A 107106-nucleotide genomic window follows, 5' to 3' on the forward strand; every position below is an offset into this window, starting at 1 on the left:
AAATGTGCCCGATCAACAACCTGGGCTCTGATACCATGTTAAGATTCAGAATTTGAGAGACCTGGCGGGTGGAGAATATCCACCACCCGCCAGTTAGGCGGAAGCAAGATATGTGAGAACCAAAGAACAAGAGAATATATTATATTAAAAGAGTACAATAGATTGTCTCTCTTGATGTATATTTTATACTTCTATGGACCTCTATATATACTAAACTAGATACTAAATTAGTCTAGGAAACTACTAATAAGAATAGGAAAGTAAGACAACTTTACTAATATTCAACACTTGTGATTTCTTTCCTTAACATGTGATTTCTGTGATTTCTTTCCTTAACATGTGATTTCTGTGATTTCTTTCCTTAACATAAACCATTATTATCAACATAGAACAATCCTTCAAAGCCGATTTTGACACGAATCCTCTCTGCATGATCGCGTGCCACCTTAGTCTCCATCAAAAATACAAAGTCGGGTTGCTTACGGGACACCATGTTCACAACTTCACGAATTGTCTGTGGATTACCCAGGCCACGGCAGTTCCAACTGAGGGTACTCATTGGTTCGGGCAGATCTGGGAACCAGAACCCGCCTGCTGCGAGTTTTTTTAGAGCTCGGCCATAACAACATCCCCACCAACAAACATCCCATCATCACCCACATCTTCCCGGCGCCGTTTGGCAACCGCCACCAACTCCACCTCCACGGCGTTATTGGGCCGATTTCCACCATCCGACGACTGCCCCCCACTCGCGATATTCACCGGCGTACGTTGCGCCATTGCCGGCCGTCCTGGTGTCAACAACCAACTGCCCCCCACCGGCCTAGGGCCACGAGCTCCCTCTGCACGCAACTCTGGACCAAACAAATATTCCTCGACCGCCATCTTCGAGTCTCTCGCACGACGGCAGAATTTATAGGAATGCCCTAGCATGCCACAAAAATAGCAATACGTATGTAATCGTTCATACTTGAATGTGACCCAGCAATTCGTTTTGTCCCGCTTAATAAAATTCATACGTCTTTTCAAGGGCTTATCAACAGATAGCGAAACCCTAATACGATGAAATACCTTCCATGGAGCACTGTCAAAACGATCATCACTCTTTAAAAACTTTCCCATGAAGTTCCCAATCTGCTCTAATATTGGACCGGACAAGTAACCTTTCGGTAATCCATACAGCTGTACCCATAAATCCACCGAATCCAACACCACATCCGCCGGCATCACTCCCTCGGGGACTTGCTTACACACAAGGGTGCTATTATCAAAGGACCAAGGCCCCTTGTTTAGAACCCGTTCCATGTCCGTTACGTGATGGAAGACGAACAGGAAACGGCCAGGCTCTACCTCTGTTGCCTCAAATCCACTCACCGGTTGCCACACCGACGCCATAACCTGACTCATGAACTCGAGCCTGACTAGCTTCCGTGTCAAGAAGCGCCCTATAACTCCCCAGCTTTCCTCCTCGACAACCGGCGCCGCATCTTCCTCCTCCGGTTCCACCGACGGCATGAACGTCGTGGCCTCCTCCTCCAACACCATATCCGCCCACCTTGCGGCGAGCCCTGCAACTCCTGGCACTTCTGACGTTGACGCCATACTCGCCGATAACAAAACCAGTTAGTTCAACCGACCGGAAAACCCCGCGTGGAAGAAGTCGATGGATCGACGTGAAACCCTAGAAACCCTAGGTAGAGAGAGCTATTTTAGATACAACTTAAAAGGTTAGAGGTCAAATATTTGACATGCTAACTAAAGTCCAAGATTGGTTTCATGGCTCCAAAAGGTGTGGTCAATGGGGTCAATTTTTCTTTAAACACTTTTTTAAAAATTTTTGTTGAGCCCGTTGTAGATGGTATTCCTAGTTTGATTTACCTCTAGGTTGTATATATTTCTATTCACAAAAAAAAAATAAAAAAAATAAAATAAAAAAAAAAAGTAAAAATAAAAAATAAAAACAGTGCAATGCCACTTAGGCTAATATCTGCAATGGGCAAATTAAGAGAAGGAGTGTTATCTCACAAACCTCTTAGCTAGGCTACTAGCATTCACATTTCTCATACAAACAAACAGAAAAATATTGAGGCTAGGGAAAGAGATGGCTTGTGTTGCTTTAGCTTCTCTGATTGCAACAATCAAGCTTGAGTTTCTACAACCCTTCCCAAGGATCTCTCTTCATCATCAAGAACCAATAATCCATTCTTTCTTGCAAATGATTTCTTCTTTGCAAGCCTTTCTAAAGGAATCCAGGGGTGCTGCTGCAATCAAGGATTTGGAAATCGAAATCAGAGACTTTGCACTCAAAGCTGAAGACAACATCGAAATACGACTAAGCAACTTTGTGTTAGCCAAAGACAGAGAGGATGAGGAAAAAGCTTCCCGGCAAATCCATCAAGCCTTGCAAGAAGCAGCAGAAAGCGCATCAGAGTTGTTGAATATTATCGACAAGGTAAGCAATGAAGCAGATGATGAGGAGAACAAAATTCAACCATCAATTCATCATTGGCTAAAGCGTTCTTATTCGGAGTTTGAGAATGATAAATTTGATGGATCCTCACAGTGCTTTCCAGACCTTGTGGACGGAAAAATGGTGGGTCGTCACCGTGATCGTGAAGTGATAATCAACAATCTCATGCCAATGTTAAATCACTTCTTCTCCAGCTCCTACTTCGTACCCCCTTCAAATAAGAAGATAACTTTGGTCTTCATTGTTGGGATGATGGGCATTGGAAAAACTACTTTAGCTAAAAGTGTGTATGGAGATCGACAAGTTGAAGATTATTTTGATGTACGTGGGTGGATTACAATGCCTCAAGAATACAACAAGAGCCAAATGTTACGCCTCCTTCTTCGTTCAATTTTACCCGCAGTGGAAAACAAATTTGGAGAAGGAAGTGCTATTCCAGCTGATAAACTTGCAGAGCAGGTAAGGACACAATTGCGTGCCAAAAGGTTTCTAATTGTATTGGATAACATACACGACAGTCGAGCTTTGCATGATATCCAAAGGTGTGTCTGTTGCGGTGATCCTGGGAGTACCATACTACTAACCACTGGGAACTTCAATCTCAGATTCGACCCTATCTTCTATCACCATCAGTATACCAATTACATGACTTTGCTAGATCAAAACCAAAGTTGGGATCTATTTTGCAATAATATGGTTTCACTTAAAGGCCGGATGGCGCTTGAATTTGAGAAAATCAAGAGTCATATTGTAGAGATATGTGATGGACTACCATGGTCTATTGTTGCAGTTGCAAAACGTCTGGCTAAATGTCATGACATATTAAAGGAGTGGGAGAAGGTCAAAAAGGAAATGGAGTCACTGGGAATTCTAGATCACAAAGCTCTCACTTTCCATTACAATCAATTGTCCGAACATTTGAAAGTTTGCTTTTTATATTTTGGAGTCTTTCCAAAACGTAAAGAAATCCAAGTTAAAAAGCTTATTGGTTTGTGGATTGCTGAGGGATTTTTGGAGCCATTGGAGCATGAAGAGTTAGAAAATCAAGGTTATGTGTATTTACAAGAATTTATTGAAAGAAGTCTCCTCTTAATATGCAACCAAGGTCGTGATGGCAAAATTAAGACTTGTAGGATGCATAGTGCCTTACATACCTTTTGTGTTGGAGAAGCTCAAAAAGCAGGTATTTTTTGTGCAGTAAATACTTTGCAACATACTGCATTGCCATTAAGTGAGTTTGCAAATTCAAGTCGTTGGTTAAGTTTATACACACATAGTTTCGATTATTATGTGTTGTTTAGTACAAACAAACCTCGCTCCATTTTTTTCTTTGATGATGATCCTAAAACTTTTGTACCTTTCAAGCTGTTAAGAGTTTTGGCCTTTGTTCCATCTCCATTCCTCCAAAGAGTGTCAATGCATTCGAGGCATTTAATTTTTTTGAGATACTTATTTATAAGTCAGAGGTTTGAGGGGCTAGGTAATATAGTGTCAAATAACCCGAATTTGCACACACTTATTGTTTCCAGTGATGAACCACAAATTGGAGCTCCTACAATTCATTTGCCATCCACAATTTGGCAGTTACCACACTTGAGGCATCTTGAACTTGGCGATTTGTATACAATAGATGATCCTCCAAGCGTGGTTACAATGACAAATTTGCAAACATTATCTTGGGTGAGCCCAACTCATTGTGGAAGGGAAGTGTATTTCAATTTTCCAAGCATAAGAAAAGTGGAACTTTTTTATAAAAAAGACTTGGTGCCCACTCACATTGGTAGTTCTTCTAGCAATTCCATCACTTTGTATAATCTGGACTATTTGGAATGGCTTGAAAGGCTAACAATTTCAATTTCAATTGGCTGCATTGTAACCCTTCCCGAAAGGTTTATGTTTCCTTCACAATTGAAGAAGTTAAACTTGAGTGGGGCTAAACTTTCTCAAAGAGATTTAACGGCAATTGGAATGTTGCCGGAGCTTAGGGTGCTCAAGCTTGAAAATTCCTTATTGGGAAGAGTGTGGAAAGTAGCTAAAGGAGAATTTCGTAAATTAAGATTCTTGCTCATTGAGGATAAAAAACTCAAGCAATGGCAAAGCGATGAAACATACACTTTACTATGTCTTGAGCGTCTAGTCCTAAGATGTTGTTATTGTCTGGAACAAATCCCATTAAGCTTTGGTGGTCCCAAGTTGAAGCATATTGAGCTGGATGGGTGTAACCCTTCCATTGTTGCTTCTGCCAAGCAGCTCATTATTATCAAACATTTGTACGGTCAAGTTGAGGTTAGAAGCTAAAATGCCATTCATTCTTGATAATTAATTATTTAAATTCTATTCTTTAAAAAATCTGTTACTGTTATTTCTTTATATGATCTCAGTTTATTTTCTCCCTCCATTTTGCTTTTTCCTTTCTTAGCTCATAATCGACGGGGCTGTATTTTATAGACTATCCTCATTCATAAGATAAATGAAATTCATGCAATGGAACAGAAGTTTCAGGTTGGAATTTGCATTATTTTGATGATGGGATTGAGTTTTTTCATTGGAATATGTGTTTTATACGTTTGTATTGTATGTATTCAGTTTCTAAAAAAATTGTATAGTCCGTTGGAAACTTAGAAGCTGCTGTTAGTTTGCTACTTTCAACTCCTCAGAGAGCTCATATTTTTATGCAAAAGCATTACGTGCTCTTGCTCGTTCATCTGCAGTGTCAAAGTCCCTATTTGAACTTGCAGTGAAGGTACTTGCTTCTCTAACTGCGTCCTTTTATGCTAGACTTTATTTGGATAATTCATCTCAATATCTCATACTTCATCACTTCTTGCTATACTTGCGCAGGTGGTTGCTGAAAATATGGTTAGAACAGACAATTCATTATCTGTCACACATCTGCTTTGTGCAGTTGGGAGGTATCAAGAAGCTTGTTCTCAGGTACCATGCCCCCATTTGCTCATGTAACAGTACGAAGTTTTTTTGCTTTCGAGATTATGTTAAATTTGGAAGAAATCTTCTAAGTTTTGCTATTTCCCGATAGAGCATTCACTGTCAAGTGTCATCATTCTTTATGATTTGAACTTGGAAGCATGTTGATATTTCTCCTTACCCTTTCTTTAGACCTTTACATCCTGTCGTGTTCATGATTTCACATATTGGTGGCAACTGTTAAATTTCTTTCATTTTGGACATTTCAAGAGGTATTGGCAAGGTCCTCTGGTAAAAAGTGAGGACGAATCACAGCCGCCCATTAGAGTTCATCAATGGTTGAGGGTTTTAGAGAAAAAAAACACGGGTCAATTTTATAATTATTGCAAGTTTATTTACTTCTCTCAAGTTTGTATGAATGATTGAATGGACATTGAAGCTCTGAATTGCTACTATTATACCCACTATCTTAGAAATAAAAATATACCTATGTTATTAAAATAGGTCAACAAGTCAAAGGTTATTAAAATTGATATTGGATGAATTTACTAAATTACCCCTCTTTACCCTTAAAGGTTAAGGAACCACTTTGGTCTTGGATAAACATTTCATTTGAAAGAAGATAAGGGGAGCTAACTAGAGAGAGATAGGGGAAGGAAAAACCTTGGAGCTTTGATCTCCATCTTCTTCAAGCTTAGATCTCAAAGCTATTGGAGTATTCTAGGTAAGTTTGACATCTATATTTCACTCTTTAAGTTGGGTTTATCATTTGAGCCCTAAGATTAATGTTTGATAATATTAGGGATTTTGACAAAGAGTTTTTGGGCGAGCTTAATAGCTAAGATTTGGATGTTTTTAGGTAAGTGGTTAACTCTTCTCTCCTTATTTTGCAAATCCCATAACCTATTTTGGAATCTCTACTACTTTGAATACCCCTTTCTAGGGTTAGTATGAGTTAAAAGTATTTTGTGCTATGCTATGTGTTTGAGTTGTTAAACTTGTGTTTTGGGGTTTTATATTGAAGTTTTGAATTAGGTTTTTGGACTGGAAATATCTGTCAGAACTGTGTTTTAGAATTTTGTTTTTGCCCGGGAAATGTTGAGTATTGGACTGAAAATGTTTCTGGTTTGTAAGTGTGTATTTCTCTCAAAACTATTTTTACCCTATACTACAAATTAAACTTGTGATTTGAGTTGTATATTGAAATTTTGAGCTGCGTTTTTGGACTGGAATTGTTGTGAACTGTGTTTCCGGACAAGAATGGTTTACTTATATAATCTGGACTAGAATAGTCATCAAGTGTTGAGATGGTAGAATGGCTTGTGGTTGTTGTGTAAGTAGTAGTAGGTCGTGGGTTCCACTCTACTTGCTAGCATACCTTATGTTTATTTTTCTATATGTATTACATGCTTATAAAATGTATTATTTGTTTAAAGAGAGAATTGAACTCTTAACCTCATGCTTATATTAACTTAAGTTCTTCCAACTAAGCCATTTCAATTCCTTTGAAATTACTTTGGTTTAATAAACTATTCTATGATTTTTAAAGAGTTATGTACTAAGAAAATTATTATTTTGGGAATGGTTTATACCTTGCATATTTCCTAGTTTGATAAACTTATTATCTATTTTGGAAATATGTACTTAATTTGTTATGTGATTTCAAGGAAATGATTTTTGCTACATCGGGCTATTTGATTATAAGAACTATTTTGATTATTTCATCAAACTCATGAGGCAACCTACATTTTGTTGTTTGTTTTGTTTGGCTTGGAACGTTCCTAATTGCTCATTCCGAATCGTCGAGCTTGACTCATTCCGAATCATCGAGTCTTTTGAATTATTTGTTGGAACGTTCCATCCGGCTCATTCTGAATCGTCGAGCCTAACTCATTCCGAATCTTCGAGTCTTTTTGAACCATTATACCGATAATGGCATGTGCCACAGAATATAATGGTGGTTGTAGGTTGCCAATGAGTCATATGTTAAGGTATGGTTTGTGCTTTTGAAATTATTGTATTATGAAATATTGTTGATGCCCATGTAGCTAAAGTTTCTTGCTTTGTGAACTTGTGTATAGTATGATGAAAGTATATTATGACTTCGATATAGTTTAAAGATCGAGTTTTGCATCGAGTTATTACTCTATAGCTTTTTGTATTATTTTGGGGTTACTTGATCCGGGGTTGAGAGGAGTATCACTTACTGGGCATTAGCTCATTATTTGTATTTTATTTTCTCATGTTTCAGAGTAGTAAGGACATGTGAATAGCATGAGCACAAGTGGTGGGGTCTCGAAGGTGACTTTTGAAACTAAGAGACTTAGTCCTAGTGTTGGAGCTTATCACAAATGTTTGTTTCTTTTGGAAATTCCCTTTGACCCTTGTATTTTTGGTAACCCGTTGTGCTTGTGACGTATTTTGGATATACTACTCATGATTGTAAAAATTTGTGTGTGGATTTAATGAGCTTTTGGGAAGAACTAGTTGCTTATATTTTGTAATTTTGGGTTGTGGAATTGTTATGTATTTAAGTGTTGTTATGAAGGTTTCGAGAGATACGTGCGGTTAGGCTTCGTATTGTTACAAGTTTTCATGTAACGGTACGGTCGGGTCATGTCCTAGAAGTGGGGCGTGACAAGTTACCATCCTGTATTCAGGTGTGGCTAAACTACATGTAAACATATCTTAACAATCTATGCATAAATACCAAATGCATGCCAATTAGCTTGCATCTCTGTAGTTCTCTTACGTCACAAATTTAAATCCTAATAAAGAATTGTAATAAAGTTGTATAATGTGACACTTTACTTATTTTTCAAGATTCGTTTAATTATTTTTTTGAAACTTATATATTTTTGTTATATACAATAAGAATTCGTCAATCATAACCAACCAAAACATTGAATCAAAATTCAAAATATTCAAAAAGTTTGATTTTCATTATCAATTTTTTGATCGGTCCGTTTTTTTTTTTTTTTTTTTAATTTTTTCACCTCTAACAGGGCTGGGTATAAGGGCAAAATAATAAATAAAATTGAAAAATGTCTAGAAGATCTTGATTGGTTCGACAGAAAGGAGTAGAGACGAAAATGGATTGGTTCCATCCATTTTTATCTCTTTTTATTATTATTATTATTATTATTATTATTATTATTATTATTATTATTATTATTATTATTTCTTTTTATTATTATTAAGAATGGTAATTCTACCCGCACCCAATGTGTTTCCTGCATCCCCGCTCTTACAGGTTTTAAAATACTCGCACAATTTGAGTAATGAGTGCGAGTATGGACGGAGTTTGCGTGCGGGGAGGTATCCCGTCCCGCACCCACACCGGCACTTATATATATTGTTATTAATATTCATTTATTATATAAGTTTATGTATATTTTATAATAAAAAATGCATAATGAATTAAACTTCTTAATTTTTTTGCTAATGAAAATTAAATAGGAACAACACAAATAACATAATGAGTAAACACTTAATATAATTTATACTACCAACACAATTTTAGTTCCAATTATGGATTAACTTCATTGGCTCTTATTAAACTTTAGAGTTATGTTCAAACTTATAAAAAAAATTCATGTGATAATTATTGTAATATAAAATTTTCATTAGATTTAAGTGTAATATTAATAATTAAAGTTACGGATGGAGGTATTACCCACACCCACAAAATACCTGCGGGACAGGTATAGTGTAAGAATTTTATTACCCGCGCGGTAGCGGGGCAAGGATATATCCCCGCACCCACTCCGCCCATTGCCATCCCTAATCTATACTATATATAAAAACAAAATCCTGAAATTTTAACTTACCGCCCAATTCCTAAAAAATCTCTCTTCCAATAAAATATATTGATTTCTACTTTCCCATTCGTACAATAATTCTGCGTTAAAATTCTATTCTAATATTATAAAATAGTGTAATACAATTTATATCTATACTATATATAAAAACAAAATCCTGAAATTTTACCTTCCCGCTCAATTCCTAAAAAATATCTCTTCCTAATAAAATATATTGATTTCTACTTTCTCATTCGTACAAGAATTCTGCGTTAAAATTCTATTCTAAAATTATAAAATAGTGTAATACAATCTATACTATACATAAAAACAAAATCCGGAAATTTTAACTTCCCGCCCAATTCCTAAAAAATCCCTCTTTCTAATAAAATATATTGATTTCTACAATAATTTTGGGTTAAAATTTTATTGTAATATTATAAAATTGTGTAATACTATTCCTATTCTAATCTATATCTATTTTATATATCAGTGTTTCAAAAATCGTGTCGCTGGCCGCGGCGAGGAAGGCCGGAATCGACCGCCTCGCCCGCTGAACCGGCCTTTAATTTTTTTTTTTTTTTTTAAGTTGTAAAGTGTCAAAAGCTCGGCACGGCATAACTTTTGACTCCGTTGTCCGTTTTGGACAAATGTTTTTTTGAAATCGCGTATTTTTTCGAGACCTATCCACCGCAAACTACCGTAGGCGGTTTGGCCCACCAATTTCTAAAAAAAAAATACTTTATTAAAGAGTTTCTAAGAAAAAACTATGAGAACCTTATGTTTTATTAATGAATTTTTAAAATTTTTAATTAAACAATTGTCCCGTGCATTATTAAATAATCTTTCTTTATAATTGGTCAAATTATTTAATTATGATAAATTTGAGAATAATTAATGATGGTAATAGAAATCTTAGAAGAATATAGAATTGAACAATATTTAATTATTGTTATATTATTATTGTGACTCACGGAATACAAGAGTTAATGCCATTTTTGGTCTTATACTCATTGGGGCATTGACACTTTTCATCCTCCATAATAAAAATTGCCACTTAGTAGCCACTGTTATTGACCATGAATTAGAAGGGTTTTTCTGTCTTTTTATGTTCTAATCCTTGTATTTCTCCATCCATTGGTCACTGCTACATCAATTTTTTCAAACTGAGGTTATCCACTTCAGACCTTTCTAACATTAAGAAATCATCTTCACCCAACTAACAATCACGAATTTTACATTTGACATCAATCTCAAGATAATGGAAACAAGTGCAGTTGGAATAGAAAGGGCGTTAGTCCATGCCTGTGGAAATTTTATCGAGCATACAACATAACTAGCAAAGTCAGGAATATCACCCAACCCCTCCCTTAACCTTTCTGCATCAACTATAATAGGTATGCCCCTACTCTTTGCCTCCTGCACTACAATCAAAGCAGTCTCATGCAGCCTTCCATCTAAGTAGACAATATTTACTCCAAGCGCTGAAGACAATTTTGATTTGGGTATGTAGACCCTCAGATATCATGGGTGGATATCCTGGAGTGAAAATGCACGTGCGAGTTTTTTTTTTTTTTGGTTGTCAACAATGACATATGTGAATGTTGAGTTTCCTCCTTTGGACACCACCATAAAAGATGTATCAACATCATCCCTTTCAAGCTCATCAAGTATTCTTTCGCCATGCGAGTCATCAGCAACATTAGATATGATCCTTGGATTAAGACCAAGACGAATTTTATCATCCGGGTTTTATCAAAGCATTGCCAGTGTTACCACCTCCTTGAACCTCAAAACTGGTGCTCCGAATTCTATCATCCGGGTTGGGGAATGAAGCTACAGCAGCCAGGAAGTCAACACCGGCCATTCCAACACCTCAGACCTAGGACCAAAAATGTCTTTCCTCTAAATAAAATAAAAAAATTATAACTACTTTTATCTTACATATTAATTTGAGAATTAATAGAAAATTCTTACCAAGACCATGTGGTCTAATGGTACCCAAGTTGGACTTCCATTTAGAAGGCTGTGAGTTTGAGCCTCACTGTTGGTGTTATTGGCCACATTGTAATAGAGCTAATAGCATTCAAAAAAAAAAAAATCTTTATAATAATATAAAAAAAATTGTCAAAAGTTACTAACTTGTTGCCGTGCATAGCATGGTTAAAGAGTTTTTCTTTTAAAACAACCTTTTGGTACCACAACTATTGAATCATTTTCGCATTTGGTCTTCAATTATTTATTTTTAAATAATAGTAGTAATATTTGTTGATTTAAATGCTTTGGTTGATTGCCTATAGAGTCGTTTAAAACCTAAAAATTAAGTTTTTGCTGGCTTTGTTTAAATTTCAGTCTTTCTTTTACTAGCCAGCAAAAGGCTCTCTCTTTTACTCTCATCTTTTGCAATTGCATTTTCTCATACAAACAAACACACAAAAAGAGAGAGTGATGGCTTATGTTGCCTTAACTTCTCTGATGGCCACACTTGAGCTCCAGTTTCTGCAACCCATCCAAAGGCTGTCTCTTCATCATCATCAACCACCAATCAAATCTTTCTTTCAAAACCTTTCTTCTTTGCGAGAATTTCTAGACATATTCCAATTTCGTAGTGCACCCAGAGATTTGGAAACCAAAATCAGAGACTTTTCACTTGAGGCTGAAGACAACATTGAAACACAACTAAGCAACTTTCTTCTACTGTCCAAACACACAGCCCATCAAGAAGAAGCTTCCCAAATACTCTGTCGAATCTTGCAAGAAGCAGCACAAAACGCAGCAGAGTTGTTGAAGATTACCAATATAGAAAAAGATGGAGAGACACAGAGAAAGATAACTTGTGATGCTTTCACTTCTCTCATAAGGGAGATTCGGGTTGAATTTGTGGTCCAGCCTGCGCTTCATGTTCCAGCATCACTGATCGAATCTCTCATAGAAAACATTTCTTCTTTGCGAGAATTTGTAGAGATATCAAATTTTCACGGTGCTGCAATCAAAGATTTGGCAACCGAAATCAGAGACTTTGCATTCAAAGCAAAAGAGGATATGGAAAAACAATCATGGGAAGTTCGTTATTCCAGATTCACAGATAAACATAAAAAACTTTCCAACAAACTCCTCCAAACCTTGCAAGAAGTAGCAGAAAACACAGGAGAGCTATTGGACAGAATCAGCAACACATGCAACGAAGCCGATGAGGCCAATGAAACACAACAACCTATTCCTTGGTTAAAACATAATTCATCCCAGTCTGTGAATGTTAAGGGAGGAGATAATGGATCATCCTCGAGGTGCTCTCCAAGGCTTGAGGACAGAATGGTTGGTCGTCAAAATGATGTTACTACAATAAAGGATCAACTCTTCAGTGGCTTTGGGGGTCTAAAAGTAATCCCGATTATTGGGATGCTGGGCATAGGAAAGACTACTTTAGCTCGAAGAATTTTTGAAGATCAACTAGTTCAACTGCATTTCGATGTAAAAATCTGGTTTACTATGCCCCAGAAATACAATAAGATCCAAATACTACGCCACCTCCTTCAGTCAATCGCACTTGCAGAAAAACATGAAATTAAAGAGGGAAGAACTCTAGTAGAGATGATGCAGGAATGCTTGATAGACAGGAGGTATCTAATTGTTTTAGATGACATATGGAGCACTCAGCATTGGGATGATATCAAACATGTTTTTCCTCGTTATGTGGAAGGAAGTCGCATATTGCTGACCACTCGGTTCAATGAAGTGGCTGATTATGCTTGCACATTCAAAAGTAATCATCATGTTATGAGTTTACTAGATCCAAATGAAAGTTGGGAACTATTCTGTAATATCTTTCCGCTTGAAAGGTATAGGGCACCAAGATTTGAAAGCTTTAGGAGTCATATGTCCAATGTTGTGGAGAAATGTGAAGGACTGCCACAGGTAATTGTTACAGCCGCTGAGCGTTTATCTGAATGCAAAAACAACATACAACATGAATTGAAAAAAATGGAAAAAGAAATTGAGTTGTTGGGAATTCTAGATTATAGTGCACTCACGCTCATTTACAATCAGTTGCCAGAACATTTGAAAGTTTGCTTTTTATATCTTGGAATCTTCCCAAAGCGTAGTGAAATCGAAGTCAAAACGCTTCTTAGGTTATGGGTTGCAGAAGGATTTGTGAAGCCATCAAGGAATAAGGAGTTAGAAAAGATTGCTTATTGTTACTTAAACGTTGATAGAAGTCTTGTGTTAATAAGTAGTCGGACGTTTGATGGCAAAATTAAGACTTGTAGGGTGCACAGTGTCATGCATAATATTTGTTTTAGAGAGGCTCAGAAAGAGGGAATATTATGTGCAGTAAATACTCAGCAACTCCCAAGGTGCTCATTAAATGCATTCGCAAATTCGTGCCGTTGGTTTAGTTTATGCACCAAAAGAGGAAGTTCCTCGATGTCAATTTCATCGAAATGAAATGATGGGCACCCGACAGCGGGTTACCGGTCGCCGGAGCTGAGCCGCCGGCGGCGGCGGACGGCGTTCGCTCGGAAGAATGCGACGACATGGCTGGGCTAGGGAGGGGGTTTAGTGTTTGTGGTGGAGGATCGCTGGTTTGGCTGATACCAGATGAGAATTCAAGATTTCTGATTCAACGGAGAAAGATAGAATTACAAGAGTGTATATCTGAAACTACCTCTAACTGATCCTATCTAACAGGTTATTAACAATTGACTAATTCTAACCACATATAAACAACCATAGGTTAAAACATAAATAATAATAATACTAATATTACTCACAATGCAAACATAGTTTTGACTATTATGTGTTGTTTAGTTTAAACAACCCTCGCTCCGTTTTCTTCTTTCAAGACAATTCTGAAATTTTGGTACCGTTCAAGCTGTTAAGAGTTTTGGCATTCGTTCCATCTCCATTCCTCCAAAGAGTGCCAATGCAGTTAGGGGATTTAGTTTTTCTAAGATATTTATCTATAACACAATGGTTTGAAGGTCTCAACGATGTAGTGTCAACTAATCTGAATTTACAGACTCTTGTTGTTTGCGGAAGTGACAGTGAATCACAACTTGGAGTACCTACTCTCCATTTGCCATCAAAAATTTGGGAGTCACCACAATTAAGGCATCTTGAACTTGGTGCTTTGTGTACTGTTGATCCTCCCAGTGTGGTAAAGAAGAATTTGCAAACATTATCTTGGGTACGTCCAACTCATTGCAGAAAGAAAGTGTATTCCAATTTTCCAAACATAAAAAAACTAAAGATGTTCTGTAAAGAAGACTTAGAGCCCAGTACTCACATTGGTGGATCTTTCAGCAAACACATCATTTTGGATAACTTGGACTATTTAGCACGAATTAAGAGTCTAACGATTTCAGTTTCTTCTGTTGGGTGCATTGTAACATTTCCTGAACGGTGTATGTTTCCTGCGCAACTGAAGAAATTGAGTTTGAGTGGGACTAATCTTTCTGGGTGGGATTTAACTGTAATTGGCTCATTGAAACGTCTTGAGATGCTGAAGCTGGAAAATGCTTTCCATGAACAAGTGTGGAGAGTAGTTGAAGGAGGATTTTATGGATTAAAGTATTTGGTCCTTAAAGATAAAAAACTCAAGAGGTTGGAGGCTTGCACAGATGCTTTCCCATGTCTCGAATACCTAGTTCTAAGATGTTGTCATTATTTGGAAGAGATTCCAAGCAGTTTTGGAGAAATTTTCTTCTTCAAGTCAATTGAGTTGGATAGGTGCAGCCGCCCTTCCATTGTCACTTCTGCCAAGGATATTCAAGAGAAGCTAAATAAGAATTTTGGAAAAGAAAATTTTGAGGTTAGAAGCTCAATCTGGCTTGATCATTCTTTGTTATTAGATGTTGAACATTGCAAAATCTGTTACTACTTAATTTTTTTTTTTATTTTTTTATTTTTAACTTCATTTGCTTTCTGTAATTTGCATCATTTTTTCATAGATTAAAATTGATGAATGAGGGTATATAGTAGAGTGTGTAGAAGATGTTGGGGTTGGCAAAAATTCTGAGGTTAGAATTCATTCTTAATCTTCTTTTTTCTTTTTTTATTAATTTTTTTTTTTTAAATACACATGATTCTTTACAAGTTTGTTTTATACTTTCTCAAACATTTTCAGCCCAAAGAATCAAAGCCCCACCGCCGAGGTTCAAACTTATGACCATCAATTTGGAATGGTAACCGGGATGCCATCACACTAAATGGCAGTTAGCAAATACTCATTTGGTTTCTCTATTTTGCATTACTTTTTCATGCTTGGAAATGAAGGAGGCTGAATATGATGAATCAGGCAGCTGGGCACATAGTAGAGTCTGAAAAAGATGTTGGGGTTGGCAACCTCAAAAATATCAAGTATGCCACTGCCTGATCCAAATTGATTTACAAGCTAGCTAGGCAAAGTATATTTATGAAAACTCCTAATTCTCCATTTTTGGAGTCATATCCTGCAATGCCTCAAAGCATATATTAGATTTGACATTAATTTTCTTCTTATTAATTGCAGGTTTTCAGCCTGAAAATCTCTTATCACAGCTTCTTTTCCAAAGGTCTTATGATAAGATGGTAAATGGTTCTGAACTAGAAGCGATATGTTGTTAAGGAGATTGGTTTTCTTAACAAGATCAAGACCTAGCTAGCTGCTGTAAAATCTGGAAACCAAATGAACACAGTAGATTGTTTTAGCTGAGATTTCCATGTAAAAAGGGATGAAAGAAGAAAACTACCTGCCCTCCTTTTAAGGCAATGGCATGACTAGAATTGTAATTCTAGCTTCTTTCTTTAAAAAAAAAAAAAAAAAAAAAAAAGTCAAGCACATAATTCAAAAATTTTATTATTATAGTCAAGAAATCAAGATGAGAATTAATGGAGGTTTTGTTTTTTGGGTGATGAGAGAAACTCGTGAACCTGTAATCACTATTTGAGGATAAGCACTAGGTAAATCTTACTCTCATGTAATATCTTGCAAACCACACAAGAGAAGTACGAGGTAAACCACACTAGGAATACTCTGTGTAACGGGCTTAATCAAGAGAATATTGACAAAAATCGAACTTATGACCAGTTCTTTCATGACCTCATGGAGGTTTTATTTCCATGTAATATACATACTAATGCTCTAGATTCTGGAGTTACAGGATCAACGTGGGACTCTTAAGGAAATTGTTAAAAAGTTGTTAGCTAGTCTTTTAGTCTAAAAGTTATATTTTGAAATCTTTGATTGCCTTGCAAGATCATTTGATTGATTGGAAGAAGTTATTAAATGCATTTGTAAATTCATGCCGTGGTTTAGTGTATGCAAAGATAGTTTTGACTATTATGTGTTGTACTGTTGTTTAGTTCAAGCAATCTGTGTTCCATTTTCTTCTTTCAAGAAAATTTTGAAATTTTTGTACTCTTCAAGCTGTTAAGAGTGGCGTTGGTTCCATCTTCATTCCTCCAAAGAGTGCGGCTGATGCATTTAGAGGTTATTTGATACTTTCTCATCAATTAAATTCTCAGAAAAATTGTATTGGATAACCCTCAGGATAATCGACTTTAGAATGATATCCGAAGATGTTTTCCATACAGTAATTCTGGAAGTCGCATATTGCTTACTACTAGGCACTTCAATTTGAATTTCAAGGATTTTTGGACCATAGTGCTCTCATCTTCGATTACAATCAATTGTCGCAAGATTAAAAGTGTGCTTTCTATATCTTGGAGTCTTTTCAAAACGAACAAAAATCCTAGTTAAAAAGCTTATTGGACTACGGATTGCTAAGGGATTTTTGAAGCCATTGGAGCTTAAAAAGTTAGAAAATCAATGTTATGCATATTTACAAGAGCTTAGTGATAGAAGTCTTGTCCTACTATATATGCAAGTCGAGTTCTAACGGCAAAATTAAGAGTTGTAGGACGCTGGATGCATAGTGCCTTGCATAGCTTTTGTGTTGGAGAAGCTCAAAGAGATGGTATTTTCTATGCAGTAAATACTCTACAACATTTAGGATTGCCATTAAGTGAGATTGCAAAATCGAGTTGTTGGTTAAGTTTATGCAAGCATAGTTTTGACTATTATGTCTTGTTTAGTACTAACCTCACTTTGTTTTCTTCTTTAATGATAATCCTGAAACTCTTGTTCCTTTCAAGCTCTTAAGAGTTTTGGCCTTTGTTCCACCTCTATTCCTCCAAAGAGTCAATGCATTTAGGTGATTTAATATTTTGTGATAATAACTCGGCAATTAAACTATCCAAAAATCAACTTTTTCTATTATGACAATGGTTGTACAGGGACACTAACATGTAAAGGGGCTAAATCCAATTATATTAGCAGATATAAATATGTAGATACCAGTTTTCTAATTGCCCCACCCACCAAGTTGTCTTTTACAGACTCTTCCTATGAAAAAATATAATGGACAAAATGAAATGAGATTGGAAAAATTATTAGTAACAGATTTTGGAAAGAAAGTCGGTATCAAATAGAAAATAAATTAAAATTTAAGAATGAATCAAATAAGGCTCTACCTTCTAGTCTTATCTCATGTTGCTCTTCTCAAATCTGCTTGGAAGGGCCACTTTTGGGCTTGCGCATCTTTAACAGATTTCTCAATCTCTTTTTCTTTAATTTGTGGATGTACCAAACTCCAATTTCTTCCTCTACCATCTGCCCCCTGCTCATGATTCACCCTCCTCCATTTTTTATGTATGAAAATAATAACAGATTTTGCACACAAGTTCTATCAGCCATCTAAGAAACAAGAAAAAAGGAAATTAAGAATATAATGCAATGAGGCATAACTTCTAACCTCGGAATTTGCCTTTTCAACATCTTCTATATATTCAGGCCCCTGCCTTTGGATTTTAATCTATGCATCATCAGGTAATGCAAAATACAGAAAACAATAAATTATTAATAAGTAACACATTTTGCAAAGAAGTTCCTTCAGAATCTAATAAAAAAGAATGAACAAGGCAGAGCTTCCTTCTAACCTCAAAATTTTCTTTTCCAAAATTCTTCTTTAGCTTCTCTTGAATATCCCTAGCAGAAGCAACAATGGAAGGGCAGTGGCTAAACCTATCCATTTCAATTGACTTCAAGCACAAAATTGCTTGGGATCTCTTCCAAACCCTCACAACATCTTAGGACTAGATGCTCAAGACATGAGAAACCAACATATATGAATTGAAGATAAGTTAATGATCCCATCCCATCCTTCATTAACATCTAAACACTAAACCCGGCCAATTATATTTATTAATTAGCAGATATGTATCTCTGGGCATACAGGTTTTCTAAATCATGTTGCTCTTCTCAAATCTGCTTGGCAGAGCCACTTTTGGGCTTGCACCTCAACAATATCTGTTTTTCTTTATTTTGGGGATGTAGGACTTCAATTTGCCAACCCCAGCATCTTCTACACACTCTAACATGTGCCTGATTCATCATATTCACCCTTCGGCCTGGATTTTGATGTATGATCGAAAAAGTAACGCAAAATAGAGAAAAAAAAAAAAAAAGAGCTTAAGAAAAAATTACATCGTCACAGATTTTGCAAAGAAGTTAAGCTTCTAACCTCAAAATTTGTTTTTTCAAATTTGCAAACCCCAACATCTTCTACACACTCTACTATGTGCCCTATTCATCATATTCAGCCTCCTTCATTTTGATCTATGAAAACAAATGAGGTTACATAAATATTAAATAGTAACAGATTTGGGAAAGAAGTTTAGCATCTAATAAAAAAAATAAAAATTAAGAGTGAATGATTGAGCCATAGCTTCGAACCTCAGAATGTAAGTGTAAAAATGTTGCACATTTAACCCTTTTAATATTGGCCTAGATTAGTTGTCAAAATAGTTCTGGATTAGTTGCTGGATTAGTCATACTGTCTGGAGTAGTTGACTGGATCAGTGTATGAAAGTAATCCAGGAGGTATGAAGCTTCTTCAAGTCTTTTATTCAGTCAAGACCCTATAATGATGGAGATCTACATCAATTGGAGCAGCCTAAATCAAGGAAAGAAAGAGTGCTTGTTTTGTGGATCGAAAGATCCTTAATATACCTATATAAAATGCTACTTTGGTTAGCATTTTACACACACTCTTTCACATGATTTCACTCTGAAATTCCTTGGGTAATTACTCTGAATATATTCTGTATTGCTGAGTGTGAAGAAAGGTCCTTAATCAATTCGTGAAGCAATGAAGATCGCCTGCACATCGTATCCACTAGAGTAGGCTCTGAAGTAGTTATAGGTTATACTTTAGTGTGTAATTAACTCTCCTCTTGTACTCCTTTTTATCATAGTGAATTTGGGTTGATGTGAGTGGCCCCGCAGACGTAGGAGTGAGGCTCCGAACTGCGTGAACATTTTCTGGTGCATGCTTTCTTTTACTGCTATCTATTTTATGTTCTTTATTATATCTGGAATGAGGTTGCATCTAGTCCAGCTTTATAATTGAAATAAAATTAATTTCTTAAGCTAAATCTTGCATTCAAGACTCACGTGCTTTTTCAATTGGTATCAGAGCTCGGGGACTTAAATTACTAGTCTAACCAATCTGGCTATCACGTTTTTTTTAACTCAAGATCTCTGTATCTGTTTTTAATTCTGCTTGTCTGGTTTATTAGTTGCTCACTGTGCATTGAGTCTTACAGCATGGAACGACATAGAGCACCTCCTGAGCTAACAGGTGACAACTATGCGTACTGGAAGGCCCGCACCAAAATGCATCTACGAGCTCAAGGAGAGAGGGTCTGAAGGGCTGTTCTCACTGGTTAGTCTCATCATACCAAAGATGGAGACAATACAGGAGATCCTCCAGCCTTCAAACCAGAGGAAGAATGGACAGAGACTTAGATGACTACCGCCAGCTACAATCATAAAGCTTTAGATACTATTTTCTCTTTAATGCATGAAAGTCAATTTACTATTGTTGCAGGGTGTGATTCGGCTAAAGAAGCTTGGGATGCTTTAGAAACCACCTATGAAGGAACCGCATCGGTTAAACAATCCAAGTTACAAATGGTTCAATCAGATTTTGAAGATCTAACGATGAAAGATGATGAAACTATAGTGGATTTTCATACTCGGGTGCAAGAACTAGCCAACCGGGCAAGCATCTTAGGCGAGCCAATCACTCAAGAAAGACTTGTTAAAAAGATTCTTCGCTTACTCCCTCCAAGGTTTCGCATGAAAGTTACAGCTATTTAGGAGCACGATGGATATGAAAAGAAAACGGTACAATAATTGATGGGAAGCCTACAAACCTATGAGATGGAAATTTTAGGCGGCCCTAAAACAAAAGGAAAAACCGTAGCTTTCTCTGTCGAAGACGCTGGAGCAGTTTCTGATCCAGATGAGGTAAGTGATGATCCAGTAGTTTTCTTAACTAAAGGTTTTTCTAAATTGTTGCAACAGGTAAAACAACGACAAACTGGAAAAGTTGGCAAGTTTCAAAGTCAAAAAGGGTTGGGGTCGAGTGCCATTCGAAACAATAAAAAACCAAACTCGTCCAACCAACGATCAGGCACATCAAGAAACTCTCAATCCAAAGAAAAAACTGGGGGCAAAGAGATCAAATGTTATGAATGTGAAGGATATGGTCATGTGCAAGCTGAATGTCCAACCTACCTAAGATGGAAGAAGTCGATGAAAGTTGCCCTTACCTGGAGTGATGATGATGAACCAGAAACTGATCCAGGATCCGATCTAGATGAGATCTCCGGGAACTTTGTTGCCTTCACGGCCCTCACAACTACTGTACCTAACTCAATAACTGGTGAAGAATCTAAAATTGAAGAGTATGTGTCATCAGAAGATCAAGATTTACCTGCGCCTTCTTTTGAAGTAGCATATAGAAAATTGTATGCAAAATGGGAAATACTTGTAAAAGTGAATAGATCTCTGTCTAGTCAGGTCGGCATTCTAGAAAATGCCAAAAAGGTGTATCTATCTAAAATATCTGACAGGGACAACATCATTGAAGACAGTCACAAGAAAGAAGAATCTCTCAAACATGAGCTGGAAGAACTCAAAAATGAATTGGAGTAACTCAAACGCAAGATCAAAATGATGGACAACACATCCACTTTGGACCAAGTTTTGGATTCTGGTCGAAAGACACCCACGAAGTATGGGTTAGGATATTCTGGAGGAAAAGACAAAGTTGTCACAGTTTTTGTCAAAGCCTCAGGCCCTGACTCAGGCACTGGAGCAGATCAAGATAGTCCAGAAACTAGTACAACTCAACGTCAAGTCAAATTTGCTACAAGTAAAAAGACACCTAAGATTAGATTTTATAATCCTATATGTCATTACTGCAGGGTACGTGGACATACGAAACCGGAGTGCTTCTACTTCTACAAAGACCAATGTGTTGAGAAATACACCAAAAAGTTTATCACCCCGTTTATTAAGCAAATTTGGGTGAAGAAAAGTGACTTCATCTACCATGTCTCCTTCCACTCTACAAGTACTAACAGAAAAGAAAGATGGTACTTTGACAGTGGGTGTTCACGTCATATGACGGGAGATGCTAAGTTCCTAAACAATATCAAAGGAAGTACAGGAGAAGTGACTTTCGGCGACGGAGTTAAGGGAAAAATCACTGGAATCGGCACTCTAAATGTCACAGGGCTACCCAAACTAAAACAAGTTCTTCTGGTGGAAGGCCTTCATGCAAATCTTATAAGCATAAGCCAATTATGTGATCAGGAATGGAAAGTCTGCTTCACCAAGGACAGTTGCAATGTTACAGACTATCAAAAGAACTGCCTCATGGAAGGTAAACGCTCTTCTGATAATTGCTATATACTTACTAACAATTCTGTTTGTTACAGGTCCAGCATAAAAGAATCAAAATTATGGCATCAAAAAATGGGTCACTTAAATTATCGCTCACTGGAAAAGCTAATCAAGATTGAGGGTGTATGAGGTCTACCTAACATCAAGGTAGAAACAGCCGGAGTATGCAGTGCCTGTCAAGTTGGAAAACAAACTAGAGCAGCTCATACCCCTCAAAATATGGCCAATACCACACACTGCTTGGAACTCATTCACATGGACCTTATCGGGCCTACCAGAATAGAAAACATTGGAGGTAAAAGGTACATTTTAGTTTGTGTTGACGATTTTTCTCGATTTTCGTGGGTCAGTTTTCTCAGGGAAAAGTCAGAAACTTTTGAAGCCTTCAAAGCCCTAGCTCTAAAGCTCCAAAAAGAGAAAGATGTGCCAATCATACGCATTAGAAGTGATCACGGACGTGAATTCGACAATCAAGTGTTTGATGATTGGTGTGCATTGGTTGGTATCTCTCATGAATATTCAGCACCTAAAACACCACAACAAAATGGCGTTGTTGAAAGAAAGAATCGGACGATTCAAGAGATGGCTCGGGTACTACTCAATGCCAAAGACTTACCCCAGAGATTTTGGGCTGAAGTAGTAAGTACTGCCTGTCACACGATAAACCGAGTATATCTACGACCTGGAACGCATCACACTCCGTATGAAATATGGAAAGGTAAGAAGCCTAACATCATCTACTTTCATATTTTTGGCTCACGGTGTTTTATTTTGAAGGACCGAAGCCCAACTGGAAAATTTGAACCTAAAAGTGATGAATGATACTTTCTTGGTTACTCAACGAATAGTCGTGCCTACCGCGTCTACAACAAAGTCACAAAATCCATCATGGAATCAGCAAATGTGGTTGTTGACGATCAACCAGATGAAATAACTGAGGTTATAATAGTCTCTGAATCCGAAGTTACTCTAGAATCCAACAAAAATGATCCAGAACCTCCTGAAACTGTGTCATTAGATCCTACTCCGACTCCTCCATCTCCTAGTCCAGAACCTGGTCTAGAACCAGATGCTGGAGCACTCGAAGTAGCTATTCGAACTCACAAAGATCATCCTACACAAAACATCATAGGAGATCCATCCTCCAGAGTACGAACTAGAGGTATTAAGCGAAATTACCTTGAGCTTGCAGGGTATACGTGTTACACGTCAAAGATTGAACCCAAGACGGTAAAAGAAGCTCTATCTGATGAACATTAGATTAAAGCCATGCAGGAAGAACTCGGACAATTTGAAGGTAACAAGGTATGGAATCTAGTCCCTAAACCTGACGGTGTAAATGTTGTAGGAATAAAGTGGATCTTTCGCAACAAGACTGATTCAGCTGGAAATATTGCTCGCAACAAAGCAAGACTAGTTGCACAAGGCTACTCTCAAATTGAAGGTATCGACTATGAAGAGACGTTTGCACATGTAGCACGCCTAGAATCTATTCGCCTTTTACTATGTATAGCGTGTGCTCTAGGAATAAAGCTGTTTCATATGGATGTCAAAATGGCTTTTCTAAATGGATATTTATCCGAAGATATATATGTTGCTCAACCTAAAGGCTTCGAAGACCCTCATCATCCTGACCATGTTTACAAACTGGACAAGGCTCTATATGGTCTAAAACAAGCTCCAAGGGCCTGGTATGAAAGACTATCTCAGTATCTTCTCCAGCATGGCTACAACCGAGGGGGAGTCAACAAAACCTTATTTATCAAAAGTTCAGGTAAACATATTACAATTGCTCAGGTTTATGTTGACGATATTATCTTCGGTTCCACTCAAACAGGTGCTACAGATCAACTAGTTCAGGTCATGCAACAGGAATTCAAAATGAGTATGATCGGTGAACTAACCTATTTTCTAGGACTACAGGTTCAACAGACCAATGAAGGTATATTTATATCTCAAGAGAAATATGCAAAAGGACTTCTAACGAAGTTCGGACTTGAGTCAGCTAAAGAAGCATGAAAGCCAATATCTACAACTACAAAATTAAGCAAAGATGAATCAAGAAAGCCAATTGATCCTACTCTATACAGGAGCATGATCGGAAGTCTACTACACCTAACAGCAAGTCGTCCAGAAATTATGTTGAGTGTTGGAATATGTGCCAGATTTCAAGCTGCCCCTAAAGAATCACATCTCAAAGTCGTAAAAAGAATAATTAAATATGTCAAAGGTACTCTCAATTATGGCATTTGGTTTTCAAATGAAGCTAACTTGAATCTTGTAGGATACATCGATGCCGACTGGGCTGGAAATGCAGATGATCGCAAAAGCACCTCTGGTGGTTGTTTCTTCTTTGGTAAAAACTTAGTTGCCCGGCTAAGTAAGAAACAAAATTCTATATCTCTCAGCACAGCTGAAGCTGAATATATAGCAGCTGGTAGCTGCTGTACGCAGCTCCTATGGATGAGACAAATGCTTCTAGACTATGGTCTACATCAAGAGTGCATGACCCTCTTTGCGACAATACCAGTGCTATCAACATCTCCAAGAACCCAGTTCAGCACTCCCGTACTAAACACATTGAAATACGGCATCAGTTCATAAGAGAATTGGTAGAAGACAAGGAGATCAACCTGGAGTACATTTCAACGGAGAAAAATCTAGCTGACCTTTTTACAAAACCTCTCGATAACACAAGATTTGAGTTACTCCGGGCTGCTCTTGGAGTGTGCAGGTTTTCCGTCTAAGTGTTTTTTTTAACAATAAAAGTTCTTTGTTTCTTTGTTTTGTGTTTGTTTTTTTTTTCTTTTCAGATTTACTCCAGAAAGTCCTCCATATCCGCTATCTGCTCCAGTCAGTTCTCCAGACCGTATAATCAGCCTTTAGACCGCACTAAATGTCTCAATTTTTTTATTAATTTTTTCTCTCTCCTGGCTGTTATACACCCCGGTCTTCTTCCCCATTTTTTAGACTAAAATCCCTAAAATCTCTCCCTCCTTCCTTAAATCCTTCTCAAATTTCCCTTCTCTTTTTTGAATCCTAGACAAAATCTTCCGTAAAATCTCCCCTCTCTCACATGGCTGGCAATTCTGATCTCAATCCTTTCCTTTTTTACCTTACTGAAGATGAGCGATTGGATCTTTATCGCCAAATCCTTCGGGGCACAGCTCCGATTTCGGATCTCTCCTCACGCCGTGTGCTTGCGACGCTGCTTCGACGCCCATCTCTAATGGAGGAATTATCAGTGAGAGACTCAAAAGAGATCTTTGCTAGAGCTTCGGGCATCACAGATGATCCATGGCCACTTGATGAAGTGTTCGACGAAGAGGATCTTCAGGCAGAGCTTCGGGCTCGACAGCTACTGGCTCAATCTACGGTTTGATTTCTTTATCCTCTTAGGAAGCAATAACTTGTTGCTTTTTCCTAGGCATGCATCACATCCTTGTGTTCTAATTTGCTTTTATCGCCTTGGTTGTGTTTGGTTTGCTTTTTGTTGTTGCTATGCTTTTGTCTTTAGGATCCCTCTGCCGGTTTGTCTCTTGTGCCTCTGTCTACTATTGCTTTCACAGGTTCCCTACCACAACGCTCAGACGAGGCCGTCCCCAAAATGATTGAGCACTCGCAAGATCCAGCCTCTGCTACAGCTTCTACTCCAGTCGCTGCTCCAGTCACTGGTCCAGCTGCTGATCCTGCCTCTGCTATAGGCTCTGTTCCAGAGGATGCTGGGGTTTCTATTCACGACATAGTATCTGAGCCTGAGGATCCCTCCGTTCAAGCAGCCATTATGTCTGATATCATTACAAATATACCCAACACTGCCTGTGCACAAAAAGCTGTCCCGGTGATCAATGTGCCGTTTGCATCCTCTAAGGCCAAAGGGAAGGCCAAGATTACTGATCCAGATGAAACTCCAGTTGTGCCTGTCCCAGCTCCAGCGGCTAAGAGAAAATTAAATCTAACTGAAGATGTTGAATTTGTGTTCGAAACTCGCCCGAGTAAACGTTCTGAACATCGTCTGCCTGGCCTTGCTTTGCGTACTAGATCGAGGACTGGCATGTCTGCTCCAGCTCCTCCTCCAGCCTCTGCTCCTGCCCCAAAGCCAGCAGCTTCGTCTAAGTCCAAGACCTCTAAGGTATCCAAGGAGACAATGTTCAGGCCTATTCTACTTTCTCCTGCTCTGGAATCACTGTGGCAACAACATTCAAATCGTGACATCCTTGTTGAGAAGAATTTCAGTATTGAGTATCTCATCCGCACGTGCAACATCATTCCTCTTCTTCGTGCTCAAAATCTTCTTCAGACTATTCAGAATGTGGGTGCCTACTCTGCTTGGCTAATTCCGGAATTCTATGCAAATCTCCAATCTGATTCTCTCCTACCGGCTTCTCCACACTATCATCAGGTTTTCTTGAGGGATGTTTGGTATGATTTAAGTCCCTCTATTATTAATGCTTATTTTTAGCGTGATGCTTTGATGATCTATTTGAGCCTGTTGGGGACTTTCTTGCATCGCATCTTACTCACAATGAGGTTACTGTATGGCCGAAAGATAGTCTTCCTTCGAATGTTCTTACCGTTGTTTACTCTGTTCTGTTCCGTTTAGCATCAAGCAACTGGATTCCAAAAGTTTCTGTGCATACCGTCACCAAGAAAATGGCTTCTCTGTTATACAAAGTCAGGCATCAACTGCCCATTGATATTGGTCATCTTATTTATCATCACATTATGAGCTTTGCTAAGAAGAAGGAAGCCAAGATTCATCTCTCGTTTCCATGTCTGATCACCGGGATTCTACAACAACAAGGTCTACAACTCTATTCCAACGAAGAGCTCTGCCATATCACTCACAAGACATCTATGGAATCTCGCATCTTCCAAAGGTCGCACTATGATGATCGGGCCACTCTCTCATCAATTCCACCTGCTCCTGCTCCAGATGATCCACCAACGACAGGCATCGACTCTACATCGACTGCTTTTACTACTGAATCTGCTTCAACACTGGCTGTACTTAGACAGCAAGTCACCTTTCTCTCTTCGCACATTGCTACCATGAAGGATGCCTCTCTTGCCCTTCAATCCTCCATCTCTACTGCCGAGGCTCAGCTGCTCCGCGCCAATCGTCACATTGCCTCTCTTGAGAATGTCCCTTCTGCTGCTCCTGCTGGTGAAGATGAAGCCTTGGAGACCTCCTCCTCCTCCACCCAGTCCTGATGCTGCTCTTTGTCCATTAGTTTGACAAAAAGGGGGAGTGCACGTAGTAAGGGGGGTGTGTTTTTGTGAACTTACCATGAGTGCCAGTGAATAATGTGCTATCTGATAAGGTTATGTGGTTAGCAATGTGATAACGTGCTATCTTTTTGCTTTGTTTTTGCCTTGACTCTATGATAAATGTTAAGTTGTTTTCCTATGTGATATATATGTGTTTTAATGTGCTTATTTGCTCAAAATGTGTTTGCATTCTCTGGCACATCATTGGTTAAGTCTAAGAAGGGTATGTGTCTAGCTACTCCTGACTAGTGACTAATCCACCTTGATTGTATCTTTTTACTCATCTAGCGTCTGTTTTGTTTTTATAAGTCGTTGAGATCCGTTTGGTAATTTTGTCAACTAATAGCCAAAGGGGGAGATTGTAAGTGTAAAAATGTTGCACATTTAACCCTTTTAATATTAGCCTAGATTAGTTGTCAAAATAGTTCTGGATTAGTTGCTGGATTAGTCATACTGTCTGGAGTAGTTGACTGGATCAGCGTATGAAAGTAATCCAGGAGGTATGAAGCTTTTTAAGTCTTTTATTCAGTCAAGACCCTATAATGATGGAGATCTACATCAATTAGAGCAGCCTAAATCAAGGAAAGAAAGAGTGCTTGTTTTGTGGATCGAAAGATCCTTAATCTACCTATATAAAATGCTACTTTGGTTAGCATTTTACACGCACTCTTTCACATGATTTCACTATGAAATTCCTTGGGTAATTACTCTGAATATATTCTGTATTGCTGAGTGTGAAGAAAGGTCATTAATTAGTTCGTGAAGCTATGAAAAGATCGCCTGCACATCGTAACCACTAGAGTAGGCTCTGGAGTAGTTATAGGTTATACTTTAGTGTGTAATTAACTCTCCTCTTGTACTCCTTTTTATCATAGTAGATTTGGGTTGATGTGAGTGGCCCCGCAGACGTAGGAGTGAGGCTCCGAACTGCATGAACATTTTCTGGTGCATGCTTTCTTTTACTGCTATCTATTTTATGTTCTTTATTATATCTGGAATGAGGTTGCATCTAGTCCAGTTTTATAATTGAAATAAAATTAATTTCTTAAGCTAAATCTTGCATTCAAGACTCACGTGCTTTTTCACAGAATTTGCCTTTTCAAAATTGTCGACCCCAACATCTTCTCCACACTCGACTATATACCCCGATTCATCATATTTAGGCCCATGGATTTTGATCTATGATCAAGTAATGCAAAATAGAGGAAACAAATAAGGTTACAAAATAAATTAATTAGTAACAGATTTTGTGAAGCTGAGCATCTAATAAAAAAAGAATGAACAAACTAGAGCTTCTAACCTCAAAATTTGCTATTGAATACTATTTTCTTGAATATTCTTGGCAAAAGCGACAATGGAAGGACAGCAACAACTATCCAACTCAATCGACTCCAAGAAGTAATTTTCTCCAAAACTGCTAGGAATCTCTTCCAAATAATGACAACATCTGAGAACTAGGTGCTTAAGAAATGGGAAAGCATTTCGGCAAGCCTCCAACCTCCTGAGTTTTTTAGCTTCAAGGAGCAACAACTTTAATCCATAAAATCTGATGAATGTCTAAAACTAATGCTTTATCTTGCACATTTTGGTATTTTTACTGATTAATCATTATATTATGGAGTCAATTTGGTAACTTATGGAATGATTGTTTGTGCTTAGGTGACTTGACAAGAAAATGATGTTTTGAGCCAAACATTGAGCTATTTGATCAAGATTTCAAGTCATCATAGCATGAGGATATTTTTGTGAGGCAAAATGAAGAAAAGAAGATTGAACAACACTCTTTCATGTGCCAAATATTTGTGTTTTAATGGTCTTGATGATATAGGCAATTCAATGCAAAGGCAAAGCAAAAGATATTAAGGTGGCATTTCTCGCCCAGATTGGCCCTGTCTCCGTATTTTGACCATATCTCGGTCTAAGAGTGTCCAAATAAAGTAATTTTTATATTATTGGAAAGCTAACGTCAAGGGCTAAAACTTTGATGAAGACCACAAACTCTAATTCAAAGGTTTTGAGGGTGAAAACTTGCCTAGAAGACGAAATCAGTGCACAGTTACTCTCCACACTTCTTCATGGAAAGCATTTTCCAGTTTGAGCACCTCAAGACGTTCCAATGACCCAATTATAGTTAAATCCCACCTAGAAATATTAGTCCCACTCAAACTCAATTTCTTCAGTTGTGAAGGAAACGCACACGGCACACCGTTCAGGAAATGTTACAATGCAGCCAACATAAACTGAAATCGTTAAACTCCTAAATAATCCAAGTTATCCAAAATGATGTGTTTGCTGGAAGATCCATCAATGTGACTAGGCTTTAAGTCTTCATTACAGAATATCTTTAGTTTTTTTACGTTTGGAAAATTGGAATACACTTCCTTTCTGCAATGAGTTGGACCTACCCGGCCAAGACAATGTTTGCAAATTCTTCTTTACCACATTGGGAGGATCATCAGTATACAAAGCACCAAGTTCAAGATGCCTTAATTGTGGTGACTCCCAAATTGTTGGTGGTAAATGGAGAGTAGGTACTCCAAGTTGTGATTCACCGTCACTTCCGCAAACAACAAGAGTCTGCAAATTCAGATTAGTTGACACTACATTGTTGAGACCTTCAAACCATTGTGTTATATATAGATAAATATCTCAGAAAAACTAAATCCCTTAAATGCATTGGCACTCTTTGGAGGAATGGAGATGGAACAAATGCCAAAACTCTTAATAGCTTGAACAGTACCAAAATTTCAGAATTGTCTTGAAAAAAGAAAACAAAGCAAGGGTTGTTTAAACTAAACAACACATAATAGTCAAAACTTAAAACTATGTCCAACAACAGGAATTTGTGAATGCATTTAATGACCACCTTGGGATTTGCTGAGTATTTACTGCACATAATATTCCCTCTTTTTGAGCCTCTCTAAAACATATATTATACATGACACTGTGCACCCTACAAGTCTTAATTTTGCCATTAAAAGTCCGACGGCTTATTAACACAACACTTCTGTTAATGAGGCCCTTTTAAGTAACAATAAGCAATCTTTTCTAACTCCTCTTTCTTTGATGGCTTCACAAATCCTTCTGCAATCCATAACCAAAGAAGTGTTTTAACTCAGATTTCACTGCGTTTTGGAAACACACCAAGATAAAGAAAGCAAACTTTCAAATGTTCTGGCAATTGATTGTAAATGAGAGTGAGTGCACAATAATCTAGAATTCCCGAAGTATTTTATTTGTTTTTCAATCTTTTTCAATTCATGTTGTATGTTGCTGCTGCATCTTGATAAACGCTTTGCAAGTATAACAATAGAGAGAGAATGAGATTCCTAGGATTCAAGTGTTTAATCCCCTAGTGCCAATCTTATAAACAATACTAAAACTGAGTTTAAACAAAAGTGATAATGCAAAGATGGTATAGAGTTACTCCCACAATCTCTAACCCTAGTGAATATTCACTCTCGTGATATAAACACCTAATAATATAAGAACAAACATTCATAATAAATTCCAAACTATTACCATCTCCCGATGTGCAATAATCAAAAATTAAGTTCCCTAACATATATGCCATCTCTCAAGGTGCAACAGTTAAGTGCAATTGTGTGTGCTCTCAATTATGTCTAAGTCCCGTTATGACATAAATAAAGCTATGAAACAAAAAATTTGGACCCTAAATTACTAGCAACAACAATAATAACACAATATGCAACACAAGTTTGAAACACAAATAATAATATATTAAAGAATCTGAGAGCTTAGGCACATAGGTTCATAAATACTTTTTATCCAAAAATCTCTAATGGAATTTAGCCAAGTATGGCTAAATTATACATAGCAAAATATAATAAAGAGATTACAATTATCAAAGAAAGTACAAGAATGAACCAAACGATTTTTCCAAATCTTCCTAGCTTTCTTCTTGCTTCCCAAGACAACTTGTTGCTCTTGATTTCTCCCCCTTCTTGTCTCCAAAGAACTCTGAACGAATATTAGGGTTGAGGAAGGTGAGATTTTATAACAGGTACCAATCCCAGAGGAAATAGGAAATTTCCGCGCAAAACCGCCCACGAACCAGTCCAGCAGATCCGCAGTTCTCGACGCATCGAGCCTTGATGCTTAATCTTCCGGACCATTCTGGAAAAGTTCGACGCGTCGAATCGGACGTCGATTTCCCGCATGCATGTTGTAACTTCTCGACGCGTCGAAACTTGCTGATCAGCGTCCTTCGGTCCATTTTGGCTCCAAGCTTGTCCTAGAACTTCCCTTGCTTTTGCACTTGACCTATAAAGGTTCCAAAACACTATCAAACACCGTAAAACATTCAAAACAAATACAAACCATATCTAAATGATAAAACAAGGGATTATGCAATCAAATTACCAATTCATATATATATATATATATATATATATATATATATATATATATATATATATATATATATATATATATATATATATATATATATATATATTATTGAAGGCATTATAGTCATATAACCTAATATATAACCCTTAACCAAACAAGATAATATTATATTCCACAATCCAAACCAAACTATCTTCGTGGAGATAATCCTATTACCTAGGGTAATCCAAGATTCCGTGAACTAACCGCCCCCCTAAGGAATGTGGAGAATGGAGATGGAATATAGATTTGGAAGAGTAAATTTAGTAAACAAGTTTTCCGTTTTCTATTTTTTTCATTTCTCCAATTTTCTGTTTTTCCAGAAAATTTTCTATTTTTTCATTTTGGTAAACGACCCCTTGACCTTCAACCTTTTAAGTGTACCTAAAATAAAATTTTAAAAATCACCAAAGAAAAGCAAAATGATAGAATTTTAATGGAATAAGGGTCAAATAGGCCATCGAACTGCACACAATAATGAAATTAGGCCACTGAACCTAAAAAAAATAACAATTGGGTCCCTAAACTAACCAATTTCATGCAATTAGGCCAATTTACAGGTTTTGCAGGTTAGTAACACGTTTTGCATGGTCGGAGACGGCATGGAGACCCGGCCATAATTAGGGATCTAATTGTTGTTTTTTTTTTTTTTAAGGTTCAGTGGCCTAATTGCATTATTGTGTGCAGTTCGATGGCATATTTGACCGTTATAACTTCCGTTATCTTTTCCACTATTGTTACCATGCACATGCATCCACCATATATTTTCTTATCTTCTTCATTAATAATAATATATATACATTATATGTTTGAGTTGTATGTTAATTATTATTATTACGTAAAATATAAATATCAAATTTATAAAAATATTTTACATTATTATTATTATTATTATTATTATTATTATTATTATTATTATTATTATTATTATTATTATTATTATTATTATTATTATTATTATTATTATTATTATTCCAACATTATTATTATTATTATTATTATTATTATTATTATTATTTGAAATGGATTTTCTCAATTATTACGCAGAATTTGTTTCCATTATTCTCACAATTATAATGGTTTAATTATTCTCAGAATGTGATAATCATTTTCCATTTTTAAGTACATATTAACTTTAATTTGTGATAAAAATTTATTAGATATTAGTTAAATTTCATATAAAATTTTATTATCAATTAAACTTTATTAAAATTTTTTACCAATTAATTAATATTTATATTAATTTGAGTGGAAATATTGAAGATGAAAATTTTACTTTTAGTGTTTTCACACATCTAATAAGCATATATGTTCTCTCTTATATTTATTGTTTTATGTTTTTCTTGAATTCAGTAACGTACAAGTCGTATTGTTACCTTTTTCCAATTCAATCTGTTGAAGAGGGCAGGGCAATATAAATAAGTGCACTTTGATCGAGTTCATTATCTTCCATAAATGTATGCCTTCCATAAAAATATATATCCATTCTCTTTTGCAAAACTTATTTAAAATCTTATAATTTATTTTAATTTATAATTATTTTCCACTAAGAGTAATAAGTTTTAGACACTATATCAATTGGTATGAATGCCTTAAAATCAAAACGTTGATGTTAATTGTGTTTCAAACTTTTAAACTAACAAAATACATATATACGATATGACTTGAGTTCATCTTGCAAGATGAATCGTGATCTAAGATATAACAACTATAATGTCTTACTTGACACAAATGTAATTAATCTTGTGTGTAATCTTTTACATGAGAACCAATTACTGAACTATCCTGAGTAGTCTAGTTAACTAGTTGACAAACTTATGATATGAGCAAAATATATATATATATATATATATATATATATATATATATATATATATATATATAGCAATATTGAATTTTTAATGAATAATTAAAAATCATTACCCATATTACACTGCTAGAAATATTTTCGATCACTTAAAAAAAGGGTAACAAAGATTTTTTCGGATATCAAAAGTTGTCAAAACAAGAGCTTCCGACTTGATTTAATATCAGTTTCAGGGGTCGGAAACTCCTTGATTTCCAGCCGTGTTAATTTAAAAAAAAAAAAAGTTAAATAAATTGTACAAAGTATGCATTTCTTGAAGCGAATTAAAAATTCCCATCTGTGGACAACTCTAACCAAGTTGGTCATATTGTCAGCTTATAATCACAAGATTTTAAGTTCAACTCCCATAGTGGCCTATGGATTTTTTTTTTTTTTTTTTTTTTTGGTTTGAACCGATCAGCTATGAACAATTTGCTAGGTTAGTCATCTTTATGGTCCTTTGTCAGTAAAGGTCACAAGATGAGATTTATCCAGTTTACATTTTTAAATTATAGTTGCAGGCTTCGGTGTCACTTAAAAGAAAGAAAAAAACCTGCATGTGCGATTGGTTGGCCTGTGATCGATGTTCTCGAGAGATGAAACTCCAAATTCACCTTCAATTCCTGGCAGCCAGTGCAGCCGGCTTTCTTGAAATTTTCACTCAAAAGCTAAGGCCTTTGTCTTTTGCTATTATCACAATCCACCCTCAAACTGCTGCTTAGTTCTCATAACTCACTCTTGCATGTACCTACCTACCTAGCTCAAACTTGCAATTGCATTTTAATTTCCCATTGAAGAAATCACAGAAAAAGAGTGAGATTGAGATGGCTTATGTTGCTTTAACTTCTCTAAAGACAACAATTGAGCTTCAGTTTCTTCAACCCATCCCAAGAGTTCCTCTTCATCTTCATGATGATCAAGCACCCATCATCAAATCTTTCTATGAAAACCTTTCTTCTTTGCAGGCCTTTCTGGAATATAAATCCAGTGCCGGTGGTGCTGCAATCAAATATTTTGGAAGCCTAATAAGAGACTTTGCACTCAAAGTTGAAGATGACATCGAAATACAGCTAAGCAACTTTGTTGTGGCCAAAGCCAAAGACGACGCAGTGCATCAAGAAGCAGCTTCCCTGCAGCGCTATCAAATCTTGCAACAAGCACAAGAAAAGACTGAAGATGTGGTGGAGATTATCAACTGCGGAAAAGAGTATAACAAGAGACATAATGATGATTTAACTTATCTCAAGAGAATAGTAGATCATCATATGAAGTCTATACAATCCAACGAGAGGAGGGTGGGTTATGATGAAATTCAAACCCTATTCAAATCTCTCATTGAAAGTCTTTCTTCTTTGCGACAATTATTTTCTCATATTCGTGCTCCTGCTACAATCAAATATTTCGAAACCAAAATAGGAGATTTAGCTGAAGATGAGATCAAGATACACTTGAGCAGTTTTGTTCTGGCCAAAGACACAGTGGATGAAGAAGAAGCATCCTCGGAACTGTGTCAAACCTTGAAACAAGTGGAAGAAAAGATAGTAAAGCTGGAGGAGAGACTGAAGACTTATGAATGTTGTGATGATTTAACTAATCTCATGACAGGATTTATGTCTTTGCAACCCAACATAAGGGTGTCTGACGACGTAAAAACAACACTAGGATCTCTCGAAGATACGCTCGTCGATTTGCAAATGTTTCTACAGAAATCCAATTTTGGTGCAGCTGAAATCACAGACTTTGTACTCAAAGCTAAAGAAGACCTCGAACAACAATTTAGAAACTTTTGTGTAGTCAAAGAGGAGCACTGCCTGGCAAAAGAAGCTTCAGAACAACTCTTTCAAACCTTGCATCAAGTAAGAGAAAACGCAGCACAGCTGTTGAGCACTATTCACAACACAAGTAGAAGCAATGAAGCTGCTGAGGCCAATGATACTCAGTCTGTGTGCTATCCAGAGCTTGAGGAGGGCGGAAAAATGGTGGGTCGTCAAAATGATGTTAGTATCATAAAGAATCAACTCTTCAGTAGCTTTAAAGATGTAAAAGTAATCCCAATTATTGGGATGCCAGGCATAGGGAAGACTACTTTAGCAAGAAAAATCTTGGAAGATCAAGAGGTTGCATTGCATTTCCAGGTACGAGGATGGGTTACAGTGACTCAAAATTACAATGAGACCAAAGTGCTACGCGCCAGTCAATTTCACCAAATAATGAAATTATAAAGGAAGACCCTCTTCGGGAGCAGGTTCGTGAATGCCTGAAGGAAAAGCGGTATCTAATTGTTTTGGATGACATATGGAGCGCTCAACATTGGGTTGGATTAAAAGAATTATTTTGCAATTCTGCAGTGAGTGGAAGTTGCATATTGCTGAGCACTAGATTCTATGGAGTGGTTGACTATGCTTGCCCAAACAAAGGTGCATATCGTCATGTTATGAGTTTACTAGATCAAAATGAAAGTCGGGATCTATTCTGTACTATCTTTCCTCTTCAAAGGTATAGTGCACCAAGTTTTGGAAAATTCAGGAGTCACTTGTTCCATGTTGTGGAAATATGTGAAGGATTGCCACTGTTAATTGTTGTAGTTGTGAAGCGCTTATCTGAATGCAAAAACAACATACAACATGAATTGAAAAAGATTGAAAAGGAAATAGAATTGTTGGGAATTCTAGATTATAGTGCACTCACTCTCATGTACAATCAGTTGCCAGAATATTTGAAAGGTTGTTTTCTATATCTTGGAGTCTTTCCAAAGCGTAGTGAGATCCAAGTTAAAATACTTCTTAGGTTATGGATTGCTGAAGGAATTGTGAAGCCATGGAAGAATATGGAGTTAGAAAGGGTTGCTTATTGTTACTTAAAGGACCTCATTGGTACCACTCTTGTGTTAATAAGCAAACAGACTTTTGATGGCCAAATTAAGACTTGCAGGGTGCACAATGTCATGCATAACATCTGTTTCAGAGAGGCTCAGAAAGAGGGAATTTTATGTGCAGTAAATACTCGGAAACTTCCAACGTGGTCATTAAATGCTTTTGCAAATTCATGTCGTTGGTTAAGTTTATGCAACCATAGGTTTGACTATTATGTGTTGTTTAGTTCAAACAACCCTCGCTTCATTTCCTTCTTTCAAGAAAACAGTGAAATTTTTGTATCCTTGAAGCTGTTAAGAGTTTTGGCATTTGTTCAATCTTCATTCCTCCAAAGACTGCCAATGCAATTAGGGGATTTGATATTTTTAAGATATTTATCAGTAACACAATGGTTTGAGGGTCTCAGTGATGCTGTGTCAACTAATGTGAATTTGCAGACACTTGTTATTTCTGGAAGTGACAGTGAATCACAACCTATTCTCCATTTGCCACCAACAATTTGGGAGTCACCACAATTAAAACATCTTGAACTTGGCACTTGCTATGCTGTCAATCCTCCAAGCATGGTAAAAGAGAATTTGCTAACATTATCTTGGGTGGATGTGGATCCAAGTCATTGCAAAAACAGACTGTATTCCAATTTTCCAAATATAGAAATACTAAAAATTTTCTATAAAGTAGACTTAGAGGCCAGCAAGATTAGTGGATGTTCCAGCAATTGCTTCATTGTGGATAAGTTGGGCCATTTAGAACGGCTACAGAGTTTAACAGTTTCAGTTTCGGTTGGGTGCATTGTAACCTTTCCTGAAAGGTGTATTATTTTTCCTTCACAACTGAAGAAGTTGAAGTTGAGTGGTACTCATCTTTCTGGGTGGGATTTTCTAGTAATTGGGAGGTTGCAATGGCTTGAGGTACTAAAGCTGGAAAATGTGTTCCATAAAAGAGTATGGGAAGTAGCTGAAGGAGGATTCTATAGATTAAGATTGTTGGTCCTTAAAGATAAAAAGCTCAAAAGGTTGGAGGCTTACACAGATTCTTTCCCATGTCTTGATCACCTAGTCCTAAGATGTTGTGAGTGTTTGGAAGAGATCCCTAGCTGTTTTGGAGAAATTTTCTGCTTCAAGTCAATCAAAATGGATAGGTTTAGCCACCGCCCTTCCATTGTTGCTTCTGCTAGGATTATTCAAGAGAAGCTAAAGAAGAATTTTGGAAAAGAAAATTTTGAGGTTAGAAGGAAGCTCTGCCTTATTCATTCATTCTTAATTTTCTATTTTGTTGTTTCTTAGATGCGCTGAACTTGTGTGCAAAATCTGTTATTGTTTTCATAGATAAAAATGGAGGAGGGTGAATCATCAGCAGGGGCAGATGATAGAGGAAGAAATTGGAGTTGGGAAATTGAAGTCTTATATCCACAAATTAAAGAAAACGAGATTCAGAAATCTGTTAAAGAGGCGCAACCCCAAAACTGGCTCTTCCAAGCAGATTCAGATTTGAGAAGAGCAACATGAGATAAGAGCAACTTCGAAGCTGCTATATATTACTCAAAGTATGGTGTTGAAATGGAATCCATATCAATGTTGAAAAAATCGCTAGGCGCCTGGAGACCGCCTAGGCCGCCTAGAGCGCCTAGGCACCGATTAGGCGCGATTTTTGCAACACTGATCCATATAGTTGACCAAACTACACGAATTGAAGTTCATCAGATTAATTCCATATATATAATATGCATGCATACATGGAGTCAATTACATATATATTCAATTTTGGTGATGATGATGAGATGCTTAAATGGCAAGATCGAATTGCTGGTTTCTCCTGACTTCATTAACTAATCTTCAATCCAAACATATATTTCTTCTTGTTTGACACCCAAATGGTTTCTCATTTGCAGGAGCCCATTCTGTGTTCTGTTGTTGGACATAATACAAAGATGCAGCAGCATTCGGTGTATATATATGGTTTTGTCAATGTTGCATTCTGAAGGCTTTATATATATATGGATAGCTCAGGTTCAGGTATTTACTATATATCTTTATTTATGAGTTCATGATAGATATATCATATGTAGATAGAAAATCAGGAATACTGAAGAAGGAAAAGGCTCTTTAAATTGAAAGAAGAAGCATATAGACGAACGGAAAATAATGCTATGATTAACTAAATGCAGAAGAGTAGCAAATATACCTAACAAACTTGACTGACTAATAATCTGAATTATTACAATAATTATGCTAACTTTATTAAATTAATTTTCGTAACATTCTCTTCCTTAAACTGAATTGATTTCAGTTTAGAGAAGAGCTTCCTTGGACTCATATCTTGCTCCTTAACTTGAGGAATGATGCTGCATTGAGAGGCTTCGTGAAGAGATTTGCTGCTTGGTCTTATGACTTGCAGTGGACTAATGTAAGTTCACCATCTTCCACTAGTTCTCGCAAGAAATGGACCCTGACATGAATGTGTTTGGTTCTCCCGTGAAAAACTGAATTTTTGGATTGTTTAATTACAGAGCTATTATCACAAACATTAAATCACCTAAATGCATTGACGCTCTTTGGAGGAATGGAGGTGGAACAAAGGTCAAAACTCTTAGGAGCTTGAGAGGAACAAAAGTTGATCATCATTAAAGAAGAGAAGGGAGTGGGGGTTGTTAGTACTAAACAAGTAAACAACACATAATAGTCAAAACTATGCTTACATAAACTTAACCAACGACTCGATTTTGCAATCTCACTTAATGGCAATTATGAATGTTGTAGACTATTTACTGCATAGAAAATACCATCTCTTTGAGCTTCTCCAATACAAAAACTATGCAAGGCACTATGCATCCTACAACTATTAATTTTTCCTTTAGAACTTGACTTGCATAGTAGGACAAGACTTCGATCTGACACTAATCTCTTGTAAATATGCATAACATTGATTTTCTAACTTTCTAAGCTCCAATGGCTTAAAAATCCCTCAGCAATCCATAGCCCAATAAGCTTTTTAACTAGGACTTTTGTTCATTTTAGAAAGATTCCATGATATAGAAAGCACACTTTTAAATCTTGTGACAGTTGATTGTAATTGAAGATGAGAGCACTATGATCCAAAATTCTCAATAACTTTATTTCTTTTTTAGTCTTCTCCCACTCCTTTAATATGTCGTTGCATTTACATAATTAACAATGGTAGTCCATCACATATCTTTACAATATGCCTCCTGATTTTATCAAATTAAGGTGACATACGAAGCTCATTAAGAGAAAGGATATTGCAAAATAGATCCCAATTCAACTTTCATTTGGATCTAGCAAAATCATTTTGGATATAGTTATACCTATAGAAGAAGTTATCCTTGAAATTCAGATTGAAATGCCTAGTAGTAAACAATATGCGACTTTCAGAATTTCGGTATGGAAAACATCTTCGGATATCATCCCAAAGTCGATTATCTTAAATGTTATCCAATACGATTTTTCTAAAAATTTAATTGATAGGAAAGTATCAAATCACCTATAAATGCATCAGTTGCACTCTTTGGAGGAATGGAGATGGAACTAATGTCACTCTTAACAGCTTGAAGAGTACAAAAATTTCAAAATTTTCTTGGAAGAAGAAAATAGAGCACAGATTACTTGAACTAAACAACACATAATAATCAATACTATATTTAATTTGCATACACTAAACCAACGACCCGAATTTACAAATGCATTTAATAACTTCTTCCAATCAGGGGCGGAGGAAAGTGTAAGCTTTGGGGGGCCTTGGCCCCCTCCCCCACCCCAATTTTTTTTAATACTATCTATGTATTAATTTTTTTAAAAAAATATTATATATAATTTTAAAATTTTGTTGTTACTTTCAAATATTTGGCCCCCTCTCACTTAAATTAATCTTACAAGTTAAGTTATAAACTTCTTCATCTTCTCAACTTCTTCAATTTTCTCCCATTTCAAATTATGTCTTCCCAATATTGATGATAATCAAATTAAACCCCATTTAACCTACCTACTAGTGTCTCTCTCTAGAACCATATATGTGTGTGTGTGTGTGTGACATATATGTTATAACAAGATAATTTGTCATTAATAAAATCTATGCATATTTTTCAAGTTAATTTTTGCTTTTTATTTGTAACTACTTGTTTGGTTAATTTTTGTTTCATATTCTATTGTTTATCTTAAAATATGTTGTTAATGTTTTCATTCTTTCAACGTACAAAGCAATATAATGAAAAACATATTGCAAAATAATTTAATATAGATTCAATTGTAAATGATTTATTCTAAACTTTATTAAATCTATAATGTATTGATTATTTTGAAATATGTTAACTGGATATTAATGTATTTGATTTAGTACTTCAACCGTAGTTGGCCCCAACACTATTCAATTCTGCCTCCTCCCTTGCTTCCAATCAAATGATCTTGCAATTAAGGCAATCAAAGATTTCAAATAAACTAAAAGACTTAACAACTTTTTTACAATTTCCTTAGAGTCCCATGAGGTCATGATAGAATTGGTTATAAGTTTGATTTTTGGCAATATTCTCTCAGTTAAGCGTGTTACACAGGGTAATTCTAGTGTGGTTTACCTCACACCTCTCATGTGTGATTTGCAAGCTATTAAGAGAGAGCACTATTTACCTAATGCTTACCCTCAAATAGTGATTACAGATTCACGAGTTCCTCTCATCGCCCAAAAAAACAAAACCTCCATTAGTTCTCATCTTGATTTCTTGACTATAATAATAAAATTTTCGAATTATGTGCTTGACTATATATTAAAAAAAAAAAAAAAAAAAAGAACTACAATTCTAGTCATGCCATTGCCTTAAAGGAGGGCAGGTAGTTTTCTTCTTTCATCCCTTTTTACATGGAAATCTCAGCTAAAACAATCTACTGTGTTCATTTGGTTTCCAGGTTTTACAGCAGCTAGCTAGATCTTGATCTTGTTAAGAAAACCAATCACCTTAACAACATACCACTTCTAGTTCAGAGTTTTTCAGCTTGAAAACCTGCAATTAAGAAGAAAATGTCAAATCTAATATATGCTTTGTGGCATTGCAGGAAATTAAATGTATGACGCCAAAAATGGAGAATTAGAGCAGTTTTCAGAAATATACTTTGCCTAGCTAGCTTGTAAATCAATTTGCATCAGGCAGTGGCATGCTTGATATTTTTTAGGTTGCCAACCCCATCATCCTTTTCAGACTCTACTATGTGCCCAGCTGCCTGATTCATCATATTCAGCCTCAACCCAACAGGGTAACTCAAGGGCAAATGAGCTTTCTTTGTGGGGAGAATTTCGGGATAACCGGCGTTCAATTCCCACAAGTGACAATTCCCTTTGGGCCAGCTTCTGTACCTCAAGTAATGCTAAATAGAGAAACAGATATTACTTGTAAAGAATCATGAGTATTTAAAAAAAAAAAAAAAAAAAAAGATCAGAAATTTTTTTAATAAAACCGAAAAAAGAAGATTAAGAATGAATTTCTAACCTCAGAATTTTTGTCTTTTCAAATTTGCCAACCCCAACATCTTCTACACATTCTACTATATATCCTCATTCGTCAATTTTGATCTATGATAAAGTAATGCAAAATAAAGAAAACAAATGAAGTTAGAAAAAATTAAGTAGCAACAGATTTTGCAATGTTCAACATCTAATAACAAAGAATGATCAAGCCAGATCGAGCTTCTAACCTCAAAATTTGCTTTTCCAAAATTTTTATTTAGCTTCTCTTGAATATCCTTGGCAGAAGTGACAATGGATGGGCGGCTACACCTATCTAACTCGATTGACTTCAAGCAGAAAATTTCTCCAAAACTGCTTGGAATGTCTTCCAAATAATGACAACATCTTAGAACTAGGTGCTCGAGACATGGGAAAGCATCTATGTAGGCCTCCAACCTCTTGAGTTTTTTATCTTTAAGGACCAAATACTTTAATCCATAAAATCCTCCTTCAGCTACTCTCCACACTTGTTCATGGAAAGCATTTTCCAGCTTCAGCATCTCAAGACTTTTCAATGAGCCAACTACAGTTAAATCCCACCGAGAAAGATTAGTCCCACTCAAACTCAATTTCTTCAGTTGTGAAGGAAACGCACACCGTTCAGGAAATGTTACCATGCAGCCAACAGAAACTGAAATCGTTAGACTCTTAAGTCGTGCTAAATAGTCCAAGTTATCCAAAATGATGTGTTTGCTGGAAGATCCACCAATGTCACTGGGCTCTAAGTCTTCTTTACAGAATATTTTTAGTTTTTTTATGTTTGGAAAATTGGAGTACATTTCCTTTCTGCAATGAGTTGGACCTACCCAAGATAATGTTTGCAAATTCTTCTTTACCACGCTGGGAGGATCAACAGTGTACAAAGCACCAAGTTCCAGATGCCTTAATTGTGGTGACTCCCAAACTTTTGATGGCAAATGGAGAGTAGGTACTCCAAGTTGTGATTCACTGTCACTTCCGCAAACAACAAGAGTCTGTAAATTCAGATTAGTTGACACTACATCGTTGAGACCTTCAAACCATTGTGTTATAGATAAATATCTTAGAAAAACTAAATCCCCTAACTGCATTGGCACTCTTTGGAGGAATGGAGATGGAACGAACGCCAAAACTCTTAACAGCTTGAACGGTACCAAAATTTCAGAATTGTCTTGAAAGAAGAAAATGGAGCGAGGGTTGTTTAAACTAAACAACACATAATAGTCAAAACTATGTTTGCATAAACTAAACCAACGACAGGAATTTGCGAATGCATTTAATGACCACCTTGGGAGTTGCTGAGTATTTACTGCACATAATATTCCCTCTTTTTGAGCCTCTCGAAAACAAATATTATGCATGACACTGTGCACCCTACAAGTCTTAATTTTGCCATCAAAAGTCCGACTACTTATTAACACAAGACTTCTATCAATGAGGTCCTTTAAGTAACAATAAGCAATGTTTTCTAACTCCTTATTCCTTGATGGTTTCACAAATCCTTCTGCAACCCATAACCTAAGAAGCGTTTTGACTTCGATTTCACTACGCTTTGGGAAGATTCCAAGATATAAAAAGCAAACTTTCAAATATTCTGGCAACTGATTATAAATGAGTGCGAGTGCACTATAATCTAGAATTCCCAACAATTCAATTTCTTTTTCCATTTTTTTCAATTCATGTTGTATGTTGTTTTTGCATTCAGATAAACGCTCAGCGGCTATAACAATTACCTGTGGCAGTCCTTCACATTTCTCCACAACATTGGACAGATGACTCCTAAAGCTTTCAAATCTTGGTGCCCTATACCTTTCAAGTGGAAAGATATTACAGAATAGTTCCCAACTTTCATTTGGATCTAGTAAACTCATAACATGATGATTACCTTTGAATGTGCAAACATAATCAGCCACTTCATTGAACCGAGTGGTAAGCAATATGCGACTGCCTTCCACATAACGAGGAAAAACATGTTTGATATCATCCCAATGCTGAGTGCTCGATATGTCATCTAAAACAATTAGATACCTCTTGTCTATCAAGCATTCCTGCATCATCTCTACTAGAGTTCTTCCCTCTTTAATTTCATGTTGCTCTGCTAGTGCAATTGACCGAAGGAGGTCGCGTAGTATTTGGATCTTATTGTATTTTTGGGGCATAGTAAACCAGATTTTTACATCGAAATGCAGTGGAACTAGTTGATCTTCAAAAATTCTTCGAGCTAAAGTAGTCTTTCCTATGCCCAGCATCCCAATAATCGGGATTACTTTTAGACCACCAAAACCACTGAAGAGTTGATCCTTTATTGTAGTAACGTCATTTTGACGACCAACCATTCTGTCCTCAAACCTTGGAGAGCACCTCGAGGATGCATTATGATTTAACCAAGGAATAGGTGGTTGTGTTTCATTGGCCTCATCCGCTTCATTGCTTGTGTTGCTGATTCTATCCAATAGCTCTCCTGTGTTTTCCGCTACTTCTTGCAAGGTTTGGAGGAGCTTGTTGGAAAGTTTTTTATGTTTATCTGTGAATCTGGAATAACGAACTTCCCATGATTGTTTTTCCATATCCTCTTTTGCTTTGAATGCAAAGTCTCTGATTTCGGTTGCCAAATCTTTGATTGCAGCACCGTGAAAATTTGATATCTCTACAAATTCTCGCAAAGAAGAAATGTTTTCTATGAGAGATTCGATCAGTGATGCTGGAACATGAAGCACAGGCTGGACCACAAAGTCAACCCGAATCTCCCTTATGAGAGAAGTTAAAGCATCACAAGTTATCTTTCTCTCTGTTTCTCCATCTTTTTCTATATTGGTAATCTTCAACAACTCTGCTGCGTTTTGTGCTGCTTCTTGCAAGGTTCGACAGAGTATTTGGGAAGCTTCTTCTTGATGGACTGTGTGTTTGGACAGTAGAAGAAAGTTGCTTAGTTGTGTTTCAATGTTGTCTTCAGCCTCAAGTGCAAAGTCTCTGATTTTTGTTTCCAAATCTCTGGGTGCACTACGAAATTGGAATATGTCTAGAAATTCTTGCAAACAAGAAAGGTTTTGGAAGAAAGATTTGATTGGTGGTTGATGATGATGATGATGAAGAGACAGCCTTTGGATGGGTTGCAGAAACTGAATCTCAAGTGTGGCCATCAGAGAAGTTAAGGCAACATAAGCCATCACTCTCTCTTTTTGTGTGTTTGTTTGTATGAGAAAATGCAGTTGCTAAAGATGAGAGTAAAAGAGAGAGCCTTTTGCTGGCTAGTAAAAGAAAGACTGAAATTTAAACAAAGCCAGCAAAAACTACATTTCTTTTGGTTTTAAATGACTCTATAGGCAATCAACCAAAGCATTTAAATCAACAAATATTACTAATATTATTATATGATTGTCTAAGCTCTCTTGTTTAACCAGTACTATGTGGTCTAATGGTACACGGATTGGACTTCCATGTGGAAGATTGTGAGTTTGAGCCTCAGTGGAAGCGTTATTAGCATAGGTTGAGAAACAGATACTACATTGTAATAGAGCTAGTGGCATTCAAAAAAAGAAAGCTCTCTTGTTTTTTGGTGCCACGATTATTGAATTATTTTCACATTTAATCCCCGACTATTAACTTTTTCATATTTGGACCCATGACTTTTAAAATCTTGTCACATTTAGTGATTTAGTCATCTAGCCTAATTTTTGGTCATTGGTGAACAAATTTTGTAATTGAAAAATGTCATAAAATGACAACTTTGTCTTTCAAGATTAGTCACTTTGGTTACTGGTGACCGAAAATTAAGTCGGAGGATTAAATGTGACAAGATTTTAAAAGTCGTGGGATCAAATGTGAAAAAATTACGGAGTAATAGTCGGGGACTAAATGTGGAAATGATCCAATAGTTATGAGACCAAATATGAAAAAGTAATAATCGAGGACCAAATGCAGAAATGATCCAATAGTCGTGGTACCAATTTTTTTTTCTTTTAAAAAAAAAAAAAAAAAAAAAAAAAAAAAAAAAAACCTCTTTAACTATGCTATGCACTGCACCAAGTTAGTAACTTTTGACAAATTTATTATTATTATTATTATTATTATTATTATTATAAGGATTTTCTGTTAATTCTCAAATTAATATGTAAGATAAAAGTATTACGTTATAAGTTTTTTATTTTAGGGAAAATGGCACTTTTTCCCCCTATGTTATATACTTATAGCACTTTTTCCCCCTCAATTATTTATGTAAGCACATTAGCCCCCTCAATTATTTTAAAAGTGGTGGTTTTCTCTCCTAATATATTAAATTGACATTTCTACCCTTAAAGTAAACATTTTATTTATTTTACTTCTCCAACAAATTATTGCGTATATGTAGCGATTACCACGGTTCGGTTCGAACTGAACCAGACACTATAGCAATCGAATTAAAAGTTTTCAGTTATGATTCAGATCTAGAACCCAATATTTGGATTTCAATTTATTAAATTTAAGAATTAAAAAAAAAAAACTGGATCATGAACCGACGGTTTCGGATCCCGTTCGCGATTTTGAACCGTCTTTATTTTAAAATTTTATTTTTTATTTTAAAATAGTTTAAATTCAACAATAAATGTATTTTATTTTTTCAGTTTGGAACATGAACCGCCCATTCCAGTTCGTGATTTTAATAAACTCTAAATATCGCGTTTTGATTATAAATTGTAATTGGAATATTTTGGTTTGGTTACTATAATATCTGGTTTGAACCAAATTATAGTAATAATTTATTGGAGAATAAAAATAAATGAAATATTTATTTTAAGGGTAAATATGTCCATTTAACATTTTAGGGGGAAAAAGAGCCACTTAAATAATTGAGGGGGAAAAAGTGTTATAAGTATATAACATAGGGGGAAAAAGTGCCATTTTCCCTTTATTTTATTTAATCCATTATAATAAAGTAATCTATAATTTTTTTAATGGAAACATTTTATTTAAAGAAAGGATGAGGCGTGAGTTGAGCTGCAGTAAAGTTGACAATTTAAAGATTCCATTCACACATAAATATAATTTTGCTGGTGAACTTTGAACAATCCAGCAAGTCAAAAATTCATTATAATTTTTTTTCTTTTTGGCCAAAAATTCTTACAAATTAAACTCTTCCATCTGGTCAATATAGAACTGTAGTACATACATCATATTCAGCCCCATTAATTGCTTATGAGCTACAAAATGGAATGAGATTAGATAAAGAAATTAATGGCAACAAATTTTGTAAAGAAATTCAATCAGCAACAAATAGTATAGAAGTTAAATAAATTAATTATCCAGAATGAATGGCATTGTAGCTTCTAACCTCAACTTGACTGTAAGTATGTTTGAGCTGCTTGGCATGCAGAAGCAATAATGGAAGAGTTACACCTATCCAACTCAATATGCTTCAAGTTGCGACCAACAAAACTAAACGGGATTTGTTCCAAACAATAACAAAATCTTAGGATTAGACGCTCAAGACATTGCAAAGTGTGTGTTTTTATCATTCTTCAATTGCTTGAGTATTTTTTTTTTTTTTTTATCCTAAGGAGCAAGAATCAATTTTAATTTCGAATTGCTGTTAAATCCCTTTGAAAAAGTTTAGTCCAACTCAACTTCAATTGTAAATGAAATATAAATCACTTGGGAAGGATTACAATGCAGTCTATCAAAATTGAAATAGCTTTTTTTGAATAAATCACAGGTTCATGCAGGCTTTCGGGCTAGCAGTGCACGAACGACAAATTATGCTGTGCATCCGTATGCACCATGCATGGTGCATACGGATGCAAAAACGATGTCGTTTTGGTTAAAAAATGTGCGTCCCACTTTAAAAAAAATTCAGGTTCGATTCCCGGCAATAGCATTTTTTATATATCCATAAATTCATAACTATATATCCATAAATTCATAACTATATATACACAGTGAATGAATGAAGTAAAAATCCACAATGAATGAACTAAATATCCACAATGAATGAACTAAATATCCATAAATTCATAACTATATATCCAGAAACGACCCGTGTTCGTGCTTGGCCGAAGTTAGCCGACAAGTGTCGGGCTTGAACCAAGCCTTTTCAATCGCATTTTGGAATTTGATTTGCAACACCCATGCGCGCAAAAGAGAGCTTCTATGCTATACAATTCAATAACCATAAAAAGAGCTCTTTTATATATAGTGGGGCAAATCCTCTTCCCAAATCAATGTGGGACAAAAGCTCACTTTTTCCCCTCATTTTTCAACTCAAATGGGTCTACTTTGAGAATCAATATCTCATTCACCCATTATCCGTTTTGAGCATACAATATATCAATCTCTTCGTCTCACTACGAAGAACCCGAATCCACTTTGACCCGACCCAAATCGAAAGTGGACCCCACTGATAATTGTACCACAAAATAGCCACTTAACATGTCATTTTAAGCTATTTTTTCCAACAAATAACCCAAGCAAGATATATTTTATACAAGCAAGAGGAGAAAATAAGCAAGATGTGGAAATCTATCTCAAGCACTATATAGCTATTTATTCAAAAAAAAAAAAAAAAAAGAGAGAGAGAAGTCTGATCAAGCAAGAAGCAAGACATGGCTAAATTGAGACAAGCAAGCTGTGACAAATAAGTAAGATGATCAGAAGCTACAAAGGGAGAATACTGAATAATTCAAATGAATTATTTAGTTTATCCACATGTTACAACATTTCAAATGCCTAAACACATGATCAGAACAGTGAAAAATTAATATTATCTTTATGACAATGAGCATGAAGGCTTAAAAATCTTATCCTTAGAAACAACTTGAAAATCAAGTCAGAGGATTTAATTCTTGTCAGAGAAATGTTCGTTGGTGATCAAAGAAGAAGAAGATATTATTTTTTTAGAAGCAAATTGAAAATCAAGTTGATAAAAAATATATATATTATCTTGTCAGATACAAGTTGGCAAACAATCAATATGAAGATTTCAAAATTGTCAACAACATCAGGCTACGAGATTCAAAATTCAAATATCAAATTATCCCGCTCTAACGAATACATTTGATCATCTATATAAAGCCATGAAGACTTGAAGATCAAGGACACGGACGAACAACTTGCAAAGAGAATTATACAAGAGCAAAAGTATCTTTGAGTCAAATATTCTTTGAAATATTTAGAATAGAGACTTTGTAACACCCCGAAATTTTGAAACTTTTAAAACTTATATAATAAAGGTCAATTCTCATTAAATCCCAAAATAGAGTAGTACTAAACATACGAGTGCGGGGTGCTATGCCACATCTGAGCTGGAGAACTCAGATGCACAGGCTAAACTAACTAAATATCCTCAATACATCATCATGGCACGCAGGCCGAAAGGAAAACTATCTATCTACTCCACGTTCTTCTAGCGCGCTCTGGGAGCTAATCATTTATGCCTGAAAGCCAAATATATCTGTTCAGCGAATGATGCCGGTAACCCACTCCAACGCGTTGAAATACATTATAGATAGATATATATAGATATATGAAAATCATTTTGAAGCAGGAAGATATATACTTAAGAGACTCTAGTTTTAAAACCAGGAATGGACTCAGCAAATAGGGGTAAGCACGATAATCAATGATAACAGTTAAGTAGAATCATCATAAAGAATACGCAACTAAGGCCACAGTCTATTTCCAAATCAATTACATCATCATCCAATCATCATTTGTGACACTCAATCACACTGAGCTGGCGCCACGGGACCAATCGCATGCCCCGAACATGAGGGTTAATGCATATAGTATTAACACGACCCTGCAGCACCCTACCTCATACCGCAGCATGAAGGGAGTTGATCGCAACCAACCCTTTAAAGACTGCTGACGAACTCAACGTCGGACCACAATCCTACACACTGCTGACGCGCCCAGTCGGTGGACTGTGATCCCCTTTTCAAGGGGGGACATACGACCCTACACACTGTTGACGGGCATAGTCGGTGGACCGTAACGGATCAAGCCCTACACACCGCTGAGAGACTCAGTCGGTGGGCGAAGATCCTCGGAGACTACGACCCTACACACCGGTGGCCCATCACTCGGTGGATCGCAGCCAGCCGTAGCCCTACACACCGCCTGATTACTCAGGTCAGTGGACTACGGCCTTCCTCGGGTTTATTGTCCCTAACCACCGCCTGACGCGTCTAGTTCGGTGGGTCATCGTACCCGAGGCCCATGTGGACCGCAGCCCAAGAAGTGAATCGCTGACCGCAGCCAGGAGGATGAACCGCACCTCATAAGTAACCAAACAGTGGACCGCCGCCCTATATAATATTTATATACCTGATCGATCGCAACCGGCCTGGTTAACAGTTAGGATGGTTCTCAACCTATCCAACTGCCCGTATAGCCAATTTGATCGCAACCAAATTAGGGAATCATGCATCACATAACACACAATATCACATAATAGCACATAATAACACATTGGGAAGGGGGAGACACATAAATAAGCTTACATGTGATCATTCATATACTAAGAATAGTCCTAAGGGGTTCATACGACTTCCACCTAGGTCAACGGGTTACCGATTCAACTAGCACGCAATCCCTAAGACTCTTTTACCCTACGAACGGTACCCAAAACATCAAACTTGACTCAAGTATAACAAACGGGGTCCGTTGGGACACCACGGGGAATGGGGAACATCAAATGGGGAAGCCCAAGAACCGGGGTGGGTACGGACCAACGGGTAGCCGGTGGGTGGGGATCACCCGCCGGCTGCCCGCCGGAGATCATCGCCCGGGCAGCGGGGTTGTCGGCTGGCGAACGCCTGCCCGGCGCCTGCCCGCTGCCTGGCGGTGATTTTCGGGCAGCGGGTAGGTGGCGGGTACCCCTACCCCCACCTACCCCCCACTGATTCTTTTATCAAATATGCGTCCCGGGATCCTTCGTGGAACCCGAAACCATACTTAGACAATTTTAAACGCAATTAACAACACCACGCAGGCAATTAATGGATCAAAAGCAAGAATCATGTAGAACTCATCCTATTACGACTTCTAAACATAAACAACACCCGAACATGCGAATTCCCGCCCAAATATATATTAAGAACATCACAATATAAATTCCCAATCCAACCTAGGGCTCTAATCCCACCCAAATCGTCAAAATCATATTTTATCTTTAATATCAAGAAACATCAAGATTTATCAAGAATCATCACATAAATATCAAGAACCTCTTTTCAACATCAAGATCATCAAGATCACGCATAAATTCATCCCATCAATCATCAAGATCATATCACAAATATTATAAAGGAATTCATCAAAACACAAGCATATAGAAGGAGCCAAAGAAGGAGATTATAGCGAAGAAAATAGGTTTTGTTGAGACATGGGTTACCTCTTAGCCTTAATTAATTTCCTTGGCTATGATGGGTCTTTCTTTAGGATTTCCTCTTTCTTGATTTCTCCTATGGGAATTCTTGGGGAATTCTTGTGTGATGAAAGTTATTGTGCTGTGAGTTCTAGGTGCCTCCTATGTCCCTATTTATATATCTAAGAGTCCTACTTAGGATCTAAATGGTATGGATTTAGCTAATTCTATTTCCTATAGGACTAAGGGTTGGATTTAGGGATAAGGGTCCATGGGCTTATGGTGGACCCTTCCTAATTAATTAACGAAATTTAATTATTCTTTTTGGGTAAATGTTTAAATAATTAATTGGTTTAGGAGCCGTAACAGGGGGTGTTACACTCTCCCCCCCCCCCCCCCTTAACGGGAAGCTTCGTCCCCGAAGCTTTGGTCCTTGCTGAGTGAAATCTACCCTTATCCCATGCTTTCGCCTTGGTTACCTTGTGTGAAGAGTTCGGGGTAGCGTTCCTTCATTGTGTCTTTGAGTTCCCATGTTGCCTCTTCGATCCCGTGGTGGGTGCAGAGGATTTTTACCATTTATATGGTTCGTTGGTGGGTGGTTCTTGTCTTGGTGTCCAGGATCCTTACGGGTTTCTCTTCGTAAGTTAGTGCGTCGTCAAGGTCCACGGCCCCGGGTTGTAGCACGTGGCTTGGATCGTGTATATATTTATTTAGTTGGGATATGTGGAATACGTTGTGTACCCGCTCTAGTTCGATGGGTAGGGCGAGGCGCTAGGCCAGGTTCCCGACTCTTTCTATGATTTCATAGGGGCCGATGAACCGGGGACTGAGTTTCCCCTTTCTTCCGAACCTCATTACCCCTCGTGTGGGCTTGATTCTTATCCAGACTTTTTCTCCGGAGGTGAACTCGGCTTGCTTTCTTCCTAGGTCGGCGTAGGATTTTTGGCGGTCTTGGGCGGCCCTCATTCTTTCTTGTATGTGTTTGACTTTAGTTATGGTGTCTTGTAAGTATTGGGGTCCTAGCGCTACTGGGCCGACCATGTCTTCCCAACATAAGGGGGTTCTACATTTTTAACCGTACAGCGCTTCGTAGGGAGCCATGCGGATACTTGCGTGATAGCTGTTGTTGTAAGAGAATTCGATGAGGTCTAGATGTTCTTCCCATGTCCCCTAGAAGTCTAACATGCAGGCTCTTAGCATGTCTTCGAGATTCTGAATGGTTCTCTCGGTTTAGCCGTCGGTAGTGGGGTGGAAGGCAGTGCTCAGGTTTAGCTGTGTCCCTATGGCTGTTTGTAGAGACTTCCAGAATTGTGAGAGGAACCTGGGATCCCTATCGGACACAATGTTTCGGGGGATTCCGTGGTACTTCACTACTAGGTTTAGGTAGGCCCTGGCTAGTTGCGTCATTGTCCATGTTTCTTTCATAGCAATGAACCGTGCTGTCTTGGTTAGCCGGTCCACTATTACCCAGATTTTATCCTTGTCTGTTGGTGTTGTGGGTAATCCTCCGACGAAATCCATGGATATGGAGTCCCACTTCCCTTGTGGTATCTCAAGGGGTTGTACGAGTCCTTTGGGTTTGCATCGTTCGGCTTTTACCCTTTGGCAGTTTAGACATTTGACCACGAAGTCTGCGATTTCCTTTTTCATGTTGGGCCACCAAAACATCTTTTTCACATCTTGTTATAGTTTGTCGCCTCCGGGGTGCACCGAGTATGGTGAGTTATTCCCTTCTTCTAGGATTTGTTGCTTTAGGTGGGGGTGTGTCGTGGGTACGCACCATCTCCCTTGATAGCGGAGGCTGTCATCTTCGCATATTTCAAATGGTCCGTCCTTTCCCTGAGTTAGGTCGAGTCGAATTTTATTTAGTTCTGGGTCTTGATGCTGTTCGGCCTTGATTTCTTCGAGTAGTGTGGGTATGATTCTGACATTGAATAGGTGGATTTCAGAATTGGTTTGTCCTTGTTCTACTACCTCCAAGTTCAACCTTTGGAAGTCCTTGTATAGCTCGTCTAGCAGGATCCAGGTGGTGTTGAGGGAGTGGTTAGCCTTTTGGCTTAGGGCGTCTGCCACAACTTTAGCCTTCCCTTCGTGGTACTGGATATCTAGGTCGTAATCTTTTATAAGTTCCAACCATCTTCGTTGTCGCATGTTTAGATCTTTCTGGGTGAAGATGTACTTCAGACTTTTATGATTTGTATAAATCTTGCATTGCACTCCGTATAGGTAATGTCTCCAAATTTTCAGGGCGAACACGATGGCAGCTAGCTCGAGGTAGTGTGTGGGGTAATTTTCTTCGTGGGTTTTGAGTTGCCTGGATGCGTATGCTATTACTTTGCCTTTTTGCATTAGTACGCATCCCAGTCCCTTTTTGGAGGCGTCGCTGAAAACCTCGAATCCTTCCATCCCGGAGGGAAGGGCTAGGACGGGAGCTGTGTTTCAACTTTTCTTTCAATTCTTAAAAGGCTGAGGTGCAGTTGTCGTCCCATCGAAAGGGGGTTTCCTTTTTCATGAGCTTAGTGAGGGGTTGAGCTATCTTGGTAAAATCGGGTACGAACCTCCTATAATAGCCTGCTAACTCTAGGAAGCTTCTGACCTCCGAAAGTGATTTTGGTGTGGGCCATTCTTTGACGGTGTGGATTTTGGTTGGGTCCACCCTGATTCCTTCTTTGGTTATCACGTGACCCAGGAAGGCCACGTTGTCCTTCCAAAATTCACATTTGGAGAATTTGGCGTATAGCTGGTGTTCCCTCAGGGTTTGCAAGGTTGTGCGGAGGTGCTTTTCATGTTCCTCCTTGTTTCGAGAGTAGACCAGGATGTCGTCGATGAACACGATGACGAAGTCATCTAGGTGGGGCCGGAATACTCGGTTCATGAGGTCCATGAACATAGCGGGTGCATTGGTGAGTCCGAAGGGCATTACTGTGAATTCGTAGTGGCCGTAGCGTATTCGAAAGGCTGTTTTCTGAATATCGGGTTGGCTACTTTTATCTGATGGTATCCGGATCTTAAATCAATTTTCGAGAACACCCCTACTCCTTTAAGTTGGTCGAACAAGTCGTCGATTCGGGGAAGAGGATATTTATTCTTTATTGTAACTTGACTTAGTTCCCTGTAGTCGATGCATAGACGCATGCTCCCATCTTTCTTTTTAATGAATAGTACTGGTGCTCCCCACGGTGAGGTGCTGGGGCGGATGTATCCTTTATCTAGTAGCTCCTGAAGTTGTGTTTTCAGTTCCTTCATTTCCTTTGGAGCGAGCCTGTAGGGTGGCTTCGAGATCGGGGCAGCGCCTGGTATCAAGTCTATGGTGAATTCGACTTCTCTGGTTGGGGGTGCTCCGAGGATCTCGTCTGGGAAGACATCGGTGAATTCGTTTACCACTGGTATGGTTTGGGGTTCGGCTATTTTGGTGTTGAGATCTTTGACTGAGCATAGGAAGGCTTCGTGCCCTTGGGTCAGATATTTCTTCATTTTTATCATGTTCACTAATTTGATTCCCGGGTCCTTGTGGGTTCCGTGGTAGGATACCCGTTTGCCGTTTGGTCCCCGCAAGACCACTTTTTTTTCACCGCATAGGATTTGTGCTTAGAATTTCCCTAGCCAGTCCATGCCCAAGATCACTTGCACCCCATCCAGTCTGAATTGTATTAGGTTGCTAGGGAATTCCACTCCTTCGATGGTGATTATTATGTCTTTGTACATGCGGTCACATTTTATGATTTCACCGGATGCCACCTTGACTTGGAGTTGTACTCTTTTGTTGGTGTTAAGACCGAGTTGAGTGGCGAATTCGGTTGCTATAAATGAGTTGGTAGCCCCCGAGTCAAATAGTACGGTGACGGGGGTGGCGTGTACGAGGAAGGTTCCGGAGACTATGTTGCTATCTCTGATTTTGGCTTTGCTTATGGTAAGGATCCTTCCTTGAGTGGCTGGTGTTACGGCCTTGTGGGGCGAGGTGGCCCTGGTGGTTTTTGGCTCCCGGAGGGGGTTTGCGTGGTTTCCTTCGAATTTCCTTTTGTGTCCCAAGCGTGTTTCCTGTGGTTTGCCCGGTATTTGTTGTAGTTGGAACGCCTTGGCATAGGCTTCTTCGAGAGTTCTTGGTTATCGTATGGTTAGGGCCTTCTGGTTATCAAGGTTGAGGCCCATTATGAATTTCTCGATTTTGATTGTCTCTGTAGGTACCAGTTCGGGGTGAGGCGAGCTAGCTTGAGGAACTGCCGGTAGTATTCTGTGATTGGGGTTGCTCCTTGTTTTAGATGGAGGAATTCTTCGTATATGGTCGCTTTCATGTGACTAGGGTAGAATCGTTCTCGTAGTCGTGTTTTTAGGGTTTCCCAGTTGAATCCGGGGGTTCGTTCGCAACTGGGTTTCTCATGGACCCACCAGATGTCGGCCTCGTGTCTGAAGTAGAAGGAGGTCGTTTCTACTTGGTGGCTTTCCGGGCATCCCGTCGCTCTGAATATTTTGTCAAAGGTTCCGATCCATTCTTTGAGGATTCTGGGATTTTCATCCCCTGGGAAGGTAGGCGGTTGGTGTTCCGAGACTTGACGGTGGATTTCCAAGTTTCTGTTTGGTGGTGACGGTTGAAGGACTGCATTGTTTAGTGCCTGGGCAATTTGGGCCAGACGTTGCAGATTCTGAGCCAAGAATTCCTGTGTGGGGAGTTCCGGTGCTTTTGTCTGTTTCCTTTTTGGTGCCATCCTGGAGTTCATAGGTTGATATTATTTTGCATCCTTACCTTGATGATATGGGTGTAGGGGAAGTTTATTTAAATTATGTGTGAGCTAGGGTGAGGGAAAGTTTAAGGTCTCACAGTCTCACCGCGCGTCCTATGATCCCTAAATCCTATCTTACTGAACTCCTAGTGTTTTAAGCCTAATGTCCTAAAGTCTGGTCTTAAGAGTCTTATCCTAGGGTCAAACTTAGGCTATGATACCAACTGTAACACCCCGAAATTTTGAAACTTTTAAAACTTATATAACAAAGGTCAATTCTCATTAAATCCCAAAACAGAGTAGTACTAAACATACGAGTGCGGGGTGCTATGCTACATCTGAGCTGGAGAACTTAGATGCACAGGCTAAACTGACTAAATATCCTCAATACATCATCATGGCATGCAGGCCGAAAGGAAAACTCTCTATCTACTCCAAGTTCTTCTAGCGCGCTCTGGGAGCTAATCATCTGTGCCTGAAAGCCAAATATATATGTTCAACGAATGATGCCAATAACCCACTCCAACGCGTTGAAATACACTATAGATAGATATATATAGATATATGAAAATCATTTTGAAGCAGGAAGATATATACTTAAGAGACTCTAGTTTTAAAACCAGGAATGGACTCAGCAAATAGGGGTAAGCACGATAATCAATTATAACAGTTAAGTAGAATCATCATAAAGAATACTCAACTGTGGCCACAGTCTATTTCCAAATCAATTACATCATCATCCAATCATCATTTGTGACACTCAATCACACTGAGCTGGCGCTATGGGACCAATCGCATGCCCCGAACATGAGGGTTAATGCATATAGTATTAACACGGCCCCGCAGCACCCTATCTCATACCGCAGCATGAAGGGAGTTGATCGCAACCAACCCTTTAAAGACCGCAGATGAACTCAACGTCGGACCACAATCCTACACACCGCTGACGCGCCCAGTCGGTGGACTGTGATCCCCTTTACAAGGGGGGACATACGACCCTACACACCGTTTACGGGCACAGTCGGTGGACCGTAGCGGATCAAGCCCTACACACCGCTGAGAGACTCAGTCGGTGGGCGAAGGTCCTCGGAGACTACAACCCTACACACCGCTGGCCCATCACTCGGTGGATCGCAGCCAGCCGTAGCCCTACACACCGCCTGATTACTCAAGTCGGTGGACTACAGCCTTCTTCGGGTTTATTGGCCCTACACACCGCCTGGCGCGTCCAGTTCGGTGGGTCATCGTACCCGAGGCCCATGTGGACCGCAGCTCAAGAAGTGAATCGCTGACCGCAGCCAGAAGGATGAACCGCAGCTCATAAGTAACCAAACAGTAGACCGCAGCCCTATATAATATTTATATACCTGACCGATCGCAACCGGCCTGGTTAACAGTTGGGATGGTTCTCAACCCATCCAACTGCCCGTATAGCCAATTTGATCGCAACCAAATTGAGGAATCATGCATCACATAACACACAATAGCACATAATAGCACATAATAACACATTGGGAAGGGGGAGACACATAAATAAGCTTACGTGTGATCATTCACATACTAAGAATAGTCCTAAGGGGTTCATACGACTTCCACCTAGGTCAACGGGTTACCGATTCAACTAGCACGCAATCCCTAAGTGTAACACCCCGAAATTTTTAAACTTTTGAAGCTTATATAATAAAGGTAGAATCTTATTAAATCCCAAAACACAATACAAAGAGTACGGGGTGCTATGCCACACCTGAGCTGGAGAACTCAGGTGCACAGGCTAACTAGCTAACATCCTTAATAAAGAGAGTGCATAACATGGCGCGCTGGAAACTATCTACTTCTATGCTCCGAGGTTCTAGCGCGCTCCTGTGCCTATACTTCTGTGCTTGAAAGCCAAATATATCTGTGCAGCGAGAGATGCTGGTAACCCACTCCAACGCGTTGAAATATAATACATATATATATATATATATATATATATATATATATATATATATATATATATATATATACCAAAACCATTTTGAACATGAAGATATACCCTACGAACTCTAGCTTTTAAGACAGGGATAGACTCGACACATAGAGCTAAACACAAACAGCAGTTATAGCAAGCATATATAGTTCACAACAGGCAAGGTAGATAAGGCTGAGCATAATCAATAATCATAACCCAACATAAACAATCCCCAACGTAAATCCCGTAGTCACATCCCCAAGATACTCGTAATCATAACTCATCCATATCTCATCACATAAACACACTTTGTTGGCGCCACAGGACCAATCGCATGCCCATACATGAGGGTCAGTGCATATAGCTCTGACACGACCCCGCAGCACCCTGCCCCGTCTCACAATACGGAGGGGTCGATCGCAACCGACCGATGAACCGCAGCTCATCATAGTTTGATCGCAACCAAACAGTGGACCGCAGCCCAAGAGTATGTCATCTGACCGCAGCCAGGAAATGAACCGCAGCTCATGTAGAACGGTGGACCGCAGCCCTATATAATATTTATATACCTGATCGATCGCAACCGGCCTGGTTAACAGTCAGTATGGTTCTCAACCTATCCGACTGCCCGTATAATCCATTTGATCGCAACCAAACGGTGGACCGCGCCCTATATAATATTTATATACCTGACCGATCGCAACCGGCCTGGTTAACAGTCAGTATGGTTCTCAACCCATCCAACTGCCCGTATAGCCAATTTGATCGCAACCACATTGGGGTATCATGCACACATAACACATAGCAAGCACATGCAACACACATTAACACATTGGGAAGGGGGAGAAAACGTATAACAAAACCTATGCGTGATCCTTCACATACTAAGAATACTCCTAAGGGGTTCATACTTCTTTCACCTAGGTCAACGGGATACTAATTCAACTAGCATGCAATATATAAGACTCGTACAACCTACGAACGGTACCCGAAATATCAAACTAGACATAGGCACGATAGATGGAGTCCGTTGGGACACCACGGGGTCGGGGGAACATCAAACGGGGAAGCCAAAATCCCGAATTGGGGTGCAAACCAGCGGGAAGCCGGTGGGTGAGGGTTCACCCGCCGGCTGCCCGGCGGCGGCAACTATTCCGGGCAGCGGGTGCCCGGCGGGCAGCTGCCCGCCCGCCGGCTGCCCGCTGCCGGCGATGCCAATTTTAGCCGCGGGTAGGTGGCGGGTCCGCTACCCCCACCTACCCCCCACTGACTCTTCTTCACAATTAAACGCCCCGGGAACCACCGTGGAACCCGGAACCATCCTTAGACACTTTCAAACGCGATTGATAACACACGTAGACAATTAACGGATCAAAATCAAGAAACATGCGGCACATAACCTATCATGCTTTTCTAAACATAATCAACACCCAAGTATACAAATTCCCACCCAATCTACCAAGAATAATACCATACGAATTCCACGATATAACCTAGGGTTCTAATTATTTTTAAATCAACAAGAACACAATTCATCTTCTAATATCAAGATTCGGTAGGAATATCATATAAACATCAAGAACATCATATAATCATCAAGAACACCAAGAACACCACATAATCATCAAGAACCTCTTATCATCAAGATTACCCATGGAATCATAACACCAATTATCAAGATCATTATAACGAATCATCAACACGCAAAAATATGGGGGAAATCCTAAGAGGGGAATCATAGCTATGAAAATAGGTTTTGTTGAGACATGGGTTACCTCTTAGCCTTAATTAATTCCTTGGCTATGAAGGGTCTTTCTTTAAGCTTTCTTCTTTCTTGATTTCTCCTAGGGGAATTCTTGGAATTCTTGGTGTGGTGAGAGATTATTGTGGTGGGGGTTCTAGGTGCCTTCTAGGTTCCCTATTTATATATCTAGGGGTCTTACTTAGGGTCTATTCCTTCTAGGACTAGGGGATGGGTTTAGAGATGAGGGCCCACGGACTATGGTGGGCCTTTATCCTAATTAATTTCTGTAATTTAATTCTTTCTTTTGGGTTATTGATTAGATGATTTAATTGATTTTTGGGATCGTAACACGGGGTGTTACACTAAGACTCTTTTATCCTACGAACGGTACCCAAAACATCAAACTAGACTCAAGTACGACAAACGGGGTCCGTTGGGACACCACGGGGAATGGGGAACATCAAACGGGGAAGCCCAAGAACCGGGGTGGGTACGGACCAATGGGTAGCCGGTGGGTGGGGATCACCCGCCGGCTGCCCGCCGGAGATCATCGCCTGGGCAGCGGGTTGCCGGCGGGCGAACGTCTGCCCGGCGCCTGCCCACTGCCTGGCGGTGATTTTCGGGCAGCGGGTAGGTGGCGGGTAACCCTACCCCCCACTGACTCTTTTATCAAATATGCGTCCCGGGATCCTTCGTGGAACCCGAAACCATACTTAGACACTTTTAAACGCAATTAACAACACGACGTAGGCAATTAATGGATCAAAAGCAAGAATCATGTAGAACTCATCCTATTATGACTTCTAAACATAAACAACACCCGAACATGCGAATTCCCGCCCAAATATATATCAAGAACATCACAATACAAATTCCCAATCCAACCTAGGGCTCTAATCCCACCCAAATCGTCAAAATCATATTTTATCTTTAATATCAAGAAACATCAAGATTTATCAAGAATCATCACATAAATATCAAGAACCTCTTTTCAACATCAAGATCATCAAGATCACGCATAAATTCATCCCATCAATCATCAAGATCATATCACAAATATTATAAAGGAATTCATCAAAACACAAGCATATAGAAGGAGCCAAAGAAGGAGATTATAGCGAAGAAAATAGGTTTTGTTGAGACATGGGTTACCTCTTAGCCTTAATTAATTTCCTTGGCTATGAAGGGTCTTTCTTTAGGATTTCCTCTTTCTTGATTTCTCCTATGGGAATTCTTGGGGAATTCTTGTGTGATGAAAGTTATTGTGGTGTGAGTTCTAGGTGCCTCCTATGTCCCTATTTATATATCTAAGAGTCCTACTTAGGATCTAAATGGTATGGATTTAGCTAATTCTATTTCCTATAGGACTAAGGGTTGGATTTAGGGATAAGGGTCCATGGGCTTATGGTGGACCCTTCCTAATTAATTAACGAAATTTAATTCTTCTTTTTGGGTAAATGTTTAAATAATTAATTGGTTTAGGGGCCGCAACACGGGGTGTTACAGACTTAGTCTGAATAGTCTAAAAAAGAGTTGGAGAGATACAATTACCGTCATTTGTAATTATAAAGAGTATAGTTGTGTGCAAAATACTCTAGAGAGTGTAGCTGTGTGCAAAATACTCGTAGTTGCTAATGACTCCATGGGATTGTACGGGGTCGCTCTTGAAAGCCGACATGCCATGCAACGTCAACCACGCTTTTTTAAAGTTTGTTTGGTAGAACCTTCCTACGACTGTGGCCACTGGAACTGCAATAGCCTACCTTGTGCACATATCATTGCTGTGACACCCCGTAATCCAAATTCGATTAAGGGATTAATTAAGTAATTAATCCTAATTCAATTGGTAATTTAATTCCTTAAATTCCTGAAAATTCAATAGTCGGGGACTAGTAATTGACTAGTCAACCCAAAGTCAAATGTTGTACCTAAAGCTTTGTGAGTAGTTCCCTTACACATTTCATCTTAGTAAGGGTAAATAAGACATTTCCTTGGCAATAGTCTTTCAAGCTAACCTAGGAAGACACATTTCATTTCTTCAAACACTCTCCAAGAAAATAATAAGCGCTCTCTTCTCTCTAAAAGCTAGTTAGCTTTCTCTCCAAGCCACAACTAGGGCTACCAAGATCTTCCAAGTTTGTCTTCAAGATTCTACCTTTCATACCTTTGAGCATTTAGGAGGGTAAGATCTAAGCTCCTTTTGTGTTTTTAGTGTTTTCTAAGGTATCTTTTTATAAAGGTGAAATCTTTATGTTGTTTTGGTGTGTTCTTGAAGTGGGTGTGGAAATGGGACCTTGTTAGGAGCCTTGTGGAGTGTTGTAAGTGAAGGATAAGTCTTCAAGAGGTAACACATGCTCTACAAAATCTATTTTGCTTACCTATATGATGATTTGTTGGATTCTACATGTGATTTTGCTATGAAATGTGAGTGTTTATGCATTGTCTTGTGAAAATGCATATCTAGAGCTTGTTATTAGGGTTCATGTATGCCATTGCTTGGCTATTCCTTTGATTCAAGTCATTTTGTTGTATTTGGTGAGATTTGACATGTTTTGGACTTAAATTTGAGCTTGGTGTTGAAAATCCCCGAAGGGACATTTTTGTACAATTGGTGTACTCGCGGGCGGAACGGCGGGCAGTGGCCTACCCGCCGCCCCACCCGCGAGGAACGCGGGTTGAAGAAGGTGTTCCTGCGGGCGGAACCACGGGTGGGGGTCCACCCGTGGGCCCACCCGCGGGGTACGTATTGTGGTTTGGCGGGGATTTGTTCCTCGTGATTCTTTTGACTCGGTATTTGGTCTTTTGACTTCCCGATGTTCTTTTGTGGAACTATTTGAGCGTCTTCTTGATGTTTTGTATGTCTAGAACTATATGGTAGGGATCCATGTAGGTTTTGGTGTCGTGAATCGTGCTAAGTGTTCAACATTGTGATTTGTTGAACCGTGATGAGTCTTGTGTGTTCTTCGGAACTACGTTTGGTTTACCCGTTTGATGAGCATGCTAGTTCGGTGTTTAAATGCTAACGTGTGTGTTGTTTGTACTTTCCTAATGTTGATGATGACTTGTGTTATTCATCGTTGTTGTTGGACTGTGATCTATTCCTTGATTGAGTATGGTTTCATATCTTTGTTGTGATCCGTTGATTGATTCCTGTTGTGGTGTGGTGTGTGTGGTTGTACCTAGATTGCACAATTAGTGGTATGGGACACCAGTCACCAAGGTACGCCAGTGGTCCTCGTGGTGGCCATGACGCGATTTTGGAGTTTGTGACCTGAGTGATGGGTTCACATATTTCTTGGGTGGCATGTGTTACTGTGTGTGTGATCGGTACCGTTGTGTACTATGAATCGGTGGTCTTGTTGGTGGTTGTTGGTGGGGGACGACGGTCCCAGGAGGGAAAAAGGTTGGACTTTGATAGGAATATTTTTGTAAGTTTTGATGAGCCAAATGTACTATAGATCCCCTTAGATTTTAAGTCTCTAGTACAAGCATCATAAATCAGAATATCGAGTCAAAGGAAATCTACCATATGAAGAACAAAATTAATTTGGAAAATTAATTTTGGTCCTACAAGTATTCATCCGAGAAAGAAGCATAAAGGAATGGCGTTACAACAAATGATTGGATGAGCTTAACGGTGAAATGGTAAAAGTCCTTATATAAAATGATCATGCTCAAGATCGATTCCCCATAAGGATTTATTTTTTACAAGTCAAGAATTCGGACAAGCACAATGTTCTTAAGGAGCACGATGTGTACAAGCAAGATGTGCCCAAGGAGCACAATGTTCTAAAAGAGCACGATGTCTGAAAGGAGCACAATGTTCAAAAGGAGCACAATGTGATCAAATCAGAAAAAGCACAATGTTCAAGTCAAACAAGCAAGAAGTGCATAAGTCAAAGGAGCACAATGTGGCAAAGAAGCAAGATGATCTGAAAATGGATAAATTCGAAGGAATTTATTTTGAATCTACCCACATGCCACAAGAGTCCAAAATTGCCTAAAGATATGATCAGAACGGGAGAAATATTTATGAAGACATTAATATAAAAACTTATCCTAGAAATAAATTCTATCAGAATGACTTATTTCAAAGATACGTTGGAAATTCAAAATGACAAAAAGAATAATATTTTAGAAACAACTTGAAAATCAAGTTGAGATAAAATATTATCTTGTCAGGAAAGTTGACAATCAAATCATATTGAAGACCTATCATTGTCAACAATATCAGGCTATGAAGATTCAAAATTCAAGTATCAAATTATCCCACTCCAACGGATATATTTGGTTATCTATAAAAAGGCCATGAAAACTTGAAGAAAGATATAGAGGTGAATACAAAAAGAAGTCGTGAATACACACGAGATAAACAAGTGCAAGTGCTCAAATATTCTACAGAGACTTAGTCTGAATAGTCTCAAAAATAGTTGGAGAGAGATACAATTACCTTTGTATTTGTAATTGTTAGAAAAGTATAGTTGTGTGCAAAAATACTCTAGTGAGTGTAGCTGTGTGCAAAACACTCGTGATTGCTAAGCGTAGCTGTGTGCAAAACACTTAGTTGGCGTTGAGTATAGCTGTGTGCGAAATACTCATAGTTGAGTGTAGCTGTGTGCGACACACTCGGAGTTGGGTGTAGCTGTGTGCAAGACATCCGGAAGAAGTGCTTGTGTAGCGCTTATTCACTATTGTAACTCTGTTGTGGAAAATAGTGAATTACTCCTAGAAGTGAATGGAGTAAAGTGGACTAGGAAGATTACGCCACTTCCGAACCACTATAAACTGCCTCTCTCATTTACATACCGCACTTACATAATTCGCTCTATCTATCTATCTTATTTGACTAACCCGTTTACTATTCACAGTCTATCTTAATCTTTCGGGTTTAGCATGTTTTCACTTATGCATGTAACTCAAACTTTCCGAGCTTAACCTTTGAATTATTCTAAGCGAGTTTGACTTGTTGCATGTAACATTTATCATACGGTCGACGTGACACGAAATCTTATTTATAGTCTTGAATATTATTGTTAAATATTGAATGAACCATCTCCTTTAAATATTCAAGATATTCATATCATCCTTACACCTCATCTAAGCATTATGTTACACGTGCATATGATTCAAATTATTGATTGGGCATAACTCTTTACACTTATTTATTCCGTTGTGCATTTCAATCTGATTACTTCTCTATTTACTTGTTACTTAGAGTTGAAATTATCAAAGAGTTATTAATTGTGAAAAAGTTTAAAAGTCTATTCACCCCCCCCCAGACTTTTACCACCATATCGGGACCAACAATTGGTATCAGAGCAGTTGTCTATTTGAGTCAATTTTGACTGCTAGACAAATCTCAAAAAATCAAGATGATGAAAAGAGATATGGCCATTGCCCAAAATCTACTGCTTTCCTTAGAAAAATTTGATGATTGGAAAATTCGCTTGCAGGTACATTTATCCGCATTACATGATGAAATGTGGGAAGTAATCACTAGTGGTCCTATTTAAATTTTGCAAGTCAACACTTCATCCGTACAAACAAGTGAGACTCGGCAATACATTCCAAAACCGAAAGTGGAATGGTCTCGTGAAGATAGAACTATAAATAACTTGGACAATATTGCCAAGGATATTTTGTTTAAGTCTATCGATGACACGATATTCCCAAAAGTTTGAAAATGTCAATCCGCGAAGGAGACGAGCAAGAAAAGGATAATAAGCTCACCATAGCATTAAAGAAATTCGAGGATTTCAAAATGCTAAATGGCGAGAATATTACCGACATGGAAACAAGATTTGCTAAAATCCTAGGAGAGATTAATGATCTTGGAAAAGATATTAATCAAAAGGAAATTTCACTCAAAATTCTACGTGGTCTACCATCTACATGAGACATGAAGGTCACGGCCATGAGAGATCATAGGGATCTAAAAATCCTATCAACCGATAAGCTATTTAGTGATCTAAAAGCTTATGAATTTGAGATGAAATCAAGAATAGAGGAAGATCATGAAGAGAAGAACAACGCACTCGTAGCTGAGCAACCATAAACTTCAAGGTCAGTACAAAATGTTGAATTATTGCCTAATGATCAATTTGCTCTCTTTGTCAAGAAATTTAGGAAATTCATGAAAAGAAGCAACTACAAGAAAAATCCACAAGGAAAATCGTGGAATGCAACAAAGAATTCAAAGAAAGAAATGGTTGAGGAAGATTCAAATTTGTGTTACAATTGTAGAAAGCCTGGACATTTTGCAGCAAGTTGTCCACACCCTAGGTAAGTAAAAGTCAATACACAAATACTTCTAACTCTCAACAGGAAGAATTCAAGACCAAAGATAAAAGGTTTATAAAGGAGAGGAGAAAAGAACTTATTAGTGACCCACTTGAGACAAGTGAGTCAGAAGAATCTTCAAGTGATGAAAGTGACACCTCAAAAGATGACAATGCAATGTTTTGCATGAGTATCTCCAACAACTCATCCTGCGAGGACATGTGTCTTATGACAAAAGAAAATGAAGAAAATGAGGTAACATCTAATTCTTATGACTCTGTAAATTCTTCATTCTCTAGAGAGTCCTTCTTTCACTTAATGGAAGAATGTCAAACCGTAATGGACACTCACTCTCAACTCAAAGAGCGCAATAATTTTTTAATTCTTGAAAAAGATGAATTAAATGAAAAATTGAAAAATGCTCTACTTGAAGTGAAAGACTTGAAAGATAAAATTATTTGTCTTCAAGAAGAGTGTAAATCAAGGGAAGTGAGAGAACACAACCTTAGAGAGGTTATAGTAACATTTACACATTCATCCAAAATAATGGACAAAATGGTAAATATGCAAAAACCCTCAAGTGATAAAACCAGACTTGGTTATGATCCATCGTGTTCTCAAGCCTCTAAGAAATTGACCAATTCTACTACTACTTTAACTAATAAAGTCCAACTAGTAAAATTTGTAAAAGGTCAAGAAAGCACAGTGAGACAAGGAATTGGTTATCAAACTAATGTCAAATTAAATGCTGTTAGGCCGAAACCTCAAAGAAACAATATTTCGCCTAAGCAGTATATAAAAAGGCAAAAGTTTGTTCCTAAATGGAAACACACCAATGAGTCAAGTGCACAAAGCCCTCATAGGAGAATGGGAAGAAATCTGAGAATTGGGGCAGGGAGATTTTATCCCTCTAAACAAGATTGGTTTGATTATATTAAACCATGGACTAAGTCCAGATTTAATGCCTATCATAGTCTCAAACAATCTACCTCCCAAGTGCCAAAGAATCGAGTCAATTTTCAAAAACCGGCACAAAAAATGTTTTCTAAAATTAGTTATGATTATAATGTGTTTAATGGTTACCAATCACCTAGACTTAGATCAGTGTGTACAAGGTGGATTTGGGTACCAAAAATGGCTAGCACCTAAGGACCCAAATCATGTTGGGTACCTAAAAATGTGTAATTTATTTGCAGGAAATTTGGTACTTCGATAGTGGATGTTCTAGACACATGACTGGAAATAAATCTAGTCTTGTGGACTTTAAAAATATCGAAGGACCAAAAGTCGTATTCGGTGGAAATGAACGATACGGCATAACCAAAGGAATTGGTACAATATTTCGCAATGGTTTAAGAATTGAAGATGTATCCTTTGTTGAAGGTCTAAAATTCAACTTGTTGAGTACAAGTCAATTTTGTGACAAAGGATATCTAGTAGAATTCTTCAAAGACAAATGTCAAGTGAAGAATAATTCCTCGGGAGAAGTTGTGCTCGAAGGAAAAAGGAAGAAAAATATGTACGTGGTTGATTGGAACACGACAAAAGATTCAGTATGTCTACTAGCAAACAACGCACAAGCAACAAGTTGGGAATGGCACAGAAAGTTGAATCATCTAAACTTCAAGACCATCAACAAGCTAGCAAGAAACAAACTCGTTGAAGGTCTACCCGATATTGTTTACAAGAAAGATCAAATATGTGATGCATGCCAAAGAGGAAAGCAGATCAAGTCATCATTCAAATCCAAAGCTCAAGAATCTTCAACAATACCGCTAAGTCTACTACACATGGATCTATTTGGTCCAGTAGACCCAGTAAGTCTGAGTGGTAAGAAATATACACAAGTTGTTGTTGATGATTTTTCCAGGTACACATGGACAATATTTTTCAAGAAGAAAAATGAAGTGGAGCAAAAGTTGCCAGAACTACTTAAGCTACTACAAAACGAGAAAGATTTAAAGATTGCAAAAATCCGAACTGATCGTGGAACTGAGTTCGTAAATCAAGTAATCCAAGCCTACTGAAATTCTCAAGGAATTTTACATCAATTATCTGCCGCACGTACACCACAACAAAATGGTGTAGCCGAAAGAAGAAATAGAACGCTGAAAGAAGCCGCACGTGTGATGATTACGTCAGCCGAGCTACCTAAAAGATATTGGGCTGAAGCAATCAACACCGCACGTTATACACAAAATCGAAGCTTGATACACAAGTCTTACAATAAGACTCCGTACGAGTTATGGAAAGGGAGAAAACCTAAACTCAACTATTTCCATACTTTTGGTATCAATTGTTTTATTCTTAATAATGGTAAAACATATCTAAAGACTTTTGATGAGCGTGCAGATGAAGGAATATTTTTGGGATATTCATCTACCAGTAAAGCCTTCAGGGTATTGAACAAAAGATCAATGGTGGTAGAAGAATCAATCCATGTTACATTTGATGAAGTCCACAAGAAGGAAACCCAGAGCAATAAAAATGATCAGGAAAGTTGTCAAGTTGAAAAATCATTTAATGATACTGACATATCTTTTAAAGATCAAGTTGTACACGGTATGGAGCAATTGGACATTGATTGCAATAGTGAAGGACACATAGAAGCAAATGAAGATCCACACACGGGAAATCAAAATTCTCAAGCACAAGCACAAGTTGGAGAACAATCTGATGAGCAAAATGTGTCTACCTCCAATTTACCTACTGAGCAAGGAAACGTGGAAAACCCATGCAATCCACAACCTGACTTGAGATGGCTCAAAAATCACCCTCCAGAGCTAGTGATTGGAGATCCACAAGAAGGAGTAAAAACAAGGTCCTCAAATATAGATGCTTTATTTTCTTGTTTTCTTTCTCAGGTGGAGCCGACAAGCATTGAAGAAGCTCTAAGTGATCCAGACTGGATTAATGCAATGCAAGAAGAGCTTGATCAATTTAAAAGAAATGACGTATGGGAATTAGTTCCAAGACCCGAAAATTCCAATGTAATTGGAACCAAATGGGTCTTCCGGAACAAAGCCAATGAAGATGGAATTTTTGTTCGAAATAAAGCAAGATTAGTGGCAAAAGGATATTCACAAGAAGAAGGAATAGACTTTGATGAAACATTTGCACCTGTTGCAAGACTTGAAGCCATCAGAATATTTCTAGCATATGCCGCATACAAGACTTTCACAGTCTATCAAATGGACGTGAAAAGTGCATTTCTAAATGACTTACTTGAAGAAGAAGTCTACGTCGAACAACCACCCGGTTTCGAGGTAAAATGTGATATTAATAAGGTCTACAGATTAAAGAAGGCGTTATATGGGTTGAAACAAGCACCGAGAGCTTGGTATGATACCTTATCAACATTTTTAATAAACTGCGGTTTCACAAAAGGCCTTGTAGATAAAACCTTGTTTAGAATTCAAGAAAATGATCACATTTTATTGGTACAAATTTATGTTGATGATATTATTTTTGGAAGTACTAATAAAACTTTATGTGAGAAATTTTCCAAGCTAATGCAGAATAAGTTTGAGATGAGCATGATGGGAGAGTTGAATTACTTTCTTGGATTACAAGTAAAGCAACTCAACGATGGCATATTCATCAATCAGGCCAAATACACAAAAGATCTTATAAAGAAATTTGGTCAAGATGGAAAATCTTCAATCAAGATCCCGATGAGCACATCTTTAAGATTGGATAAAGATGATGAAGGCAAGGACGTTGACGAAACAAAATATCGAGGAATGATTGGATCATTATTATACATCACTGCAAGTCGACCAGATATATTTTATTCAGTGGGAGTATGTGCTAGGTTCCAATCAAAGCCAAAAGAAATTCATTTTCTTGCCACCAAGAAAATCATTCGATACCTAAAAGGAACAGTCAATGTGGGATTATGGTATCCCAAAGAAGGTAATTTTACACTAACTGGTTTCTCAGATGCATATTTTGCAGGATGTAAAATCGATCAAAAAAGTACCTCAGGGACATGCCAGTTCTTAGGGGGAAGATTGGTATCATGGTTTAGCAAAAAGCAAAACTCCATAGCTACAAGCACAGCTGAAGCTGAATATATAGCTGCTGGAAGTTGTTGTGCACAAATTCTTTGGATGAAACAACAACTGAGAGATTATGGCGTGAATTGTGAAAATGTCAACATATTATGTGACAATACAAGTGCTATAGCCATAACACACAATCCCGTGTTACATTCAAGAACAAAACACATTGATGTGAGACATCATTTTATCCGAGATCATGTTGAAAAGAAGGATCTGACGATAGAATACATCCCGACCGAAAATCAAATAGCTGATATTCTCACAAAGCCTCTGTGTGAATCAAGATTTTCGAAATTGAGACACGAGATGGGCATGATTGAATTGAGCTAAGTTTCTAAACTCTATTTAAATTAAAGAGCTCAATTTTTTATCTGAAAATATGTTACTTTATCTGATTTAATTAACTTATTTTCGTGCCTATGTGTCCCACATGCAAAATATGTCACATCTTAGTATTTATGTCCACCTATCTTAATTGCATAAAAATAATGCATGCATCTTCAACCGTGTATCAATATATATACACAATAAAATTTGGTTAGATTTACAAAATCTTTACCATTTAAGAGTTGACAAGATAGTATGATGATGATTTTATCTTAAATGAGAACACCTTTTTATGGTAGTTGCATACAATAAATTCTCTAAAAAGAATCAACCTTTTCTTTCTCACAACTACATAAACGTGTATATATGTACATACATATATTATTTTCGGAACTGATTTAGTGCTCTATGAATTTTATTTCAGGTAAAATCAGTCCGAGTATCTAAATTTTTGGTGCCACATCAGGAGACAAATTGGATGGAGAATATATAACCTAAACTAACTATCAGTTAGGTCAAAGGTTGGAAACCCTTGGAATCTCAAAAATAACCCTCACATCTTAAAGTCAAAAATTAAATTTTGAGGATATTTTTGTAAAGACAACCCCTTTCCACCCAACCGGTCGAAAAGCCACCTCTTCCACTCAAAATCCTCCAAAACCTTCCATCTTCCATAGCCGAATTACTCTCAAGCTTCATCTCTCTCAATCTCAATCAAAATACCAAATACATTATGGCAACCATTGGAGATTCGAGCTCTCAACCTAATGAGGAACAATCTACACAACTCAATCTCGCAAAGCTAGCAGTTGGAATCAAAGCCGGAGGAAGCTTTGACCCCCACAGATTTCTCAAGGAGACCAAGAACTCTGAACTAGCACAAAGAATCATCCATGCACTCCAAAGTAGCGAACTAATGAGGTTATGTTCCTATCCATACTCTGGATTTTATGATGAAGATGTAGCAGATTTTTGTGTAAATACCAAAGTTGTTGGTTGGACCATTGAGTCCACCATGAATGGAACTCTCATCACCATTGATGAACAAGAGTTACACTCAACTTTTGGAATTCCTATATCAAGTCCAGAACAACCACTGTTGGACTTAGATATACATGCATATGATCACACCGAAGTTTGGGCAGACTGACTGCTAGCTTGACTTGAAGCTAGAATATGAAATGCTAGTAAAAATCATCTACAAATGTCTTCTATGCAAACTGAAATAGTATGGAGGACATATCACCTACGAGAATTGGATATTTGCATGCTTTGATGAATGGTGTTAGGGGAGACTGAAACAAGCTTATATTGAGCCGGATTGCTCATTTTGTGAAAGGTGCAAAGATTAGGAATGGTAGGTTCAACCATATTCTAGGTTTCGGGTTACTTATTGGAGATATTATCAAGAGAAAAGGATTACCAATGAGGGCTAGAAAGCCATTTGGGAATAACCAAATACTCTACAAAGACCATTAGGTCTCAACTGAGTCCAATCCCAAAAGAAAAAGAAAACCGAGAGGCATCCCTGCTAGAAAAAGGCCAGTAGCAGAAATCCTTGGTTTAAACCCTCAACCCACACCCCAACCTCTTGAAAATCCTACCTCAAGTCATGAACCAAATTCAAGCCAAAATCCTACATCAAGCCAAAATCCTACCACAACCACAAGCCAAAATCCCACCCTAAGTCATAACCCTACCTCAAATCTTGATCCCAACACAAGCCAAAATGTCATGAATCCTTTCTCTCGGATAGCCGTGTTGGAAACAGTGATGAATGAGGAGATTTATCAAGTTGATGGACTTGATTCAATTTTGGTGAATGAGTATCAAAGAATTTTAAATTGGAGACGTTGGAGACTTGGCTCTTATCAAGATTTGATGACAAGAGGACCAAGTATGGAAGAAGAAGAAGCATTTTCCTTGCAATGGATCGGCAGTTTAGATATTGGCCATGCAACCTTGATTTCAATCGTAAATGGTGCATTTGTAAGTAAGCTAAAAGCCAAATTGGCTGAGACTTCTCATGTCAACACAGCACAAGTGAACATGCCAACTGGAGATGATTTTTTGGTTGATATTAATGATTTTGATCAACCTATTGAGCTTACTAGACACGAAGAAGGAGAAAATGCTACGCATGCTCAACTTTTTGATCAACATGGTGTGAATCCACTTTTGATGGACATCGAATTATATGATGTTAGTGTGTTGAATCAGACTGAAATTAGCCATGAAGATCAAGCCATGCATGCCAGCCACCACACGGAAGAAAATCAGTCAACACATGCAGAAAGTGTTCAAGGTGACACACATGTGTTGGAAGAACACACGCCAGAAGAAGAAAGAAATGTGATAGAAAATCAAGCACAATCTCACATGCTTGGAGACAATTCTGCTCAAGAAGGAGCAAGGCACCTTCCCACAACCCAAGAAAAGAACAATCTTGATGGCACTACCTCAAATGATCAATTGAAAAATCTGGAAAGTGTTGTACTAAGCCTAGTTGACCGAATGGAGAGCATGATTCAAGGAATTTACACTCATGTGGATCATGTTGTCAATACACAAGGAGGAAAATTCGAATCTACATTTGATGAAAACCGAAGGAGTCAACAACACTTGATTGATACACATCAAGCACTTGAGAGACAAGTTGGCGGTTTGAATACAAATGTCAAAGGACTACTCAATGAGTTCTACATCCAACTGTCTCAATCGCTCAAAAAAGCTGGAAAAGCCAACGAAGCAATTGGCGTGAATCAAAGTCAAGGGATTCTCAATGTGGTCCATCAACATGAGAAACAAATTGGTGATGTCCACATAGATCTCATCTCCATCAACACCAAAGTAAGCTGCCTTCGAGGTTCATATGAAAATATCTCAGAATCTGTTTATTCTCTTCGTGAATCGGTGCACACACTGATTGATTACGCCAAAAAGGGGGAAGAGAGATTCAGTCATTTAGAAGGCATGCTGGAAATGATCATGACTGCCATGGCTACCAGAAATATTGGTACAAGCAGTAGTAGAGGAGGAGGCAGATCTGCTGGCAGATCCAACATTGCAAGAAGAGGAGGAGTGGAATATTAGTTCGGTGGTGATGCAGGCAGTCCAGGTGGATCAAGCAGTACAAATACCACTAACCGATCATTTCGTGAAATTATTTGTGCAGGAGGAAATCAAGAACAAATAAATTGGTACGCCAAAGCAGCTCTTTATTTGGAATCCACACCATGAGATGGTAGAGTTGAAATGCCAAGATTGGCAACCTTGAATGATCTACCAAAAGGAATGAAGAAGAGTGGTCCAAGTGACCAAAACATGTGGGTTTCGAATGAAAATTTCAGGAGAATCAAGAGCTATGCAATATCTTTGATGATCATGGTGCTTAGAGACTACATCAAAGTAAATGATGCCGAGATTCAAGGAGACAGAAATCTAGTAGAATGCATCATATGGTATGAAGAAGGTATACTACCCGGGAACAACATTATTGAAGCATTCAACTACTACGTGATTGGGCAGGTATGCAAAGATTATGCCATTAGTGAAAATTTCATTGAAGTTAAGAATCATATAAATCATGTGCTAGAAGAAAGGAGAAGTAGAATAATCAAGTGATTTGTATGATTAAATGTCACAATGTTTTTTGTATGGTCAACGAACTTGGAGTATGACCATAAGACAATTTGCAATGATGTTCTTTGATTATCTGTTTATGATGCTTCTAAGTATTTTATCTATTGTTATTTTATTTGTCTTGAAAGGTAACATTTTAAGCTTAGATTGTATCAAAACGCATAAATTGGAAAATTGCAAAATTCATTATCATTAAAATCCAAAAATGCGAATAGGAATTTTTGTTGCTAAAAATACCTTTCCTAGAGTCAAAATCAAATGTTAAACTCGTCATGGCTATGTCAAAGTTAATAAAATCTTTTGAAAAATAAGTTTTTTTTTAAAAGGCAAGCCAAATGACTGAGTATAGGTTTTGGCGTCATCAAAAAGGGGGAAAATTGATAGGAATATTTTTGTAAGTTTTGATGAGCCAAATGTACTATAGATCCCCTTAGATTTTAGGTCTCTAGTACAAGCATCATAAATCAGAATATCGAGTCAAAGGAAATCTACCATATGAAGAACAAAATTAATTTGGAAAATTAATTTTGGTCCTACAAGTATTCATCCAAGAAAGAAGCATAAAGGAATGGCGTTACAACAAATGATTGGATGAGCTTAACGGTGAAATGGTAAAAGTCCTTATATAAAATGATCATACTCAAGATCGATTCCCCATAAGGATTTATTTTTTACAAGTCAAGAATTCGGACAAGCACAATGTTCTTAAGGAGCACGATGTGTACAAGCAAGATGTGCCCAAGGAGCACAATGTTCTAAAAGAGCACGATGTCTGAAAGGAGCACAATGTTCAAAAGGAGCACAATGTGATCAAATCAGAAAAAGCACAATGTTCAAGTCAAACAAGCAAGAAGTGCATAAGTCAAAGGAGCACAATGTGGCAAAGAAGCAAGATGATCTGAAAATGGATAAATTCGAAGGAATTTATTTTGAATCTACCCACATGCCACAAGAGTCCAAAATTGTCTAAAGATATGATCAGAACGGGAGAAATATTTATGAAGACATGAATATAAAAACTTATACTAGAAATAAATTCTATAAGACGGATTTATTTCAAAGATACGTTGGAAATTCAAAAATGACAAAAATAATAATATTTTAGAAACAACTTGAAAATCAAGTTGAGATAAAATATTATCTTGTCAGGCAAGTTGACAATCAAATCATATTGAAGACCTATCATTGTCAACAATATCAGGCTATGAAGATTCAAAATTCAAATATCAAATTATCCCACTCCAACAGATATATTTGGTTATCTATAAAAAGGCCATGAAGACTTGAAGAAAGATATAGAGGTGAATACAAAAAGAAGTCGTGAATACACACGAGATAAACAAGTGCAAGTGCTCAAATATTCTTTAGAGACTTAGTCTGAATAATCTCAAAAATAGTTGGAGAGAGATACAATTACCTTTGTATTTGTAATTGTTAGAAGAGTATAGAAGTGTGCAAAAATACTCTAGTGAGTGTAGCTGTGTGCAAAACACTCGTGATTGCTAAGTGTAGCTGTGTGCAAAACACTCGTGATTGCTAAGTGTAGCTGTGTGCAAAACACTTAGTTGGCGTTGAGTATAGCTGTGTGCGAAATACTCGTAGTTGAGTGTAGCTGTGTGCGAGACATCTGGAAGAAGTGCTTGTGTAGCACTTATTCACTATTGTAACTGTGTGTGGAAAATAGTGAGTAAAGTGTACTAGGAAGATTACGCCACTTCCGAACCACTATAAACTGCCTCTCTCATTTACATACCACACTTATCATAAGGTCGACGTGACACGAAATAAGCCCTCATCTGATCATGTGTCTTTTTTTTTAGTACAAAGGAAGGGGGATACCCACACTGAGGCTCAAAACCTAGACCTCCTATATAGGGGAGCCATCCGATACCAGTGGACCACAAACCACTTGTTATGTGCATGTGATTCAAATTATTGATTGGGCATAGCTCTTTACACTTATTTATTCCGCTGTGCATTTCAATCTGATTACTTCTCTATTTACTTGTTACTTAGAGTTGAAATTACCAAAGAGTTATTAATTGTGAAAAAATTTAAAAGTCTATTCACCCCCCCCCCCCCTCTAGACTTTTACCACCCTATCGGGACCAACAGACTTGGTTGTACAGGGGTCCTGGAGGTAATGGTTGGAACAAGACATAAGGTTGGGGGAGCCATAAGGTTGGAATCGGGCATAAGGAAGGCATATCAATTCGTGATGGGTGATGTCACGAAGGCTTGTGTAGCCATTGTTGTGTTTCTCTATTTGTGACATGTGTTGTCACAAAGGCATGTGTTTCCTAGGCATGTGTTGCCAATGGTTGTGTCCTTACTCTCTTGTGTTATGCATGTCGGGTGTTAATCTACTGTGTGATGGTAGATTATGCCTTGAGCCGTTCTTGTGAGTCGTTATTGCTTCTTGTGGTCTTGGGATGTGTTCCCGTATTCTTGTTGTGAGTGCTTAGAGTCTTGTGTTGACTTCTGCTCTTGGTTTTGAACTTATATATATATATATATATATATATATATATATATATATATATATATATATATATATATATATATATTCCGTTTCGCAAATGATTTTATATACGTATATCCTATCTATGTATGATATTTCACATGTATTGGTGGGTTACCAGCATTATTCGATGACCGGGCGTCGTCCCATATTTTATGTGTTTCTTTCAGGTGCTGAGTAGACGAGAGCGTGGTCTAGAACCTGTTAGCTTAGATCCATTTATTTTGAGACGTTGTGGCCTGTGTACCAATGTTAGACATTAGTTCTCCTATCTCGAATGATTTTATATTGTGGATTTATGCAGATGTTTCGCCTGTGCGTTCACCTTTGGGTGGGCGTGGCATAGCACCCTTTATTTCCTATTTATATATTCCATGTTTAGTCTACCGCTGTGTATGATGTTATGGCTAGTTATCTGCATGTTTAAGGTTTAATTTAGCACGGAAATTAGGGGGTGTTACAATTGCTGGCTGTCAATTTCAAAGGAGTTAATTCCAGCATTGGTCCTCTGACTATTGCGATTTTCCACAATTGGTCCTCAACTTTTAATTTGGACAATTTAAACACTCGAGTATTAAAATGTTTCCAATATTAGTCCTTCCGTCCCAAGCTGGTCAAGTATCCGTTAAAAGGGGGGTTAAAATAGTCTTTTAACATGCTTTGAGTATAATACATCATTCTCCTCCTTATACGTCGCGATTAAAGTCTTAAATTCCTCGAGGATCACGATTCACGACCACCAATGGATCCGGCGCATCCGATACCTACAATGTGTTCAAGTCGTTGGAGAAGCATGCCGAGGATCGCGCGCCGCCGGAAAATTGCCTTTTAACCTGCTTTGCGTATAATACATCATTCTCCTCCATATACGCCGCGATTAAAATCAAAATATCCATTTTCTGTTAACCCGGCTGACATCGTCGTTCTCCTCCGCCCCATCCACGAAAATATGTACCTGTAGTTCAATAGTTAACTCAAAGGAAGACCGTGATGAAGCTGAGAAGAGGTTTGCGGACATTGACATCGCTGAGAGGGATCTTGAGCTCTGTTTCCACACCGCCGACTCACCATAACTTCTCCACAAAGTCGTCGTCGACGTTCCCACCGGCGTCCAATGCCGCGGACGTGGCTTCCAGTGCCGCTGCCGGCTTGACTCTCTTCTGATCGACGATGTCGCCGCTGTTTCCAAGCCTGATACAATTCCGACTCTGCTTCAATCGGCGTCGTCGTTTATGATGGCGTTTTCCATCTCTGTCACAAAGGTGTAAAGTGAGTGATTCGGGTAGTCGACGCCGTGGGGGGCACCAATATCTGCTGCTGGAAAGTCGACGCCGCCAACATCTATTTTGCGATTTGAAACTGGACAGTAAGCCTTTGTCGCGTCCAGCTCAAACCCTGACCTCCGGAGCGCCGCCGCCGTTGGTGATTCTATTGCAGACATAGTCACTAGGGTTTTCATGGATGGAGGAGAACGGGGTATTTTGATTTTTCTAAAAATTGAGGAGCTGGAAAGTAGGGCGTGCGAAAGTGGCGGTCGGCGACGTGTGGCGGCAGGCTGCAGCAGAGGAGGCAGAGGCTGACCTAGAGTAGAGGAGAACAGTCGCGAATCGCGTGGAGGACGACGATGGTGGACTCTCGTGGGCTAGTGGTGGTGGGTGAAAACCGAGTGGTTCTTCGGCTTCTTCGTAGACTGCAGAGAGAAAGAGACGTGCAATACTTCTACTATTAGGTTTAGGGTATTTTGATTTTCTCCGTATACGTAGAAGGACGATGTATTATACACAAAGCATGTTAAAAGACTATTTTAACCCTCCTTTTAATGGATACTTAACTAGCTTGGGACGGAAGGACTAATATTGAAAACATTTTAATAGTCAAGTGTCTAAATTGTCCAAATTAAAAGTCGATGACCAATTGTGGAAAATCACAATAGTCAGAGGATCAATGCTGGAATTAACTCATTTCAAAGAGTTACCTACGACTCATTCGTGCCAAATGTTTTCTCATTACAGCACTACATAATGAGTTATGCAGGTAATTTTTATCCACCTACCTATGAAATTGAAAGAAGTAGTGAGCACACTATACTTCCACCGTTATCTGCTAGACGAGATTCGCGTCTTGGACAAAGACAAACTCGTTGCTACCCAATGGAAATCCATGGGACGGTGTATGTATTCTCGCGCTCGAACTCATGCTTCACACCAATGCCCAAGGTTTATTTCCCGATCGTAGTGACATTTACTAAATCCACTCCTTGTACACAGAACTTCAATGGAAATGCAGATGGTTTCTACTTTCTATGTTAACATTTTTTTAGATAAAAATTTATTTTTACAAGTTTCACATTTTCGTGTAAGTACAACGAGGGCCAAATGTTCATAATTTTACAAGTTTTACATTTTTCTAATGCATCATAAAATACGCGGCCATTTAATTCGTTCTTCCACGAATTTCACAAAAATAAACTTGTAATATACGAGGTTTCAAAGAAAGAAGAAGTCGAAATTGAAACTTTACGCGTATAGCATAGGCATTATTTGAATTTGTCAGGCAATATTCAAATAACGCCTATGCCATAGGCGTTATTCGAATATTGCCTGGCAATTCGAATAAGGCCTATGCCATATAAGATTATGAACTGTATGAATTTAATTAACACAAACAATAAGCTATAAATAGCATACAAGGGAGAGAAGCTAGCACGTGGTTAGTAGGAAGTTGTAACCACCAGTTTAATACTGCTATATTAAAGGAGAATAATTAAAACTAAATATAGACAAAATGTATCAGCCACAAGTATCCTTAATACGCCCCTGCAAGATCCAGGAAGCAGACGGCCCGACCACCGAATTAGCCATAGGAGGCATAGGAGGTTGCACAAGAGGAACATTATGCTCCTTTAAAAACCTGCCTAGCTTACGGCACACTCTTGTTTCATGACCTGTAAGATGACAGAACTTACAGACAGTACTTGAGCGTTTGGGTTCTCCTTGTCACCAATTCTGTTTGACTAAGCTGTAACGAGTGTTATTGCTGCGACCTCGTCGGTTGGAATCAGTGTGCTGGTTGTGCCGTGAGGGTGGCAAGGCACGTTGCATAACATTGGCAGAGGCCACTAAAGACTGATGCAATTGACGTCCATGGTCAGTCAGCACTTCTGCTAACTCGCCAAAGGACATAGGCTTTTCACGGACGCGAATAGCCGATATGATAGAATTGTAATCCTCCCCCAACTGCGTCAATATGTAGACGATTAGATCATCATCAAGGACAGGACACTGAGCCAACGCCAGGTCATCGGCTATGGCTCGCATGTCATTGAGGTAAGTAGCGATGGACCGAGAACCTCTTGGGTTTTTAGTGAGTTTTGCCTTGAGGGAAATAATGCGTCCTCTAGAGGCACTGGCATAACTGGCAACCAGACGTTGCCATGCATCATAAGTTGTCGTAGCGGATGAAACGAGTGGCTGTATTGTGTCAGTGCAGCTACCCAGAAGTGCACCAACAATGATTTGGTCCTGACGGTACCAAGTTAAATGTCTTGGGTTGGGAACGGTTCGAGCAGGATCCGTGTATTCAGTGGGTTCCGTGGTGGAACTGTCAATATAGCCCAGGAGGTTGAGACCAACAAGGGTATCATGAACTTGTTGGCGCCAAACTGGGAAATTGATGGTAGTGAGTTTAATGGGAAAGTGTGCGGGAGCATTGAGCTTAATGATTTCATTGGTGGTAGTAGAAGCCATCGAAAAAAAAATGAGAAGTTCTTTCGTAGGAGAAATTGGCTCTTGATACCATATAAGATTATGAAGTGTATGAATTTAATTAACACAAACAACAAGCTATAAATAGTATACAAGGGAGAGAAGCTAGCAGGTGGTTAGTAGGAAGTTGTAACCACCAGTTTAATACTATTATATTAAAGGAGAATAATTAAAACTAAATAGAGACAAAATGTATCAGCCACAAGTATCCTTAATATGCCACACGCATTATTCGAATTCTATTTATACCCCTCCTCCGTCCATTTTATAGAAGCACAACTACTAAATCATTTTGCTTCACACTCCGACCATTTTATACAAGCACAACTACTGAATCATTTTGCTCCAAACTCCTTATCCATTTTCAAACTCCTTACCAATTTACAAATTTCTCTTCCATCATCATGGATATTTTTGTAGAATTTTTGAAGGTTTCATGCGTCAACCAACAACGTTATAATATGAAACTTTATTTCGTAAATACAATAAACGGAAGGAAATTATTGTATGCAATTATAGAGCATACATTAGAAGATCAATATATATGTTTTGCACCTCCTTCATGGGTAAAATATATGAAAATGCTAGGACTAAACGTATCCGATCCAATTGCATTTCCTAATTTTCAAGATGCAGAGCGTTATACCTATGACGTCCTACAACATGGCCTACGAACACTACTCCTTCCCTCACGTAAGTCATTTCATATTTCAAATTTATAATGTGTATTTATAACTATTTTTTCCTTTGCTTTCTTATAGCTTTCAATGATCAAAAACATTTGCCGGATATTACGAGATCTACTATTGTATGTTTTTTTTATTACAATTAGGTCGCGTGTGACCATGGTAAATTTATCAATTTTACTTTGATATTTCGTTCTTTTTATATTCTATTCCAATTAGTTTTTTTTTTATTGCGCCCTAAATTTTTTTTTTATATATAGAAAATCCCAAATTACATTTATCGACATCTAATGCAGCACTTCACAACGACTGCGATCTTGAAATATGGTTCGTCGTTCGCAATCGAAGTGTCAGTTGAAAACATGCACTTTACTATAGGAATTTCTGAAATATTTAGACATACTGGTTTCTTCACTTTTGAAACCTTTTGCTATACTTTCGATGGAATGTTGAAGAGGTACCCTTATTTTCAACCAAATGCGTACCACATTCCTTCTCGTCCATATCAACTAGGTAACTATACACTTTAATGCAGCGCCAAAATTTATGTTACATATTCCAACCATTAATTATTCATTTTTTACACCTTAGACCAAATACGTGTAAAAGCGAAATCTGCACTGTCCCCAGCATATTCAATTCATGTAGAACGATGTCGTTCTTTGTATACGGATTTCTCCCAACCTGGAGCGGTAAGAAATAATACACATTCATAATATTCTAATTCATTTCTAACAATTATTTACTAATTCATTTCTTTGTTTCGTCTCTATAGAAAGCTATATTGTCTGCATTCCTCAGAGATTTCGACGAGTTCGTTGACGCTACGCTTGAAATAGTATGTGGATCTCGAAAGCTAGAGCTCTACTTTGACACAACTTTAACTTTTTTTCACAGAATAGTGTGAGGAAATAACAACACATTTTAATATTAATACAACGGAGGACGATGTCGTTTTATTTAGTTTGGAGGACAAAGTTGTACTAATCATGGTTATTGGTTCATGTCATGTTGAAAAAATTTATCCATGGTCGGTTAAATATTTCATTTATGACAGTGTGTATGGTGAACTTAACACTTTAGACATATGATGATAATAATAATAATGTTAACAGTTTTTGTATTTTATCTGATTATAATTATATTTCATTTTTACTAATCATTACTACTTATTTACTTTATTTATTTAGTTCAACATCTAATCATTATATGTTACAAATCATTACTTATTAATTGCATTAATCATTATCTATAAAAGAAAATAAAATTGAATTCGTATTTTATTATGTATACTTCCATATATATGTATTTCAATCGGTATAATTGTATATAGATGATTTTTTTTTTCCGTATTAAGCAATATCGTCTTTGCGGAAGACGATTTCTCTAATGCTCAATGTCGCCTATGCCAAAGACACTTTCCTTGTTTTGTATCTCACTTTAGGGATTTTCCTATTTCGACAACCATGCAAAATTCTCTGCCTCCCCGTCGAGTTAATGATTCAGGCTGAGGCGACCGACGGAGGTGGAGGCGGAAGTGACCGGCAGTAGGTCGTGGGGCAGACTGGTGAATTTGAAGTTGAACTTTCGCGAAAAAAAAAAGTTGAGACGGTTCGGGCGGCTAGGCGCCTGGCCGCGGTGGTGGCCAATTCCGACCTTCCTCGATGCCTAGCGCATTGGCGCAGATTAATCGACGCGATTTTTGCAACACTAGTGATAAGTTCATCAATATGCCTCTAATAATTTGACAAATCAAAATAAATTTTTAATGTTTATAAGTAATGGATTAAAAGAATTACTTTTAATATAATTTTTAAAAACGTTGTATAAAATAATAATTTATAAATTAAGTCTATAATTTAAACATAATTGATGGAGTAAAAGTCTGAAACCCTCATTTTCCTTTTTTATAAAATACTCATTTCCTTTAGCAAATTAAAAACCGGCATGTGCGGATTGGTTGGGCATGTGATGTGTCGGTGTTCTCGACTCTCGAGGGATGAAACTCCAATATCATCACCTTCTCTGTTGAAATTTCTCATAACTCACTCTGATCTTCTACCTACCTACCTCAAACTTGCAATTCAAACAGCAAAAAGAGTGAGTGAGTGAGAAAGAGAGATGGCTTATGTTGCTTTAACTTCTCTAAAGACAACAATTGAGCTTCACTTTCTGCTGCAACCCATCCCGAGAGTTTCTCTTCATCATCTTCATCATGTTCAAACACCACCCATCATCAAATCTTTCCATGAAAACCTTTCCTTTTTGGAGGCCTTTCTGGAAATGAAATCCAGTGCCGGTGGTGCTGCAATCAAATATTTTGGAACCCTAATAAGAGACTTCGCACTCAAAGTTGAAGATGACATCGAAATACAGCTAAGCAACTTTGTTGTGGCCAAAGCCAAAGAAGACGCAATGCATAAAGAAGCAGCTTCCCAACAACTCTATCAAATATTGCAACAAGCACAAGAAAAGACTGCAGATGTGGTGGAGATTATCAACAGCGGAAAGAGACAGAATGATGATTTAACTTATCTCAAGAGAATAATAGATCATCATCATATGAAGTCTATACAATCCAACGCGAGGAGAGTGGGTTATGATCAAATTCAAACCCTATTCAAATCTCTCATTCAAAGTCTTTCTTTTTTGCGAGGATTTCTTTATACATCCAAACTTCGTGCTGCAATCACCAGAGATTTGGAAACCAAAATAAGAGATTTAGTTGTAGATGACATCGAGATACAACTCAGCAGTTTTCTTCTGGCCAAAGACACAGTACACGATGAAGAAGCTTTCCAAGAACTGTGTCAAACCTTGCAACAAGCAGAAGAGAAGAGGATACTAGAGCTGGTGGAGATCATCAACAAAGAAAAGGAGAGACAGAAGACTTGGGAATGTTGTGATGATTTAACTAATATCTTGACAAGATTAATGAATGATAATTATCTTAGGTCGTCGTCTTTGACCACACCCAGCTCATGGGTGCCTCACTACGTTGAAACACCACTACAATCTGTCCGTGAAAATGTCTTTCCTTTGCAAGAATTTGTACTGAAATCCAAGTTTGGTGGATCCGGAGCTGAAATCCTCCAAATCAGACACTTTGTACTCAAAGCTAAAGAAGACATCGAAAAACAATTTCGAAACTTTTGTGTGGCCAAAGAAGAGCAAAGCCTGCAAAAAGCTTGGGAACAATTCATTCAAACCTTGCATCAAGTAAGAGAAAATGCAGCACAGCTGTTGAGCACTCTCCACAACACAAGAAGCAATGAAGCTGCTGCGGCCAATGATACTCAGTCTGTGTGCTATCCAAAGCTTGAGGAGGGCAGAATAATGGTGGGTCTTCAAAATGACGTTAGTATCATAAAGAATCAACTCTTCAGTCGCTTTCATGGTGTCAAAGTAATCCCAATTATTGGGATGCCAGGCATAGGGAAGACTACTTTAGCAAGAAAAATCTTGGAAGATCAATCAATTGCATTGCATTTCCAGGTACGAGGATGGGTTACAGTCACTCAAAATTACAATGAGACCAAAGTGCTACGCGACCTTCTCCAGTCAATTTCACCAAATGAAATTATAAAGGAAGCCCCTCTTCGGGAGGAGGTTCGTGAATGCTTGAAGGAAAAGAAGTATCTAATTGTTTTGGATGACATATGGAGCACTCAACATTGGGTTCAATTAGAAGACTTATTTTGCAATTCTGCAGTGAATGGAAGTTGCATAGTGAATGGAAGCTGCATATTGCTGACCACTAGATTCTATGGAGTGGCTGACTATGCTTGCACAATCAAAGGTACATATCATCATGTTATGAATTTACTAGATCCAAATGAAAGTTGGGATCTATTCTGCACTATCTTTCCTCTTCAAAGGTATAGGGCACTAAGTTTTAGAAAATTCAGGAGTGACTTGTTCCATGTTGTGGAAATATGTGAAGGATTGCCACTGTCAATTGTTGTAGTTGCAAAGCGCTTATCTGAATGCAAAGACAACATACAACATGAATTGAAAAAGATTGAAAAGGAAATAGAATTGTTGGGAATTCTAGATTATAGTGCACTCGTTCTTATGTACAATCAGTTGCCAGAATATTTGAAAGGTTGTTTTCTATATCTTGGAGTCTTTCCAAAGCGCAGTGAAATTCAAGTTAAAACACTTCTTAGGTTATGGATTGCTGAATGATTTGTGAAGCCATGGATGAATAATGAGGAGTTTGAAAGGATTGCTTATTGGTACTTAAAGGACCTCATTCACAGAAGTCTTGTGTTGATAAGCAAACAGACTCTTGATGGCGAAATTAAGACTTGTAGGGTGCACAGTGTCATGCATAACATCTGTTTCAGAGAGGCTCAAAAAGAGGGAATTCTATGCGCAGTAAATACTCGGCAACTCCCAAGGTGGTCATTAAATGCATTTGCAAATTCATGTCGTTGGTTAAGTTTATGCAAACACAGGTTTGACTATTATGTGTTGTTTAGTTCAACCAACCCTCGCTCCATTTTCTTCTTTCAAGAAAACACAGAAATTTTTGTATCCTTGAAGCTGTTAAGAGTTTTGGCATTTGTTGAATCTTCATTCCTCCAAAGACTAACAAAGCAGCAATTAGGGGATTTGATATTTTTAAGATACTTATCTGTAACACAATGGTTTGAGGGTCTGAGTGATGTTGTGTCAAGTAATGTGAATTTGCAAACACTTATTGTTTCCTGTAGTACTGAGAGTGAATCACAAGTTGGAGCACCTATTCTCCATTTGCCATCAACATTTTGGGAGTCACCACAGTTAAGGCATCTTGAACTTGGCACTTGCTATGCTGTCAATCCTCCAAGAATGGTGAAAGAGAATTTGCAAACATTATCTTGGGTAGGTCCAACTCATTGCAGAAAAGAAGTGTATTCTAGTTTTCCAAACATGAAAAAACTGAAAATATTCTGTAAAGAAGAGTTAGAGGCCAGTCACATAGGTGGATCTTCCAGAAAACACATCATTTTGGATAAATTGGACTATTTAGATGGTCTTGAGAGTTTAACAATTTCAGCTTCTATTGCCTGTTTTGTAACCCTTCAAGAAAGATGTATGTTTCCTTTACAACTGAAGATGCTGAAGTTGAGTGGGATTCGTATTTCTTGTTGGGATTTAAAGGTTATTGGGAGGTTGAAATGTCTTAAGGCGCTGAAGCTGGAAGATGTGTTTCATCAAGAAGTGTGGAGAGTAAGTGAAGGAGAATTTGATGAATTAAACTTCTTGCTCCTTGAAGATAAAGTACTCAAGCGGTTGGAGACTAACAAATATTCTTTCCCCCTTCTTCAACACCTATGTCTAAGATGTTGTGATTGTTTGGAAGAGATTCCAAGCAGTTTTGGAGAAATTTTCTGCTTGAAGTTAATAGATTTGGATAGGTGTAGCCGCCCTTCCATTATCACTTCTGCCAGGGATATTCAAGAGAAGCTAAAGAAGAGTTTTGGTAAAGAAAATTTTAAGGTTAGAAGGAAGCAGCTCTGACTTGTTCATTCTTTTTTATTTTATTATATATATATAACTTAGATGGTTAAGGAAGTTGTTTGCAAAATGTGATACATAGTATTTAATAATTATTTGTTTTGTGTATTTTGCAATACTTGATGATGCATAGATTAAAATCCAAGGGCAGGAGCAGGGGCCTGAATATGTAGAAGATGTTGAAAAGGCAAATTCTGAGGTTAGAAGTTATGGCTCATTCTTTCTTTTTTTTTTTTTTAGATGCTGAACTTTATTGTGTGCAAAATCTGTTACTCCGTATGATTTAATTTTTTGTTAATCTCATTTGTTTTCATAGATAAAAATGGGTGAATCAGCAGGGCCGGGGCAGATGGTAGAAGTTGTTGGGGTTGGGAAATTGAAGTCGTACATCCACAAATTAAAGAAAAAGAAAAAGAGATTGACAAATCTGTTAAAGAGGCACAAGCCCCAGAAGTAGTTAGTGGCTCTGAGTACCAATTCAAGTAGATTTCAGCAAAATGAAATGAGGTTAGAAGCTACAGCCTTGAGCCTACGGCCTATTTATTTATTTTTTATTCGATACCCACTGTCTTTAATTTCCTATATTTATTTGTCACTAATTATTTCTCTATCTCATTTCATCTTGTCCATTTTGCATGATATGTTTTTTCATAGGGTGTGGTGGCGGTTGGGCGCGTCGTGGCGTCGCCTGGCAGCGAGTTGCGGCCGGGTGCGGCGTGGGCGGTCTCCGGGCGTCGACGGCGGCGTCTCGGGGCGATGGGGTTGGCTGGGTGGTCGTCGGCGTTGTGGGGGTTGACGGGCGGCGATAGGGCTGGTGGCGTGTGGCCGGCGGGTTCGTGGGGCGTTGTCGGCTTTGGGGTGGGGGTGCGGCGGAAGAGAGAGGGAGAGTGAGGAAGAGGGGGTGTGAGGAAGAAAAGGGTTTTGATTTGGGGGTTTTTGAGATTTTTAGGGATTTGTAGGGGTTTAAGAAGGGAGTGTTCCCTTGAGGTTTCAAGAAATACTCATAGTCTAGTGGTTTGGAACTTGGTCTTATAAGTGGGAAGTTTAAGGTTCCATTCCCATTGGTAACATTAGTTTTCTTTGTTGTGTTTTTGTCATTTTCCTTCTTTTTTCTTCTAGTGGTGGGGAATTTGATTGGTCCCCCATATGGTCTGTTTGTTGTCAAATTTTCTCTTTTTACGCTAGAATATTTCGATTTTATTTAAAAATGATTCCGGAGTAGCTAAGCTAAGTAGCCTTTCTACAAGGGTGGTTACAAGGGGTTTCTTAGTCTATCCTAAACAGAATTCGTCTTTTTGGTTTCCCTCTGGTGGATGCGCGTGATCCTCCTCTTCCGGGGTCATGTTCTCTTCGTTGAGGTTGCCCTCGTTCCCAAGTTCGGCTTGTGTGCGGCTCATGATGAATACTTTCCCGGGGGTACCGTGATTCCCTTGGTTGCTTGCGCCTCCGTGTTGTCCCATGTTTATGGGGCGTGAGCTTGAGGGTTGTAAGCAGTGGAAGGCCCTGTGTCCTTCTTTTCCACAGTTGAAGCACCATAAGGGGTTCCCCATGCAGTCCCTGCCTCTGTGGCTTTGGTTGTATTTTGGGCAAGGGAAGCCCCCTGTATTGGCTTCGTCGTTTCTTGGGGGTGGTCTTTGTCCAGTTGGGTTGTTTGGCCTCGTGTTGGTGTCGGCTCTTGTTCTCTTTATTGGTGGTGCACCTCCTCTTGTGTTCCTTTTTCGAAACTGATCTTGAACCCCACATTGTAGTAGTTGGATTCAGTAGAAGTTGGCAGCACTGGAGTAAGCCTCGTTGAGGGTCCGGGGCCTGTTTACTACTAGTGATTTCCGAGCTTCGAAGTTGAGGCCCGATACAAACCTTTCTATTTTTGTTGATTCTGTGGGGATTAACTCTTGCGCGAAGCGTGCCAGTTCGAGGAATCGTTTATGGTATTCCGTGATGGTAGCCGCTCCTTGTTTTAGGTTGAGGAACTCTTCGTGCATAGAGGCTTTTACGTGTGCCGGGTAGAATCGTTCTCGCAGGCGTGTTTTTAGGCTTTCCCAGTTGAATCCTGGTTCTTGCCTGTAAGTGGGTCCTTCGTGGATCCACCAAAGGTCTACCTCGTGTCCGAAATAGAATGAGGCTATCTCGACACGACGCTCTTCTGGGCATTCTACCAATCCCAGAATCTTGTCGAAGGTCCGTATCCATTCCTCGATGATGGTGGGATCTTCTTCTCCTGAGAACGTGGGTGGTCAATGGTTTGAAACTTGTCGGGCGACTTCTGAGTTTGCGTTCGGTGGAGGGAATGGTGGCATGTTGTTGCGGAGGGCTATGTCGCTTAGCGCTTGGGCGACCTGGGTGAGTTGCTGTAGGGTTTGAGCCAGGGGGTCGTGTGTGGTGGGTTCCAGAGTCCTTGATTGTCTTCTGTTTGGTGCCATGTTGCTAGATCTATAGAGTCAATGTTTATAGTGATTTAGAGGGTTGCTCCCTTACCTCGGTGTGATAAGCGAAGGGGGTTTATTTAAATTAGGGCGGAGTAATGTGAGGGGAGGTCATGTGTAGGCTTCTCAATCTCACCACGCGTTGTAAGATTCCTGAGTCCTATGTTCCTAAATTCCTAGAGTTCAGGCCTAATGTCCTAAAGCCTGGTCTTAAAAGTCTTATCTAGGGTCAAACTTAGGCTCTGGTACCATCTGTAACACCCCGAAATTTTTCAATTTTTAAGACTTATATAATAGAGTTAAATTCTCATTAATTCCCAAAAGTATAATATAAAAGTATGGGGTGCTATGCCACACCTGAGCTAGAGAACTCAGGTGCACAGGCTAATTATCTAAATCCTTAATAATGTCAATACATGAGCATGGCACGCAGGCCGAAAGGGAACTATCTACTCTACGCTTCCAATCTCTAGCGCGCTCCAGTGCCTACTCATCCGTGCCTGAAAGCCAAATATATCTGTTCAGCGAGAGATGCTAGTAACCCACTCCAACGCGTTGAAATACATTATAGATAAGTATATATATATATATATATATATATATATATATATATATATATATATATATATATATATATATACAAAAATCATTTCGAAGCAGGAAGATATATACTTAAGAGACACTAGTTTTAAAACCGGGAATAGACTCAGCAAATAGGGACAAGCACATCAAACAATAATAAACAGTTAAGTAGAGATAACATCATAAGGATTACGCATCTAAGGTCACAGATCACTTTCCATTTCCAAAACACATCATCACTTAATCGCCATTCACATCACATAATCATTGATGGCGCCACGGGACCAATCGCATGCCCCGAACATGAGGGTTAATGCTTGTAGCATTAACACGGCCCCGCAGCACCCTACCTCAGTACCGTGGTACGAGGGGAGTTGATCGCAACCAACCCTTTGAGAACCGCTGACGAACTCAACGTCGGATCACGATCCGACATACCGCTGACGCACACAGTCGGTGGACCGCGATCCCCTTTACAAGGGAGGACTTACGACCCTACACACCGTCGATACGCACAGTCGGTGGACCATAGCGGATCAAGCCCGGCTTACCGCTGAGCTATACTCAGTCGGTGGGCGAAGATCCTCGGAGACTATGGCCCTACACACCGCTTTCGCTCTCCCACCATTCGGTGGATCGCAGCCAGCCGTAGCCCTACACATCGCCTGATTACTCAGGTCGGTGGACTACAGCCTTCCTCGGCTTATTGGCCCTACACACCGTCCTAACGCGTTCAGGTCCGGTGGGTCATAGCACCGAGGCCCATATTTGGACCTGTAGTCCAAGAAGTATATCAATTTGGCCTTAGCCACTTCTGAGCCTTAGCTCAGGAACAATCTATTGGCCTTTAGCCACTTCCGAACCTTCAGTCCGGGAACCATCCATTCGGTCTTCAACCGACTTCCGAACCTTAGTCCGGGAACCACCCAATTGGCCTATAGCCAAAATGGGGGATCATGCAACACATAACACGTAGGAGCACGTAATAGCATATTGGGAGGGGAAAGACATATAAATAAACTTACGCGTGATCATTGTTAGGAATAAAGTGTAATGGTTTTGATATGCCAAATTTGTATTTGTAGATCCCCCAATTTTATTTCTAGGTCTAGTAGAGTCTTAGACCGTGATCGGGAAATTATTTAATTATGAAAAGAGAAAAACAGAGGAAGATGGATGAAAATAGAAGAAGAAGATATAAAGCCGAAACTCAAGAATTTGTCTGGAGAAAATGACAAATTGAAGAAGAAGATGAAAGATATGAAATCACGTCAATGCTACTCAAAGAAGATATCCCAGAAGAATTTTCATGAAGAAAATTAATATTGGAAGAATGCATGAAATTGACTTGGAGATCAAGCCTCTATGGAAAGAAAGAAGTACAGCAAATGTGATTGGAGATTTAATCAAAAGCTGTACGGACGAAGTGGATGATGCTTGATATATTATCCGAGCCAATGTAGAATTGAAATCGGGAGCCAATTGAGTATGGGAGCCAATGTAGAATTGAAATTGGGAGCCAATTGAGGTTGTAGTATGGGATGCAATTTCAAAGTTGGGGAACGATTCAAAATTGAGGTTGTAGTATGGGATGCAATTTCAAAGTTGGGGAATGATTCAAAGAAGACATGGAGATCAAATTGAATTGAGATGAAATTCAAATACCAGGAGAAGTCTGGGAGCCAATTTCAAAGTCAAAATCAACAATTCAAATTGGGAAGCAATTGAAAGCACCAGGACCAGTTGGGAGCCAATTGCAAGTCAAAGTCAATTGGGAGCCAATTACAATGGAGAAATTCAAATTGGGTGCCAATTACAAGCCAATTGAAATTGGGTGTCAATTACAATGGAGAAATTCAAATTGGGTGGAAGTTCAAAGCCAGTTTGAAGTCTGAGAACACCCAGACGTGAGAATGAAGAAGATGAAGATGAACTTACAGTGAAAATATTCTCACAAGGAAAAATACTAGTTTAACTAGTATGGGATTAAATTGATGAATATTTTTAAATCCCAAAGATACAAAGACCACTTCAGAGCTGATCAGAGAAGCCATTCTACACCAAAACTGAGACCCAGATATTTCCACTCAACGTAAAACCAGAGGAATATCAGATGAAGTTTGGGAGCTCATTTACATGGAGATGAAACTCCATCAACGGCTAGCTTATCTCTTTCTGACATTTTTGCAGAAGATAAGATAAGATCTCTGACAAAAGATACAAGATTTCAAAAATGAGAGCGTCTCTTTCCAACGGACAGATTCTCATTACCAGCTATAAAATGATGAAGATATGAAGACTGAAGATAAAAGAGGAACTCACGAACAAGAGAGCAGAAAATTCGAATCCATCAAAGGGATCGAATAGAACAATTAAGCTTGAAAGAGCATAGAGCAAAAATCTCATTTGGTACAGAGCATACAAAAAATCTTCAAGTGAGAAGTGAGAAAAGAAAAAGAACTCAGAGAGCTTCAAAAGAGAAATATTCTGAGAGTTCTTAAACAGAGCAAAACAGAGCATAGAAATCAAGTGCTTTACTTGATTCATTCAAAGAGAGAAAACACTCAGATCTATCAAGAGAAATCTTTCCAGAGTGTTTATCTTCATCAAAGAGACCTGCGCATCATTGAAGATCATCTACAGAGTCTCAGAAGTTGGAAGCAAGACAACACTTGTTTTGGAGCAAAACAAGAGAAGGGAGGAAAGTAGCACGGAGCTGTGAAATCCTGGATTGTCACAAGGAGCTGTGAGATCCGAAGCAGCAGTGTCGGAGGCACTGGGCGTGATTGGTGTGGGCTTGGTGATCAAAGCACCAGATCACGGATACGTTTCTACCGGAGTGTGGAAGACGGGGGGAAAGTAACACGGAGTCGTGAAATCCTGGGATAGTAGCGCGGCGACGTGAAACCCGAAGCAGCAGTGTGGTGTCACTGGGCGTGATTAGTGCGGGCTTTGTGATCAAAGCACTAGATCACGGAAATTCATTGTATCTTGGAACCAAGGAGTGGTAGATATAGTGAATTGGCTCTTGGAGAAAAGAGCAAGTGGAGTAGGAGGATTACACCACCTCGCGAACCACTATAATTGTCTTGTGTTCTTTACTGCTTTCTTTACATACTGCTCTTTATATATTTGCTCTCACAAAGATATACTGCTCACACAATCTCCCACACACTTTATGTTTATTTATTTCCGCTGTGCACCATACTCTAACAATCTAGTTAAGAGTTTTGGTTTATCTCTGTCTTAGCAATTGTTGTGCTGTGCGAAAAAGTTTGAAAGTCTATTCATCCCCCCCCCCCCCCCCCCCCTCTAGACTTTCACCTTACCTCTTTTGGGACCAACAATTGGTATCAGAGCGGGTGCCTATCCGAGTCAGAATTTATCTCTAACTGATACCAACAATTGGTATCAGAGCAGGCTGTCTATTTAGGCCAAATTGCTATCTAAGCACGTGCCTAACTGGGTCAACCGTTTCTGACTGCTAGACAGATCCATTCTACAAGTGTGTGAATTGGATTAATCTTTCATATCTCTCGTGATGATGATGAAGAAAGATTTTGCTCAAAATCTATTATTCTCTCTTGATAAATTTGATGATTGGAAAGTTCGTATGCAGGTACACTTATCGGCCTTACACGATGAAATGTGGGAAGTTATTTCCACTGGCCCTATAGAAATATTAAAAATCAATACGGCGTTTGTCCTATCCCCGGATGCTCCACAGTACGTACAAAAGCCAAAACCGGAATGGACATCGGATGATAGAACGCGGAATAATCTTGACAATATTGCCAAGGATATTCTATTCAAAGCCGTTGATGATACAATATTTCCGAAGATCCGAAAGTGTGCCACTGCCAAAGAAATATGGGAAACTCCCATCAAGGTTGGCGAAGGAGATGAACAAGAAAAGGATAATAAGCTCACAATCGCCATGAAGAAGTTTGAAGATTTCAAAATGCTCTCAAATGAAAGTGTTGCAGACATGGAAGCTCGAATGATCAAAGTTCTTGGAGAGATTAGTGATCTTGGCAAAAATATTAGCCAAAAAGAAATTAATCTCAAAATTCTACGAGGCTTACCATCTGCATGGGATATGAAGGTTACGGCTATGCGCGATCACCGAGATCTAAGAATGTTGTCAACAGACAAATTATTCAGTGATCTAAAAGCATATGAGTTCGAAATGAAGGCCAAAGATGATGATGTACATGAAGCTCAAAATTCTGCTCTAATGGCCGAACAACCGTCAACCTCCAGGTCAGTAGAAAATAATGTTGATTTTATGACTGACGAACAATTTGCTCTTTTTGTCAAAAAGTTTAGAAGGTTTATGCGAAAAGGAGACAACAAAAATTCTGCTCGTGGAAAATTCATCTCTCGCATAACACATGAAGAAAAAGTCGAAGAAAATAAGGATTTGTGCTACAATTGCCGCAAACCCGGACATTTTAAAATAAATTGTCCGTATCCGATCGTTAGCAAGTATCAAGGCAAAAATGTTGAATCTACGCCGAACAAATCCGAAAGCAAAAGGTTCAAGCGCGACAAAAGAAAAGCTCTCGTTAGCAACGAACCAAACGAAAATGATGATTCGGAGGATTCATCATCAAGCGATGAAAGTTCATGTTCGGATGATGATACGGCGCTAATATGCAAGTCAATTGAGTTGAGTACAAGTGAAGATTGTCTTATGGCTCTTGACGCAGAGGAAGAAGAGGTAACATCTAATTCTTTCAATTATGTTAATTCTTCTTTTTCTCGTGAATCTATTGACAATCTAATGCGAGAATATCAAGAGATTATGCTCACTCATCCTCAACTCAAGGAGCGCAATAATATTCTAACTCTTGAAAAAGAAGAAATGAATAAAAAATTGCAAGATGCTTTACTTGAAGTGAGTAAATTGAAGAATGAAAATATTCATCTTCAAGAAGAGTGTAAAGCTAGAGAGGTTAGAGAACATAATCTTAGAGCTACTATTGCTACGTTCACTAATTCGTCTAAAATTATAGATAAAATGGTGAGCATGCAAAAGCCATCAGGAGATAGAACCGGAATTGGTTATGACTCCACATGTTCTCAAACCCCTCAAAATCTGACTAATTCTACTACTACTTTAAATAATAAAGTTCAAGTGGTAAAATTTGTTAAAAGTCAGAATAGCACGATGAGACAAGGACTTGGCTATCAATCAAACGCAAAGTCGAATGTTGAAAGGCCGAAACAAGTTTATACTACGGCAAAGCAACAAAAATTCTACAAGCAAAGATATGCCAAAGAGTCAAGTGCAAAAAGATTTCATAGAAAAGAGGGAAGCTTTTCTAGAAATAAAGTTGGGAGATTTTATCCCACTCAAAAAGATTGGTTGTGCAATAGATGTAATACTTTTTATAGACCAAAGCAACCATTCTCTTCCCAGGTGCCAAAATTTAAAAATAATTTTCAAAACCCGGCGCCAAAAATATTTTCTAATGTGAGTTATGATTATCATGTCTCTAATGGTTACAAATCGCCTCATCTAAATTCAATAAGATCAAGGTGGGTTTGGTTACCAAAAATCACTAACAGTAAAGGACCCAAGCAAGTATCGGTACCTAAAGTTAATTAATCTTTTTTGCAGGATGTTTGGTACATCGATAGTGGTTGCTCACGCCACATGACTAGAAATAAATCATATCTAGTTAATTTCAAAGAAATCGATGGACCAAAAGTTATATTCGGAGGAAATCAAAATTATGGAATTACAAAAGGAGTTGGCACGATCAAGAAAAATGGTTTGAAGATTGAAGATGTTTCTTTCGTTGATGGATTAAAATTTAATTTGTTGAGCACTAGTCAATTTTGTGATAAAGGCTATCTTGTAGAATTTTCTAAAGATAATTGCCTAATCAAAAATGAGCTCACAAATGAGATTGTTTTATCTGGAAAACGGCGAAAGAACATGTATATTGTGTATTGGAGCACAAGAAAAGATTCAGTGTGCTTAATGGCCAGAAATTCGAATGAAGCTAATTAGGAATGGCACAGAAAGCTCAACCACTTAAACTTCAAGACTATCAATCAGCTTGCAAAGAAGAATCTAGTAGAAGGCTTGCCAGATATTATCTTCAAGAAGGACCAAGTGTGTGATGCATGCCAACGAGGAAAGCAAATCAAATCATCATTCAAATCAAAGACACACGAGTCAACGTCAAGACCGCTAAGCTAACTACATATGGACTTATTTGGACCGGTTGATCCAATAAGTGTAAGTGGTAAGAAATATACTCTCGTTGTTGTTGATGATTTTTCCAGGTACACTTGGACCGTGTTTCTCAAGAAGAAAAATGAAGTTGAGCAAGTTCTACCGAAGCTGTTGAAGCAACTACAAAATGAGAAAGAATTGCAAATATCAAAAATACGAACGGATCGCGGAACCGAGTTCGTGAATGGAGTTATACAAGCTTTTTGCAATTCACATGGAATTTCTCATCAATTATCTGCCGCAAGAACACCGCAACAAAACGGTGTTGCCGAAAGAAGAAACCGGACGCTCAAAGAAGCCGCACGAGTGATGATTAGTGTTGCCGGTCTCCCGAAGCGATATTGGGCAGAAGTTATCAACACTTCTTGTTACACGCAAAATCAAAGCATGATCCATAAGCAGTACAAGAAGACGCCATATGAGTTATATAAAAGGAGAAAACCAAATATTGGTTATTTTCATATTTTTGGATGCAAATGTTTTATTCATATTAATGAGAAATTGTATCTAAAAGCTTTTGATGAGCGTGCAGATGAAGGAATTTTTCTAGGATATTCAGCTACTAGCAAGGCGTTCAGAATTTTGAATAAAAGATCAATGGTGGTTGAAGAATCCATACACGTGGTATTTGATGAAAAATCACAGATCAAAAATGATGCACTGGACGAAGAAATTGCTCAAAATGGTAACAAGTGTCATATTGATTTTTGTGATACTAATGATACGTGTGAAGATGATGTTTTGCAGGGAATGGATGAGTTGGAAATTAATTCTCTAGAAAATCCCATCCCTCACCCAGAAGAAGTTGGAAATTCTTTAAATAATAATTTTGGGAGTGATGCCTCACGTGGGAATGGAGATGCAGTACAAGTTGGTGATCCAATTAATGATCAAATTGCATGTGATGTTGGTAATCAATTTCAAGACAATTTAATTGATGAAATTCGAACCAACACTGCAAATTCACAACAAATGGATCCACCCAGTACCATGCACCCATTTCAACCAGATTTAAGATGACACAAAAATCACCCTCCAGAATTAATTATTGGGAATATCCATGAAGGCGTGAAAACAAGATCATCTACCATGGAAGCATTGTTCACGTGTTATCTATCTCAGATTGAACCAAAAGAAATTGACGAAGCTCTCAATGATCCGGATTGGATAAATGCTATGCAAGAGGAGCTCGATCAATTCAAAAGAAATGATGTTTGGGAACTTGTTCCAAGACCGCCGAACCACAATGTTGTAGGAACCAAATGGGTCTTCCGGAACAAAGCAAACGATGAAGGCGTAATTGTTAGGAATAAAGCAAGGCTCGTTGCAAAAGGATACTCTCAAGAAGAAGGAATAGATTTTGATGAAACTTTTGCACCGGTAGCCCGACGTGAAGCAATCAGAATTTTCCTAGCCTACGCCGCACACAAAGATTTCACCGTTTATCAAATGGATGTGAAAAGCGCATTCTTGAATGGTCTACTCGAAGAAGAAGTTTATGTCGAACAACCCCCAGGTTTTGAGGTAAAAGACGAAGGTGATAAAGTCTACAAACTTAAAAAGGCATTGTATGGGTTGAAACAAGCACCTCGAGCTTGGTATGATACTTTGTCAATGTTCTTGATAAGCTGTGGATTCACCAAAGGCCTTGTTGACAAAACTCTATTTAGAATTCAAGATGGTGATCATATTTTATTAGTGAAAATATATGTTGATGATATTATTTTTGGAAGCACTAACAATTCTTTGTGTGAGAAATTTTCGAAGCTTATGCAGAATAAATTCGAAATGAGCAAGATGGGTGAATTGAATTACTTCTTGGGCTTACAAGTCAAACAACTGAAAGAAGGAGTATTCATTAATCAAGCAAAGTACACCCGCGACTTGATAAAGAAGTTTGGCCTTGATGGAAAATCATCGATCAAAATTCCAATGAGCACATCAATAAGGCTAGACAAAGATGAAGATGGAAAGGATGTCGATCAAACAAAATATAGAGGAATGATTGGTTCACTTCTATATCTTACTGCAAGAAGGTCGGACATTTCTTATGCTGTGGGCGTGTGTGCAAGATTCCAAGCAAATCCAAAAGAAAGCCACCTCACCGCAACAAAGAAGATCATACGATATCTGAAAGGCACAATCAATGTTGGATTGTGGTATCCAAAAGGTACAGATTTTACTCTAACAGGTTTTTCAGATGCGGATTTTGCAGGTTGCAAAATAGACAGAAAAAGCACTTCCGGGACATGCCAGTTCTTGGGGGGAAGGCTTGTTTCTTGGTTCAGCAAAAAGCAAAATTCCATCGCAACTAGTACCGCCGAGGCCGAATATATTGCTGCAGGAAGTTGTTGTGCGCAAATTTTGTGGATGAAGCAACAATTGAAGGATTACGGAGTTAATTGTGATGACGTTAGTATTTATTGTGATAATACTAGTGCAATCGCTATCACTCACAATCCGGTGCTTCACTCAAAAACCAAACATATCGACATTCGACATCATTTTATAAGGGATCACATTGAAAAGAAAAATCTGAAGATCGAATATATCCCTACGGAAAACCAAGTTGCTGATATTCTCACGAAGCCTTTATGCGAAACGAGATTTTCTACCTTAAGGCACGAGTTGGGAATGATCGAAATGAGCTAAGTATCACTAGACTTAATCTCTCTATTTAAATTGATACTTGTGCTCAAAATTAATTGTTTTACGTGGATAAATTGTTTTATGTGTTTCTATGCATGTTTTTATTCGAAATATTTATGTGATAAAATTGCAATATGTGTTAGAAATTTATTTGTGTATTTGCATGTATTATTTAACTTGAGATCATATGCCATGCAAATTAATTTGATAAAATATGCAATTCGTGATTTATTTGATAATTTGTATACTGCATGTTTTAATGTGTTAATCAGTTTTTGAGTATGTGTTCATGTTTCTGTAAATTAACTAACTTGTTTGCATGAACAATTTGCTCTAAAAATGATTTACCATGTTTATTTGATAATATATATGTGCTATGTGCAAAATGTCATTTAATATGTTATTTGTATGTGTGTTTCGTATATATGCATTATATGTGATATAAATATCTATAAAATGTTTTAGAAATCTAGAAATTAGTATTTTTGTTAGTTTATAAAATATTTTGGAATCTGATTAATATGTTTTATATAAAGTTGTTTCTAGTTATAAATTAGGAATATGTGTGTTAATTGTGTTAATTTCCAAATTATATGTATTTTAATTAGGAATGCCGTGTATATGAGTTTAATATAATTGGTATGTGTGATTAATTAATTGTGGAATAATTTTTGCTACTAACAAGATGTTTGAGTGTGTTTATATCTGTGGTACACGATTTTGGGAAGGAAATCAGGAGATAAAGGAGAAAAATTTAGAGTTTAATTAGGCATCAAACCTCCACCCATAAACTCCTACACTTTCTAAGCCTCCACCCAACCTAAACCTCCCCCCATAATCCTCTCCTATATCAGCACCCTTCCCAACCGATTCGTTCTCACTCAAATCGTCACCCTAATCCCTCATTAAATCTCCTAGAAACCGCTACCCATCACATCCACCGCTTTCTCGACCAATGAAGAGTCATGAAAGCATTCATCACACCTTTTGAAACCAAACGTCGTCTATATCCAGAGAAAACCCTTCAACCCCTTCATCATTAGCTCACACGGTTCTAGCACCTTCATAGGCCTATAAATTAGGACCTGAAGCAAACAAATCTGTGTGGAGATTTCTTTTGTTTGTATCTATTTGTTTTTGCAGGCTTCGATGACTCCAAAGAATCAAGAAAAGAGAAGATCTTCCAGGAGAGTAGCCGAGCAAGCAAGACAAGCGATGCTGAGGGCTCGACATGCTGCAAATGGAGGACATGAAGTTGGAGACACACCTAGCGATCCTCTCATCCTATTTTCTGAAGAAGAGGAAGGACAACCACCGACCAAGGATCAAGTTCAAAGAAGTCCAAAGGTCTCAACAGTGCAGCTACGACGCTCGACGCCATCACCACTGTCCTCTCGTCCTCTAACCCGCAGCTTCAAGCGATCTGCTCAACTCTCAATGGAACCCGGATTAGTCTATACTCTGAAATCAAGCTCTCCGTCTTCACGAAAATTAATATTGGAAGAATGCATGAAATTGACTTGGAGATCAAGCATCTATGGAAAGAAAGAAGTACAGCAAATGTGATTGGAGATTTAATTAAAAGCTGTACGGACGAAGTGGATGATGCTTGATATATTATCCAAAATGGCTCAAGTTTGAAACTCACCATCAACAATTTTACAAGGTAAAATTTGAGAAGTCAAATTAAATTAATCATTGAAATTGGGAGCAAGTTTCACATGGAAATCAATTCAATATGGGAGCCAATGTAGAATTGAAATTGGGAGCCAATCAATTCAATATGGGAGCCAATGTAGAATTGAAATTGGGAGCCAATTGAGGTTGTAGTATGGGATGCAATTTCAAAGTTGGGGACCGATTCAAAGAAGACATGGAGATCGATGCAATTGCACTTGGGAGCCAATTCAGAGAAATCAATTGAAATTGGGAGCAAGTTTCACATGGGAGCCAATGTAGAATTGAAATTGGGAGCCAATTGAGGTTGTAGTATGGGATGCAATTTCAAAGTTGGGGACCGATTCAAAGAAGATATGGAGATCAAATTGAATTGAGATGAAATTCAAATACCAGGAGAAGTCTGGGAGCCAATTTCAAAGTCAAAATCAACAATTCAAATTGGGAAGCAATTGAAAGCACCAGGACCAGTTGGGAGCCAATTGCAAGTCAAAGTCAATTGGGAGCCAATTACAATGGAGAAATTCAAATTGGGTGCCAATTACAAGCCAATTGAAATTGGGTGTCAATTACAATGGAGAAATTCAAATTGGGTGGAAGTTCAAAGCCAGTTTGAAGTCTGAGAACACCCAGACGTGAGAATGAAGAAGATGAAGATGAACTTACAGTGAAAATATTCTCACAAGGAAAAATACTAGTTTAACTAGTATGGGATTAAATTGATGAATATTTTTAAATCCCAAAGATACAAAGACCACTTCAGAGCTGACCAGAGAAGCCATTCTACACCAAAACTGAGACCCAGATATTTCCACTCAACATAAAACCAGAGGAATATCAGATGAAGTTTGGGAGCTCATTTACATGGAGATGAAACTCCATCAACGGCTAGCTTATCTCTTTCTGACATTTTTGCAGAAGATAAGATAAGATCTCTGACAAAAGATACAAGATTTCAAAAATGAGAGCGTCTCTTTCCAACGGACAGATTCTCATTACCAGCTATAAAATGATGAAGATATGAAGACTTGAAAATAGAAGAGGAACTCACGAACAAGAGAGCAGAAAATTCGAATCCATCAAAGGGATCGAATAGAACAATTAAGCTTGAAAGAGCATAGAGCAAAAATCTCATTTGGTACAGAGCATACCAAAAATCTTCAAGTGAGAAGTGAGAAAACAAAAAGAACTCAGAGAGCTTCAAAAGAGAAATATTCTGAGAGTTCTTAAACAGAGCAAAACAGAGCATAGAAATCAAGTGCTTTACTTGATTCATTCAAAGAGAGAAAACACTCAGATCTATCAAGAGAAATCTTTCCAGAGTGTTTATCTTCATCAAAGAGACCTGCGCATCATTGAAGATCATCTACAGAGTCTCAGAAGTTGGAAGCAAGACAACACTTGTTTTGGAGCAAAACAAGAGAAGGGAGGAAAGTAGCACGGAGCTGTGAAATCCTGGATTGTCACACGGAGCTGTGAGATCCGAAGCAGCAGTGTCGGAGGCACTGGGCGTGATTGGTGTGGGCTTGGTGATCAAAGCACCAGATCACAGATACGTTTCTACCGGAGTGTGGAAGACGGGGGGAAAGTAACACGGAGTCGTGAAATCCTGGGATAGTAGCGCGGCGACGTGAAACCCGAAGCAGCAGTGTGGTGTCACTGGGCGTGATTAGTGCGGGCTTTGTGATCAAAGCACTAGATCACGGAAATTCATTGTATCTTGGAACCAAGGAGTGGTAGATATAGTGAATTGGCTCTTGGAGAAAAGAGCAAGTGGAGTAGGAGGATTACACCACCTCGCGAACCACTATAATTGTCTTGTGTTCTTTACTGCTTTCTTTACATACTGCTCTTTATATATTTGCTCTCACGAAGATATACTGCTCACACAATCTCGCACACACTTTATGTTTATTTATTTCCGCTGTGCACCATACTCTAACAATCTAGTTAAGAGTTTTGGTTTATCTCTGTCTTAGCAATTGTTGTGCTGTGCGAAAAAGTTTGAAAGTCTATTCACCCCCCCCCCCCCCTCTAGACTTTCACCTTACCTCTTTTAGGACCAACAATTGGTATCAGAGCGGGTGCCTATCCGAGTCAGAATTTGTCTCTAACTGATACCATCAATTGGTATCAGAGCAGGCTGTCTATTTAGGCCAAATTGCTATCTAAGCACGTGCCTAACTGGGTCAACCGTTTCTGACTGCTAGACAGATCCATTCTACAAGTGTGTAAATTGGATTAATCTTTCATATCTCTCGTGATGATGATGAAGAAAGATTTAGCTCAAAATCTATTATTCTCTCTTGATAAATTTGATGATTGGAAAGTTCGTATGCAGGTAAACTTATCGGCCTTACACGATGAAATGTGGGAAGTTATTTCCACTGGCCCTATAGAAATATTAAAAATCAATACGGCGTTTGTCCTATCCCCGGATGCTCCACAGTACGTTCAAAAGCCAAAATCGGAATGGACATCGGACGATAGAACGCGGAATAATCTTGACAATATTGCCAAGGATATTCTATTCAAAGCCGTTGATGATACAATATTTCCGAAGATCCGAAAGTGTGCCACTGCCAAAGAAATATGGGAAACTCTCATCAAGATTGGCGAAGGAGATGAACAAGAAAAGGATAATAAGCTCACAATCGCCATGAAGAAGTTTGAAGATTTCAAAATGCTCTCAAATGAAAGTGTTGCAGACATGGAAGCTCGAGTGATCAAAGTTCTTGGAGAGATTAGTGATCTTGGCAAAAATATTAGCCAAAAAGAAGTTAATCTCAAAATTTTACGAGGCTTACCATCTGCATGGGATATGAAGGTTACGGCTATGCGCGATCACCGAGATCTAAGAATGTTGTCAACAGACAAATTATTCAGTGATCTAAAAGCATATGAGTTCGAAATGAAGGCCAAAGATGATGATGTACATGAAGCTCAAAATTCTGCTCTAATGGCCGAACAACCGTCAACCTCCAGGTCAGTAGAAAATAATGTTGATTTTATGACTGACGAACAATTTGCTCTTTTTGTCAAAAAGTTTAGAAGGTTTATGCGAAAAGGAGACAACAAAAATTCTGCTCGTGGAAAATTCATCTCTCGCATAACACAAGAAGAAAAAGTCGAAGAAAATAAGGATTTGTGCTACAATTGCCGCAAACCCGGACATTTTAAAATAAATTGTCCGTATCCGATCGTTAGCAAGTATCAAGGCAAAAATGTTGAATCTACGCCGAACAAATCCGAAAGCAAAAGGTTCAAGCGCGACAAAAGAAAAGCTCTCGTTAGCAACGAACCAAACGGAAATGATGATTCGGAGGATTCATCATCAAGCGATGAAAGTTCATGTTCGGATGATGATACGGCGCTAATATGCAAGTCAATTGAGTTGAGTACAAGTGAAGATTGTCTTATGGCTCTTGACACAGAGGAAGAAGAGGTAACATCTAATTCTTTCAATTCTGTTAATTCTTCTTTTTCTCGTGAATCTATTGACAATCTAATGCGAGAATGTCAAGAGATTATGCTCACTCATCCTCAACTCAAGGAGCGCAATAATATTCTAACTCTTGAAAAAGAAGAAATGAATTAAAAATTGCAAGATGCTTTACTTGAAGTGAGTAAATTGAAGAATGAAAATATTCATCTTCAAGAAGAGTGTAAAGCTAGAGAGGTTAGAGAACATAATCTTAGAGCTACTATTGCTACGTTCACTAATTCGTCTAAAATTATAGATAAAATGGTGAGCATGCAAAAGCCATCAGGAGATAGAACCGGAATTGGTTATGACTCCACATGTTCTCAAACCCCTCAAAATCTGACTAATTCTACTACTACTTTAAATAATAAAGTTCAAGTGGTAAAATTTGTTAAAAGTCAGAATAGCACGATGAGACAAGGACTTGGCTATCAATCAAACGCAAAGTCGAATGTTGAAAGGCCGAAACAAGTTTATACTACGGCAAAGCAACAAAAATTCTACAAGCAAAGATATGCCAAAGAGTAAAGTGCAAAAAGATTTCATAGAAAAGAGAGAAGCTTTTCTAGAAATAAAGTTGGGAGATTTTATCCCACTCAAAAAGATTGGTTGTGCAATAGATGTAATACTTTTTATAGACCAAAGCAACCATTCTCTTCCCAGGTGCCAAAATATAAAAATAATTTTCAAAACCCGGCGCCAAAAATATTTTCTAATGTGAGTTATGATTATCGTGTCTCTAATGGTTACAAATCGCCTCATCTTAATTCAATAAGATCAAGGTGGGTTTGGTTACCAAAAATCACTAACAGTAAAGGACCCAAGCAAGTATGGGTACCTAAAGTTAATTAATCTTTTTTGCAGGATGTTTGGTACATCGATAGTGGTTGCTCACGCCACATGACTAGAAATAAATCATATCTAGTTAATTTCAAAGAAATCGATGGACCAAAAGTTATATTCGGAGGAAATCAAAATTATGGAATTACAAAAGGAGTTGGCACGATCAAGAAAAATGGTTTGAAGATTGAAGATGTTTCTTTCGTTGAAGGATTAAAATTTAATTTGTTGAGCACTAGTCAATTTTGTGATAAAGGCTATCTTGTAGAATTTTCTAAAGATAATTGCCTAGTCAAAAATGAGCTCACAAATGAGATTGTTTTATCTGGAAAACGGCGAAAGAACATGTATATTGTGTATTGGAGCACAAGCAAAGATTCAGTGTGCTTAATGGCCAGAAATTCGAATGAAGCTAATTAGGAATGGCACAGAAAGCTCAACCACTTAAACTTCAAGACTATCAATCAGCTTGCAAAGAAGAATCTAGTAGAAGGCTTGCCAGATATTATCTTCAAGAAGGACCAAGTGTGTGATGCATGCCAACGCGGAAAGCAAATCAAATCATCATTCAAATCAAAGACACACGAGTCAACGTCAAGACCGCTAAGCTAACTACATATGGACTTATTTGGACCGGTTGATCCAATAAGTGTAAGTGGTAAGAAATATACTCTCGTTGTTGTTGATGATTTTTCCAGGTACACTTGGACCGTGTTTCTCAAGAAGAAAAATGAAGTTGAGCAAGTTCTACCGAAGCTGTTGAAGCAACTACAAAATGAGAAAGAATTGCAAATATCAAAAATACGAACGGATCGCGGAACCGAGTTCGTGAATGGAGTTATACAAGCTTTTTGCAATTCACATGGAATTTCTCATCAATTATCTGTCGCAAGAACACCGCAACAAAACGGTGTTGCCGAAAGAAGAAACCGGACGCTCAAAGAAGCCGCAGGAGTGATGATTAGTGCTGCCGGTCTCCCGAAGCGATATTGGGCGGAAGCTATCAACACTGCTTGTTACACGCAAAATCAAAGCATGATCCATAAGCAGTACAAGAAGACGCCATATGAGTTATATAAAGGGAGAAAACCAAATATTGGTTATTTTCATATTTTTGGATGCAAATGTTTTATTCATATTAATGATAAATTGTATCTAAAAGCTTTTGATGAGTGTGCAGATGAAGGAATTTTTCTAGGATATTCAGCTACCAGCAAGGCGTTCAGAATTTTGAATAAAAGATCAATGGTGGTTGAAGAATCCATACACGTGGTATTTGATGAAAAATCACAGATCAAAAATGATGCACTGGACGAAGAAATTGCTCAAAATGGTAACAAGTGTCATATTGATTTTTGTGATACTAATGATACGTGTGAAGATGATGTTTTGCAGGGAATGGATGAGTTGGAAATTAATTCTCTAGAAAATCCCATCCCTCACCCAGAAGAAGTTGGAAATTCTTTAAATAATAATTTTGGGAGTGATGCCTCACGTGGGAATGGAGATGCAGTACAAGTTGGTGATCCAATTAATGATCAAATTGCATGTGATGTTGGTAATCAATTTCAAGACAATTTAATTGATGAAATTCGAACCAACACTGCAAATTCACAACAAATGGATCCACCCAGTACCATGCACCCATTTCAACCAAATTTAAGATGGCACAAAAATCACCCTCCAGAATTAATTATTGGGAATATCCATGAAGGCGTGAAAACAAGATCATCTACCATGGAAGCATTGTTCACGTGTTATCTATCTCAGATTGAACCAAAAGAAATTGACGAAGCTCTCAATGATCCGGATTGGATAAATGCTATGCAAGAGGAGCTCGATCAATTCAAAAGAAATGATGTTTGGGAACTTGTTCCAAGACCGCCGAACCACAATGTTGTAGGAACCAAATGGGTCTTCCGGAACAAAGCAAACGATGAAGGCGTAATTGTTAGGAATAAAGCAAGGCTCGTTGCAAAAGGATACTCTCAAGAAGAAGGAATAGATTTTGATGAAACTTTTGCACCGGTAGCCCGACGTGAAGCAATCAGAATTTTCCTAGCCTACGCCGCACACAAAGATTTCACCGTTTATCAAATGGATGTGAAAAGCGCATTCTTGAATGGTCTACTCGAAGAAGAAGTTTATGTCGAACAACCCCCATGTTTTGAGGTAAAAGGCGAAGGTGATAAAGTCTACAAACTTAAAAAGACATTGTATGGGTTGAAACAAGCACCTCGAGCTTGGTATGATACTTTGTCAATGTTCTTGATAAGCTGTGGATTCACCAAAGGCCTTGTTGACAAAACTCTATTTAGAATTCAAGATGGTGATCATATTTTATTAGTGCAAATATATGTTGATGATATTATTTTTGGAAGCACTAACAATTCTTTGTGTGAGAAATTTTCGAAGCTTATGCAGAATAAATTCGAAATGAGCATGATGGGTGAATTGAATTACTTCTTGGGCTTACAAGTCAAACAACTGAAAGAAGGAGTATTCATCAATCAAGCAAAGTACACCCGCGATTTGATAAAGAAGTTTGGCCTTGATGGAAAATCATCGATCAAAATTCCAATGAGCACATCAATAAGGCTAGACAAAGATGAAGATGGAAAGGATGTCGATCAAACAAAATATAGAGGAATGATTGGTTCACTTCTATATCTTACTGCTAGAAGGCCGGACATTTCTTATGCTGTGGGCGTGTGTGCAAGATTCCAAGCAAATCCAAAAGAAAGCCACCTCACCGCAACAAAGAAGATCATACGATATCTGA

The 107106-nt window shown here is 38.2% G+C and overlaps 6 protein-coding genes and 2 long non-coding RNA genes across 10 annotated transcripts; 6 read left to right on the plus strand and 2 right to left on the minus strand.

Moving 5' to 3' along the window:
- Nucleotides 1-2700: 2700 nt before the first annotated feature.
- LOC109183998 (putative late blight resistance protein homolog R1B-17) lies at nucleotides 2701-5021 on the plus strand. Of its 2 annotated transcripts, none has more exons than XM_019334031.1 (2): nucleotides 2701-4756; nucleotides 4890-5021. In XM_019334031.1, the coding sequence occupies exons 1-2, from the start codon at nucleotides 2720-2722 to the stop codon at nucleotides 4938-4940; spliced, it is 2088 nt and encodes a 695-aa protein (XP_019189576.1). In that variant the 5' UTR covers nucleotides 2701-2719; the 3' UTR covers nucleotides 4941-5021. The 2 variants fall into 2 exon arrangements, with proteins under 2 accessions (XP_019189576.1, XP_019189577.1); XM_019334032.1 differs by lacking the exon at nucleotides 4890-5021 and having other exon boundaries at nucleotides 2701-3653; nucleotides 4000-4085.
- Nucleotides 5022-5213: 192 nt separating this feature from the next.
- On the plus strand, nucleotides 5214-8137 carry LOC109184005. Of its 2 annotated transcripts, none has more exons than XR_002054679.1 (3): nucleotides 5214-5404; nucleotides 5971-6119; nucleotides 6198-6263. It is a non-coding gene; the product is annotated as an uncharacterized LOC109184005 (long non-coding RNA). The 2 variants fall into 2 exon arrangements; XR_002054678.1 differs by lacking the exon at nucleotides 5214-5404 and adding an exon at nucleotides 7647-8137 and having other exon boundaries at nucleotides 5897-6119; nucleotides 6198-6254.
- A 3506-nt stretch (nucleotides 8138-11643) lies between these two features.
- LOC109183955 (putative late blight resistance protein homolog R1B-17) lies at nucleotides 11644-15164 on the plus strand. The gene is made up of 4 exons (XM_019333982.1): nucleotides 11644-13110; nucleotides 13294-13411; nucleotides 14178-15007; nucleotides 15147-15164. Exons 1-4 carry the CDS (start codon nucleotides 11644-11646, stop codon nucleotides 15162-15164), a joined length of 2433 nt encoding a protein of 810 aa, XP_019189527.1.
- Nucleotides 15165-15173: 9 nt separating this feature from the next.
- Nucleotides 15174-15938, plus strand: LOC109184008. Its single transcript, XR_002054682.1, has 2 exons — nucleotides 15174-15215; nucleotides 15707-15938. It is a non-coding gene; the product is annotated as an uncharacterized LOC109184008 (long non-coding RNA).
- A 27281-nt stretch (nucleotides 15939-43219) lies between these two features.
- On the minus strand, nucleotides 43220-44233 carry LOC109184000 (disease resistance RPP13-like protein 4). Its single transcript, XM_019334033.1, has 2 exons — nucleotides 43612-44233; nucleotides 43220-43396 (listed from the first exon to the last, which is right to left on the minus strand). Exons 1-2 carry the CDS (start codon nucleotides 44212-44214, stop codon nucleotides 43355-43357), a joined length of 645 nt encoding a protein of 214 aa, XP_019189578.1. The 5' UTR covers nucleotides 44215-44233; the 3' UTR covers nucleotides 43220-43354.
- Nucleotides 44234-73597: 29364 nt separating this feature from the next.
- On the plus strand, nucleotides 73598-85105 carry LOC109183957 (disease resistance RPP8-like protein 3). The gene is made up of 3 exons (XM_019333985.1): nucleotides 73598-73608; nucleotides 83032-84189; nucleotides 84226-85105. The coding sequence occupies exons 2-3, from the start codon at nucleotides 83036-83038 to the stop codon at nucleotides 85100-85102; spliced, it is 2031 nt and encodes a 676-aa protein (XP_019189530.1). The 5' UTR covers nucleotides 73598-73608; nucleotides 83032-83035; the 3' UTR covers nucleotides 85103-85105.
- On the minus strand, nucleotides 79254-80210 carry LOC109183956. Its single transcript, XM_019333983.1, has 2 exons — nucleotides 79508-80210; nucleotides 79254-79408 (listed from the first exon to the last, which is right to left on the minus strand). The coding sequence occupies exons 1-2, from the start codon at nucleotides 80208-80210 to the stop codon at nucleotides 79254-79256; spliced, it is 858 nt and encodes a 285-aa protein (XP_019189528.1).
- A 12-nt stretch (nucleotides 85106-85117) lies between the features above and the next one.
- LOC109183958 (putative late blight resistance protein homolog R1B-14) lies at nucleotides 85118-86243 on the plus strand. Its single transcript, XM_019333986.1, has 2 exons — nucleotides 85118-86131; nucleotides 86178-86243. Exons 1-2 carry the CDS (start codon nucleotides 85118-85120, stop codon nucleotides 86241-86243), a joined length of 1080 nt encoding a protein of 359 aa, XP_019189531.1.
- The last annotated feature ends 20863 nt before the right edge of the window (nucleotides 86244-107106 follow it).

Source organism: Ipomoea nil, unplaced genomic scaffold, assembly GCF_001879475.1.
Source record: "Ipomoea nil cultivar Tokyo-kokei standard unplaced genomic scaffold, Asagao_1.1 scaffold1237, whole genome shotgun sequence".
In the NCBI taxonomy this organism is placed as follows: domain Eukaryota; kingdom Viridiplantae; phylum Streptophyta; class Magnoliopsida; order Solanales; family Convolvulaceae; genus Ipomoea; species Ipomoea nil.

Coding starts and splice junctions, on each gene's coding strand:
- LOC109183998 (XM_019334031.1), top strand. CDS start 2,720: ATGATGGGCATTGGAAAAACTACTTTAGCTAAAAGTGTGTATGGAGAT. Junction 4,757..4,889: donor ATTTGTACGGTCAAGTTGAG/GTTAGAAGCTAA, acceptor TTCCTTTCTTAG/CTCATAATCGACGGGGCTGT.
- LOC109183955 (XM_019333982.1), top strand. CDS start 11,644: ATGGCTTATGTTGCCTTAACTTCTCTGATGGCCACACTTGAGCTCCAG. Junction 13,111..13,293: donor AATGTGAAGGACTGCCACAG/GTAATTGTTACA, acceptor ATCTTCCCAAAG/CGTAGTGAAATCGAAGTCAA. Junction 13,412..14,177: donor TTACTTAAACGTTGATAGAA/GTCTTGTGTTAA, acceptor AATGGTTTGAAG/GTCTCAACGATGTAGTGTCA.
- LOC109184000 (XM_019334033.1), bottom strand. CDS start 44,214: ATGGTTGGTCGTCAAAATGACGTTACTACAATAAAGGATCAACTCTTC. Junction 43,397..43,611: donor AATGTGAAGGACTGCCACAG/GTAATTGTTATA, acceptor AACGCTTCTTAG/GTTATGGGTTGCAGAAGGAT.
- LOC109183956 (XM_019333983.1), bottom strand. CDS start 80,210: ATGGCTTCTACTACCACCAATGAAATCATTAAGCTCAATGCTCCCGCA. Junction 79,409..79,507: donor CACTGATTCCAACCGACGAG/GTCGCAGCAATA, acceptor GTCATCTTACAG/GTCATGAAACAAGAGTGTGC.
- LOC109183957 (XM_019333985.1), top strand. CDS start 83,036: ATGGCTTATGTTGCTTTAACTTCTCTAAAGACAACAATTGAGCTTCAC. Junction 84,190..84,225: donor CACAACACAAGAAGCAATGA/AGCTGCTGCGGC, acceptor GTCTGTGTGCTA/TCCAAAGCTTGAGGAGGGCA.
- LOC109183958 (XM_019333986.1), top strand. CDS start 85,118: ATGAATAATGAGGAGTTTGAAAGGATTGCTTATTGGTACTTAAAGGAC. Junction 86,132..86,177: donor TTCATCAAGAAGTGTGGAGA/GTAAGTGAAGGA, acceptor TGCTCCTTGAAG/ATAAAGTACTCAAGCGGTTG.